General features: G+C 32.9%; 3 protein-coding genes across 3 annotated transcripts; all 3 read left to right on the top strand.

The window, feature by feature from the left end:
* Window positions 1-39,794: 39,794 nt before the first annotated feature.
* On the top strand, window positions 39,795-65,301 carry LOC127709872 (transmembrane protease serine 12-like). Its single transcript, XM_052215549.1, has 4 exons — window positions 39,795-40,239; window positions 47,605-48,142; window positions 60,686-60,822; window positions 61,439-65,301. Exons 1-4 carry the CDS (start codon window positions 40,126-40,128, stop codon window positions 62,123-62,125), a joined length of 1,476 nt encoding a protein of 491 aa, XP_052071509.1. The 5' UTR covers window positions 39,795-40,125; the 3' UTR covers window positions 62,126-65,301.
* Window positions 65,302-79,302: 14,001 nt separating this feature from the next.
* Window positions 79,303-84,368, top strand: LOC127709583 (uncharacterized). Its single transcript, XM_052215185.1, has 3 exons — window positions 79,303-79,326; window positions 82,735-83,935; window positions 84,347-84,368. Exons 2-3 carry the CDS (start codon window positions 82,737-82,739, stop codon window positions 84,366-84,368), a joined length of 1,221 nt encoding a protein of 406 aa, XP_052071145.1. The 5' UTR covers window positions 79,303-79,326; window positions 82,735-82,736.
* Window positions 79,320-89,818, top strand: LOC127709869 (uncharacterized). Its single transcript, XM_052215546.1, has 2 exons — window positions 79,320-79,442; window positions 88,074-89,818. The coding sequence occupies exon 2, from the start codon at window positions 88,076-88,078 to the stop codon at window positions 89,705-89,707; it is 1,632 nt and encodes a 543-aa protein (XP_052071506.1). The 5' UTR covers window positions 79,320-79,442; window positions 88,074-88,075; the 3' UTR covers window positions 89,708-89,818.
* The last annotated feature ends 54,361 nt before the right edge of the window (window positions 89,819-144,179 follow it).

Here is a 144,179-nt window from a genome sequence, read left to right on the forward strand (position 1 = left end):
CATTGTAAATTGTAAATTGGTTTCTTCCATTCATGATTGCAAAAGAATTTTAAACTAAAACAGATATTTTGATCTGATCCTGATACTAAAGAAATCATCAGTTAATTTTCTGATACTTCCGATAGAGTTAACATAGTACCGTCTGAGTAATCTTGGAAAAACATTTCATGCTTCCGAAGCGCTTTTCTAGATGTACCTTCGTCATGTTCTTAGACGAATAGTTTATGCTAACAATAATCTAAATTGACTACTGTCGAATTGTCTTAACACTTCCAAATCCACTGAAAGAAAAAAAAAATTCGGATAGCTTGAAACTTTAAATTAATACCTTTTTTTTATATTCAGACATTGCAAATTGTGTTTACAATAACGATAGTATGTCAAGTAAAAGTGATTTACAATTAAAAAAACATGTCAACCAGAACTAAACTTATACAGATTCTGTAACTTCTTATAATACAATTATAACACAAGGATCATCTCTGGAACTGCAAAAATGACTGACAACAGTACTGAAAATTGTAATTTTCATTGATTTAAAAGTTCAAGAGCCGTAATTATGTCAAGGACAGTATATTTGAACAAACCTCACATGTAATCTATAACATTATTATGTGTTGGGTTTGGCGCCTAAACTAGTTTAACGTGCCTGTCCCAAGTCAGGAGCCTGATCATTGGTTGTCGTTTGTTGCTATATATCATATCTATTTTTCGTTCATTGTTTTGTACATAAATCAGGCCTAGTTTTGTCGTTTGAATTGTTTTACATTTATCATTTCGGGGGCTTTTAAAGTTGATTATGCGGTATTAGTTTCACTCATTGTTGAAGGCCGTACGGTGACCTATGGTTGTAAACTTCTATGTCAATTGGTCTCTGGTGGCGAGTTGTCTCATTGGCAGTCAGACTACATCTTCTTATTTTTTTATATATAACAGTGTGTTACAAAAAAAAAGATAAAATCTTTCAAAGGATTGGCATAAACAAATATTATTTTGACTGCTTTTGTCAAATTTCTGTTTCTGATAAGTAGCCATTTTTTTTTTTTTAAAGTCATGTGGTGTTCATCTCACAATACTTAAAGGGACCATATTCAAGCAAGATTTGGAGGCAAATTATCTTTTAAAAGGTTTTTTTTTACTTATTTCAACTTCAGCCATATTGTCCGACGACGACATCTAATATAATTTTGGAATTACATACCATAATTTAAGATTATTGTTTCGTTGGTTTCACAGCACATTTTTAATTTGTGTTTCTTTGCTTTTGCTTTTTGATTAATTAACATCCAGTAATTCCAATAGATCAGCTAACTAAAAATGAATCATATTCTTCACCAAACTGCTTTAGACTGTACTTGTATTCATCAGGTTGTCACCAGAAGATGATCTTTTTACAAAAAACTAAATAATCTGCAATCATATACCCTGATGTAGAAATGATTCAGCGGACCATGATAGCCAACCACCAAAGGTAAGACAATCAAATCTTCATTTCTCGGACATTGATTAAGCCATGTAATATATCGGTCACAATGAGTCTTTTGTTAACGAAACGCGCGTCTGGCGTACACAATTTTAGCATGGTATCTCTGATGATTTTATCTTTTTATATATTCGACTTATATTCAGTCCTTAATCTCTTTGCTTTAATTTCTTCACCTCTAGTACCTCTCGCTTAGTAAGACAAACTTGCTACTTTGATGTATCTGCAAGTAAATATCAGCTTCAACCCAATTCAATATGGTCAATATGATCCACATTTCATTCCCTTTCCGGAGCACCTGCGTTCACTTTCGCTATTCAATGGGGCCTTTGGTGTTGTCTGCATTTTTCGACTTCCGGTTTCTGGCTGCGCCAATGGCGTCATCTCACACTTTTTCACATATAAAGATTATTCTATAATCCATAACGTTTTAATAAATATATTTTGCGAAAAGATGAAAAAAATAGACGTTGAATAAATGTAAACGACAGTGCATACAAACAACACAAGGCATCTTGGGGTCACTGCATGGTCTAACACGATTGACAGGTGTGGTCAAGTGTTTTAGATAAATAGAGTTTTGGCAGTATTATTAGTATTAATTGGCAGTTTTTTATATGTATTTTGAGAGTTCCTCATTTTCTCTATTATCTCATGCAATCTTATTTCTTGGTATGTTTATTCTTCTAAGTACTTTTGTTCTACACTATGTTTTGGTTGATTGGTCATTCAGCCATTTGTCATGTTATCTTGCATTCTTTTGGTCATATTCATTGAGTTCAAAGTTTGGCTACATTTTTAACATTATTGTGAGTGACAAACTTTAAAACATACATAGCAACAAAGTTATAAGTAGTGGACTCTTATTCCAAACTAATCTTGACCAGAATATATGTCGCAAAGCTGCTGTCCTACCGTATTGGATACCTAATTACGTAAGTGTCCTTTCAAACAACGTTATAATGCTGGGTCTTCCAAGTTCTCCTTTAAAGCTCTTTCTAAATTATTTGCATCGATTTTATAAGCAATCAAAGCCGTGCTTCAAAGTTATTGTGAAACTACCTATTCTAGAGGCCACTTGAATGAGATGTAGATACTAAAGAATTCCAAAGATTACAAACAATCTAAGACTCTTTCATCTTGCAAAAGTATTAAAACATTTGACTTTTCTATCCTTTACACAAGTATTTTCCATTCCAAACTAAAAGACAAATTGAAAGAATTGGTTCTGCTTTGTTTCATAAAAAGAATGACCAACGTAGATACAAGTATCTTGTCTTAGGTAGGGACTTTGTAAAAAATCACTCTGATTTAAAAAAAAAATTCTCTGAAACATGACATTATCAAGTTGCTTGATTTTTTTTTATTGACAACTTATTTGTCACGATTGGAGGACGTGTTTTTTAACAAACAATCGGCATTCCAATGGGAACCAATTATGCTTATCTTCTTGCCGACTTTCTTTATTCATATGAGGCTGACTTCATACAGGAGCTTCTTAGGAAGAATGAAAAGTAGCTTGCATCATCCTTTAACTTCACTTTCCGCTATAAAGATGATGTCCTCTCACTAAACAATTCAAAGTTTGGTGACTATGTTTTAAATAATGACAGAACATAAGTCTGCTTCATATCTTGACTTTCAACTACAATTTGACAATGAGAGTCGGTTGAGAACTGAATTGTACGAATAAAGAGATGATTTGAGCTTCCCAATTGTGAACTTTCCATTTCTATGAAGAGACATTCCAGCAGCGCCTGCAAATGGAGTATATATATCCAAGTTATTACGATATTCCAGGTCTAACATCTATCATTATTTCCTTGATAGACGGTTGCTGTTCACAAGGAAGCTCTTAAACCAAGAGTTCCAAATGGAGATTTTAAATCATTCCTTCGATAACTTTACGGATGCCATCACGAGTTGGTTGACAGTTATGGTATATCTGTTTCGCAGATAACGACGGTTATGTTCTAATTGTCGGAACAAAATTTCGTCCACTTTTTCCTGGATGAGACCTACCGAATTAAACTTATTACCGTTTTTGTACTTGTGATCACCCTCGCTTTTTGATGAGGTTCGTGTTTCTTAGTCTCTTGTTTTCCATATTATGTGTTTTGTATACTGTTGTGTGTCGTATACTTTTTCTTTGGTCATGGCGTTGTCAGTTTATCATCGACGCATGCGTTTGAATTTCCCATTGGTTTCTTCGGCCGTCTCTCTTTTGGTGTGATAATGAAATGATCTATTGATGTGACCAAATTGGGAAATTAGACCTTTGTACCATATATTTTGGATATTTGAAAATATGTCAAATGTAAAATAAACATCTGTAAACCATATAAGATTTACCTATAATACCGCCGATGAAACCTGTTAAATATTGCCCCCACTTAAAGAAAAGCAGCAAGCCACATGCTTAGCCCAGCAATGCTTTAGCAACTGAAAGAGGAGGAATCTGAGCTTGCCACAACCCTTAATCAAATCAACACCTGCCTTGGACATCGAAATCAGCACCAACATAAAAAAAAAGCCGGCAACAACTTGAAACACAACCACAACCGTACCTGCAGAGATTTGGTTACAGTCTTTAAGAGGGAAATGCCAAGAAAGAGGAGTTAGAGGATACGGTAGAAGCCATGGTAGAAGTTATAGCAGAGGTTATGGTAGAGGTTATTGTGGTCAGACTCAATATCAGCCAACACTTATACATTTCAACCTTTAACATGCAACGGTTATGGTAGAGACTCGCGCATTGTCAAAGGATGTCGTGCAAATACTGATGTCAACGGAAAACTGTTAAACTTGAGGATGTCATAAACAAGGGGCAGCCGATCGACATGAATATACAAAACATAAATATATCGAATTATCAATAGAACTAACTCTTCATCTCTACTTGATACTGGGTCCACTGTTTCCACAGTAGCTCAGGAATTTATACTCAACATTTTAAGGACACACCAATTAAACCGGCAGAACAAATTGTCAGCATTGAATGCACAGATTGACATCCATTACCGTACCATAGATATATTGAGGTCAACCTTAACTGGAAGGAAACTTACTAATGTTATCCACGAATACTACTTGTCATACCAAAGTAGTCCTTACCACTGAAAAGTACTAATCATAGGAGGAAGTTAACTCACACAAACTTAATATGGAAAGGATTTCATCATTTCATACCAAAATATATTTTCAAATGATGATTATGACATGGACATACCAGCTAAGTACAGCATAAGATATAATTAGAAGATGATTGACCATTCAAACAATGATATCGACACACACCTCCTATGTACGAGGATGTTAAGAGCCATCTATACAAAAAAGAATAATTAATCACTACGAATATGCGTAGAATATAGAGAATTTAACTTGCCTAGACTGGAGGATTTTCTATATTGTATGGCTTGAAACAAGTATTTAACAACTGTTTATATGAAGCCAGGATACCATCAGTTAAATATACTAGAGAACATAAGGAGAGGACAGCATTTACCATAGGTCTTCTTGGACTGTTCGAGTACAACATGATGCCTTTCTGACTCGCTTGCAACCCCTTTTGTCAACGTCTTAAACAGAATTGACTTTGAGATCTGAGTATCATCATTTTTGACAGAAATTATGAGGAACAACTGAAAAGGACTCGAGATGGTCTCGACAGATTTGAACAAGCCGATTTGATTTGAAGTTTTTGACGTCGAAATATTCCTTCTTTAAACCTAAGTTAAAGTATTTTAATTGGAGAAAGGAGTAAGACAGATTCAAAGAAAGTTCAGAAAGTAATAAATTTGGCATACTCTTAAGTCACATAAAGAAGTTCGAATATTCATAAATCATTTGAACTCCATAACGATGCCAGCAATCAATGTTTTGTTGCCGTTCTATAATAGGAGCAAGATGACCATCAACGTGTTGTGGCATATGCAAGCAGAGGCTAAACAAAACACACCTGAATTATCCAGGACACAAAATAGATCTTCTATCATTGAGTGATCCATAACTGACAAGTTCCATGATTACCTGTATACAGACATTCAGTGAGAGTGAGACAACAACCCGGTTACGCAAGCGTCAACTATGACAATCACTAAATCTAGAGAATCTATACAAATTGTGAATATATTTAACAGCACGACTAATTAACAGGTGTTGACACAAAATTTTCAAAATAGTTAAAACAGTGACCATCACTGATGAAATTCAGGACAGGCACATAAACAATAGACGAGGAATTAAAATAAACATCCGATTTCAGGATTAACTATGTCTCTACCCAATCCATCACTATTTTTTAGATACATGTACATTACAAGTGGAAGAACAATATATATTTGAAAACAAACAAATCCATTTTAAAATTGAATATAATTGAATGAAAAACAATAACAGAATGTTTGTAATGACCAATAAAAAAATAACTTGCTTTTTTATAAATAATGTAAAGTTTCACTTTCATATCGTCCTTTTTGCATCGAAAGGATTTCTATTTAACAACACTTGTTTTAGAATAGCGTAAAAAAACACTCTGTGTAGCACTATAATTTAAATACTTTTCGTCAAACATATTATAAAACAAGACAGTGAAATACATCTCTACATCACATGAAGGCGATCATTAAAAGATTCCATCTGTGAATATTCTCTCATAACCGTAAAAAATAATTAAAAAATAATGCTAGAAATTGGATCATTTACCCAATCATTACCAAGACTACCATTTTGATCCCTTTTTAGCTCGCCAAGTGCAAGTGTGAGCGTTTGTCATCACTAAGCGTCCGCTGTCCATTACTCAAATCATCTCCTCTGAAACTACTGGGTCAAATGGAAACAATCATTCTTGGGGTATCTTGTTTATAAAATGTGTCCGATGGTCCTGTCATCCAACCAAAATGGTCGTTTAGGCTTAAAATAGAACTTAGGGGTAAAATGCAAGGGTTGTCGATTATGATGTGTTGTAGATAGAGAAAATCTGATACGGCAAAATTGTCAGAAGTTATTGTCCTTAAATGATGTTTTTTCCCAAATTTGTTTTTCAATTTTTTGCGTTTTATCTTGATAAACTATACTGAGAGAAACTTAATTTGGAAAAAAATATCAGATCTACAAGAGAGGCGAAGATACCAAATGGACATTCAAACTCATAAGTCGAAAATAAACGGACAACGCCGTGGCTAAAAAGAAAAAGATAAACAGACAAACAACAATGCACAATACATAACATAGAAAACTAAAGACATCTAGCAACAATGAACCCCACAAAAAAAACTGGGGGTGATCTCAGGTGCTCCGGAAGGGTAAACAGATCCTGCTCCACGTGTGGCATCCGTCCTGTTGCTCATGTTAGTACAAACCCGGTGATAAGTCTAATTCGGTAGGTCACATTCGGAGAAAAAGGGACGGGATTGTAGTTACGACAATTGGAACGTATCCGTTGTCATCTGTGAAACGGATATTCCATAACGGTCTACCAACTCGTGATGGCGTCCGTAAACTTTACAAAGGGACGATTTCATTTTTACCACTTGGAACTCTTGGTTTAAATGCATGCCCTGGAATATCGTATCAACTGGGAGATATATACTCCGTATACAAGTGCTGCTGGAATTTTGCTACATAGAAGTGGAAAGTTCACAATTGGGAAGCTGAGATCATCTCTTTTGTCGTAATGTTTTGTTTTCAACCGACCCTCATTAGGCAGACGTAACTGTATCTGTTGTATCCTTTATCTCAAGTTCGATGGGATAGATGCGTTCAACATTGTCACCAAATTTTGAATTATTTAGTGAGAGAATATCATCCATATAGTAAAAAGTGAAGTTAAAGGATATTGCCAACTTCTTTTCTTTGTTCCTGTATGAAATCAGCCTCTTATGAATAAAGGAACAAATCGGCAAGAAAAGGAGCACAGTTGGTTCCCATGTGAATGCCGACTGTTTGTTGAAAAACACGTCCTCGAAACGTAACAAATATGTTGTCAATCAAGAAATCAAGCATCTTGATAATGTTATTTTCATAGAATTTTTTTGTTCGAATCAGAGTGATTTTTTACAAAGTACGATTTATCCCTCCCTAAGACAAGATACTTGTATCTACGTAGGCCCTTCTTTTTATGAAACAAAGCACGACCAACTCTTTTAATTTGTCTTTTAGTTTAGAATGGGGAATACTTGTGTAAAGTGTAGAAATTCAAATGTGTTCATACTACTGCAAGGTGAAAGAGTCTCAGATTGTTTGTACTCTACAAGTAAGTCCAATGTGCGAAATCGTTAGTCGACTCCTTATAGAGTTATTGCCCCTAAATGATGATTTTAAATTTCTATTTTCACAATAGATTTAAAACTTTAATACACAAAGGGAAACTGCCTAAAATAAGTCAACATAGTCATTGGCAGTCGACTCCTTACACGATTTTATGTCCTTAGATAGCATTTTTATCCATTTATTTTAATACATAGCGTAACCTACATTGTTATCAAGTTATTCAAACTTAAGATTCTGTTGGCATTGCACAAGATCATGCTTTTCTCAGATTGGTGATGATGTCTTTACATTAAAACAGATGGAGGTGTAGATATTAGTATTCAATCTGGGAAAACATGGTCTATTTGTTATAAGAAAGTGGGCTTTGAACCAACTTTCAGTAACTGCGAGTACTCTTAGGTCGGTATGCTGTGTCTTTTTTCATTGTTTTTTAACTTGATTTAGTGCTTTGTACTGGTCTGATTAGGCAATCCCTTTTAAATTTTTTTTTTATATGTTGTTCTTATATTTTGTTGTTACGCCTTGTCGACGGTTATGGGAGGATTGAGCGCTCACAAACAAGTTTAAACCCCGCCGTATCCTTTATGTGTGTAATTGTTCTTCGATAGATGTCATAACTATGAATGAGGACTTTAGTTTTCTTTTTGGAACTATTTCATGTTTCACGTTTTGTAAATCCGGGGACTTTTATAGCTCACGGTACGGTATGAGTTTCACTCATCAACAAATCATAAGCAAAAAGGAAAAGCGTTGGTCCAATGGACCCAAGAAAATATTAGATGGACGTTGACCTTTATCATGCTTCCCGATACATCTCATTTTGAAACGATATTCTTATATTATAAAATTTCGTTTGATAAAAGCAGTGACATATGTAGTACTATATATATATATCTCTGATAAAAGTAATTCTTCATTGAATCATTTTAGATCAAACGTCTCCAAATTCACTTGATTATATATTTTTCAAAAATATTTTACTTTAAAGAACTTTAAAATTAATTAAATGGCTTTTCAATTAATAGTATATGTTACATTTTTTAAAGTAATATTTACCGGACTAGAATTAATATGGACTTAATTACAGATTTTCTGTTGTTGTCCTGACATATTGTTATGACCTTTGACTTCATTACAACAGAAGGCTATTGTATTGAATACTTCTTTTTAACCTTGAGGGGTGATTGATTATTATGGTAAAAAAAAGAAAGATAAAGGAGGAAAGAAAATTAAAGATAGATTTGGATGTTTTTCACATACTTTCTTTCGGTAATTATTGAAATGAAAGTGTCAGAAAGGGCACTGGACAAAAATTAAAAGGCAATATACAGTATCACGCAACGTCGTAATAGTTTTTAAATGACATACTTTTACCACCCATTATTTTCAGGTTAAAATTGATGGAAATATTGGTAAGGTCATCAAGTTTCCTTCTCTAAATCTAATTGGATTCCTTAAATGTTTATTCTATGCAAGGGCTGATATATTCATTGATCTTTGTTCTTTACAGATGGTCATATATCAATAGGTAAAGGTAACATAAAAAGTACAACTTTTGATTGATTGTAGGTTGCTTAAAACATACCGACATTCTCTGGACGAGAGCACACAGACCAAATAATCAATTGCAAGGTTTTAAATGAGAATAAAATAAGGTGTGGATTAATTGTTGCATTTGATTAAGCTACCCATGAACCGATTTTCGAAGGGTATTTGTTAGTAAAAGATGCCTTTAACTTCTTTGATGGCGTCTTTGTCAGATTTATTTGCATGTATTTTGAATTTTTTAGTCAGTTGTGTTGTATGTCTGTGATGTACATAGTTTTTACTGCTAGATTCCAATTATGGTCACATACTCCAATTATGTTTGTTTGGGTTGCTAATCGGCCAATTTTGTTAATATAACGGAACTATAAACAACTACCATATGTACAAGTGGGAGGTTTAGCTAGCTATAAAATGAGGTTTAACCCATCTGTACCAAGTCGGGAATATGACAGTTATTTTCCATTCGTTCCATTAGTTGATATAGTCTAGTATAACGTTTGATTTTTGTCAAGTTTTTTGGACTTCCCCCTTTTTGAATTCACCTTGGAGTTCGGTAATTTTGTTAACAAATACATCTTTGTGTTACTGATGGTCGACCACAAAATACTAGTACAATCGACATTTAGAAGCATTGTCATTCCTTCCCCGAGTGGGAGGTTCGATCAGTATCAATATTGTTTGGAGAACTAACATTTTATTTGTCCGATAGCTATTATCACAATTAAAAGAATATTCATCAACACACTCCAATAAATTTTAAATGTCTGTACTGCTTATTAAAATGGAGAGCAGTTTATTTTGATAACCATATACACGCGAGTCATATAACACTCGTTATTTACTAGCGTTTAATCTCGTCACGACTACATTTATTAGCGATAGGGTTACGAAATCGCATATCATAAATGTGTTTCCATTTAAAATTATCAAAACGTATCAGAAAATATATTATTAAGTATGAAGTGCTTCATAAAGCTGTCGTAAAACCTGTTTTATTAATATATCTACACTTAGTATCGATGCTTTAATCTGTTGTAAAAATGTGACTTCTGAGGATATAAAATTACAGGTTATCTATAGCAGAGGCATTTACAACCCACGTTGAATATTATATTAGGAATATGAATAAAAAAATCAAGTGTATCCGTCCGTAAAACCTTGTCTAAGATCTGCTTGCTTCCGTTTATCTCTAAGTAAATTATAATGTAAAATAACAATGAAAAACATATTGGAATTATTCATTGTAGGCAAATTAAAATAATGAAGAATGACTTACGTACCGTTCTCAATAGAAGAACATATGAGACAGTATTAGATTTGATCATACAAAAGGAAAAAACAAATAATATCTAAATATTTTTTTTTCTTTTAATTATCTTTCATGTGTATCATTAGATCATGATTTCCTTCCAAAAATACTATGTACTACTGCATCAGGCGAGGATATAAGCACAGAAAACTGATAAACTAGATTAGTATGTTAATGGAGAGCGTTTATATATCTAATAGATAACTGGAAGTATCACTACACTTCCACTACCCTAAGAGTCATTACACTCAAGGTCAGGCCGCTTATTCACACATCTAATCTCTTCCATTCATCCTGGTTTTTCAGTTGGAATACCAAATTTTACAGAAGGGTAGGTTTTTCCCTTTCAAAATGACCACTGTACCAGTCGGGGATATCGAATTTGCACAGTGACCCTCTGATGTTCATCTCTACCAAATAAGTTAAAGATTTACTCCTAGAGCGCAGATTGTAGGGTGGTGGCGTAGTGTGCTTGAACTGAGATAAGAGTAAGATAAGATTGTTCACTGAGCCAGGGGTATCTATCGTATTATAGTATTGTAATAGTGTCACCTCATGAGTGCAACTCCTCTGAGACCATTTGTTAGAAAGTTAATATATGTTGTACTAATGTTTGCCATCATGTGTAGTTGACCAAATTGTACCACCATTTTGATTTGACCATTTTTTCGGGAGTTATGAGACTTCACTTATTTGTTGGGTATTGTTACAACAACATCATGCTAACGCAACTCAGACCGTTTTTCAGGCAGCTCTCATACCTGGTAGTTTTGTTCGCCATCATGTGTAGTTGACCATATTATACCGTCATTTTGATCCGACTATTTTTATGGGTGTAATGAATCTGACTATTTTTATGGGTGTAATGAATCTGACTATTTTTATGGGTGTAATGAATCTGACTATTTTTGGAGTATGTTTATAGTGTCTGTAATAGTGTCTAGTTGTGAACGCAAGTCCTCTAAGACCATTTGACATAATGAATATTCTTGAAATATTTTCCACTGGACGTTTAGTAAACGATCAATAAATGCCAATGACTAAATTAATTTAAGTCTTGTTAAAAAAACATCACAAACTGCTCTATACATACTTACTTTGTATCGTGAAAACTTTCATCGGGAGTAATTTTTTCATAAATCATAATAATTTCGATTATTTGATTTACGATTGCAAAATACTAATAAATCATAACTGCGTACCCACATAATGGATTGTCGGAAATCGTTTTATTTTACTTAAGTTTATAAAACATGGAGAGGGCAAAAATAGCTATTTAAAATGAGTTACTCCTTCTCGTTTTATTGAAAACTACGGATATCAATCTTAATTTCTTTGATTCCTTAGATAAATGACTTACAGTCATTTTGCTAGACATATTTCATTAATAAAATCAATGATATATAAGGCATTTTGTCTGTTTTTTTAAACATGAATTTATTTTTATTCTTCTATTCAATTTTATTAAAACTAAATCATGAGGATAATATGTATAAGAAAGGAGTAGAATCAAGATGGGTCATTCGAAATTCTATTAAATTTTAATTAAGGTATTTCAGTAAATCTTTGATGAAAAAATATGTTCTACAACAGGACTAGTTCATGTGATTAATATCATTGTCAAGTCACGAGTGTACAGATTGATGATAAAAATCCAGACTGGTTTAGACTTTTTTGCCATTGGCTTAAAGAACACCGATAATTCCATGACATATAAAGGCCATAGCTGTGTGTTTTTCACTGCACTTTAGATTTATATTGATCACAGCTGTGTCCAGTGATTAAAGAAAAATCTTGTACCTTTAAAATGTATTGCTTCGGGGAATATGATACACGTTGAAATACTATCCGACTTTGAAGCTTTCGCCACCGTTTAAGTAAACTGTTTCACAAGGGAAACACGATAGAATATTTCCAAATACTAGTACCAATTTTAAAAGCAAACAAATGTAATATGTTTTATTTATTAAAATAGCACAACCAGTAATATAATATCCTCATAAAAAAATCATAGAAAGCTCAATGTTTCCTTATAATTGTAAACCTGCTCAGGTTTTCCAAACATTTCAGAAGAATAACTCTCCAGACACAGGAAGTGTATAGTCCTGGACGTGTGTTAACATGCATTACCAATATCGATGTAAAAGATATATATAATAGGTTATCATCTCATGCCATATACATGAACAATTATTGGAGTTTTAAGATGATCATATTTATCCTTTGCTTTCAGAATTTAGACCAAGTTAATGTTGTCAAAGTACACTAAGTCTTTTAGATTATGACACAACACCATCGAATGCGACTAATCACAGAAACTTTTCTTGTAATGAACAACACGACGGGTGCCACTAGTGGAGCAGCTCTGCTTGCCCTTCCGGAGCACCTGCGCTTATTCTCGGTGGTTTGTAGGTTTTGTATTGTTTGGTCTTTGTATTTCTGTGTAGTGTTTTGTAGACTGATTTTTTGTCTTTTCAACTTAAAATATAACAAAGTTGTATAGAAAAAAGCAAACATCGTTTCAAAATGGGTAGCTCTTACATTGACTGGGATTAGATATTTTAAAGGGTTACCACAATTGTCAAATTATTAGTACAGATCCTTTCTACGTCTTCATAAATAACAAATTTCTTTTAGTACAAACTATCCCAATTTATAATTATGTTGATGCTGCTGGTAATACGACATCGTAAAGTAATTATTACATCTATAAGGTGGTTAATACTTTAGAGACTGGTAGCTTAAATCTAATAAACTGGTTTTCATTAAATTTAATGAAGGCTAATCCTGACAGGTAGTAAAATATTGTAAACTGGATGGGCAAATATTTTGAATATGCTTGGTAGATTGGCAGCTTATTTCTCGTTCATTCTCTAAAGTATTAACTGTTGTCCTGAAATGTGGCACTACTGTAGCGAAAAATGCCTTTTACATTGTATAAAATCTAGAAAGAAATTCTTAAATATATCTATGAAGATTATGATATAGTACTTATGAAAATTAACTGCAAATATGAAAATGTGTTAACTATCTTTAATTAAAGTACTGAAGTACTGAACATCGGATGAGTGCAAGTTCTTGTGGATGGTCACAAGCACTTGTCTCAGAAAAAATAATCACATCTCTATACCTGAAAGTGAGGTTAATGTACAGATATATTTTTATTTCTTAGACAAGTTCGTGCGTGGATGATAAATAAATGACAGAGAATTCAACCTCACCGTAATTAATATGATATTGAAGTGATACAAATCAGTATACCCTGGTTTGTTGTTATATATTATATTAATATTTGTATATTACAGTTACATGTATATACAATTTTCATCCATTTGTATATCATTCTATTCTACTATATTAATAATAGCAAGTGCATGGTGGACACTCTTCTGTAATAATTCGATTTTTCTAATAGATTGGATTTGAGTAGGCATTCATATTTTCCCGCCAAACTTTCAATCTCCCATGCAGAGTTATCGGTCCTTGAGAGAGAGCGAGGACCGATAACTCTGCATGGGAGATTGCAAACGTTCTTGAGATATTATTCCGCATGCGTTAACACACATCTTCTGTACGTGTGCATAGATATTAAAGATGTTTTGCTTATATATATATTTCTAACGACAAAACATTTTCATATTATTAATTTATGTTCTAAAAAAATATTTTTAGGAGTATCCATTGAAAAAATGAATTTATAACAAGCGATAAGGAATGTTATTTTGCACTCGATAATGTCCGCGTATTTATCATGTTTATAGATCGGTTACAATCCCAACGCGAAAGTTACGTAATGGAAATCTAGGCGACAGCAATACACCGGAATGCCCTCACGGTCATCCGATGTAAAAATTAGAAGAATCAAAAGAATTTGGACATTTCAATTATTTCATAAATTAGTTTTAGGCTGTTTGATTTGTTTTGCAATGAACTATTGTGCTTCATTTTCTAGCTTAGAATGCTATGTTTTAATACATGTCTATTTTGCATCTAGTTTTTCATTGTACTTCATATAAAAAGAAGGAGATGAGGTATGATTGCCAATGAGACAATTATCCACCAGAGTTCAAATTATGTGAATGTAAGCAATTATAGGAAACCGTACGGCTTTCAACAATGAGTTAAACCCTTACCGTATAGTCGGCTATAAAAGGCCCCGACATTAAAAATATGAAACAATTCAATTGAGAAAACTAACGGCCTAATTTATAACAAAATAATTAACGAAAAACAGATATGACAGACATGAACCAACGACAACCACTGAACTACAGGCTCCTGACTTGGGACAGGCACATACAAAATGTGGTGGGGTTAAACATGTTTGTGAGCGCCCAACCCTCCCCTAACCCGGGACAGTGGTGTAACAGCACACCATAAGAACAAACAATAAAAATCAATTGAAAAAGGCTTAACTCATCAGATCTATACAAAGCATAAAAACATAAAACAAAATCACAGACCGGACATGGCAGGTTATTTATCCATCCCTCATCCCTAACAACAAAAAGGACACTAGGTACAGATCTGAGAGTATTCGCAGTATGTATGTCTGTTCTAAATTCTAATTTGATACTTATTTTTAATAGGCATTTATTGTCCGACCATGTGTAATATACTTTAAAATGTGCTGTTTGTATGACTTGATTTGTATAGGTGTGTAGATATTTCTATGTAGTCAATTTGAAAAGCTCATTAATGTTTTTAGTATCCTGTTTATTGAATGAAGACTTTATTTAAAACTTTGAATTAAATCGTATTGGACAATGAAATGAAAATATTAACCTCGCTAACTGATTTTTTTGTCAGTTCGTTATTAACGCAACTCCCCGGATTTCATAAAATCTAGTATCAGAGTACCTAATGACATTATGCACCTCCAATTTTATTTGTTTATCCAAAGTACTTTTTTTTTTATATCAAAACATGAATTTGTCAATTTCCAAAAAAATGTTAGCCATCTTGTGTCAGCAACTTCTCCTAAAACAATGACTTTCATAAATTCTTTCTGACATTGTGTATCTCCAATTTTATTTTTCGTTCCAAATTATTTTGAAATTTACGCAGCAAAACATGGACTTTGTTAAATTGATAATATATAAGAGAGCAGCTAAAGGTGCTTCCTACTTTTATAACAGAACATACAGCTTGACAAATTCTCATAAAAAATGTTTCTCATTTATCTGACAAATTGCCGATTCAGCTATATTAAAAATTCTTTCAACGGATCGGAGATTCGGCTATCCAACTAACAAGTGTCTGTTTATGCATATATGAAGATAGTATGCCGAAAGTCCAAGAGCAAACAAACCAACAGTTGACAGACGAGTTTGAATTGAAAACTCCAAAAGAAATGAAGCTATGTAAAGGATAGATATCTCCTGAGATGCATGCGTCACCCGTCATGACATTCCATGGTCATATTCATATCCAAACGACAAAAATATCAATAACTTTATGCGTGCATGGTTTATATATGATCACGTGATTGCTCGTTACCTAATGTACAATTATTTCAAGGACAACAATGAGACAAGAAACACATCTGATTTTATAAATGGTTGCATGAATGGAAAATTCCAGGTCCTAAGAACACGATGACCTTTAAGGTAGATTAAACATGTACAGGATATGAAAGAAAAATTGTTGTGTCAATGTTCTTTTATAACGTTAACATGTGGGTTGCAGAAATCATGTCAACTGTCCGATCTTGTTTCTTTAAGGGATGTTTCTACTCTATACAAATTATGTGATACAAATGGAAGTACCAGTTCCACCATATAACGAAATGGATATGACGAATCCGGAGGAACCAAATAAAGTGGTGATTATTCAATGGTTTTTAAAGGACAAATACAATTTAATAAACGAAAAATTGACAAAAAAGTATATATTTTTGTTGCCCACAATCTATTATCGTAACAGAAAGGAGTACATAGTTTAAACAAAAATAGTTCCTACGCATAGCTGCAACTTTGTCAATAAGTAATTTTTTGGGGTAATTTTGGTAACAAAAGAAAGCTTAAGGAATTTCGATCACTGTAGAATCCTTGTTGAAAGTTTTTTTTATGAATATTATAAAAAAATATGTGAAATTTGAATAGGAGGGCATATTTGTCCTGTTGCTCAGGTTAGAACCTGTTTTTGTACAACAAAACTTCCGGGATCCAGGGGATATAATAGGCACTTAAACGTATGTTGAATTTTTAAGCACAAGTCAGGATAATGTACTTTTGACATGAAATAACTGTCACTTTATTTTAACTTCACAGAAAATAGCTATAGAGCTTGAAATTGCAGAATCCAAAAGAAAGCAATGGGGCTATGAATAAGTGGTTTTTATAAGAATTGAGATGTAGACAAGTTCCAGAATATAATTTACTTCATCACAAATAAATTACTTATGAAATGTTTTACCAATTTGTTTGCCATTTAGTACGCATTTTGATTTCATCTTAATCCACCTCGTAATTTGTTATTCAAGGGCATGCAAGTGCTTTAAATAGAAAAGTATAGAAATAAATAGAAGCCAACACAAACGTATTCCAAGGGGCAATGTCTCATCGGAGAACCAAAGGAGAAAATAATGTCATTTTATATATGAATTCAAAATTAAGTGACTCTCCTGTTGATATAATTATGATTAACTTTAACTAAGAACGATGCAGTTACTACAATTCATGCAACGAAATTTGGAAAGTGGTCTACACAATTCTGAATTTGTAGTACCCCTTTGAACACAGAGCTCCCTAAATATAAAAAAGAAGATGTGGTATGATTGCCAATAAGACAACTCTCCACAAGAGATCAAATGACACAGAAATTAACAACTAAAGCTTGTTAAGATATATTGCTTATCGCCTCTTATTTTCGTATTGTTGTCGTAGATTTGATTTTGTTTTGCACCTTAACACATGACATAGGCAAAATCTTTTTTTTTCTAAATTAGATACTTGTTTATTCAAAAATTTTCCTGTTTGCAATTTCCTCAGATGCCCAGGGCGCAAACTAAGGATCCCCGTTTACAATTACACCAACTGCCCGGGAAGCAGGAGGCCGGGAAGCAGGAGGCTAAAGTCGACCTTGTTCTTTAAAACAAATTCATTTATTACATGGAAAATAGTATTATGATAATAATACATATTCTTTTATATGACAATAAATGATAAAAACAGCTTTCTAGATAGTATTACTTAGTCTAAATAATATAACATTATAACATAATCGAGTGCACCGCTTATCAATGGACTAATAATACAAATTAAATCTTCTAGTATATAAAAGGCAGACCACATAATCTCATGACTGTTCTCTTCTTTACGGTTAGTTATTATCATATATAATTAATTAATGTGTTTAATTTTTCTTTTTCTATTGTATTAATAGATATATAGCTGGGTACAGATTTTAGATTGTATATCATATATGATTTCCAAAGATTCAAAATATTTGTAGATGACATTTTTATCCCATCATATTTAATTTTGTTCCTTATTTTCCACAAAGACCATTTCGTCAAAATAAAAATGAGATTAACTCGTAAAATATCTTTGTTCTTACTGTGTTATAATCTGGATAATGCAAAGCTTAGGTGTGCATCAATACCTCAGATATATTGCACAGTTCAAATGTAATCTCACCTTTACGGGCGGATCCAGGAGTTTTCAAAGGGGGAGTAATTCCTTAAAGATTTTTTGACGATTTTATGCTTAAAAATTATATATTTTCCAAAAGGGACGCACACCCTCTTCGCCACCCCTCCCCCTGTACAATCTTCAACGTTTAAAAAGTACGAAAACGTAAATGTTCCTCATTCCTTAAACTGGGAACATTTTATGACGAATTTCGTGTACAATGTAAATTCACAGGTACAAGACGAGATTCGTGTGCCCCCGCTGCAGCGGAGGGAGCATTAAGTGTTACCCTTGTCCGCCTGTACGTCCGTCCGTACGTATTAATTTCCGTTCTCTTACTTTAGACTGCCTCAACCAAACAATGCTCATTACCACAAAACACAGATCAAGTTTGACATTGGGTGGCGTTACTTTTACCGATCTAGAGTTATGCCCCTTTACAAATGGAACAATTGCTGAATATTTCGTTTCCGTTCTCTAACTTAAGTTTGCCTCAACCAAATGTTATGAACTTACACACAATGCTTATTGCCACAAACTCAGATCAAGTTCGAATTTGGGTGGTGTCACTTTTTCCGTTCTTGAGTTATGTCCCTTTATAACGTTATATGCAAGCTGGGGTATCATCTGTGTCCCCTTGACACATTCTCCATTTATTTTAGTATATGTACATTATTTTTTTATCCATTCCGTTTTACAGAGATTTTTTCATTAGTTTATAAAAAGAAAAGTGCATCGGTTTTCAATAATAGCGATTGCAATCGTAAAGGAATTGTTAATATTGGAAATGTAAAATATATTGACAAGCCGTGACAATCAACATGAAGATTATACATGGTAATGGCAAATGCATTCTTGTGTATCTTCCGCGGCAATCCGCACTGTTAATTAATTATGTTGAGATGGATAGTTTTACATTTGAGTTTTCCTTGTGATCCATCTCAAACGCAATGATTTCAAGATCCCCATTGTCTACTTCCCATACTTGAGTAGTTACATACCATCTCCCCAGATTTGACAGAACATTTTCTCATTATGGAGATTTTAAAAAGAGAGATGTACTCTTCTTTTTATCTTCGTATTGGTCTCCCAGCTATGGGACACCACGAAGCTAGCAAGCTTAACTTCTTTCTTGTTAAAAACACTAGCGTCAGTAAAAAGATGCACTAAATTGTTAAAAATATATCCCGGTATAAAATCTAAAATATCCTCATGTTGATTTTATTAAATCCAGTGAATTAAAACATAATTAATGGCAACGAAAATAGTTAAAAGTTATTACATGTACATCTTCAGTAGGGATTCAACTATGTTACATAGATGGACCTGTACACAACTTCAAGCAAAGCCGATATCCATGCATAAATTATAAAAAGTTAGTTCATTTTGAGTACTTAGCTATTATCTACATGACCTACAAGTCACTGGCTACATCAAGCCTACAGCACATTTTATATATTAAAAAGCGTACACAGAGGAGAATATAATATATATATATACAAGTCTAAATTGAAAACAACGTTCAAACCTATGATTTCGTTGGATAAAAACCGCAATTTTTATACGTGTGCATGCAAAACAAATTTCTTGTTAGAGGGGTCTCAATACAGCACAAACAACATTTTCCAAAAGACCAAAAAAGTGAAAAAGTATATTTTAACAAAACGCATTTGACTAACAGGTCGAACAACAAATGTTCTTAAATCCTGCTGACTGTCATTGGCGATTGCCAAATAAACGGATCACAAGGTGTAATAAATGGATCTTAACTATAAATTTAATACCAAACAGAAAACAATAAACTTGCGGCGAAGATGGTATACCGCAAACAAAGGTGCAAAGATTTATATATATATATATATGTGTGAATGGAGCATATTGTTACTATTAGATGCATGCGATTGCTATTTGTTTAGCTAAGAAAACTAAGAAAACCCACGTTGACCAGCTAATACTGTAATTCGCAATTGAGCAATAATGATATTTTTTTAAAAGACAGTCTTTTAACATGTAATTTATAGCACATGTAAGTTGAAGAGTTGGTAAGTTCAAGAATTTGGTTTTCATCACTGAATAAATCTCCATAAACTGATCAGTCCAGTATTAACTGGAAAATAGATTCTTTTGTCATGAAATGAGTTTGCCAATTTCTATGACCCACATATGAGATAGTCAGATCTTTTAACTTTGTATAGTACATCTTGCGGATATCATGTAAAGCTAAGCATCTTAATGATAAATGGGCAATATCTTCTTCTTCAGTAGAACATAATTTACACAATGTCATACATAAAGCTGACTCCCTTATTTGCTGAATTTTGATTTGACGGATTGGGTAATTTATGTTACGGTAACCAATCTGAAATTTGTTATACCTTTAATGACGTCTGACACTGTTGACTGTAGAGATCTCATTCAGGATGGGACTGACCAATTTTCAGTAAATTTTCAGTTTTTTTAAACTTACATATTTCAAGGAAGATTTGGTTGAAATCTTTGCCAGGAGTGAGTCCGACCATTTATTATACACTGTTTGTTTAATATAGAATTTCCAAGCTAATTAAAAGGGCGGATTTTGTTTGATTTCTTCAATGGTACGTAAATCATAAAATTTAAGAGTGTCATTTACTTGTCCAAAGAAGCAATTCATGTTATCTAAATTCATAATAATTTGCCTTTCAAGTAGAGATTGGATAGTTTCATTTTTGCAGACCACAATATGCTGTAAAGAACAGAGCTGACGTCGATGTATCTCAGCCTCTATATTGGCAGGGCACCTAAACATCACACATAAAAGTCCTTGTTGGGAGTGTTTAAAATTGCTGGAGAACATCATTATGAAATTTGGCTAGAATGTTTGTAGTTGTTTTGTTCAAAAGAAGAATTTCAATTCCATGTAACAATTTTTGGTAGAACATAAGAACGGTATATCTTGAAAGCAACAATGGGGTTTATTCCATTTGAGCCATGCAGCGTTTATAAGAGCACACATCGACCGTCTGGCTATAATAGTACGGTCTTCAATATTAATTACGTTCTCTTTGGTTTCAGATCTAATAATCCCAAGATGCACAGTATGATTAGTTGGAGAAATATGTGCATCACCTAGTTTTCATGTAAAGTATTGACAGTTTTGATGGTTTTTAAATACGACAGCATTTGTTTTCTTAGGATGAATTGTGACTCTATCGCGACATGTATGTTGATTTAATGTAGTCAGCACGCATTAAAGCTCGTCGGAGTGACTGGAGATAGGGGCAATGTCATCAACACAAGTAGGACATCCTATATATGAAATGCCTAGCGTAAGTCAAAATTTATTCTCCTGCAGAACTTTGATAAGATCATTGATACATAACTTGTAAAGAAAGGGGAATAAGATTCCAACCTGAAGGACGCCTTGTTTAATAAGGAATGGGTCACTTATTCTTCCCGCCCATTTCTTAAAATTTGTCCAACATTATGATGCGATTGACGACGTCAGATGCCTTCTGATTATCTACTGTGACGAATAAATAGAGCTATTGAAGGTATGATTTTTTATTAATTCTGCCTTTGATTCTGAAAAAAGGAGTGCGGCCGGAAGCATTGATAAACCGGATGCGACTTTAAATTGTAGAGTTTCTAGGTAATTTTATACGCATTCAAACAGTTTTGTAAATACTGGGATTACTTTAGTTATCATTTTGTTTTTTAAGACGGGAGATAGGATATCTGGGACCTGTCTTGCAGCCAAAATTTTATTAAAAACAGTTTTTTTATACGGCATAATTATATGACCAGAAGGTTTCAAATGTTCTGCTGAAATTCCGAATTCATCAAGACTTTACCGGTATTCAGGCTTGCAATTGCATTTTCCAACTCTAGGACTGTCACTGATTGAAAATCACTGTTGGCTGCAGCATATGTGTTTGTAATAAGTTCGTGTCTAGAGTTGCATAAATCAATGAAGTCAGAGCCATAGGACAGTTAAATATTCAAAATATTTTTAAAAAAATACTGTGCCTCCGTTCTTCTGGAGGGTAAAAATAATTCCCATCCAATCTTAATTCACAATTTACTCCGACTGATGAAGAAGAACGAGTGGCTGTCATGCCAAACGGAATCGTTAAAAAAAAAACCAACAAAAACCAACATAGATTAAAGATTAAAACCGTATGAAAACATGAACTGGAACTTTAGAATAATTAAGGTCACATAAGCTTTATTGATTTTCTGGAAAATCACTAAACATATCAAAATAATACAGATTATAATTTACCAATACCTAGCCAAATATGGTATCCGCCATCTAACATTTCCATAAGGGTCTCTATTACCATTTCGCATACAAGAGCAATTTGCTCCAACTTTCGTTAAACTTTACTGGTAGGCATTTCCCTTGAAAAAAGCAATATAATATGAAATGTATTATAAATGGATATACAAAATGGTTCCTAATGTGATTCTGAATAATGGTCTCTTGTGGATTTCGAAGCCAACGAGGAAATCGGCATGCTACTATAAAGAAAATAAACAGCAGAAAATTTTATCATCTTAAAAATGTAAAAAAGGCTACCTGTGAGTTTTGGATAAGTAACCTTGTTCCTTGCGCCTTTTTTTCGCAGATCTATTTATTACACACTATTTAAAAACATAGACTTCATCGTAAGGTATTGGCAAAGTTCTTAGTTAAGTGGTGAATTTCCTATCAATATGTAGAAGTCTTAAAGCCTTAATTGTTGCACTGAGACCTTCGAGAAATATAGAAAATTCAATGATCATATACCACACTCAAAAGCATTCATTGCATATTTGAGCACATGCCTTTGCAGCAAACTTGATGTAAAATGAACATCTGATCACCATGATGTCCATAAAACTGCACTAAATAATAAAACAAAACCTAGAAGAGAATTAGCGTTCTTAACCTTGATGTGTCATGTTAAAACATTACGTCAAAACAACGCCCAATAAATCACAAGCAACAACCTTGGTGATGCATGTTACATTGATGAACAGGGTTATTTTACACTTGCACCTACACCGTACGTGAAGTATGATGTTTCAATTATGTGATCTTAAGAAGAAAACCGTTAAAAAGATGAATTAAGGATTTATTTAAATGACTGAGATGAATTATATATCCATCTTAAAAAATAAATTAAATCATAGAAGAAGGTATGATAAGAACACTTTTTTTTTCGAAAATCAAAATTCTTTTTAATCTCCCAAATGACATACTTCAAATGTTCATTAGACAATTTATACTGTCAACCATCAGTATTATATTTTTGAATTTTGTCTTAATTGCATTTTGTATACATTTCAAAAATGACAAAAACATCCAAAATAGTCAAATTGTTTGTGCTGTATTTAGACCCCTCTACCAAGAAATTTGTTTTGCATGCACACGTATAAAAATTGCGGTTTTTATCCAACGCAATCATAGGTTTGAACGTTGTTTTCAATTTAGACTTATATATATATATATATATATATATATATATATATATCTATATATACAACTCGTCTAAACATCAGCCCAACAATGTTAGATCTGTAAATTTGCTTTCGCAAATTTTTTTTTGTTCTTCCCTCGCGTATATATATACATAATTACTCTAAATATCAGCACAACAATGTTAAATCTGTAAATTTTCGGAATCAAATTTTTGTTCTTCCTTTGGAAAATGTTGTGTGTGCTGTATTTAGACCCCTCTACCAAGAAATTTACATAAAAACCGCAATTTCGATACGTGTGCATGCAAAACAAATTGCTTGGTAGAGGGGTCTAAATACAGCACAAACAACATTTTCCAAAAGACCAAAAAAGTGAAAAAGTATATTTTAACAAAACGCATTTGACTAACAGGTCGAACAACGGATGTTCTTAAACCCTGCTGACTGCCATGGCGATTGCCAAATAAACGGATCACCAGATGTTACAAAATGGATCTTAATTATTAATTTAATACCAAACAGAAAACAAAAAAACTTGCGGAAAAGATGGTATACCGCAAACATGAGGTGCAAAAATTTGTACACCATATCCGGATTTCGACAATTAATGTCTCTTCAGTGATGTTAGGAATCCAAACGGTATTTGGAAGGCCATATAATTTACCTCAATTTAGGATTGACTCTTGAATTTTGAAGAGTCGAAATAGGATAAACGGATTATATAAACCCGTAGGCAAATATAATACAAGACCAAACGAAAAAATATAAACAAGTCTAAATTGAAAACAACGTTCAAACCTATGAACATATATATATATATACATTTTACATGTACACGTATACAAATTGCGGTTTTTATCCAACGCAATCATAGGTTTGAACCTTGTTTTCAATTTAGACTTGTATATATATATATATGTAAGACTCTGAACCGCGATGGTACTCCGAACCGTGATGGTCACGCTGAAGTGTGATGGTTTGACGCTGAAGTGCGTTTTTCATCACGCTGAAGTGCGATGGTGGCATTTTGACGCTATCTTGTCGATAGCTACTCCGAAGTGCGATGGTGGAAACGCTGAAGTGCGATGGTCTACACAAACTACATTTTCATTTCTTTTCATGTCGATGTAGAAGTCAATTTGTATGTTAGCAGCAGTTTTCCAGGGTTTTAAGTTGATAAGGGGCTTATACACTTTAAATACTACGAGAAACGGGGAGGGTTGGTGGATATGGGAAATTTTTCCCTGTGTAGCGATTTTTTTTTTCGAAATCTTCAAAAGGTTCATTTTTACGTACGATGGAGCGTGACATTCTCTAAATACACACGGGTCCGCAGACAGACTCTGTGTTATAATATTAAGGTAAACGAGGAACTCATGAGAGGATCAACGTAAAGATAAAATGTTAAAATACCTGTACAGAATAACGCAGAATTATGTCCACATGTAGAAAATCAAAGAGGACGATCTCTCATTTAGTATGCAGACCATAATGAATGTAAATTAATTTATCAAATATTAAGAAAATCTACTTCTCATAATAATTGCACATCTGTAGATTTTAAACTAGTCATCACGCGTCAAATAGATCATCGCACATCAGCGAATGGACCATCACACTTCAGCGTAGACCATCGCACTTCAGCGTGACCATCGCACTTCAGCGTCCCCATCGCACCTCCGAGTCCTACATATATATCAGCACAACAATGTTAAATCTGCAAATTTGCGGAAGCAAATATTTGTTCTTCCCTCGACGGGATTCGAACTCATGCTATTGAGATATCGAGACAACACCGCCTGCACTGTGTCCAGCGCTCTAGACCACTCGGCCACCTAGACTGAACTATAAAAATTCAGCTTTCGGTGGCCTAGTGTTACCTTTCCTCGTCAGTAGACTTTCAAATTTGCAGATTTAACATTGTTGTGCTGATATTTAGAGTAATTATGAATATAATATGTGTTTTCAGCCGTGTATCACCTTCACTGGTGATCCAATAGATGGATCTGTCGTAGAGTTGTCACTTGTTTAGACGTACTTACAACTCTCTCTCTATATATATATAAATCTACAAGTCTAAATTGAAAACAACGTTCAAACCTATGATTGCGTTGGATAAAAACCGCAATTTTTATACGTGTGCATGCAAAACAAATTTCTTGTTAGAGGGGTCTCAATACAGCACAAACAACATTTTCCAAAAGACCAAAAAAGTGAAAAAGTATATTTTAACAAAACGCATTTGACTAACAGGTCGAACAACAAATGTTCTTAAATCCTGCTGACTGCCATTGGCGATTGCCAAATAAACGGATCACAAGGTGTAATAAATGGATCTTAACTATAAATATATATATATATATATACACGATTTACCGATGTGGACCTTTAATACTTAACGATAAAATTGAAAAGGACACACATAGATATAAGAAGATGTGGTTTGAGTGCCAATGAGACAACTCTCCATCCAAGTCACAATTTATAAAAGTAAACCATTGTAGGTCAAAGTACGGTCTTAAACACGGAGTCTTGGCTCACACCGCACAGCAAGCTATAAAGGGCCCCGAAAAATTACTAGTGTAAAACCATTCAAACGAAAAAACCAGCGGTCTTATCTATATAAACCAAAGTACTGAAGTACTGATCATCGGATGATCACAAGTTCTTGAGGATGGTCAAAAGCACTTGTCTCAGAAAAAAAACTGTCACGGAATAGAAGTTCCTTCATAATATAAGTTCCAAACGGAAACAATATTCTGGAATATTATTTCCACTGGAATAAATATTACAGTAAATGTTCCTAACGGAATAAATGGTATAGAATATTTGTTCCAACAGGAATAAATATTATGATATTGTTTATAACAAAGTTTCCAGTGGAACTTCTGTTAGGCGGAACAAATATACGTTGACATCTTTACCTGAAACTGAGGTTAATGTACAGAGATATATTTTTTTCTGGGACAAGTTCGTGCGTGGATGATGAAGAAATGACAGAAAATTCAACTTCACCGTAATAACTATTATATTGTAGTGATAGAAATCAGTATACACTGATTAGTTGTTATATATTATATTACATATATATATATTATATTAAAATAACAGTTACATATATATATATGATTTGCATCCATTTGTATATCATTCTATTCTACTATTCTAATAATATTGCAATGCATGGTGGACACTTTTCTGTAAAAATTCGATTTTTTAGGATTGGATACGAGTAGGCATTCATATTTTCCTGCAAAAACAATTACAGAGTTACCGGTCCTTGCCGGTATTGTCGCAAAACGTTCTTTGAGATATTCTTCCGCATGCTTTAACACAATTTTTCGGTACGTGTGCATTGATATTATCAATGATTTTTTACTTATATATATATATATCTAACTACAAAACATTTTCATATTATTAATTTATGTTGTAAACAAAAATATTTTTATCAGTATTCATTGAAGAGATGTATTTATATCAAACGATAAGGAATGTTATTTTGCACTCGTTTATGTGCGCATATTTATCATGTTTATAGATCGGTTACAAACCCAAAACTAATTTACATAATGGAAATCTAGGCGATAGCAATACATCGGAATGACCTCAAGGTCATCGCGATGTAAAAACGAGAAACAAGAAACACTTATGAACAACATCAACACACGTCAACTACTGAACATCAGATTCCTGACTTAGGACAGGTGCAAACAATTGCAGCGGGTTTAAACGTTTTAATGGTACAAAACCTTCGCCCTTATCTTAAACAATAGTGTAACATCACAACATAGAAAGACATACTATAAAATATCAATTGAAATGGCTTAACTCAATCAAAAGACATATTAACACAAGTGAACATACACTGAACGAATAAATTTGATCTATGATACAATGTAAATACAAAATCAATAAAATAAGGGATGAATAATTAAAGTAACAGTATTATACCGCTGTGAAATGTTAAACAATTTCAGAAAAACAACAATAACACATGTCCATATTTGTAATTTATGTAAGCACCTTGGCTGATATGCATAAAACTACTTAAGTTAAGATTTGTTCCGAACGGATGGATTTTTCTACATGTCCTACGATAAATTAGTACTACTATTGGATATCTTAACTTATGCATATCAGCCCTGTTCATTACTGTATCTCTTTCAGAGAAAACATCGAAGATTATACAGTGTCATTTATTTCGTCAATGGGTCTCCAATGTATCGTCATCCGGGCGTAACATCAAATGTCGCATGACGTCATAATCGGTTATTGTGACGTCACAGACGTCCAGCTGTTGCATGTCCTTGCAAAAAAATGTTACAACATTAACTTAACGACAATAGGTACCAATTTTACACCAATATTATAATTCCAATAGACATTTAAACTCCTTTCTTCTTTAGTATAAAATTGACGTATAGAAAGGTTCAGTTTATTACAGATTTCCGCATGGTAATCTAATTGGATTTTTTTAAAAACATGCCTTTCCATGTGTAAGTAAGATAGTATAAAAGAAAACAAATAAAACAAAGATGAAGATGAACTACATGACTTGTTTACGAATAATGAGAAATAAACATTAAAAGTGCCATTGAACCACGGTGCAAATGCTGGTGACTTGACATGAAGCTTTTATTTATAATTCTTTTTAAGTATTTTAGTATGTATATAAATTGTAAAGCACTATATAACGGTTTTTGTTTAAATAAGAGGCATTATTTCTAGCGAAAAGGTAATTTATACAGACATATTTTGTAGGAGTTTATTAATACGTAGTATCGACAGACTCACTCTCGAACTTTATGTTAATATAAAAATAATGATTGCCAATCAGACAAACTCAGCACCAACGTTCAATTGACGTGGATACAAGCAATTAAAGACTACCGTATGGCCTTCAACAATGAGAAAACCCATACCGAATAGTCACCTAAATTAGGCCTTCAAACTGTAAAAATCAGTTGCTAAAGGCTGAACTAAGAAATCAGCACGAAGAACACAGATAATGAAGGCTAGTTCAAAGCTAGTTACAACTAATAAATAAATCATGTCCTCCCTGACTAAAGTATCAATCAGTACACATCCAACGGATTTAGTTTAAGATGTCATAAACAGTCTGAGAAACGCACGACCTTGTGCAATACCAAAATGCAATTTAGCAGTATCGACAGGATGTAGGATCATGGATGCTCATAACTGTACATATATAGCAATATATATTTAATTATGTTTGAATTTTTCTAAAACAAAATCAATGTTAGGATCGATATAAAACAATGTTTAAAGAGTCTCTATAAAAAACATCACCGTAAAAATTAGGATGTGATATTCCGTTTTTAATAAGAATTTCACAGGTACAGTCAAACTTCCTAACCAAATCTATGTGTCTATGAAATAATTTTTTAAAAGTTTGAATTAATTTGTGATAACGAAATCCCTAACTCAATAATTTACCAGTTATACATAAATTACATTTATTGAAATCTTAAACGCAACTACTGACATAGACATAGCGAACAATTTGTGAAATATAGACTCCGTAGAAAGGGGCCAAAGTATCATCGCCATTCAAAGAAGGGAAATTAAAAATAAAAAACGAATTATTTTCTCTTTTGTCCTAAAGTCTTGTATATAGTTCCCGTGTGAAACTGAAATATCCAAGTCTAGAAAAGAACAAATAGTACTGCTTGCATTAGATTAATCTCGGGTAAAAATTTCAGCAATAAAATTAGAAAATTCTTGATTATTTGAAGCACAAAAATTTTCAAGGTACATTGTGTAACGGTAAAAGTTTTTACATTTCTCAATTTAATGTAATTTTGACGGATCTAACATGAGTTTGGCCATGGACTGAGATTCGATACGATACAGGAACAAGTCTGCTATTAAAAGGGTGCAATAAGGGCCCATAGGAATTCCTACAACCTGTCGATAAACACAGTTTATAAGTAAAAGAACGAGTTTACATACCAATCAAATTCGTAAAAATAACCTGTTTAATCATAGTTCCTATAAATGGACTAAACATTATGTCTTTATAAAAAAACCCTCCATCAACACCTACAGAACTGTTTCGCTTTTGTAGGAATTCATACCCGTGACGTTAACACCCTTGAATTATTTATATAAAATGACATTAAATGATAATTTGTTCTGTTCTATTTTATTTACAGGTTGTCTAAAATTTAATGTGAAACAGCTTTTTGTCTTAATCCTGTGCTTCACAGGTGATTCAACTTTGTACTCTTTGCATACTATTGGCAAAAACACGACTTAAGCTTAGGGAAACTACTTGAAAAACAATTGTTATTTTTAGGAGGAGCCAATAATTTATTTTGACGCAAGTCTTGTTACAGGTGTGTTACTACTCTCTGGCTGTTCCTTACAAGATAGTGTTGATAGTATCTTCAAACGTGTAGTAGTTTTTCAGAAGAGCAAATCTCTTTCAACATGTGTGGTATTACGGAACAATAATAAAAATTTTAAACGGATAACCAATTTATCTTGTTCGTCAAGTACAAACCATAGATTGACTAGCACTTATTGAACTTTGACCCACTGCTATCGGACTAAGGGTTGATTTGATACAGCTGTATTATAAATAATCTCGTTTTATCAAAATGCGTTATTACTTGGATAAATATTAATAAGATATTACGTATTTCATACTGCATTAATTTCAATTTCTATCTTTATAATATTGTGGCTATTTTTGAAGACAAAAATACTCATTACGCCTTACTTCTATCATTCAAAAGCACGATCATCGCAAAAAGTTTTATCCATAGAGCACTTTCGAGAGTTTTTAGGCACTTTTAAGCAGTCACATCACGTTCCTGGTACTGAATACACCCTAATTGATCGTTCGTTCCTCTTTTGATTTAATGCCTGTTTTAACACTCATCAATTAAGCATTGTAATCGAGAACAATTTTCTGAACTGATTTTGATCGAAACTGCTGGAAATATTATAACTTGTGCTGTATTATCAGACAAGTAGCATTTTGATTTGAGTTGTTTAGGGGTAGGATAGGGATAGGGTTTTAAGGGGTAGGATTGGGATAGGGTTTTAAGGGGTAGGATTGGGGTAGGGTTTTAAGGGGTAGGATTGGGATAGGGTTTTAAGGGGTAGGATTGGGATATGGTTTTAAGGGGTAGGATTGGGGTAAGGTTTTTAGTGGTAGGATTGGTTGGGTTGACTTTCTGGTTTTTTAGAGAAATGAGCTTAGTTTCATTTTTTCCTCAATATACAATCATTTTTCTTTTTCGCATATATACCTGTCATTTATTTTGTAACCGAAATTTACTCAAAATATCATCAAACTTTAAACCATTAGATTGCTTACTTATTTAAGTATAAACAAACTGTTACTCTCTGTTCGTTTAATGATACAACTATATTATGCCATTATTTTTGTTTCATGTTGTCCAATGGGTTACTGTACGACATTTGAAAAAAAAGTCATATAGACCTGGAAGGACCCTTAAAATTCTATAAAGCTATAAAAACAGAAATCCTTTTAAACCCGATGATTTCAAAAAAAGATCTGATCAGGTGCGTGTATTCCACAAGAAACCTCGTCTTCTGAATCCATGGTATCGGTTTTAAGATCGATTTCAAGTCAAGTTTGATGAAATGAGAATTAAATAAATGACAAACAATATTATGTAGTCGCCACCATGAGAACGGGACTTTTTTTATTCTCTCAGTCCTCAAACATGTTACTACAAAAAATGTATATGATCACGAGGTTCGTAATCCCTCCCTGTAGATGTTTTATGTTAGACTAAGTGTCAAAATAGTAAGTAAATTTCAGTTGTTGAAAAATGAAGTCTTTCTATCTTTGTAATACCGTGGCTACTTTTGAAGACAGAAATAGCTATTACGCTTTACTTCTATCATCCAAAAGCACGATCATCGCAAAAAGTCTTATCCATTGAGCACTTTCGAGAGTTTTTAGGCACTTTAAGCAGTCACATGATTTTATATCGGAGAAATAAAGTAGATGATCACGTAATCGTAAAAAACTGTACGGATAGAATTAAAAATGAAAAGATAATAGTAACAATTCGTATCGATTTGCACATCAGGCCATAATACAGAAGTGCACTTACTTTGGAAAAATAAGCACGCTTCACAAGAAGGGCGATAAAGAGGTGATGGTTTATGAATGGGTTTTACTTAATTCTCGCTTTGATCGAGTGATGATAATTTGTAAGTGACCTTGATGGTATTATAAACATTTAACCATATTGTTAATGTTGTATTGATGAGATCTCCAGTAGGTAATTTTCTTCAACAGATGTCTTCATGTGTACGGGTTTCCACTTTAAAATTCCTGCCAACTCCCAAATACAGATATGACCTACAATATAGTAAGTCAAATATTCTCTTTATCCAATATTTGGACCAGGAACAAATTTTGTTTGAAGCAAGTAACCAAAAGGTTGACTCTTGTAAGGAAATGGTTTAGTCCTTTTTGTAATTAATTCACTGAGTGTTCTACATGATACACGTGAATTTGCACGACAGTATTTTCTTTTTTCTCTACATTTAGCAACTGTGTTATTACCACTAGTACAAGTAAGCTTAACATGTTTAACCCCGCCACATTCTATTAAGGTACTTGTCCCAAGCCAGGAGCCTGTAATCCAGTGATGGTTGTTGGCTGTTGTTTGTCGTGATTGTTTTTCGTTAATTATTTAAAATCATAAATCAGACCTTTGAATATCTCTTTAAATTATTTCACATGTCATTCCATGGCCTTTACTCATTATAATATTAACAATATTATTATATTTACTAAACTATGGTCACTATGCCACATCGCCTAAACATGCATGGGTATAATCAAATTGGGTGCAAGCTCTCCCCATAGCCAAACATTTGACAATGATTGGTGAAATGTGACACAAGACGGGACACATAAGATTGTTATGAACAAACAATGACATCCACAGTCTTTTCTTTGGAATAAAGGTAATTGAACTGATCTGAGATTTTGATTTATTTCTTTGAATCGCATGCTTCACATATCCTTAAACCGCTAATCAAATCTTAAAATTTCTACAGAATTACTTTACTACATTTTGGAAAACTCATTTTAATAAAAATGCTGTCGCAAATACTAATCGGCCAAAACTAATTGAGAAAACATCAGTTTGTAATACGTATATAGAGAAAACGTGCTTATGAATAATATATATATATATATATATTCCTACCACATAATTATTTCTAGATTGTATGTTATCATATGTGGTGCTATTGTATATATCATGTACTGTAGGGTTGATTGTTTAAAAAATATAGATATATACTCATATAAGGCTGCAGAAATTGTTTTACTATTCCTCGTGTTCAGTAGGACAACACTCTCTGTGCATTAAAAAAAAACGATGGCAGATACTTAGGGGACATTCAAAACTCATAACTCCAATGATGACTGGGAAATACAAATTTGGTAACTTAAAGTCTTCTTCCGATCGTCAGTAAAAGCCCTTGCCAACGAGACCTCCGTTTGGTTGTGTGGGATGCATAAATACGCAGCCACGTGCGGTCAGAATGGGAACGTTAAATCCGATGCCTCGTGTAGAGATTGCCACGCTTTCTGCACGTTAAGAATCATTGCTACAGATTTTTGAGGGATCCGTAGGTGGAATGTTGCAAATATAAATAAGAAGATGTGGTATGAGTGCCAATGAGACAATTCTACATTCAATTCACAATGTATAAAAAGTTAACAATTACAGGTCAAAGTAGTATATTTCTGTCACTGTCCAATAAATCCTCATTTTCCGGTGGTATTCCAAATTTCCCTTCTTTTATCCCGGTCGACTCCTATTGCAGCAGGACCTACCTATTGTATGTATTATTATCTTGTTCACGTCTTAAACATGCATGAAATATTTTCCACTGGATGTTAAGTAAAAAACAACCAATCAATCAAAACTCATTAGTAAAAGAGAAACTGACAACGCCATGGAAAAAAACCGAAGTACTGCGAAGAGAAAAACATGTCTAGAAAACACTAAATAGAAAATGGAAGAGCAACACAGACCCCACCAAAAACTTGGGGTGATATCGAGTGCTCCGGAAGGGTAAACAGATTCTGATCTTCTAGTGGCATCAATAATGTTGATCATTGTAAGTACAAGTGATACGTCTCATTTGGGGATTTCACAATCGGAGGAAAAGAGGACGGGACTGTGGCTTCGACAATTGGAACATATCATTGGTCATTCGTGACACCGTCCACAAAGCTTTCGAAGTGAGAACTTCAACTTTACCTTTTGAAACCATTGGTTCAATAGCATTATTGTAAGCAGCAACACTCTACCAAGGAAATCATAATAGGAAACACAAGCTGTGATTATCGTATCAGCTGGGAGATTTTAACTCAATTAACAGCTGTTACTTGAATGTTGCTACATATATGTAAGTCAAGATGTCTGTTATACGTTTAACATTGTCACCAAAATTACAATTATTAAGTGAGAAGACGTCATCTATAGCAGAACGTGATAATGTCAGCTTCTTTTCATTCTTCCGGAGAAACTCCTGTATGAAGTATGCCTTTATGAATAAAGAGAAGAAAAGCACAGTTGGTTCCCATAGGAATGCTAATTGTTCGTTGGAAAACACTTTTTCAAAATGTAACAAATATGTTGTCAATAAAAAAATCAAGCATGTTGATGATATCAGTTTCAGAGAATCTAAGTGTTTCTTTAAAAAGATATGATTGATCCCTTCCTAAAACAAGATATTTGTGTTTACGTTGGCTATTCTTTTTAAAGAAACAAGTTAGAAGAATTATTTATATCTGTCTTTAAATTCAGACTGAAGAACACTAGCGAAAGAGTAGATAAGTCAAACGGTTTTTTTTTTAATTTTGAGGAAAGAGACTTAGAATATATAACTCTAACAGATCTTTGAAATATTTTAGTATCCACATTTGATACACACGGATCAAAAGATTTTTTCACAGTAACTCTGAGGCGCGACTTTGATTGCTGAAAAAAATTGATGATAATAGTTTGAAAAGAGGTTTCGTGGAGCACTTGGTAGACCCTCAATATTACGTTGCTTGTAATGGCACTTATGTAATTTGGTATCCAGTACAATGAAGGGAAATCCGTTACTTTATCTTTCCAAAGGAACACAGAACAGACAAATTATTGTTCATGATTTCCTCCTGTGTGAGTGTCGTGGGAGAATATATAAAGTTTCAAAGTGAATTGTCAATACCTAATTCCGTTACAAAGTAGTTAATGTAATGTAATTAATACTTAAAAAACAATATTGTTCGGAATTAAATTATCTTTGGAATAGTTCTTTGAGGATGAGTCAGTTGGTCCGTGATGGCTTTTTGTGAAGTCAAATTACCGTCTCTGTCCATTACCTCTCTTTTTCCAAGTGGCAGTTAATATTTCCCACCGTCCATCCCATCAAAATTATATGAACATTTCCTCAGTCTACAATCTTATCCAAAAACGGTGTGGGATTGACAGAAAATGGACACAAGTGACGGCCACTGAAAAAAGGTATTAATGTGTAGAGTTTGCGAATTCAGGCTTTTGCAAAACGATATCCGCAGTTTTTGTAATCACCCATTCTTCAATCTGGTCAATTTGCAGGGGCGGATCCAGCCATTTAAAAAAAGGGAGGGCTGTTCCAACCCAGGATAAACGGAGGGTTCCAACCATATGTCCCAATTCAAAAGCATTGATCGTCAAAAAAGGGGGGGGTCCAACCACCGGACCCACCCTACCCACTCCCCTGGATCCGCCACTGATTTGAATCCTAGAAAAAAATTCAAGGTGTAACAAAGGCAGGAGCACTAAGGAAAAGAATGAAAGGAAAGATGGCAAACACTATTGGAAATAGTAACAGAAAGTGACAAACTATATGTTCAAAGGCTGAATTCGATATCAACATCATGGGGAAATAAAATTTCAAAGGAAGAAAAAGAAATGGAAATGAAGACAGCTATATACCACAAAGCGCGAGAGAAACTAGAATAAAGAGACAAACAAAGAATGCCAGATGCGACAAGAATGTGTAATTTATACTTCTGTGAAACGAGGAGTTACAGAATAGCGGGAACTATGTTAAATCACCTTAACAAATCAATATTTGACAATATGGACAACTATATATATATATATATATATATGGCAAAACAAAATTAAATAGTGAAATAAACCAGCAAATACATAGGAAACAGAGACAACAGTGTTGGACAGGAAATGGACATCATAGAAATTTTCAACGACTGTTTAGAAGAGGGAGTTAGTGAAATTCTACAATGTTGCATTAGAATTAGGAGGTAACTGTATTGTATTTTAAGCTCCGACGGCAATACAATACAGTTACCTCCTAATTGGCCTCGGAGAATATCATTTCTCTTCGGTTGATAAATCATTGTATCAACCTCATCAAAAGTCAACAATTGTTTTATTATAAATTAATTTTTTTATCCGTCTCCAATTTCTAGTCTTTGCTTAAGATATTTAACTGCTCCTATTATACTAAATATATTATCTGCTTTGGTTTGGCATTTGCTAAACTTTTATAAGTTGAAATATTCAATAAGATTGATAAAAAAAAATAGACGAATAAAAATGAGAATGTGCATGCCGTAATAAACCTACGTTATTGACGTTGCCTAGGAAAAAAAAATATCTATAGGTACACGTAAGTTGTTCCAAATCTTATATTTAAAACCTCTCGTAAGTTTTCCCGCGGTGAATATACCCGCGTGTTATCAAAGAAGATTCCTTACGTTTTTAGCCAAACAGAAAAGAGAATTTCTATAGTCATATACTAATAAAATTCAACATCTGATAAAATAAGAAGATGTGGTATGATTGCCAATGAAAAAACTTTCCTTAGAGACCAAATGACGTAGAATGTAAGCAATTATAGGTCACCGTACGGCCTTTATCAATGAACAAAACCAATACCTGAATAGCAAGCTATAAAAGACCCCGAAATGACAAAGGTTAAACAATTCAAACGAGAAACTAACGGCTTGATTTATGTACAACACAAACGACAAACTACTGAATTACAGGCTCCTGTCTTGAAACAGGCACAGCATGTGGCTGGGTTAAACATGTTTGTGCGCGCCAACTCTCCCATAACATGGACAGAGGTGTAACAGCACACCATAAAAACAAAGTATAAAAATCAATATGTTTTGGATATTTTTTACCAGCCAAAAAATGAAATAATTAAAATTGGTCTTTACTCGAAATGTAGAGTCTACGTGTTGATATCTTTAAACTATTCATACATTTCCACTTTGACTGTTTACAAAACATTGAATTTATCGAAATACTAAGGATTGTCTACTCAGGAATAGATTACCTTAGCTTTATTTAGCAAAACCGGTTGGGAATTTTGGGTTCTCAATGCTCCTCATCTTCGAACTTTTTTGGCCTTAATAACATTTTCCATTTGAACGACACTGATGAGTCTTTTGTAGACGAAACGCGCGTCTGGCTTTTATCCTGGTCTCTATGACGTGATCGCAACCCAAAGAATATAGTTCGTTTATTTAATTGTATAGGTAATTAAAGGTAACGTAATTCAATGTTAAACTATAACTTTAGTTTTAGCCTTTTTCTTAAATGTTGTCATTTCTCACAGCAAGTTTCAGCTATTTATACAACAAAGAATAAGTATAAAGAGAGAAAATAGAACAGTGAGGGTCAGTTCCGAGTACAAAATGAACTTAGTTCAGAGAACTCGTATGTTTACTGCTGGACTGTGCTAGATTAACTATAGGGACTTTGTTTTTTTTTAAGTTTAGTGTTCAAGATGTAAACCCCAAGTGCTGAAAATTAGCGCTGAAGACGTTCTGTCTAGCACAGCAGATATAAAGGCTTGCGCTGAATATGGTTTTGATTCTGTCGACGCTGATGCATATAAAATCAGGATTTATACTCTAGCTCTTAAAAATGTATATTCCAGCGTTGGAGATCGATTTATTTTCGTACATAAAGAGATGTTGATAATTATTACAATTTATTATTTATACATTTCCACAGACACGTACAGTGTTGCAAGTTTCCGTTTTAATCATGAATATGTAAACGCGTAGAGGAAATATATATTTTTAAGGTTTATAGATATAGAATCGTAATATACTTGTAGGGAAGCAGATAATAGTCAGCTTTGAATGTATTTGCTGCTTAAGGTGTAGTGTTTAAAGAGGCATTAGATACGAGATGTAATCAAAAATAAAAGAGGATTTTTATAGTTCAATTATTAATGAAAGTGAAATAGCGAAATAACAATTCGCTTCTAACAGCCAGTTTGGTTCATTTTTGTCAAAATAAGCTAAGAAACCGGCATTGCTGATGAATTATTCCCTTGCAAGTGAATAATTTGACCTCATTGAATCCGTATTCATGTGACCTTCAATTTAACTCCTTCGCTGGAGATGGTTTACGCATGTATTCAGCTTTTAAAAGGAAAAGAATGTCAATATTGAAAGTGAAACAAGGATGAACCATTTGGTTGACTGATTTGATCCACAGAAAAATCATTCTTATACAGGTAAAAACGATGATAAACATACTTTTTAACCTACAATATGAAACCAAACAGACCTAGAAAAATCCAATTGCACGCGGTCGCTATCTATTTATATTTATGTTTATGTTTAAATCGGGTTAAATGACCGTCGACAGTCTTCAGAGGTCATCTCGATGGTTAATTAGATGACGTCTAGACAAAAATACACACACAATATTATCGAGTTCATGCATTGTTAATTTTTTTTTTATATAAGTTTTTGGATATAAGTTTTAGTATGTTATTAATCAAATATGAGAATTTGAGTCAAATCAGTGAACATGAAATCGACAGCTAATGTCCCTTTAAAAAACAACAAGCATTCTCAATCATAATTCCTGTACAGGAAGTAAGCCGATGAACAGTCAATTAATTAATCAATCAATATCAATATGGGCTTTGTAGGTAACGTTGATGACATTTGGCTCACAACAAGGTACACGTGCATTAGAAACAATTTAAAGCTGCATATAGAACCCCCTCCCCCTAGAAAAACCCAACACTAACCAGGATAGATTAAACGTCCACAGTCCGACCAAATGGGTATTTATACATGATTCAAAGATAAACGTCACGCCCACTTTTACCTCAAAGGAAAAGGACAAAAAGTAATTACTAAACGTAATTTCCAAAATCATAACTCATTGGAAAAAATCTCGTTAACTGCACTATCTTTGCTTGTTACGCTCCAAACAACAGAAGTCCAAAATCTAAACAAAAACGACAAACATCAAAAGCTAACAAAAATTACCGTGATATAAAAAAATAAGGAGATGAGGTCCCAATACAAACAAACAACTAACCTCGTTTCAGAGTTCACTCGTCTAAACGTACAAACACAATTGTAGAATACAAAGCAATCCTCTAGTCAAGCGCCGCCTTTACCCAAAAAAAAAACCGAGATTAAACAAGGAATCTTTAAATTTAGAAACATCTGTCTAAAGAATTTTCTTTTATTAATTTAGAAGCAAATATAACGGTTCAACAAGTTTTTGTGCTTTTCTGTTCAAGTTGAACATGTCAAAAATCAACCTTTTATTATTCTTAACCTTTATATAAATTAATGTACCATTTATAGTATACGTATACTCGCTAGAAGTTAACAAGCAAACACTAAACGTCGTTACATTTATTGAAAATTACTTATTGGCAAGCAATGAAAATCAAGTATTTATAACTCGTTCGAATGACCTAGGTGACAATTATGAATAATAGATAATGTTTAACGTTATCTGTACCTTCCTGCATGTTGATAACACCTGGAGAATAACCCATTATCAAGATAACAATGTAAAACATGGCTTTAGGTTAAACATAAATCTAGAGCATCTCGCTGAAGGTGTAAGTCTCTTATCAGACGTCCATCGACCTTCATATTTCATTGCCTTGTCAATATACTTACACTTTAAAATTCAAATATTAAAAGTATGTCACGAATCTAGATAGATTTGGCCAATAATCAAAATATATTGACAGTTTTCTCGTCTTACAGTATGTAATTAGAGTTGCAGTGATTGCCTACAGTTGATTTGTGAACTGTCTGTAGGATAATACAACTAAAAAATAAGGAGGAGTTAACCGCGTGCTTATATGAATATTACATAGGACAAATTTAATATTATGAACATTGAGGATTGACTTATGTATTGTTATTCAATAGAGCACGCCTGATTGCAATTTCTAATTTATAAGTAATTTCCTATGTATATTAAAATTTTCGTGGTGATGTTGACTATTTGGACGGGTGGAAAATAATTTCCAATCCTGTCGCCCACCTGTTAGATACTTGCATACTTAAAGGAATCACCCGTCTTCAGATTTGTGATTTTACAACAGATTACGGATGTATGTTATATTTGTCTGGATGTAGAAAAGTGAGAATGCAGTGGAGTTTACATGAAATATTAACCTTCACAGCAACTGTAATTGTGTCTCTAAATTTGATTGAAAGTTCAAAATTGGTAAGTTTTTTTTCTCTAGATTTAACTGGTAATTATTGTTATAAACGTAATGAAATATATTTGAAGTAACATAAAATATATAATTTTAAGTGTGCATCGCATACTTGAAGAACGAACTCTCAGTACAGATTAACCGACATTCTATAATTTAGTGTTTATTAATTAGGTGTTTTTTTCCTGGTTATCACCAGGAAACTATGAATCTTAATCTATAATTAATTATGTAGAAGGCAATCTTTGATACCTATAATTATTTCATTGAAGGATAGTGTTTATTGGTAATGTGATGGTATAATTGTATTTGCTATTTTGGAATAGTTCGTGACTTCCGAATACATTTCCAGTCAAAAACTCATTAACAGGTGCTGTTTCTGAATATGTTAGGTGTCATTAGTTCAAACGAATGAAAAATAACGCTCAACCTGTAGACATTTCTCATTAATCATTAAAAAATAGGAAAAATATGAAGCATTACTTCAACTATCAGGAAGTATATATAATTTGCGATAATCGTAACTGTTTTAATAACACCACGACTATAGAGAATGTGCGTAAACTATTTTTAGAAAACATCTTGCGCGTGTTCTGTTTTTTTTCTTATATCTGCAGAAATTATACTAATTATCTTGTTTACTTACTTAGTCTATAATTACTACTACTATGTTTTTACGTAAAACTGATAGGGAGCTCTACACACTTCCTGTCTAACCTTCACACAGTGTCACGGGTTTTAGCAACTTTCTACTTCAATTTTAACGAAGCATATTTCCCCCAAAACCATTTTAAGTGTATTGCCGATGGAATTGATCAGGCAAAAAGGAAGTACCACCAAGTCTGTTTTATTTTCAGTTGAACGAATATCAAAATACATAACATCAATTGATTAAAAGAAATTACACTAAATCATAAAAATGATTATTGATAAAATATCTGGTGGAATGAAATTTCTCTTTGATATGTTTTTTTTACCAACTATTATTTCTTTTTAGCAGACGTCATTAATAGTACGTGCGCGTAAACTCATTTCTCAAAGTAGTATTCCATTGATGAAAGTCCTCAATGACCCTTTCCCTCGCTCAAGGATTTAATTTACGTTTCAATTCAAATCAATTTCAATTTTAGTGAAATGGTTTTTACGTCGGAGACATCTGAATAGAGAAACAGCTCAATGAATAATTTCGAAGTACATTTTAAAAACTATTTGTATGCAAATGACTATGAGTGGAATGTTTCTTTTCTTTAGAAATTTATGAATTTTGAATTTAATTACAACAGAACACACAGAAATTCTTAGACTATTTAAAAAAAATATGAGAATTAGAGAAGATTTTCCTAATAGCATCTGTTTTTTTCACTCAGTATATTCCAAACTAAGGTTAACGGAATAAAAAAAAAATATGCTAGTCGATATATGATGTTTTATAGTTGTGTTCATAATTATACATTTATTTGATTAAATGTTTCAGTTGTTCAGTTCAACTAAATAATGGTGTTTAACACCTTTTCCATAAAAACTAAATACTTTTTGAAAAATAGGATTTCTTTCCAGTTAGCCCAAAAAAAAAATAAAATAAATGAAAACAACACGTTATAAATTTTCAGCGTGGAGGTGTAGTTTGCGTTCCTAGATTTACCTTCACCAAGGAACGCTCAAAGCCGAATATTTGAAAACTAAGGTTGTATAAGAACCAAAGTTGATATTCACTGCAAGTTTTTTTACTGACTTTTTTTTGTATTTAACAGACAAAAAAGCAATGTAAAGTGAAGCACGGAAAATCCTCCGTATCAAAATATGTATTCATATATATAAAATGGTAATCTTGATAATTTTTCGTTTCTCATTATTGACCAACATTTAGCCAGACATCTACGCATAGATTTTTAGGATGTTACCTATAAGCAATGTTTTACTAAGCACATATTTTGCATATAAAGTCCTGTTGAGTAAAGCTGTAGTCCACGCCTTGCGAGGTCTCTTTACCTAATTGTTTAACTCTTTTATCTTAGTTCTAGACTCTTTCAAGTAAGACTTAATTGGAAAGTTGGTTAAATGTTTTGTTAGTTGATCCATCAAATAAAATTATAAAACGACTACAGATTCGGTAATGCTGCACCTCTAAAGAAACGATCTTCTGTAACATCTACGGACGAAATTTCATAGATTCATAACACCTAATGATTTTGAAATCAAGGGACAAAAAAAACCAAACAATTTGACATGTAACGCTAGCCTATCTTTTCTGTCGAGACACATATTCATATCAATGCATCAAGAAATGTACATGAGGTAGAATATTCTTGCCTTTCCAGAGGACCTGATATTTTTCCGGTTTTGATACGAGTTCATTTGCTTTAATTTAAGTGTTAGCTGTATCTGTATCCGTATATTGTGTGACTGTGCACCGCAGTCATTATGTTTGTATAGTCGCGCTCGTATATTGATTCCAGACAAACTCCTTAACATATATAGTTCTCGATAAATGGCTTATCTCCATGGCTGATTTTGGGTGTTGGTAATCGTGTCACTGGAGGTAAACACTTTTCTGAGAGGTAAACTGGTAAAATAGGGTTTGATACTTAATCAACGACAGTGTTTTATCGTTACAAACATTCAAAATAAAATTTGCCATGAGCCATATCTGTAGCTTAAATACATGCAAGTAATGTTGATGTGTTGGATGTATAAATACGCAGCCACGTGTGGTCGGACGCGGCCCAAATCTATGAAAGTTCCATATGTGGCCTATTAAAAGTCAAAATTTCTAATCCTATCAATTATGCCCTTATTTTGCGTTGACAGTCGGAATTCGTGGTCGACCCAATTTTTTACATGATGTGATGAAAATTTTTTAAAGTTTGTGCTCTAACATGTATCATTCCATTGCACCAGGAAAACTGTCTCGCTAAAACAATTACATGTAGAGTAAAACTAATAACTGTCTTCTTATAAATAAAAATAATATAGTAAAACTTTTTGTAGTTGATTGTACACTCAATTATTTATGCATATTTGACATTTGAAACTTTGGCGATAAAGATTATTTATGAAAATTTCTCGAGTTCACATATAAATTAGTTTTTAACTTTAATGTGAATGTAACCACCTGATCGGTTTCTTGATAGCGTGCTCGCTTCGAGTGCTCGAGGACATTATTTCCATCCCTGGTCGGATCAAATCAAAGACTGAATATGATAGAATTGAGAATGAAAACGGGGAATGTGTCAAAGAGACAGTAACCCGACCAAAGAGCAGAAAACAGCTTAAGTCCACCATTCTTCATCATATGAAAATCAAACATCAAAGAGATATCAAGAATCATAATCCAAAGGTCAAACATCATGGCAAAACACAAAATGAAGGGGAAAACGGACCATATGAATAAATGAAGTTGTGAAATATTGAAACAGTCCACATAACATTAAAAATAAGCTTAAGGATATACTTAGGTGAAATTAAAAAAAATTAGAATTTTAAATTGATACTATAAGTCAGAAGAGCATTAGTTAAGGAACAAAATAAGCTAAAAATATTGATAGGTAATGGAACTCCTTTTTGAGCTATTTGATTTTTAAAAAATGGCGGAAAAAGGCTGACTCAGACTTTTACCTTATATTTAGCATTGGCATTGATAGGGTCTCAAATCGTAAGAAAAAAATCTAGAATCTGCATAAAATTACGGTAATGACCTTTTTATGAGCTATTGAAGTCTTCTGTAAAAAGAAAAGCGGGTGTTATGGGGCAAAATATTTTACCCTGTATGGCGTAGGAAAAACCCCAGAGTCCGAACATCTGACAAACATTCCTAAACCTGACCCAAGTACATCATTAAGACAGGGAAGGGGTGTCAAACATCTTATAAGAGTCAATACTTCAACAGAATATAACTTCTTCAGGTTAAAAAAAATGCGACCAACAAACTGTTTATAGTCAGGTAAATTGTGATTGATTTTTGTAGTTAACCCTCTAACCGATATTTTTGGCATTTTGACGGGTTGTTGCATTACTGCTCATTTTCTGTAAACTAATTTGATGCAGATTATTTAGTAAGGCATACATCCTTCTTGTAGTGCATACTCAAAATTACACAAACACGACAGGCAGCAGTGTCTATGACCGATTTACTGCTTTGTTCGGCATACTAGTAATGTCAAGACATCGTTACGAGACAATTAAATCAACAATCAAAATTTGCATGTATACTATAGTATCTATGTCCACCTACTACGACCTTTTGGCGTCTATCTGTAAAACTACAGAAAATAGAACAAGGAAAATGAAAATACGTTAAGTACCATGTTACAACTTTTATAACTGCTGGTATCCACAAGTGTTGGCTTCCAATTTAATTGGGAACATTAAATCTAAGATGTGTTTGTTGCAAGTTTAAACAAGTACAACAATTATTTTGAGCGATTTGTAGTTCACCTGAAAAAAAAACTCTATGGTGGCCGGTTAAGGCCATTTTGCATTTTTCGCGATTTCATGCTTTACAGATCACCGCCGGTTTTTGATAAGGTTCGTGTTGCTCAGTCTTTTATGTTGTGTTTTTATACTGTTGTTAGTCTTTTGGTTTTTTTCGTTTTTACCATGGAGTTGTCAGTTTATTTCGATTTATGCGTTTGAATGTTCCTTTAGTATCCTTCGCCTCTCTTTTTTTAAATTCAAATTTTATGTTTTCACCAATGCAGGTATATATATATATATAAACATCCTTGGTTTTCACATTTTTCGATACGTTCCTGTTGAAGGTAAATCCTGAAAAGAACTTTGGTCGTACTGAATTTATAAAATGCTATTTGTATTCATTGTCATATTGATGTAAGGTCATAAAACACACATATTATACAATGCTTTGGCACATGTTAATTACATTTATATAAAGTCCTATGTTTCTAATACAAGTACGTCTGAACTGCGATTCCAAATGAAAGAAAGCTGAATGTGGAATACATGTATTCAAGTTTTTTGACAATAATAAGTAATTCATCAGGATCAACAATTACTGTGTGACTATGGACTCTGAGATAAACTAGGGACTTGTGTGAGCTTTATATTCTCTTCTGTTTTGTATGGAGTTCGTTGTACTCAGTCAAGTCTTCTATATATAGAGTTTTGTAGATTGTTGTTTGTCTTTCGTCGGTTTTTCGTTTTTGCGAAGGTTTTGTCGGTTTCTCTTCGACTTCTGAATTTTGATTGTACCTTATGTGTCTTCCGCCTCTTTTTTAAAACCTAAATCTAATCCAAAATACCAGTAAATGTTTAGATAACTATAAACAACTTTAATGTTGGATGTTAACGACCGGAGTCGGTAATTATAGGTATTAATTGCTGCATATTTAAAATGACTATGAAGGAAAATCTCTTATTTATTTGTATAATTACAACTACATAGGCTAGATATTTGTTGACTGGAATCAATATTTTCCCCAGATGTTTTATCTTTTATATATGTATATATATTTGCATTTCCTTCCAGGTACTAATTCCTTTACTAATTAGTCTGAGTCTTCTTTCGGAAAACCTGTTAATGTTTTTTAAATGCAGAGATATGTTTAAAATAGTTTTGACATGTGTTTGTCTGTGATAAAATCTACAAGTTAAGTTTATGAATGAAATATTTTATCCTCAAGAAATCGACATTTTAAGATTTTTATCATCTTACTTCGCTGTAGATGTCAGGGATTTGTCCTTAGGACGCTTGTCTCTCCTAATCCGCAATCTTTTAGTTAACATTAAAAGAAAATGACATTTTTTAACAACTATTATTTTCAAAACTCTGATAATAATAAATGAAAAAAAAAACACTCTATAAATATCGTGCGTCCGAAGCACTTTTCTAGATTTACCTTCACCAGGGACGCTCAACCCCAAACATATGAAAGCCAAGGATTTATAAATAAACGAATACGTGAAGAGCTTGACTAGATGTATTGATGATTTGACATTATAAAGGTTTTTTTTTTAAATCGTTTTGTTTAAATAAGATTTTTATAGAGGAAAGAGGTCTCTAATGTATTCTAATGAGGGTAGACAACTGTATGAATTTTCTATTTGTTTATGCTATAATGGGAAATTTCTGCATTTTGATTGGCATTAGTTGTTGTCCAGTGGCAAATCTTTCATGAATATTCAAGAAGAGAACAAATTAACAATTAATGCAATAGGTATATTCTGCAAGTGGATCGAACGAGATAAAGGATGTGAATTTCGACTGTCACTGCAGAATAAGGATTTCTTGCATAATTTTGCTGAGCAATAGGCCACCTATATACACATCAAAGAGTTGTTGCAAGGTTCTTCAACGCTCAGAGAGCATGAAACATCCGTTTAAATGTCTTCATTGCGTTCGGACGTGGCCAAGTATTTAAACATGCCGCACAGTCAAACGGACGCCTACGACTAATGAAAAAAATCCTTTAATAAAGTCTAAAATAAGGAAAAAAAAATAAACGTAGGAAAGAAATCTTGACCTGCATATTTATATTTTTCGTGTATTAAGAGATATGGGGTAAACGTCAACGAAAATTAGACAGCAATCCATCAGAAGTACAGAATATCCATAAATAAAACATCTATTAGTCACCATATATGGTGTTATAGAAAGAGATGGCGTCTACTTTTGACATTCAAACCTCTCGTGACTAGAAGTCAAAAATCCTTGGGGAAATTCGAAGGTATACACGTTTCAGTCTATGCCATTTTATTCTTGGCTTTCTATCGTGTTCCTAATTGAATTAAAATAATATCAGATGAAATCTAATAGTTAAATAACCAGCCGTGAATACGTACATTAACCATTTCTAAAATTAAATTTCTAAATGGTATTAGACTATTTGAAAGTACGTTTTAATTGCAAAAAACAGTTATGGTGATATTTTTAACAATTGCTTCAAAATGTCAGGAGGCACAACAGAACGATTTTAGTTGTAATTGTAGAATTAAGTCTTCATGGAAAATCAAACACCAGTTGTATTGAACAGATATTTAAAAGTCAAATTCAATTTTTGTAATTAGGAGTTTTTCATTTGAAATAATCTAGACTTATTTGATTAACGTAATATAATTATCCAGTTTATATATAGCTCCTGTCTGTTTGGTTTTTAAAATTGATTTAAAAGGGTTTTTATTAATGTCAACTAGTGAAGGTATTAAATACAATTTGGTCCCTTTAATTCGAAAATCATGAAGATTTAAGAATCACACATCGTTCAAATAACACCATTCAAAGGTTCATAAGACACTCAGTAATGACATTTGCTTAATACAATCATAGACCCCCAGATCGACGACTACTTGCCGGGGACATCAATTTTCTATAGTAACATTCTTCTATTTTTTTTTTTATATTTATCCTTATTTTTCAGGATAAAGACAGCAAACTGACAACAGTAAACAGAATGGTTCAGAAAGCTAATGCTTCTATAGACAATCTTCTTTCCAGTAAATTATTAAGTGACAATTATAGCGCATGGTCTACTTGGTCTAAATGTAACAGAAGGTGCGAACAAACTCGTAAACGTACATGTATGCATCACAAAGTATGTGGTGATACAATCGTCAAAGACAAACAAAAGTGCATAAGAAAGACTGGTACCTGTAACTCATTATCGTACAAAGTTATAGGATACAGAAGGAGGAACCGACTGATAGAAGAACTTTTATATGACTTGTTATATGACACATGGTCTAATTGGGGAAGGTGTACTCGTGCGTGTAAACGACGCCGGAATAGGAAGTGTAAAGAATCCGATATATGCGGCAGTAGTTATATTCAAGAAGAAAAGAAATGCCGACCACGAAGGACATCTTGTAAAAAGTTAACTCTTAATCCATTTTATTCTCCATTGGATAAACCTAGACGTAAATCGGGTTTTAAAGATCGCGAGCCATCACGACCGAAAGGTAAGTAGTTGTCAAGTCAAATAGATTTTATTTTGTGCTTACAGTCGAAAACGAAAAACAGGGGAGAAGTTTGGAATTTAAATAAATTGAACATGATTAATGTGCCCTTAACTATCTTTGCTGTCAAAAGAAAAGTGATGACCAGTGTTTATTTTATCTAAAACATAATTTCCAAAGTAAGCCAATAAAGGCCAAACTATATATAGAAAATGATTAAATTCGAGCTACAGCTACCTATCATCAGAATTGAAAGTTTTTAAAAGATTAATACTATCAAGCGTAGTATATAATCCAATGTATATAAACTGTAAAAATGGGGATACATTGTAATTTATTGCTTATCCGCAATGGTTTAATCGAAAACATGTATTGGTTTGAGAACACCTTTTTATGATCCAACAACATACTATAGGTTACATGTACTAGTACTTTGGATTCGGTCCAAATAAGGACAAAAAAAAACTATGTATGTTCATGCAAAATTGATTGTTAAAGGTAAAAAAGTCGGGCATCAGTCGATTCTTAAATCAAAGAGGTTCACACCACAAGATTTTGCAAAATACCTTGAACCAAAGAAAAAAATGAAGACTGAAACAGGACAACCGCGATTCTCAGAATTAAACATCTTTTATACTAGCATTGATCCTTTATTTTATTAAACCGTTGACATGATTTTCATTTAACTCCAAGGAGAAATGTAGGCATCTGAGCATGCACTATGTTGTATCCTACATTTAAGAAGATGTAGTATGATTGCCAATGAGACAACTGTCCACCAGAGACCAAATGACATAGAAGTTAACAACTATAGGTCACTCACTGTATGGCCTTCAATATTTCTAAGAGGCATAACTCTCTCCTAAATAATCGATGGGTCTGACTTTCAAATTCATCCGAGATATTGCTAATGTAAATTTTTGACGTATAAAATTATACTTCAATGATAAATGTAAGTGCAAAAGCGCTTTCAATGAAGATATTTATAAATTTTTTATTTCCGATTGGCTACCCACAAATTATCGATCTGCGTTGATTTTCGAACTTGTCGGACATATTGCTGTAATTCACCATTGACATGAATTTCATTAAAATCGGATGAGATCTTTCTTAATCAGATCATTCCTACGGTACCTAGATAGACGGATGGAAGGATGGATGGATGGACGCGCGGACTGACAAGCAAACGGACGGAAATCAACTTTTCAATATACCCATCTCGCTTCGCGGTAGGTCAGTAAAGTTTGTAGATAAAGCATTGATGTTAACCGGCCGAGTTTCTAGTCAATTTTAAATGATGATCAAGCTTTAATCAACTGACTTTTCAAAGCCATTTTTTTCAGTGAGTGTTTGCATCTCATTTATCCCAGTGAACTTGAGATTAAGGATATCACCTTAACTAGGATTTCTGCTTCATATCTTTATCTGTAAATGATATTGACACAGATGGATGAATTCAAACTAGAATCTTTGATAAACGTGATTTTAATTTCAACTTTTCAATTGTCCACGTTCTATTTCTCAGCAGAAACAATGCTCTGCCCCTATCGTATGGCGGTTAGAATATATTGCGCTCGTACATGTTAACATTATACAGACTCCTTTAACAGGGGGTGTGTTCCTGACACAAAAGGTCTCCAACGTAAGTTTTATGGTCACCATCACGGATTGGTTGACCGATACGATGGGCTTGGATCTTTAGATAGATCTATAAATGTATCGATTGTGTCCTATTCCTGGTAGTGACATTTTACTGAGTGGATTCACATGGCAGGTGATGTATGCATAGGAACCTGATGTTCAGTGGTTGTCATTTGTTGATATGGTTCATAAGTTTTTCACGTTTTTTATATAGATTAGACCGTTGGTTTTCCTGTTTGAATGGTTTTACACTAGTCATTTTTGGGGCCCTTTATAGCTTGCTGTTCGGTGTGAGCCAAGGCTCCGTGTTGAAGGCCGTATTTTGATCTATAATGGTTTACTTTTACAAATTGTGACTTGGATGGAGAGTTGTCTCATTGGCACTCATACCAATCGTCTTATATAGATATAAGACGATGTGGTATGAGTGCCAAAGAGACGTTATATCTATATAGCAGAATGTCACGAAATAGAAGTTCCTTCATAGTATATGTTCAAAGTGGAAGAAATACTCTTTTAATATTATTTCCACTAGAACAAATATTGCAGTATTTCTTCTTTACGGAATAAAGGGTATAGAATATGTGTGCCAACATGAACAGATATTATAGCATTGTGTATAACAAAGTAGAGGAACTTTTGTTAGGCGGAACAAATATACGTTGACACCAGACGCTTACCCTGTCTCGACATTTTGAAGTTCATGCGACTCTCTCAATTTCGTTTTACCTTGATCGTATCTTTTTATATTAGATTAATGATATTTGAAAGTCGGTAAACTATTGTTGTATATCTAATCTCGTGTTTTTCTAGGTAACTGCAAAAAGTTTTTTTTTTGGGGGGGGGGATGTTTAAACAAAAGTATTAATTTCAGCTTGAATTTATGCATTTATAGCCGGGTAAAATGGCGTTTCGGCTAAATGGAAATCAAGAAGGAATATTTCGCTCCTTAAACTTTTATTTTAGCAGTCCGGCAAGACCGAACAACAAACTCCATATCAAAATGTAAAGTAACATACAAACAATAACAATATATATAAGCACAAGCAATTAAAGGATTAAGAAGATTAACATATGCCAAATAAAAATAACAATAGATTAGAAGAGTAATTAATGTCCGACACGTATAAGTAAATTATTGTCTAAACTGTTACAGAGAATAAATAATTAAATGAATAGAGTAAATGAATTTAACGGTCCTTTGTCCAAGATTATGACACATAATCCGTGTAAAACACTTATGCCTAAATTTACGACAAAGTTCAGAATAATAAAATAAATGCAAAACAAGAATATACATTAAAACAATTGAATTCATAAAAAGTTGTTTAAAAACTAATTTCATTGCACAGTCCCAATTGTCCGGTCATATATTCCCGCGGCCCTTGAAGACACGACCCGGGTCTTACTGTTCATCTGAAATTGTTCCGAAAGTTTCTTCTGTGGTTGTGGCGTCCTCTGTAACGATAGTTTTGGTTTGGATGATTATCTTCTCTTGTATTATTTCGAAAATTGTCCAATTCGTCTTCTAGTTTAGTGATTCGATCCCGCATATGTTCTTTGTCGCGTTGTAATTGGTATTGCTGGTCGATGGCTTCACATCTTTGATCGTAAATCCGAAAATTAGCTTCTTCAAGATCAGTAATGCGTTCACGTAATTTTTCCATATCTATTTTATCATCTGCACCTTGTTTTTGAAGTTTTTCTAGATTGCTAACAACACTGTTATGCTTTTGATTTAACTCTTTAAACTTCTTCTCGTAGTGTACACTTTTGATTTTAAATTTTACTCTCTCTGAATTCACTCGGTCGTGCCTGAGTCTAACGTTATCTATAAATTCCCTATTATAATCTAAGGTTGGAAAGAAGTCCATCAGTTCAATAGTATTGAGTTCCGCACAAGGAAAAATTGACATAGCTTTCTGTTCTTTGAATTTTCTCATTCTTTCTGCGTCACGACGTAACTTGGATTTCGATTTAACCTTAACAACTTTCACGTCCGGTTGTCTGTGAAAATTACACATTCTGGCGTAATGTCCAAAACTTCTGCACGTATAGCAAAATGACGTTTTTGCTATACATTGTCTAAAATGAAATTGATTGTTCACAGTCTTTCCACAAAACTTACATAGGTAGTTGTCCATATGTTGAAAATTTCTGGTCTGAAAGGTAGTTCCATGATCAGACATCTGGTATCTCCAGTCTCGGCCAAAATTTCTGGTTCTCCGCGTATCCATTTTTCTGTTTGCTGGGGTATCAGCTTCACAGGTAGAACAAGGTATCCGATAGATGCGTTGCCCGGGTCCTCCACCAGATATAGCCGGGTAAAATGGCGTTTCGGCTAAATGGAAATCAAGAAGGAATATTTCGCTCCTTAAACTTTTATTTTAGCAGTCCGGCAAGACCGAACAACAAACTCCATATCAAAATGTAAAGTAACATACAAACAATAACAATATATATAAGCACAAGCAATTAAAGGATTAAGAAGATTAACATATGCCAAATAAAAATAACAATAGATTAGAAGAGTAATTAATGTCCGACACGTATAAGTAAATTATTGTCTAAACTGTTACAGAGAATAAATAATTAAATGAATAGAGTAAATGAATTTAACGGTCCTTTGTCCAAGATTATGACACATAATCCGTGTAAAACACTTATGCCTAAATTTACGACAAAGTTCAGAATAATAAAATAAATGCAAAACAAGAATATACATTAAAACAATTGAATTCATAAAAAGTTGTTTAAAAACTAATTTCATTGCACAGTCCAAATTGTCCGGTCATACATTAATGCCATGAAATTTTGTATCACTTTAAATGAAACTTTTGAGTAGCAGATCAAGCTGTTTTCAAAAACGCGGAGAGACGCAGGAAATTTTGGAAAAAGAGGCTCTATGACTATACGTTACATACATTAAAGAATCAAAGTTTCGATCCGTATTATCCATCCATGGTTTTGCTTGCTACGCCAATCCCTTTTCTTGTCACACAATTATTTAAATAGAGCAATTCTTCGCCTTTTGATCACCAACTCACGTTTGCTATGACTAAACACCTTATTGGTAGAGGACTAAACATTTTTCCAAAAGATTTTTTTCTGACATGGATATTGAGAATTCTACTATAAAATGGATTTTTGACGAAGTCTGATATTTATTTTTTTTGCTTTGAAGAACACATTTTACTAGTATCCAAAAAATGTAGCTAAGAGTAAAACTTGATGGCGGAACAAAGATTTTAGTAGCATAGATTTTTAGGGCAATTCGTGCGACATGTTTGGTTTTTTTTTGTATATCAAAAGTTTGCACTGAAACTTGTCCCGAAACATATTAAGTGATCAATTAGCATTTATTTTTTGACTTTAACAAATTAAAAATATCTAAGTACATAAAATTAAGAATACCTATTCTTATAAAACATGTAAGCAGCACACGCCCTATATTTTATCTGTATAATTTTTCTGCGACAATGCAGTAATTAATGGGCTGGATAATTATTTCCTTTGTTATCTACAATATATTGCATAAAACAGAAATATACAGTCTTCACAAACATACTTCCTTGACTGAATATAAATGGAACGCAATACGTAAGTGCCACACCTTTAATTGTAAAAGTAATTCATATATTCAGGCATATTGCTGTTTATCAAATAACGAAAACCATCAAAGAAAATCAAATTACTGCAATGTCAGACCGCTTATTTTTCCGATTCATAATATTAATTGTAGATAAATGATTTCTCGCAAAAGTGACGTTGATGACTTTCCGCTATTAACTTGGTAATAACTAGTTCCTCGATATTGATCTGAAATCGAAAAATACCCTATGATTGATCACCCTAAAACAAATACGTATGGCCCTGTGTTAGATAACGTGGTAAAATGTCTATAAATGTCTGACCCGATTTATTTAATAAACTTGAGATTTATAGACACACGACGTTGGTATGTCTTGAATGAAAACGTATTGATACACAAATGGCTATTAATTACATTACAGATATACGAGGGACTGGCTGACCAAGATTGAGTATGAAGTTGTACCAGCTACAATTTTAGCCATTATTTATAAGGTTACCCCTTTGTATTTCTTTATAAAAGGACCAACGCATCCGATATAAAACAAAAAGGGACTTCAATGTGTCCTGATCCAAAAATTCTGAATCCAAATTTTGATTTGCATTTAAGTTCACTTCCTCCGGTTTTTAATCTTTGACTTTGTTTATATTACATTTGTCGAGTTTAATGGGATGAAGCAGTCTAAACCGACAGACGCTTTTAATTTGAAGTTAGAATTGAAAGCGATGTTTTTATATAAATTTTCAAAGAAAAAAAATCTGTATTTATTCAACAGATTTGCTACTACTATTATCGTTTTCGAGATTGTGTAGATAATGATATCTGAGATTTGTCCAACATAACCGTATATACATGTTGGTCCATGTAGCTATTTTTTATGGCCCCCCCTCAAAGTGGTCGGGGCCGTATAATTTCACCCTTATCCGTCATCTTTCATTCCGTCATTCCGCAACGAACATTTATACAGACTTTTTTTCTAAACGCCTTAACGTATTGAGCTGATTTTTAGTATGCGAGTTTACTATAATGAGTTACAGATCGAATTTACATTCGGTTCCGCTCCGCTGATTGTTGCCGAAATAACGGATATGAACATTTTGTGAAAATAACAGTTATACGGACTTTTATTCTCAAATTTCCACTCCTAAAAATGGCTACAAGTTTTTTAGCGAGCGGGGCCATTCGTGTCGTTCCGACACATCTAGTTTAGTTTTATGTCATGACACACGAGTTTCAAATTATGCTAGTGTCTTATCCGGTTATTCTTGTAAAATTGCAATCCACATAAAAAATGAAAAATCAGAGACCTTCCTGTGTTTAAAGTGCTTAGAAACTTCATGCCGCAAACCAAGAATGTTGAAATTAGATCAAAATTCTATCAATACAGAAAAAAATAATTAATAACAGTACAGGTTGCTCAGAATAACTAGAAGGTGGAAAGTAATTAAAAGATGATATTTAATGTAAAACGTCAATTTAAATTACAAAATTATTTATATCTTATGCTTAAAAATGCATCAAGCAATTATATAATAGTAATCCGTTTGAAGTTTTTGTTAATCGTCTTTTTATACACATTGAACAGATCAGGAAGAACCGACGGCAATGGCACACAAGGAATTCGAAGTAAATGATGATTTCATAATCAAATAGCTGCTATTGATTAGGTCTCATTTAAATATTGTTAAGGAGCAGTATATTATCATTCCAGTATGGAACCGTTGAATTGTCATTTAAATTTTTAAACGATCAATTATTGGTATGTAAAATACCTAAAACGAACAATAGAAAGATATTATTTTAGAGGTTTGTTTAATCTGGGAATAAAAGTCGTTGGTATCTTTGTTGTCTTTTTTTCTCCAGAATTTTATGTATGGCATTTCATTTTGTAGAATTCTTTTGAAGCCGAATTAAAATTCAATCTTCCGGGGAACATTATTTTTATGAATATGATGGATTTGTTAATCAAACAACAATAAGACGGCAATCCAACAAAATCATTCTGCAAAAATTACGAAGTTACAGTCTTCAATGATAAGCAAGCGTCCTTACCCGATTTCAAGTGGTTTAATTGGTTCGGGTCCAGAATATTATCAACGATGCCAATTCCACTAGACCATATGCACATGTCGACAATTGCTGTCTCTTCCGTGATGCTCGTGGACAAAATATTCGAAAATTCAAAATCAAATTAAAATTCTGAATGGCTGATATAACAAACAAGAGGCTCTCAAGAGCCTGAATCGCTCACATAATTGTGTAAAATTGTCTTTAAAGGGCAATAACTCCTTAAGGGGTCAATTGACAATTATGGTCATATTAACTTTTTTGTAGATCTTACTTTGCTGAACATTATTGCTGCATACAGTTTATATATATCTATAATAATATTCAAAATAATAACAAAAAACTGCAAAATTTTGTTAAAACTACCAATTAGGTGGCAGCAACCCAACAACGGGTTGTTCGATTCGTCTGAAAATTTCAGGGCAGATAGATCTTAACCAAATAAACAATTTTACCCCTGTCACATTTGCTCTAAAAGATTTAGTTTTTGAGATATAAGCCAAAAACTGCATTTGACCCTTATGTTCTATTTTTAGCCATGGCGCGCGGCCATGTTTGTCGATGGATACAAACTTCGGATACAATTTATAAACAAGATACCCTAAGGAACATTTAGTTAAAGTTTGAAGATATTGGCCCAGTAGTTTCAGAGGAGAAGATTTTTTAATGTTAGCAAACTTGATGAACAAATTGTGTAAAATAGTCTTTAAAGGACAATAACTCCTTAAGGGGTCAATTGACAATTATGGTCATATAAACTCTTTTGTAGATCTTACTTTGCTGAACATTATTGCTGCTTACAGTTTATATATATCTATAATAATATTCAAAATAATAACAAAAAAATGCAAAATGTTGTTAAAACTACCAATTCGGTGGCAGCAACCCAATAATGGGTTGTTCGATTCGTCTGAAAATTGCAGAGCTGATAGATCTTGACCAATCGAACAATTTTACTCCATTGTCAGGTTTTCTCTAAAAGCTTTAGTGTTTGAGATATAAGCCAAAAACTGCATTTGACCCTTATGTTCTATTTTAGCCATGGCGGCCATGTTTGTCGATGGATCAAAACTTCGGATACCATTTATAAACTAGATATCCTAAGGAACATTTAGTTAAAGTTTGAAGGTATTTGGCCCTGTAGTTTCAGAGGAGAAGATTTTTGAAATAGTTTACGACGACAGACGACGACGACAGACGACGGACGACGACGGACGACGACGGACGCCAAGTGATGGCAAAAGCTCACATGGGGCCCTTCGGGCCCGGTGAGCTAAAAAGGACAAAAAATGTATAGCATAACCCGAAAAAAAAATCAGAGCTAAGCCCGAGGGAAATACGTTCAGGAATTTTAAATGATTTATAAGATTTATAACAGCAGATTTCAATAAAACAATATTTGTATTTTCATGCCAGTACAGAAATTCTAAAAATGAATTAATTACAGACGAAACGGAAGATCTGTTATATACACCAGATTCCTAAATGCCATAAAATCATTAGTAACAACGTCACCCACTGAAATTCATGTTTCAAAAATTGCACATACATGTATTAAATAAATGCATTAAGTAAATATTTATTAGCTGCCATAATATCATTAATGATCATATTGTTTGCTGATAGCTCTGAAATTTTCTAAAATCGGTTTTAATAATCTGGAGCGATTGAAACAGTCTTTAGTTACATTTTAAGTACGAAGGTAAATGAAACATTCCCTTGTAATTTTGTTAGCATTTTTAATAGGAATAAAATGAGATGCGTGGGTAACTATAACAGTGCAGGAATCGAACACATTTAAAGTAAAACTATACATACCAGGTTTAGGGGAGGGAAGCGCTCACAAACATCGTCATGCGAGTGTTATAATGATGTAACTACTATTTTTCTAAATGTTCGTAAATTGAAAATGAATTTTAAAAGCGCAATATCATAAATAATTGACTAAAATATTTAGACATTTTCTGTAGGTATTAAATTTTGAACTTAGAGGGCAATTCTTTGTATGCTTGTATTTTGAAGAAGAAAAAAAAACCAAGCATCTTGAATAAATAAAGAATCCCATTTTCTTGAGATAGAACACTACACTACAGTGTCTATTTTTAGAAATTATTTCCTATATTCTATTAGAGATAGTCCATTTATTTGGGAGTTATGTAATATATCCCTAATTACGTAATGCTTGATTTGCTGAAAATTACTCATAAATTAAGTTCTAATCATGCAAAAATTAGTATTACTGAGAAAATTTTCATAAAACTTTTTTTTTTGGGAAAAATATTTGAGATATAACACTATAAATTTGTTTTTTATCTGAACTTCCGGCGGAATAAGCTGCTTTATGATTCAATGGGATATGTGGACAAAGAACAGTATAGTTCTGACAAAGCTTCTAGACTGTATTCATATATAACCCCTAAGTCGTTCTTATTTATAACTTATTTAGCAAGTGACATTCTATTAAATGGGATAGCAAAGATACAACATGTAGTCAATCAAGAACAGTCTATTTATTGTAAATATAAAAATATTGGGTTAAACTAATGGGACAACTCACTAACAACACAAACTTATGGTCTCTTCATAGGAAGCCGACCTTAATTGTCAAATTTTGAAGTAAGTCAAGATATGAAGCAGACTTAATTGTATCCTTTTCAAGTTTAATTGAATAGATGCGGTTAACAGTCACAAAAACTATTATAAAGTCTGCCTCGTATATAAGCGAATAAAGAAACACGTTTACAAGAAGAGCACAGTTGGTTCCCATAATAGAAACACGTCAACCGAACGTAACAATTTTTTTCTTCAAAATCAAGCATTTTGAGACATTTTTGTTTGGATAAAAATAGGTTTCTTTTTACAAAGTATGATATGTACCTTTCTAAAAAAAGATATTTGTACGTACGTTGGTCATTCTTTTTTTATGAAACGAAGTTTGAATATTTTTTTCAATCTAACTCTAAGTTTAGAAAAGTAGATGAATGCAACTAAACCTTCCGGAACACCCGAGTAAAAAAATGCACAATTGAAATCAAACAAGCAAAATAACTACTTTAGTACCTCATTGTATAATTTCGGTATTACAAAAGACACCATCCCAATAAAATGAAACAATTTATTGTAGTCAAGGAAAATAAGCAAAATTTGACGAGGATGCAAAACAGAAGAAAAAAGCCAGCAGCACAACGCTCTATGATTGAATATTTTGATGAACGTCAGTTCTGCTGTTTAACCAAGAAAGAAAGCCATGTTCATGTCGGTTATAATTTGATAAATGAATATTGTTTGCCTGATTTGATCAGTTTTATAGCAACAGTGGCTTGCTTACGATATTAACTGTTAAAAGTTTTAAGAATGATCTTCCATCACGTCTCTAGAGTACACCTTTGTCTGATGAATTATATCTTTAAAACACTGCAGTCAATCTTGATGGAGTATGATATCTCCTCCTTTGAAATCAAAAGCAATACAATACCCCTTAAGAAAATGTCAGAGTCAACAAAACACATCAGCCCAACAATGATAGATCTGCAAATTTTATTGTTTACTCACGAGAAGTCAAGAGAATGGTAAAACTTATACTATATATACATTTTCGTTCACTTCAACAATGTCGGAACTGAATGTTTTAGCATATCTACATCGTTCCCTTTGTGGGATTCCAATTAAGGCAACACCACTTGCTTTTGACTACTAGCCATACAGATTAGATTTCATAAGTTGGATGATGTCCACGTCGACTTAAAGGGTTGTCATCTAGTTTATGATGTATATCACTAGATTTCATTAGTTGGATGTTGTCTTTCCACGTCGACTTACAGGGTTGTCATCTAGCTTATGATGTATATCACCAGATTTCATAAGTTGGATTATGTCCTCCAACGTGCACTTAGAGGGTTGTCATCTTGTTTATGATATATATCACTAGATTTCATTAGATGGGTGATGTCTTTCCATGTCGACTTAAAGGGTTGTCATCTAGTTTATGATGTATATCACTAGATTTTATTAGATGGATGATTTCTTTCTACGTCGACTCACAGTTGTCATCTAGTTTATGATGTATATCACCAGATTTCATTATTTGGATGATTTCTTTCCACGTCGACTTAAAAGGGTTGTCAACTAGTTTATGATGTATATCACTAGATTTCATTAGTCCACGTCGACTTAAAGGGTTGTCATCTAGTTTATGATGTAAATCACTAGATTTCATTAGAAGGATGATGTCTTTCCAAGTCGACTTACAGGGTTGTCATCTAGTTTATGATGTATATCACCAGATTTCATTAGTCTACGTCGACTTAAAGGGTTGTCATCTAGTTTATGATGTATATCACCATATTTCATTATTTGGATGATGTCTTTCCACGTCGACTTAAAGGGTTGTCAACTAGTTTATGATGTATATCACCAGATTTCATGAGTCCACGTCGACTTAAAGGGTTGTCATCTTGTTTATGATGTATATCACTAGATTTCATTAGTCCACGTCGACTTAAAGGGTTGGCATCTAGTTTATGATGTATATCACCATATTTCATTATTTGGATGATGTCTTTCCACGTCGACTTAAAGGGTTGTCAACTAGTTTATGATGTATATCACCAGATTTCATTAGTCCACGTCGACTTAAAGGGTTGTCATCTAGTTTATGATGCATATCACTAGATTTCATTAGATGGATGATGTCTTTCCACGTCGACTTACAGGGTTGTCATCTAGTTTATGATGTATATCACCAGATTTCATTATTTGGATGATGTCCACGTCGACTTAAAGTGTTGTCAACTAGTTTATGATGTATATCACTAGATTTCATTAGATGGATGATGTCTTTCCACGTCGACTTACAGGGTTGTCATCTAGTTTATGATGTATATCACCAGATTTCATTAGTCCACGTCGACTTACAGGGTTGTCATCTAGTTTATGATGCATATCACTAGTTTTCATTAGTTGGATGATGTCTTTCCACGTCGACTTAAAAGGTTGTCATCTAGTTTATGATGTATATCACTAGATTTCATTAGTTGGATAATGTCCTGTATCAATAAATATTAAAGGATGACGTTGCTGCTTGTCGGACAGAAACACATTATGTTTTGTACATACATATGTTGACTGCGAAATCTTTTCGATATATTTTCTCCCTTGTTCACGAAAACACTGTAATACTAAAGCTTGATATATCTGAATGCAAGTTTAGATTGTGTGTAAAAAATAATTATACTTTTATTTTGAAGGTGAAAAGCCGAAAACCCATTCCACTATAATATCATCAACGTTAGAGGACATGAAAGGTCAGTGCGGAGTACGCAGTGGTGGATCTTACAGAATAGTAGGGGGTAAAAAAGCCACACCTTACAGCTGGCCGTGGCAGGTAAATCATTCTGATAAAACTATCATTATCAAGATGAAGAGCTTGATATTGTCAAAAATACTCATAAATTAAAACGAGTTGTACGATAACCAAAACACTTTTTACGCAAATCATTCATTAATTTTTTTTTTTCATTTTTTTTTTTCATGTATAACTTGAACAGTAGTGGTTAGGAAAATCTGTTTTTTCAAACGAAGAAGACAAGAGATACACGATAGATAAACGTTTTAAAAGTTGAATGAAACGTGCATTGATTTAATCTAGGAAATCTATTTTACTCATCATTCATATTGTCTTCAAACCTTTAATCTTCTCTTCTTTAGCTAGCACTAATTATTAAGTGTATAAGATAAAAAAAACTGATTTGTTTCTTGTCAGGATATTAATAAATTAAATGCGATATTGGTATACGTTAATGAGACAACATTCGAAGAAAGCTCGAGCGTAAACACATTGGGTTTTCAATGCTCTTCAACTTTTATTTTGCCTATTTAACTTTTAACTTGATTCAAGCGTCACTGATGAGTCTTTTGTAGACGACATTCGCGTCTGGAGTACACATTTTTAATCCTGGTATCTATAATGAGTTTATATAGAACTTCCCTAAAATTTTCAGGTTGCAATTTTAACCAGATGGAAAGAACAATATTGTGGAGGGACACTAATTGCCCCTGGATGGGTGTTAACGGCAGCACACTGTATTCGTAAACGTGGTAAACGAAGAAGGGTCATTGTCAGAATAGGAGAACACGACATGCTTTTTGCTGAAGGAAGAGAAGTAGACCTGCGTCTTGATAGCGATTTCCCACATCACAACTTTGATTACGAAACTATAACCAATGACATTGCTTTACTGAAACTCAAGAAACCAGAAAAAGTTAAGAATAAAGTGGAGTACGCATGTCTTCCAGAGGAAGGTGAAGACATTCCAGACCAAACAATGTGTATGACAGTTGGATGGGGAAAAGAAAAAAATACGCATCTTTTTGGATCGAATGTTTTACAAGAAGCTGAAGTTCCTATTGTCAACAAGAAGAAATGTCGGAAGGCATTTGACTACAAAATAACTGAGAAACAAATATGCGCGGGTTACAAAAAAGGCGGGATCGATTCTTGTGCAGGTGATAGTGGGGGTCCACTTCTATGTCCTAAGAATATCAACGGTACAACGCGGTGGATTGTCTACGGTGTAACAAGTTACGGGGAAGGGTGTGGTCAGAAGGGTAAATACGGTATTTATACAAACGTTTCACATTATATTCGTTGGATCAACAAAATTATAAAACAGAATGAAAAATCGTAAAATGTGTATGCATGAGTAATAAAGAGAACATCACATGCCTGGAGACAGAGAAGGGTTAAACGAGTAATTAACTCTCATTACATGCTACTAAGGATAATTTTTTGAAGAAAAGATCAAACCCAAACCTTTGATTATATAGTGATAAGGTACATTACAGTTCATACGGGTATTTTAAAAGGCAGCAAAGTGACTTACGTGTGCATTTGTTTGAACGTGTGATAGAAGAATATCCATGTTTCGATATTTGTTGAATGTTGAACGAATCAAACGGGTTTATCGATTTTGCTTTTATTACTAATGGTATTAATGAACTATGATTATTAACTGTACAGAAGAGAAAAAACATGATATTATAAGTGGGGAATGATAAAGTAATGTGTCAGTCAACCCCATACTATAACTCAAATCCATGTGAATGGCGAACATAAACCCCCTGTTTAAAGGGGAATGATATTATATAATTTATATGAACACATTCCTATGGTTTACGCATTTACTGCCTCTTTAGTATAGTGCAGACACCTAAAAATGACAACAATAACACAAAATTTATCCAAGTCTTTAATTGCTTAATTGCTTAATTCATTTTTATAGTTTCTTTTTATTATAATTTTTATCATTATATAAGGTTTTAACTCCCTCAGGCAAAGTTCACCTCAGATGGATTTGGCTATAATTTTAACGTCTTTTTTGGTCATATAGCTCTTTAACTGTTTCGGTTCATATACATCCTTGGCTTTCAAATATTTAGACTAAATATATGCTATGTGCATCCTGATGAAGGCAAATCCAGAACAGCGCTTCGGACGCATGCATAAATAAAGTGTTGTTTTAATTATTCAGTACACCCGAACTGTTATCTGTCTGCCCAACTTGTTGGATTTCTTTACATGTGATTAATTTTCCCAGAAGACATTTATGTTATCAGTAAAGACAAACAAACGTATGTTTTCTTTAGTACCTTAAAAATAAACTTTAATATATTGTTACATGAGCACATAACTAATTTGACATTTTCTTTTGAGACGAGAAATAGATATTTTAGATTCTCAAAGGACCAATACCGCGTTTACATGATGATTTGCTTTGGATAATTCATCTCAATTTAGTTAAAAATGTGAAAACAATTTATTATGACGTTTTCTGTAAATACTGAAAAATCTTTTTGTTACAAAAATAGATATTAATTTCGGATACATTGTTGCGTGATATATAATCATTTTATATAAGGGGAAGAATATTTTTAAATAGTCGACATAGTCAAGCTCTTGAAGGAAATAAAAAAGCCCACCTGTATATGTTAAGAAGACATTCTTGATCACAGATTTAATAAAAATACTCGAAACAAGATTTTACATTTGTTAATGTTGTCAGTGTATATTAAGTGTTGTAATTAATTTGTATTTTTGATTAACTTTGTGTTTTATGGTGTGACTGTTTGAACTGTACGAATGTGAGAACCAATGATAAACGTTCTGAATAGAATTGAGAATGAATGCTCATTTTCATTTATGTGACTCAGCATAATTTTGATTTCATTGAATATAGCAACACATTTAAGAATGCAAAAAAAAAAATTCTTTAAGAATCATACATTAAATTATATATTATATTCATAACATAACACGAGTTTAGTAATAGTAATACCTTAATTTTACAATTGCTGTAGATAAAATACAGCAAAGTAATTTTACCCCTTGCATCCTATTTGCATCCTAAATACTAATACTAAGACCGAAATACTAATCAACAAATCTGAATCGACTGGGCGTTTTATACCTAGGTCATACATTAGTGAAATTATTCGTTACATATTGAAAACTAGTGTAAAATTAAACAATAACTTTATTACATACTAGTAATTGTTATATTGCAATTTAGAATTATATATTGGCATTTCACTTAAACAAACCTGAGCAGAACTTATCAGCGACGTCACAATATAAGTATGAACAAAAATACCAAACTCCAAGTTCAATTCAAAAAAGGGGGAAGTCCATGAAAACTGGCAAAATCAAACGTTCGACTATATCAACCTCAATTGGTACAGGCGTTACACCTAAACCTAATTTTATAGAGCTAACTAAACGTCCCCTTTTATGACAGTTGTTTATAGTTAGGTTATATTAACGCAAACAGACATAATTGGTAAATGTGACAACAATCTGTGAGGAGGAGTTATCAGCTACGTCGCAATATGAGAGAAGTTATTAAATTTATTTCCGTCAAGCTTAAAAACAATAACCCGATTATCAGCCTTCCATGTATATATGTATCGTAAAATATCCGCTGCTCGACACAATGTTAATTTTTTTTTATCACTGGCAAGGTTTATATTGTGGCTCGAGGCTGATATTTTACGATAATAATGTGCAGAAACACCGATAATAAATGCATGTCATGTATGTGAAAAAATCCTACTGTAAGATTATTATTACGGCTTTTTCTGTTCTGTTCATCTTTTGTCGATGTTTGATGGTTGGTCATTGACTGTTGACCCGACCCTCGCCTATTGTTATTCCAGGTAACAATGGATGAAATGTTCCAAAACTTTTAATGAAGATTTCTTCACCAGATACACTCACAAACTTTTGTAAATCCACAAGCATCAAGCACAACTTCAATGTTACAATAGTCGATGTTCCTTTCCTTTCAAACCAGAACCACGTACAATGCACTATACATATAAACCAAACTCAGGATAAAACCCTGTAAAGAACCAAAAAAATAATTTGAAACCCAATTATCTTTACATTTTCCAAATTGAAAGTAGACATGTTTTATCTATATTTATTTTATCGTTTCTTGTTTGTCTAGCCTACATTAAATTTTGATTCTAGAGAAACACTTTCTATCATTTTAAACTTAACATTTGCATAAAAAAATATGCTACTATATTAAATTGTATACTAGTATGTAGAAGTATGTATAAGTATATTTTTAAATATTCTTTACATAAAATTTTAGAAGTGACTCTATTATCTGTTCAGTGTATACTTATCATTTTGGTGTCGAAATGCGTTACAAATTTGAAGTCGTGATAAAAGTTAGGTATGTAGTATTTGAACAATAATGCTGATAATCATTTGAAAATGTTTACATTATATATGTATTCAGACATTTGCTTGTAAGAATGTATGAATGAAATAATTGTCAATAAATACAAGAAACCAGAATAAATTGTTTTTTATTTGTGTCCCTGTAAAAATTCACTCCTAAGTATGTTTGCAAAACAAAACGGACTATACAATATTTGAAACGCGTGTGGGTTCATTTCATTTCCTAAAAAAAGCAAACATTTGTTGCGTTCATGAGCTGCAAGAGAGTATTATATATTTGTGTTCGAATAATATATGGATTTTAAGGAAATATGGATCATTTATATATTGGCCAGATAATTTTTGCCAACGAATGTATTTATTGTTATTTCGTTGCACCTATCTCATCTAATATTCTAGAAAACGCAAAAAAAAAAACCACTACGGTATGATTGAATATTAATCACTCGCTGAAAGTATGAACATGATATTGTTTAAACAAATTTTGAATCCTGGAGCAGTTAGTTTTTTTTTCGCTAATGTCAAGTTCATTTAGTTACAAAAAAATAGTAGATAATATTTCAATTTATGAATCAATCTCAAATTTCTCGATTCCTTAAACCTGAATTTGACATCGAACACATACACGTTTTTATTACAATGTTTTTATGAATTGATCATAAAAAATATGAAATTTATGCATTTTTTGCTTTTTAAAAACTCTTTATCTTTTTATAGCGCGAAATTGTAATCTCTTTATGTACTTTCAAGTTAAAATAGGACATTTATAACAATAGTTATGAATGATAAATAACTTTAAATTTCGACCTTTCAAAACTATATATGCCAGTGTTTTTAAAAGCTGACAATGAATTTTAATCTTAAAATTTAGCCTCACTTTAAATGTTTTGAAATGTAAATAAAAAGTCACGAGGTTTGGTTAAAACATAACATTTAAAGTCAAATGTCAAGTGTTGAAACCTGAGATTCACAATACAAAATTAAACTGCAAATATTCAAAATTAGTTTAACATATAAGTTTTAGTTTGACTTTTTAAACATTTTAAAATCTAAATTTTTCTTTTTCACGGATAACTTTCGAAATAAAATATTTGGTTATAAAAAGATGGAGAAGAAACTAATGGTCAAATAAAAATTATAAGGGGAAGAAAATAGACAAGACCATGGAAAAGAAAAAGAACGAAAAGTTAAACAATTGTCTACAAAACAATACACAGCAAACACAAACTGAGCAACACGAACCACGAAAAATGAGTATGAACCCAGGTGCAACGGAAGGGAACGAAGTTCCTAATTTACCAATCCAATTGACCGAGCAATAATTCGTTCTCTTTTCCTCGATCTTAACATTACTGAATGCTTACGTGCCATGAGCAACAAGACGGATGCCACTTAAAGAAAAGAAACTACTTACATCTGGAGCATCTGCAGGCTAGTGTTGCTTTTGCTTCACCTTTGAGTGTTTTATGTTTTGCTATTAGTATCGTCTTTCCTTTGTCCTGAAATAAAGGTTCATTTCAAACATTTACATTCGGATACGTTTTAGTGGTAGATAATGTTATGGACTGATGATTTAAGAATTTGGTGATGTCTTACGGTTAGACAAGAGACCTTTTCTACTGCTCTATTGAAAGATGCACAATCAGCTAAGTTGACTCGTCAACTTATCTTTACAGGAGTTACACGACAGTTTGATCAGCAACTAGAACTGATGATCCTTGCTGATCGTCTTAGTTCACCGGTTATTTTGGTTGGTTTCATGTTGCTTTTAATGTGTTTTCTTTTTAGTGTCGGTTCGTCATTTTCTTTTACTATGACATGTTTATTTTTCTCCGGCTTGTGGTTTTTGGTTGTCCCATGGTATATATATCCTTCCTTTTTACTAAGATGTTTCAGATACGTTTCTTTTTTGTTGCAATCGGCCTGTTGAACAATTTAATAAGTTTTTGATAACATGTGTTTAACTTTGATCTTACTGGATTTTCAATGTTTGTTTCGAGTATCTCTGAAGAAAAATGCATGTTTGCACCTGTCCTAAGTCAGGAATCTGATGTTCAGTAGTTGTCGTTTGTTGATGTGGTTCATAAGTGTTTCTCGTTTTTTATATAGATAAGACCGTTGGTTTTCCCGTTTGAATGGTTTTACACTAGTAATTTTTGAGGCCCTTTATAGCTTGCTGTTCGGTGTGTGCCAAGGCTCCGTGTTGAAGACCGTACTTTTACCTATAATGGTTTACTTTTATAAATTGTGACTTGGATGGAGAGTTGTCTCATTGGCACTCATACCACATCTTCTTATATCTATATAGGGTGCTACAAATTTGATTTGGCATTTATCTTGCAATTTTATATTACTAGCTTATATTAATTCATCTTTGTCGAGACCACTGTGAATAGAATGAAATCACAAAGACTAATGCCAGTCAGATATCAATATTTAAGTAGTGTGTTTCACCTTAGCTCTTCAACGTTTTAGGTCCTCATACATCATTGGCTTTCAAATATTCGGCTTTGGGCGTTCCTGATGAAGGTAAATCCAGAAAAGCGCTTCGAACGCATTACATTTATAACGTTTTGTTTTCATTTTTTTTTTACAAGTAAGCTATTGAACCTAGGGTTCTAAATGGATAAGTAGAAGCCAACCCTTCGAAAAGTTTAAAAAAGTCATGCCATCACGAGTTAGTTTACCGTTATGAGATATCTGTTTCATAGCTGACCACGGTCATGTTCCAATAGTCCATCCTCTTCTCCTCAATTGAGACATCATCGAATGAGACCAGTTTGTACTTTCTGTAAATATTTTTTTATAAAAATGTTTTTTTTTTGCCATGGCGTTGTTAGTTTTTCTTCAGCTTATAAGTTTTGAATGTTCCTTTAGAATTCTTCGTTTCTTCTTTGTGATTATCAGTTCACAAGAAAGATCATATATATTGAATTCTTTATCATACGTATTTTTGGTGGTTCTTAGCTCATTCTTTACAGTCTTTTTGGAGGTAATTCTAATTTTCCTTATACAATATTTCGTATATACGGGAATTATTCATCTTTTGGCGACTACACGTAAAGTAGGAAACAGCAAAGAAATCCAACCACTGTATTTAGGAGTTTGGTAAAAATAAAAACCGGTGTTCAATAGAAATAGCAATGGTAATTATTAATCGCACATATTATGTATATATCATTATTCAAACTGTCTCCTTCCTAGACATTGCCTGATAATTTTAAATCAACCGTTTTCTACAAACCCACTGATACTCACTGCTGGTCTTGTTATTCGCAATCCTGCAAAACTGTAATATCTTAAATTCAATATCTGAGACTCTGTCGTCTTTGTAGTGACAATGATGATGCCAGCAATCGTTGCCAAAGATGAACACTTTATGTGTTTGTCATGTAATACATATCTCATATCAGTAACAAGACCAGGCCAAGCAATATGAGGACATAGGATAAAAAAGGCCTCCCTCTTGGAAATCAACCCCATTCACAACACACTTCTGCGAAATTTCAAATGCATTGGTCTGGATGATACCAAAATAACTCGTGCTTTCGATGCACTTCATTTATAGCATTTCGTAGGAAAGATTGTATAGCAATATTTAGTCAGCAGTACTGATAACTTTCGCATGGTTATCAATTCCACTAGCCTCCGTCAAAGCGTCAGGGACATGCGGGTTATTGTTCTTTCCGAAAAAGAACATGAAAATTGGAATTCATTGGAGTACATTAAGAATTCGCGGTATTAAAGTTGAACAACGTTACTACGAATCTATGTTACTGTTTATGGTGAATACATTACTTTGGGATAATACATATATTGTTTTAATCATTAGATTATATGCACACCTGGGAATCTTCCTAAACTCAACCAAACGTTGAGAATAAAAAGATCTTGTGGTGATTCTAAGTTTAGATTAACGAATTGTGCCGAAGCGAAGAAACAATGGGGCAGGTGTCCGAAAAACAAACTGTTCTACAGCAGTAGTCTGCACTTTTGTGTTCACATGACATATCAATATGTTCATTTTCTGAAGGTGTACTGTTAATAAAAAGTTGAATTGAAAATATTCGAAACACTAAGGATTTTCTACCCCTCAGGCATAGATTGCCTCAGTCGTATTTGCACTATTTTTCGGAATTTTCGGTTTTAAATGCTCATCAACTTCGTATTTGATTTGGCCGTCCAACTGTTTTGTTAAGAGCGCCACTGGTGAGTCTTTTGTAGACAAAACGCGCATCTGGCATACTAAATTATTAGCCTGGTATCTTTGATAGCCTCGATTGGCCTTTTAACACTTAATTTTAAAAACCAGAGAATATCATGCGATGTAAATGTTCATATCTGTTTAATACATTGGTATATCAAAGATGCAGATAAATACAGAACATAAATTTAATGTTTTACATCATATTTTTTATTCATTTAGGGCGTCTATTTATGATCTATTATTGACAATCAGTGTCAGCTCTATTTTCTGTTCCAGATTTAAGCATCAATTTTACTAGAACTGGCATTGCTAATATGTATAATTTCTGACCTATATAGAGATGGTTATATAACTTTTTTGTAATTTTATAACATGCAACTTGTTTTTGAAGATAAATAGTTGGTTAAACTATTCCCTTAAGTCTACAATTTAGTTCGTCAATTCATCGTCATTATAAAAAAAATAAATTGCACCACCTTCTAAAAACAACTGTCGTCGTAGTTGTGTTTACAGAAGTTACCCTACCGTCATTATTATAAGTCTTGGGACAGATTTGTTTGAAGTTATGGCAAAAGTAAAGACATCTTATCTCAATGCAATTTTGGTAAATTTTAAAGACATGGCTTATGTCACTAGAAAAGTCTCTGGTGCTCTGTTCTTTATTCAATTATTGTAAGGGAATGTTGAAATCAACGACTCTACAGTTTATCATCTATTCCAGATTGTGCCATTTTTACTTAGTGTGGATACGCATGATGAGTATTGCATGTATATCATGAGACGAATACTCTGTCGACGCACCCGGTCTTGCTCCTTTGACAATTCATGCAATTCCCTCATTTTTGTTGGTTACCTTGATTTGTATCGACTTAATCGATTCATAAGATTTGTAAACTATTGCTGCCTGTAGTCTTTTGATCTCAAGTTAACCAATAATAAGTCCACTGTTGTAGGATTATAAGTTTTGCATTAATAACATGTATGTACAAAACCGCACAAACCATGAGTAAGGGTCATGAATCAAGACAGACGAGATAAGTGCACGCAGCATACATTTTATGTACCTGTAAATCCTTACAGTGTTTGATAGTTGGTTCACTTTAATTGTAACATTGCTTTTCATCAAAGTATTAGAAATATATGCACTACTTAAACTGTAGACTTACAGAAAAAGTTAATCAGCTATTGATCTTCAAAATAATTTTTAACTGGAATATTACAAAAAAGGTTTGTATGCCCATCACTTTATAGGTCAGCAATTATACATGTTAGAAATGCCTGTTCTTGTAAAGTTGATGTTTCAAATCTGTAACAGAAGATAGATCTGACACTGATTGTCATTAAAAGATCATAAATCGTTTATGATTCAATCTCCTGCAAGAGTTGCATATCTAATTGCAAGATATAGTATTGGTATGCAGCGTTATAAATTCCCTGGTAATAAAACGCTATTAAACATGATATATGTTGTTGCATGATTAGACGTTCAGTGCAATTGAATTTACGTCAATAAGAAAATAATTATTGCTTTCAGTGACTAAACCTGTCTACAGAGACTGGAATTAAGATACAAAGTGTTTCAGCATAAACAAATGGGATCCATTGCTTTTCTTCTACATGCTATAGACTAAACAAAAAACTTCCTTAATGTAATAACAACATAAAGAGTCCTTGACATAACAGAAAAGTCAATGTCTGATACTATTATGTATATTCAAGATCGTTCACGAGAATATTAGTTTTATTAAAAAATATTATTTTACCCGTCACACTTCAAAATCATTACCCTCAACATAGCAGAATTTCATGATCAAGCCATACCAATATCAAAAGATTTGATTTTGATTTTTTGTGTTTTTAACGCCACTTTTAAGCACCGCTTTTGGGCTATTTCGTGGCGGCCAGTTTTTATTGGGAGAAAACCACCGACCTTCGATAGGGAAACTGACAATCCTAGTCAACTGAGATTGGATTCGAGTGCACCCGCACGAACGGGTTTCGAACTCATAACCTCAGTGTTGACTGGCTAGTGATTACAGTAGTAACTACTTAGACCACTCGGCCACCGAGGCCCCCACTACCAAAAGAAGGCACTGAAGTTTATTAAAAAAAATCAGTTTATGACTTTTTCCTTTTTGTTGTCAGAATGATTGAATCCTAAATTCAGAAACATATTCATGATATGTTATATCTAACCAAAATGATGTGACTTGTGTTCGCACAAGTGGAATAATCTTCATCAGGTACGTTCTTTGATAGGTCAAATATAAAAATAATAAAACAAATAGAAAGCCTTAAAGCCAAAAAGGTCTTAATAAAACAGCCAAAATCGTCTAAGGTCAACTTTGCCTGAGAGTTGCAAGTTTTAACACACATTACATAATAATATATAGTTGTTAAAACTGTAAATTTATGACGATTACAACTGACAATTCAAATCATACAAATGCCGAGACACTGGCTACTTACAATCATCATATTAATTCTTAAAACTTTTCCTTTTATCTAACATTTTAACTAATGTCTTTGTTTTGGTGCTTTTAAAACGTGACATGGGATAGTCTGTTTGTAGATGCCGACGAACTTCCTCTTTCCCACAGACGTTTGAAGCTTTGTCTTCAGTTTGTCATTAAACTTGAGGCATTTCAAGACAAGCCTGCCTAATCTGTGTTTTAATCCCAATGTTTATGACATTGTTGAAAAACATGAAAATAAAATTCTTCCATTAGGAATTCGTTTAAAACACACCTGAATACCTTTGATTTTGAATATGTTGCTTCAGTTCCAACTTTAATGCCCGTCATGTGAATTTCCTAAACCAATATTGAGATATGATACAGACCCTGTTTTCATCCATCAACATTATGCTGAAATAAAATCCAATAAATCTAATTTTTCAATTATTTATACTGATATTTTGATGGGTGGAAACAAAGTATCATCTACTGTTGCTGTCTTTGGAGACCAATCTGCAACTCTCAACTTCTCGTGGCATCCATCTTTACTTCAGAAACTAAGGTAATAACTATGACCTTACAATTTATTGGTTCTTCAGACAATTCAATATTTTTTATATATTCTGAATCACTTTCATGTCTTCGAGCTTACAAAATGCCAAACTTAAAAACCCGTTGATTTTTAAGATTCTGTACATTATCAGATATTCAAATATACTTTTTCTTTGAGTGGCAAGTCATTTGGCATCAACTAAAACACAGTTGAAGATCAAGAAACCAAAAAATGCATAGAATGAACCAATATCTAAATGTGATATACCGTATACTGATTTTAGATCAAGTATTAGACAACATGTTTTAATATATGGAAGAATGCCTTGAGAAAATCATTGGGCGATAATAAAATAATGGAAATAAAACCAGTTTTTGGTAAAATTTCAGGTAATTTATTATGTGGCAAATGATGAGTGTGTTATTTCTAGATGCCGTATAGGTCATACTATGGTAACACAAGAGTATCTTTTTAAAAACGAAATACAGCCACAATGTAATCGTTGCAATTGTAAATATACATTGCACTAGTCATGTCCTCTTTGACTGTCCATGGCGTTAAAACACTAAATCCCTGCCTGGGATGTGTTTTAATTGATTTTAGCCTCTGATGCATGATTTTTTTTTATTAATTGTTTTTGGCTTTTAACTAGCTTTCAGTAACTGCGAGTATTCACAAATCGTACTTTCGTGTTAATTTGACCTGTTGACACAATTTGTAATGCATTTCTGTTATTCAATGTTTACTTATTTTGTGTTATATCTCGTCTTACTATTTTTAATATGTACCACCTTTGATAATTATTTAGTATGACGATAAATTTTCACTTCTGTACTCGTACTCTGAACAACAAAATTATTTGTAAAATATGTTTCTGTACTCCTTAAAACAAAATTATTATATTTAAATTTACCCTATGTACGTTACTTTATTTAACGCCATTTTGTCCTATGTTACAGTTGTCTTTTTGACATTGATACATCTTTTTTATTTACATTGTGTCATAGATCAAACTTATTCGTTCAGTGTATATTTACTTGTTTTTGTGTATGTCTTTTTGATCGAGTTAAACCATTTCAACTGATATTTTAGTGTGTGTCTTTTTATGTTGTAATGTTACATCACTGTTTCATGTTAGGATGAAGGTTGGCGCCTGTTTAAACGGTTAAACCCGCTGCAATGTTATGCACCTGTCCTAAGTCTGTTGTTCAGTGGTTGTCGTTTGTTGGTGTGGTTCATAATTGTTTCTCGTTTCTCATTTTTTATATAGATTAGACCGTTGTTTTTCCTGTTTGAATTGTTTTACACAAGTCATTGTGGGGCCCTTTATAGCTTGCTGTTCGGTGTGAGCCAAGGCTCTGTGTTGAAGACCGAACTTTGACCTATAATTGTTTACGTTTTACACATTGTGACTTGGATGGATAGTTGTCTCATTGGCACTCATACCACATCTTCTTATTTATTTTAAGACATGTTTTAACAGAGTGTATTGATTTTGTCGATGTTCGAAAGAGTATTTCAATGTTAATATTAAGTTTGATTTATTGAATAATACTCCAAGCTTTAAATCGTTTCATTTTTTAAAGAAATTGAAATATATTGCAAAATCTAAATTTGTGATATGAATTGGTTTATTTTTTATTCCGCAGTTTTGATATCAAATATTGATATACGAGTCATTTTGTTTTAGTATAATTGACGTTTTGTCTGAATTTCAAAACGACACATTTTTGTTTGAATTTATATTATTGTAGTATTTAAACCAGTTTGTACGACAATACTGAAATATGTGTTTCCTATTGGAATTTTGAAACAAGTAATTTTGTTTTTTTACTACAATAATGTAAAATGTGTTCCTTATTGGAATTTTGAAACAAGAAAGGAATTTATATTGAAAATAACTCTCGAAGTAGCACCTTGCTCTGATGCGGCGTAAAGTAATTACCAATCAATAAATTATAGAAGCATTTTTTAATGGACTGTTATGCTTTTCAAAATATATAAAACATTCTGAGCATGAAAAATAAACATTACACATCTTCTCTTAGACCGATAAATTAATTTTCCGAATACGAAAGGGGCATTAGGTACGAGTTGGACAAAAAATCAAAATATGTTTTTTTGTTTCAAACATCTGTTAAAGCGGAATATAGAATTTAAATTTCGCTATTTGCAGTCATTTTGATTCAATTTCGTCAAAATGAGCTAAAAAATATCGGTGATGTATTATTGGCTTACAATTCAATAATTCAACCTCATTTGATTCCGTATTCATGTCACCTTTAGTTTAACATTTGGTGGAGATCAGTTGCGCATGTGTTTAGCATGTAGAAAGAGTGTTCATTCAATTAAAAAGAAAATTATGTCAACATTGAAGCGTAAAAAGGGAGACATCAGGAATTGCCTTTAAGTTGAGTGATTCAGCCCATAAGAAATCTTTCTTAAACAGGTAAAACGTAGATTTGCATATATTTCTAATCTTTAACATGAAATCAAACAGACCTAGAAAAATCGCCATTAGACGATAGCACGTGCTTGTCTTTCTATTAATGATTATATCGGGTTATATGGCCGTCGGCAGTCTTCGGAGGTCATCTCGGTGGAAAATTAGATGGAGTCTAGTCTAAAATACGAAAAAATCGCTAATACATTTTAACGAGACCATGCATTGTTGATTGTTTCTTCTGGACTTTAAACGTTGGATATACAAAACATGTATGTCTTATATAAATTACGGTGATTTGGTATGATTACCAATGATACAATTACTTACGGCCTTCAACAATGAGAAACCCATACCGTATATTCGGCTTTAAAAGGTCCAGACTTGAAAAATGTAAAAACGAGAAAACTAACGGCCTAATAAAAACAAAACAACTTACGAAAAACAAATATGACAGACATGAACCAACGACAACCACTGAACTACAGGCCCCTAACTCGGGACAGGCATATACAGAAAGTGGTAGGGTTAAACATGTTTGTGAGCGCCCAATTCTCCTCTTACCCTTGGACAGTGATATAATAACACAACATAAGAACGAGCTGTAAAAATCATGTTGCAATTGGCTTAACTGAAAAAAAAACAAAAAAAAAACGGCACGAATCACAAATAAACCCCAACTTACATAAACAATAGACAGAAAGCACCGATATAAGGATACTCGCAGTCACTGAAAGCGTCCTTTTTGGTTATATAGCTCTTCAACTGTTTCGGTTCTTATACATCCTTGGCTTTCAAATATTATGCTTTGAGCGTTCCTGATGAAGGTAAATCCAGAAAAACGCTTCGGACGCATGAAGTTTATAACGTGTTGTTCTAATTTTTTAAAGCCAATTACAACTAATACTTAGGACTGACTTTAAAATCACAAAGCAATTAAGTGGTAAATACACAGGCTCCAGTGTACTATGTAAGTCTAAGGATGGTCAAGTCTTAGCCTCAGAAAGTCAACAACTGGAAAGGTGGACTGAACACTTTAAAGAAACATTGAATATTGAACAGCAGGGGGATGTACCAGTTATAGAACAGTTCGGAGTGGAACTAAATATAGCTATTGGGGAAGTATCAAAGGATGAGAACAGGAAGGCAATACTCAGACTGAAGAAATGGAAATCACCTGGCTTGGGTGCCATTACAGCTGAAATACTTTAAGCAGATATAGAAATCAGCACAACCGTGTTTAATGAACTGTTTATACACATCTTGAGACATGGCACTGTCCCTAATTACTGGGCAAAGGGTCTCATAATTAAACTACCCAAGAAAGGAGGTAGAAGTGACTGCAACAACAGGCGTGGTATTTTGCTGACTTTGCTGTCAGTACCAAACAAGATACTACTGAGAGTACTTTTAACAGAATAAATGATGCTAAAGACGAAATTATGAGAAAAGAGCAAGCACGGTTTAGATCAGGTAGAGGATGCATCGACGATATTTTTACCATCAGAAATATAATAGAGCAAAGTATAGAGTGACAAAACAAACTCGTTATAAATTTCATCGACTTTCTTAAAGCCTTTGACAGCATTAAAAGAAGTTGCTTATTGGCCATCTTTAGAGCATATGGTGAACTTACCTGAATACAAGCTTTCTACAAAAATTATGAATGCTGTATATTACATATCGGTCAACAGTCAAAATGGTTCCAAGTAACATCTGGAGTACGACAAGGGTGTTTAATATCTCCTATCTTATTCATCACAGCAATAGATTGGTGTATGAGAACAACATTAGGAAATGGAGTCACATGCGTCAGAAGGACCATGAATTCCTTTCTAGAGGATTTAGACTTTGCTGATATCTCTCTTCTTTCCATCAACAGGAACAACTTGCAGAACAAAATCATCGGACCTAATGAAACAGCACGAAGTATAGGCCTTACTATAAATGAGAAAATCAAGCTCACGAATATCAACAGTAACACAATACAACCAGTGTACCTGGGAAATAACATCATGAAAGATGTTGAGGACTTTACATATCTTGGAAGCATATTATACATTCAGCCAATTACAGCCAATATGGAATAGAAGGTCAATCAGCATGAAAACGAAGATTAGAATATACACCAGCAATGTGAAGTCAGTTCTTCTATATGGGTCAGAATGCTGAAGAATTATCAAATCAGACGTGAAAAGGCTTTCCTCATTTCATTACATCTGCTTGAGGAAAATTTGTAAGATCATCTGGCCAAATAAAATAACCAACAAAGACCTGTACCACAAATCCAATCAGTGTTATATAGAGACGGAAATGAAAAGAAGAGATAGCGTTGGATTGGTCATGTATTAAAGAAAGGAAATGAGGATATTACCAAGATTGCTTTGCGATGGACAACTGATGGTAGAAGAAAAAGAGGGAGGACAAAAGAGAACTGTCGTAGAATGGTAGAAACTGAGATGAAAGACCTTGTGAAGACATGGAAGGAGATTGAGAAGAAGGCACAAGACAGGCAACTTTGATTGGGAGTTGTTGAGGCCTTATGTGCTGACAGGCACGAAGAGGATGAGTGAGTGAGTGACAACTAATAAATAAATCATGTTCTCCCACACTAAAGTATTAATTAGTGCAAATCCAACGGAATAAGAAGTGTAAAGACGTCATAAATAGTCTGAGAAACGCATGACCTTAGTTTGTTATTCATTGAATATGAAAATTTAGGTGAAATCGGTGAATACGAATTTGACAGCTAATGCCCCTTTATTAAACGTATTTCTTACCTATGTCATTTCGAAAAACAAAACTATTGTATAGTATTCAAAGAATCTCTCTCTCGCTCTTCTTATTGCAGTACTTAATGTATAAGTTGAAATGCTGACAACTAGTCACATGTGCTGTTCAATAAACACACACATTCAGCTTATTTATCATTGTTGCACAATTAAACTTAAAAACATAATAAATAAATGAAATGCGTTTTTGTGTGTATTTTGACGAACTCGTTACATTGAGATATTTAAACTGAGACGAATAAATTTAGTTTTTCCGATGCTAATTTTTAGTCAGAAACGGTACCGGTAGTATCATCGATGATCATGTTAACGTCACAACTCAAATTAACTGAATACTATAAGGTGTTAACATATAATGGTTCTCTATATTATATAAGGTAACTAATTACATGTTACCCATTTTGTAATACAATTTATAATAATAACGATATAACTACTTTGTAGTGTTCAAAATTCTGTGGAAGTCTTTGATGAAATGCGTTCCATTGAGAGACAGTTTGTTGCCGTTGACGGTCTTTCCTTATCTTTTACACGACATTACATCATAATATAGTAAAAACAGAAATTTTCATAATTTAATCAAATGTTTTTTCGATAAATCGGGATGTCACTATATCTTTAATAGAAAACATTCCTTTTACAGTAATAAAACTTCCAATAACAACTCTAATGGGACATGCACAAATACGATTATAGCAATTTATTTTGTGCTTGATGATATTTATGTCAAATGTTATGACAAAATATATCGTCAAGTTACAGGTATTCTAATTGCTGATTTGTTCAAATCTAAAATTAAACTTTGGTGGTTAGGAGATAACCAAACACCACTGATAGATTTGGATGTTTGATAATTCCTTTTTAGATGTGCAATTATACGTTTAAAAAACAATCCCAGATTTTGTGAATATACTGATCACCACTATTTACTCTATATAGGTACAACGTAAATACTCACTTACAGTTCTGTCTGATATATTTGTTTATAGATATTTAAAAATAGGCTTCTGCATCCAGAATGTTCATTTCATACTTAGACCACCATTTTCCCATCTGACCTTCAGCAGCTCAATGACAGCAACAACCATAAGGAATCTAGATGTCACTATACGGTTTTCAATTTAGGCAGGTATTTATATTACAAATCCCACACTAGTCGGTGATAGGGTTACAGTATGTTTCCATTGGAATGCCAACTATTCCTTGAAAACATGTCTACCAAACTTAAAAATATATGATAAAATAAAAATATAGCACTTTTCAGTTTAGAATGATCAATATTTGTGTAAAAAGTGGCAGTGTCAAATGTTTCTATATTATTACAAGAGGAGGATTATATGTACTCAATATACATTTGGAATGTATTAGTATTACGAATCTTGTGTACTTTGAACATTTACTATTTACAAGGGTATACCTGGAAACAATAAATTTAATGATATTATTTATGATTTACAAGCAATGCAATTTAAACATACAATTACTTGAACAATAAAGAAAATACCTTTCAAAACATATCTTAGCTTCCCCATTTCAAATGATTATAACAAGGAAATATAAATCAAATTTTACATTGTTTTCAATGGATATGAAACACGGGTATTATTTACTTGCGTGTATCAAAAAAAATGTTTCCTCTTCCTGACAGTTTTTCTTTGTGTGTTAAGTTTCCGTATTTGAAGAAGTTAGAGGTAAGACTGTTTACTTTTAAATATTGATGTATACTTTACTGGCTGGATACTAGAAAAGAAACCATTTAGGATATGCAACAGTTAAAGTATTATTCTAATTGACATGTAATATACTGGTAAGAACCAACACAGTTTAGTTTTATTTTAATCTACAAAAGTTTCCTTGATTTGACAATGATATTGCTGGCAAAGACTTCTGCTAAAGTCAGTGCTAGGGGCCGGGCTTTTTCCCTGTTTAAGGCCTCTCTGCTGCTTTAAGATGAAAATCAGTAATAAAATACGCTCTTTATTTACATGTATTTTACGTTTTGTCAAATGTATGTACCTATGATATCTCTGTTCATTCGTTGCTTCTGTATTATACTTCCCAATCATTATATCTACAACATTCAAGCAAATTTGGTGGTTTTATGAAAAAAGTATTCTGTATAAATATGTTGTCAAGATTTAATTCCATAGAACCCTTTATTTTAGTTGACACGAGAAGAAAAGTAAGAGTTAACTTCTTCATACAAAATGTAAATCAGAATCGTAACTATATCTTTTAATAAATATTGATAACTAATGGTGATTTACAACGAATTTCCATAATGTAACATTTTTAAGTACTAAAGTTTAAGAATACGTGTAAGATTCAATAGTATTGGACTGTTTCTAAAAATGCAAATTGGAATCTTAGATGATAAGGTTTTTTTGTGTTGAAGAATGTTGGCATCGACTCCTTCTATGGAAAAATATATATGCAAGAATTTTCCATTTTTATCACCCAGTAACCACTTCTTAACTGGGTTGAAAAGGCTACGTAAAAGATTATACTCCGGAAACACCCACTTATAATGACGGGGGGGGGGGGGGGGGGGGAGGAACCAAGTTTATTATATGTAATATAATAATGCTTACCAGAGAGTAACCCTGGATTTCTGGTAAAAAATACAGGGACCTTTCACTAGATTGCTGTACTAGTGAAGTAAATTGTTAAAAGCAGAAGTGCAATATGTTGTTGAATAAAAGAAAAAAAAAGGTTTATTGTAGCTGCATTGAGACAAATGAGCGAAGTTATTCGTAAACAATGTACATTACTAAACATACATATAAAAAACATTGATCATAGTTCTTTTATTTCTGCATCAGGCATGAGGTGAAATTTTGTTTGTAAAAAAGGCAAAGAGCACATCGTTTTAATTAATCACCTTCTGTTGGTGTATCCTTCAGACAAACAAGATTCAATATTATCGTCCCCTGGTCACGCCTCTCGCATTATTTCAATCATTAAGCGGAGTAACATCTGTTTGCCCGAGCTTCCACTTAACACTACATAGAAAACTCAATATTAAGCCGTTTTTATTGGATTCGTCTTGGTCGATCTTTAGATTTTCGGGTAATGTTTTATGGACTGGTGTTTCACTTTTCGTCTTCTTTCTTTTGGAAAATATACGTCCGTTTTTGATTTCACCAATATCCCTGTTTGTCTATTCTTTTTTTTCTATACAGCTGTTAGACTCAATTTTGGGCTTGGTTTTGCATAAATACCTTTCATGCGTTATAAATTGAATATAAAGTATTTTTTAATCACTACCATGGGGTTTGTACCGATGCTTTTGTGCTGTTAGTTATGGAGAGTAGCATACGCGAGAAGCCTTGGTGGCAATATTTACATGAATAAATAAAAAAATATTTTGACTACAGTTGATGTAAATAAATATAAAAGTAAGGATATGTGGTATGGGTGCTAATGAGACAACTTTCCTCTAGTGACCAACGGACGAGGATGTTAACAAATATAGATCATCATGCGGCCTTCAACAATGAGCAGAACTAATGCCGTATAGTAAGCTTAAAAAAGGCCCCGATATGACAAGCTGCTCAACCCTAATCCTAACCTAGGACAGTGGTGTAACAGCACAACATAAGAGCAAACTGTAAATAATAATTTGAAATGGCTTGACTCATCAAATGCGCTCGAACAACCACAAAAAAACATGACAAAAAAAAAAAAAAAAAAAAAAAAACACGTAGTACCGTTCTACGATTTTTTGCAGTTACTGAAAGCTAGATCAAACCCAATTTTCAACTAATAAATAAACCATGTTTTCCAAGACGTACATAAGAATCAGTGTACATCCAAGATTTAGTGAAATGACGTTATATTAAAACAGGATTACAGAAGCAAGACATTGTGCAATGCCAAAATATAAGTATTGACAGAATGTAGGACCATAAGTGTTCATAACCGTATAACAAAACATGTTCAAAATCTAAATGTACGGGTTCTATAAACAACATCATCGTAAAAATTAGGATGTGATATTACGTTAGTTATAAGGTTTCTACAGGTACAGCCAAACTTCAGAACCAAACCTTTGTATCTAAGAAAGAGTTAAGGTTTTGAGTAAATTGTTGTAACTTAATAATTTACTAGTTACACATTGTATGTTCAATGTATTGTCCAAAGCATGTTTTTGTACTAAAACGTAGATTGCAACATTCAAAATAAAGTTCTTTGTAAGTGCATACGTATTTAGCACACTAAAATCAGTTTCATTTGTTAATATCAAGATTTTTTTAAGGGCATACGATACCGTTACATGGGAGGTAATGACGTTGCCAACGTAAAATGTTATTTTTCGCGACGTCAAACTGCGACATATCGGTAAAAGATGCATTTTTCGACTTATTTTTATCATTCAGGCTGATCTAACTTGAAAACGAGTTCATGGACCCCTCTTTCTTAAAATGAGATAAGGATTGATTACGTATGAAGATTATTTGTACCAATTTTTATGAAAAGGTCACCGATGAGATTTTTTAAAATTAGATAAGTATACAGCAAAAAATTGCGTTTTTTTTCCTAAAATCCTGAAACTTTGACAAAAATTAATTATTTCCAAAGAATTGTTATAAAAACTTAGAGCATACTTATGTAAAAGAGATTTTCCAAATGTTTTTACAAAAATCCTATTGTGTTTATCTTTTGAAACAAAAAAGTTATGTATGTCTATCCAAAGGATAGAAATGTTCTAAAAAACGAAATTTTGAGTAAATGTCTAAAATTTCGACCCCATTTATCTCTTAAAGTAGCACATGAAGGTATATTTTTTATTACATATTTGCATTGACTAGGTGAAAAATAGCTTGTATGCAAATTTTCGTAAAAAATCATAGCAATCCAACGATACAATAAAGCAATACAATGACACATATGATACCAACATGTGGACGAACACAGGGTACACTATTGTCTGTAAAATGTTGTTAAAACTTCGGATTATTAGGTTTACATCTACTGAAAAGAATAAAAATATTATACTCCGTAAATAGTAAACATACAAGTTAGATAAATACATCTACTCAGTTTTATACGACTTTGCTTAAACACTATTTTGTTATCACATCATTATTTTTTTACAGAAATGGAAGAATTATTAAAAAAACTTGCTGATGCTGTATTTGTGCTTCCTTTAACCGCCGGTCAACTGTCAAGAAAGCGTAATACCGGAGTTGATGGTGTTTCGCCTGGACTTGATGGTACTGTTACTGGACCAGTTTTGTGTATCACAGCATTAGCAATACTTTGTCAAATATTTTCCCTCAGCTCCCATGGGTCACATTCGTCCCATAACAGTGTTCTGACATTAATGACCATTTTTGTTTTTCTCAGTGTAGCATCCTGCATTGCTATATCAATATATTCACAGACAAGACCAGATGTGCACAGAAACACACATGATTGGAATATTAGCATTGCTCTCGAAATCCGATTTTACTGGTTATTTAGCTTGGCTTGTTTAGCTTATGTGATTATAAAATTATGTTTTCATATTGAGTGCTTTCATATAAATCACCAGCGTGTTAACGTTTCCGTCTTAATCGCCAATGATGTCGGATTCCTTCTATTCTATTTATTTCAGACCGGATTTTTTACTCGGTACCTGCATTATAGATTTGAGCATCGTATTGGTGTGTACTATGGATTATTGATAATTGTTATTACAAATCTTTCCATATTTTGTCACGAATTTGCTATCCTTTACCATGACCCACTGTCACATTCACATTGGAATGCTACAGTTACTGACAAATGTCATAACATGTCAGTTAGCACGTTTGTAATCTTAAAGAACTCAAATCCTTTTTTACACCCAGCACTCTTCGAATATTCATTACTAACAATGATATTTCTTTCCAAAGTTTGGCCAAGGGAATCTTGTAGCGACGACATTCAGAGAGCTTCCGGAGGTTACGAGAACGTTTATGAAAGTATTGATTACGAAGAATCAAGCCGGTTAGTAGAGAGACGACGTGCTTCAAATCAAACAGAAATTGCCTTTTTAAGTTTGAATACAACTTCCAGCACTGATATCAACCGCCGAACCCGGAAGTTTATTAGTATATCTTTGGCTGTTATAATAAATATGCCGGCAGTAGTTTTACACATACTTAACATTATAAACGAAGAATCAATTACAGAGTTTGCCTCTACAATTTACAATATAGTCCAACAACTCGTCATATTGTACCTTAATTTAAGATGTTTCTATATGATGAAAAACCAGTGCGAGCTTCGATCTCGTGAAATACGCAGAGAACAATACACAAGCAGAGCAAATCAGTACATTCTCCTCCTTAGTTCATTTGGTATTATGGCTTACTACACGGTAGTACTGTATGCTAGAATATCGAGTCTGGATAAAATCAAATCAGATACTGACAAAACGAAAATATTGCTTGACATCAGTCGTATGGTTTCGACATATCTTCAAACGGTATTTCTTTTGCAAATGAAGCATTATCAAAAGACCGTTAACATTGATTCCGTCAGGTCGATCGAATATTTGTGCCTGTTTCTTGCAGTTGAAAACTTATGTTCTTGGGCAATCAACACCTTCATTGACTCTGAGACTGTTTTAATAAATGATGTACCATTTAAATTCTTCGGACAAGAACGATGGTCTCATTTGTTTAGGTTTTGGTATCCATTTATTATATTTTATCGTTTCAAATGCTTTGTTGTATTTTACAGCTTCTATCATTTGTTACGATGAACACAAATAGTATAGGAAAATTGCTCTTGTCTGCATTTAACAATGTTATATTATGATCAGCACTGGCAAATATATGTTTGCAAATTTTATTGAATGTACATACAAAAAATTCGCACGTGTTCTTTTATAGCAAAATTAGCCTCATAGTAGCATTTGTACTAGATGCAGAACGAATTCCGGGATCGGACCTGCATGGCTGAAAGTTGTATGATTTTAAAGGCATAAATCACTTGGTTTGTTGCAATGTAGAGTTTATAATAAGAAAAAATATACTTCAGTTGAGCGTAGGGAATTTTTGCTGTTCTGTGTAGGTATTTTTTGTTTGAAATACCCCAAAAGATATTTTACAATCGAAAACGATTGGTGTCATCGTGTTTAATAGTTTGATGACGGTTATTCTAGAAAAAAAACGTGTCTCGCGTACAGAAATTGATATTATTCTCTTAAAGGCCTTAGAATATAGCAAAGTGCTCTCGACCAATGAAATTGTAGGATTTGGTGTCTCTTAATTGTGAAGAATGAATGTAAATCATGTTCCAAGTAAGGGAGTATCCTATTATTTGGGTCTATTTACAGTTCAAAACAAAGAGTTTCTATAAATGAGTTACAACTACCCCGAAGCACATTTATCAGATTGAAAGAATTTGTGATTGAAACTGACTAAAAGTTGAATTGTGAAACAAACAAACAAATCAAAATAAGTTGAAGTTTACTGGTGCAGTAAAATTTGTACCTTTAATGTTATTATGAAAATATAAATTACTTCAAATTACTAAAAAAAAAAAATAAACGATATCACAGTTATTCAAAAAAAGAGAAAAAAAGTTTTAAATTAAAAAACCTCAATCTTTAGCTTTCCGAAACTCTGATTACTGAACCAGCGGTTTGAAAGAATAGTTATTTCCAATATTCCGATAAAATAAACGGAAAATTTGATTTAAGTTTTTAATATATTTAAAACTATTAAAGGCATTTTATTACAACATTTTCCTGACATAATGAAATAGTATTTGATTTAAAAAGCCGGACCAAAATATTGGCTGTGAAATAAAATTAGTTGTAACTCAAATGCATTTATTGATTTAAACTGTAAAAAAAAAAAGATAATTCCTCAATAAAATATTACATGATTTACATTCATACTCACAATCAGGAAACATATACAATTCCTACCTTTTCTTTGTACTGTTGTGTCACCTAATGTTTATAACGCATTTTTTAAAAATATTTCCCAAATTATAAGGAAGTCCTTACATCACTGAAACTAACCCATAAATGAAATGTTGAAAAATGAAGTCATGCATCAATTATAAACATTTGATTTACACTGACAATGAAACTAATTCTTGAATACCACCAATCAAGAGACGACCATTTGAGCCTTGAGCACTTAACAATATTCTCAGTTTGTAAGAGAATGATAATCCCTTACGTCATGATAAGTACTCGCTAACGCTCGTACTTAATCATGAAGAAAGGGATTATCATTCTCTTAAATATACTAAGAACATGGATTTTATAATGAATACTTAAAAAGTTATATATATTGAATAAAAATCCAAATTGCCCCGTTTGTCATCTCGGACGGCCTCTATTACAGGACCTACCTATTGTATTTATTGTTAATTTGTTCTCGTTCCGAACATGCATGAAATATTTGCCACTGGACGTTAAACAACCAAAAAACAATCATTTTCAAAATCCTTTTTTCACCTATTGTTACACTGTTCAGCCTGCGTAATCGTGACATCTTTAGAATGCTCAAAGTTCTCCAAATCAATAGAACGATTTTCTCAAGGTACCGATCATTCATCTTTGTGGGACAAGCCATTTTTTTTTATTACTGTTATGAAAGAAAAACATTTTTTTTTAATACGTTCAGGAAATATTTTAAAACTCTATTTTAAAACTACCCGCCCTTCATTTTCAATGGAATCAAACGATTCTTTTCACTTCCCTCCTGAAACACATATTAAACAATTTATTTACCACTCAAGCCCCCCTCTCCCTTCCCCCCCAAAAAATATGATTGGTCTGCGCGTAAGTGACACAAAAGTTTACGGAGAAAATTTTAATTCAATTCTATGTAATGTACACATAAATCACGTGTAAATGTTGTTTACTGGTGTGAACAATTTTCAAGTACAGATAATTAAAACTGATGTACAGACGAGAACAAATTTAATGTGAAACCAGTGTTAATTACATGAAACTGATTGTGAACAAGTTTACTACGCGACGTTAGGTGTGAACACGGCCTAACTCTTAAATATATGAACATAAATTGAAAGCAGTCGTAATAAAAAAACATGACCATGAAGTGCTGAGTCTTCGCTGATAATTCACATATATTTTTTTAGGTAAGCATTCCATCACATATATATATGATTTTTTGTAAACTCATGTTTTAATTCTGGATTGTGACCGAAAAATCTTAACCACTTAGGAAACAATCAATATAGTGAAACCAATTGAATAAATGTAGAGAATAATAAACAAATATACCAAACCTAAATCAAGGTATATTCACACATTGTTGTCAATATAATGGAATTTTATGCGACTGTCATACAAGTGAGAGGTTTAGCTAGCTATAAAACAAGGTTTGTTCCTTCATTTTCTACATAAGGAAATGCCTGTACAAAGTCAGGAATATGACAGTTGTTTTCCATTCGTTTGATGTGTTTGAGCTTTTGATTTTGCCATTTGATAAGGGACTTTCCGTTTAGAATTTTCCTTGGAGTTCGCTTTTTTTGTTATTTTACTTTTTTCCAAAAGTCAAATTCCATATACACTGACCCATTCTCGGAAATAACTCATTCCGATATAAATAGAAGCAATATGCGATTTACTATCATAGTAATAACTTCGAACATTCGCCTTTATGTATGTATACATTAACTTTACGTTCCGCTATATAGATGATGTTCTCTCACTAAATAATACAAACTTTGGTGACTATGTTGAACGAATCTATCCTATCGAACTAGAGATAAAGGATACTACAGATACAGTTAAGTCTGCCTCATATCTTGACTTACATCTAGAAATTGACAATGAGGGTCGGTTGAAAACAAAACTTTACGACAAAAGAGATGATTTCAGCTTCCCAATTGTGAACTTTCCATTTCTATGTAGCAACATTCCAGCAGCGCCTGCATACGGAGTATATATCTCCAATTGATTCGATATTCCCGAGCCTGTATTTCCTATCATGATTTCCTTGATAGAGGGTTGCTGTTCACAAGGAAGCTATTAAACCAAGAGTTCCAAAAGGTACAGTTGAAATCATCCCTTCGTAAATTTTACGGACGCCATCACGAGTTGGTTGACCGTTATGGAATAACCGTTTCACAGATGATATCGGATATGTTCCTTATGTCGTAACTACAATACCCTTCCCTTTTCACGAATGTGACCTACCGAAGCTTGTATGCAAATTTTCGTAAAAAATCATAGCAATCCAACGATACAATAAAGCAATACAATGACACATATGATACCAACATGTGGACGAACACAGGGTACACTATTGTCTGTAAAATGTTGTTAAAACTTCGGATTATTAGGTTTACATCTACTGAAAAGAATAAAAATATTATACTCCGTAAATAGTAAACATACAAGTTAGATAAATACATCTACTCAGTTTTATACGACTTTGCTTAAACACTATTTTGTTATCACATCATTATTTTTTTACAGAAATGGAAGAATTATTAAAAAAACTTGCTGATGCTGTATTTGTGCTTCCTTTAACCGCCGGTCAACTGTCAAGAAAGCGTAATACCGGAGTTGATGGTGTTTCGCCTGGACTTGATGGTACTGTTACTGGACCAGTTTTGTGTATCACAGCATTAGCAATACTTTGTCAAATATTTTCCCTCAGCTCCCATGGGTCACATTCGTCCCATAACAGTGTTCTGACATTAATGACCATTTTTGTTTTTCTCAGTGTAGCATCCTGCATTGCTATATCAATATATTCACAGACAAGACCAGATGTGCACAGAAACACACATGATTGGAATATTAGCATTGCTCTCGAAATCCGATTTTACTGGTTATTTAGCTTGGCTTGTTTAGCTTATGTGATTATAAAATTATGTTTTCATATTGAGTGCTTTCATATAAATCACCAGCGTGTTAACGTTTCCGTCTTAATCGCCAATGATGTCGGATTCCTTCTATTCTATTTATTTCAGACCGGATTTTTTACTCGGTACCTGCATTATAGATTTGAGCATCGTATTGGTGTGTACTATGGATTATTGATAATTGTTATTACAAATCTTTCCATATTTTGTCACGAATTTGCTATCCTTTACCATGACCCACTGTCACATTCACATTGGAATGCTACAGTTACTGACAAATGTCATAACATGTCAGTTAGCACGTTTGTAATCTTAAAGAACTCAAAGCCTTTTTTACACCCAGCACTCTTCGAATATTCATTACTAACAATGATATTTCTTTCCAAAGTTTGGCCAAGGGAATCTTGTAGCGACGACATTCAGAGAGCTTCCGGAGGTTACGAGAACGTTTATGAAAGTATTGATTACGAAGAATCAAGCCGGTTAGTAGAGAGACGACGTGCTTCAAATCAAACAGAAATTGCCTTTTTAAGTTTGAATACAACTTCCAGCACTGATATCAACCGCCGAACCCGGAAGTTTATTAGTATATCTTTGGCTGTTATAATAAATATGCCGGCAGTAGTTTTACACATACTTAACATTATAAACGAAGAATCAATTACAGAGTTTGCCTCTACAATTTACAATATAGTCCAACAACTCGTCATATTGTACCTTAATTTAAGATGTTTCTATATGATGAAAAACCAGTGCGAGCTTCGATCTCGTGAAATACGCAGGGAACAATACACAAGCAGAGCAAATCAGTACATTCTCCTCCTTAGTTCATTTGGTATTATGGCTTACTACACGGTAGTACTGTATGCTAGAATATCGAGTCTGGATAAAATCAAATCAGATACTGACAAAACGAAAATATTGCTTGACATCAGTCGTATGGTTTCGACATATCTTCAAACGGTATTTCTTTTGCAAATGAAGCATTATCAAAAGACCGTTAACATTGATTCCGTCAGGTCGATCGAATATTTGTGCCTGTTTCTTGCAGTTGAAAACTTATGTTCTTGGGCAATCAACACCTTCATTGACTCTGAGACTGTTTTAATAAATGATGTACCATTTAAATTCTTCGGACAAGAACGATGGTCTCATTTGTTTAGGTTTTGGTATCCATTTATTATATTTTATCGTTTCAAATGCTTTGTTGTATTTTACAGCTTCTATCATTTGTTACGATGAACACAAATAGTATAGGAAAATTGCTCTTGTCTGCATTTAACAATGTTATATTATGATCAGCACTGGCAAATATATGTTTGCAAATTTTATTGAATGTACATACAAAAAATTCGCACGTGTTCTTTTATAGCAAAATTAGCCTCATAGTAGCATTTGTACTAGATGCAGAACGAATTCCGGGATCGGACCTGCATGGCTGAAAGTTGTATGATTTTAAAGGCATAAATCACTTGGTTTGTTGCAATGTAGAGTTTATAATAAGAAAAAATATACTTCAGTTGAGCGTAGGGAATTTTTGCTGTTCTGTGTAGGTATTTTTTGTTTGAAATACCCCAAAAGATATTTTACAATCGAAAACGATTGGTGTCATCGTGTTTAATAGTTTGATGACGGTTATTCTAGAAAAAAAACGTGTCTCGCGTACAGAAATTGATATTATTCTCTTAAAGGCCTTAGAATATAGCAAAGTGCTCTCGACCAATGAAATTGTAGGATTTGGTGTCTCTTAATTGTGAAGAATGAATGTAAATCATGTTCCAAGTAAGGGAGTATCCTATTATTTGGGTCTATTTACAGTTCAAAACAAAGAGTTTCTATAAATGAGTTACAACTACCCCGAAGCACATTTATCAGATTGAAAGAATTTGTGATTGAAACTGACTAAAAGTTGAATTGTGAAACAAACAAACAAATCAAAATAAGTTGAAGTTTACTGGTGCAGTAAAATTTGCACCTTTAATGTTATTATGAAAATATAAATTACTTCAAATTACTAAAAAAAAAAAAATAAACGATATCACAGTTATTCAAAAAAAGAGAAAAAAAGTTTTAAATTAAAAAACCTCAATCTTTAGCTTTCCGAAACTCTGATTACTGAACCAGCGGTTTGAAAGAATAGTTATTTCCAATATTCCGATAAAATAAACGGAAAATTTGATTTAAGTTTTTAATATATTTAAAACTATTAAAGGCATTTTATTACAACATTTTCCTGACATAATGAAATAGTATTTGATTTAAAAAGCCGGACCAAAATATTGGCTGTGAAATAAAATTAGTTGTAACTCAAATGCATTTATTGATTTAAACTGTAAAAAAAAAAGATAATTCCTCAATAAAATATTACATGATTTACATTCATACTCACAATCAGGAAACATATACAATTCCTACCTTTTCTTTGTACTGTTGTGTCACCTAATGTTTATAACGCATTTTTTAAAAATATTTCCCAAATTATAAGGAAGTCCTTACATCACTGAAACTAACCCATAAATGAAATGTTGAAAAATGAAGTCATGCATCAATTATAAACATTTGATTTACACTGACAATGAAACTAATTCTTGAATACCACCAATCAAGAGACGACCATTTGAGCCTTGAGCACTTAACAATATTCTCAGTTTGTAAGAGAATGATAATCCCTTACGTCATGATAAGTACTCGCTAACGCTCGTACTTAATCATGAAGAAAGGGATTATCATTCTCTTAAATATACTAAGAACATGGATTTTATAATGAATACTTAAAAAGTTATATATATTGAATAAAAATCCAAATTGCCCCGTTTGTCATCTCGGACGGCCTCTATTACAGGACCTACCTATTGTATTTATTGTTAATTTGTTCTCGTTCCGAACATGCATGAAATATTTGCCACTGGACGTTAAACAACCAAAAAACAATCATTTTCAAAATCCTTTTTTCACCTATTGTTACACTGTTCAGCCTGCGTAATCGTGACATCTTTAGAATGCTCAAAGTTCTCCAAATCAATAGAACGATTTTCTCAAGGTACCGATCATTCATCTTTGTGGGACAAGCCATTTTTTTTTATTACTGTTATGAAAGAAAAACATTTTTTTTTAATACGTTCAGGAAATATTTTAAAACTCTATTTTAAAACTACCCGCCCTTCATTTTCAATGGAATCAAACGATTCTTTTCACTTCCCTCCTGAAACACATATTAAACAATTTATTTACCACTCAAGCCCCCCTCTCCCTTCCCCCCCCAAAAAATATGATTGGTCTGCGCGTAAGTGACACAAAAGTTTACGGAGAAAATTTTAATTCAATTCTATGTAATGTACACATAAATCACGTGTAAATGTTGTTTACTGGTGTGAACAATTTTCAAGTACAGATAATTAAAACTGATGTACAGACGAGAACAAATTTAATGTGAAACCAGTGTTAATTACATGAAACTGATTGTGAACAAGTTTACTACGCGACGTTAGGTGTGAACACGGCCTAACTCTTAAATATATGAACATAAATTGAAAGCAGTCGTAATAAAAAAACATGACCATGAAGTGCTGAGTCTTCGCTGATAATTCACATATATTTTTTTAGGTAAGCATTCCATCACATATATATATGATTTTTTGTAAACTCATGTTTTAATTCTGGATTGTGACCGAAAAATCTTAACCACTTAGGAAACAATCAATATAGTGAAACCAATTGAATAAATGTAGAGAATAATAAACAAATATACCAAACCTAAATCAAGGTATATTCACACATTGTTGTCAATATAATGGAATTTTATGCGACTGTCATACAAGTGAGAGGTTTAGCTAGCTATAAAACAAGGTTTGTTCCTTCATTTTCTACATAAGGAAATGCCTGTACAAAGTCAGGAATATGACAGTTGTTTTCCATTCGTTTGATGTGTTTGAGCTTTTGATTTTGCCATTTGATAAGGGACTTTCCGTTTAGAATTTTCCTTGGAGTTCGCTTTTTTTGTTATTTTACTTTTTTCCAAAAGTCAAATTCCATATACACTGACCCATTCTCGGAAATAACTCATTCCGATATAAATAGAAGCAATATGCGATTTACTATCATAGTAATAACTTCGAACATTCGCCTTTATGTATGTATACATTAACTTTACGTTCCGCTATATAGATGATGTTCTCTCACTAAATAATACAAACTTTGGTGACTATGTTGAACGAATCTATCCTATCGAACTAGAGATAAAGGATACTACAGATACAGTTAAGTCTGCCTCATATCTTGACTTACATCTAGAAATTGACAATGAGGGTCGGTTGAAAACAAAACTTTACGACAAAAGAGATGATTTCAGCTTCCCAATTGTGAACTTTCCATTTCTATGTAGCAACATTCCAGCAGCGCCTGCATACGGAGTATATATCTCCAATTGATTCGATATTCCCGAGCCTGTATTTCCTATCATGATTTCCTTGATAGAGGGTTGCTGTTCACAAGGAAGCTATTAAACCAAGAGTTCCAAAAGGTACAGTTGAAATCATCCCTTCGTAAATTTTACGGACGCCATCACGAGTTGGTTGACCGTTATGGAATAACCGTTTCACAGATGATATCGGATATGTTCCTTATGTCGTAACTACAATACCCTTCCCTTTTCACGAATGTGACCTACCGAATTAGACTATTTACCGGATTTGTAATAACATAAGCAACACGAAGGGTGCCACATGTGGAGCAGTATCTGCTTACCCTTCCGGAGCACCTGAGATCACCCCAGTTTTTGGATTGGGTTCGTGTTGCTTAGTCTTTAGTTTTCTATGTTGTGTCATCTGTACTATTATTTGTCTGTTTGTCTTTTTATTTTTGGCCATGGCGTTGTCAGTTAGTTTTCGATCTATGAGTCTGACTGTCCCTCTGGTATCTTTCGTCCCTCTTTTCGAATATATTTACACATCCAACATCTATATTTTGTATTAAACACTGCGAATAACTTCTTCTATAGTTGCTTCCATCTGACACCAATGTCTTTAATTTCCTCATCCAAAATCTTTAGAAAAGATATCTCTTCCGTTGACCAAGCTCAGTTGTGCTCAATGATAGTTGTAACTAAATAATTAAACGAGACTCACCTTGAAAAAGAGTCGAAGTTTGATTGTGATTCTATGGGTCGTAGAATAGCTGAGGGAATTGAATGAGATAGTAAATTATGAAGGTTTTTTTGTCATTTTAATAAGAGTCAAAACTTGTTCAAATTGAATTTAGTAATGGATCCTGTAAATGCAATGTACCACTATTGCATACCGAATTGAACAAGACCCTTTTTAAAACTAACCCTCTTCATGTAGGACGGGTGGTGGCAATTAATCCACTTAGAGTTTATGTGACTCTTATCATGCTAAGTCTTGTTTGATTGTTTAATTTTATTACGTCAAATCACTTCTGGAATTAAATGAAACTTTAAAGGGGCATTAGCTGTCAAATTCATGTTCACTGATTTGACTCAAATTTTCATATTTGATTTATACCATACTAAAACGTATATCCAAATTACAAAAAGTCTAAAATAAACAATTAACAATGCATAGTCCCAAGTCAGGAGCCTGTAATTCAGTGGTTGTCGTTTATGTGTTACATATTTGTTTATCGTTCATTTTTTGTACATGAATTAGGCCGTTAGTTTTCTCGTTTGAATTGTTTTACATTGTCATTTCGGGGCCTTTTATAGCTGACTGTGCGGTATGGGCTTTGCTCATTGTTGAAGGCCGTACGGTGACCTATAGTTGTTAATTTCTGTGTCATTTGGTCTCTTGTGGAGAGTTGTCTCATTGGCAATCATACCACATCTTCTTTTTTATATAGACTCGATAATATGCATCAACATTTGGTGTGTTATTTTGTCTAGACGTCATCTAATTATCCGGACTGCCGACGGTCATATAACCTGATATAAACATAAATATGAATATAAGTAGATAGTGAACACGTGCAATTGGATTTTTCTAGGTCTGTTTGATTTGATATTGTAGGTAAAAAAAAGTCTGTTTATCATCGTTTTTACCTGTAAAAGAATGACTTTTGTAGATCGAATCAGTCAACCAAGTGGTTCATTCCTGTTTCACTTTCAATGTTGACATTCTTTTCCTTTTAATAGCTGAATACATGCGTAACCCATCTCCTGCTAAGGGGTTAAATTGAAGGTCACATAAATACGGATTCAATGAGGTCGAATTATTCACTTGCAAGTGAATAATTCATCAGCGATGTTTCTTAGTTTATTTTGACAAAATTGAACCAAACTGTCTGCTAAAAGCGAATTATTATTTAACTATTTCACTTTCATTAATGATTGAACAAAAACAAATCATTTTTTTCATATCTCGTAACTATAATGCCCCTTTAAAGCAAGTGACAAAAACCTGAATAGGAGCTTCAGTTGTCTACCTACAGTGCATAGACAACTCCAGATTATTGCAAACTGCTGACACAAATACATCTTCCGTAACCACGTTTTTGTCATAAACCTTAGAAATTTGCTGTTATAAAACTTTTCAAATTATTTGAAACTAAGGAATATATCTTCCTCATGCTTTGATTCCTTGTCCTTATTAAGCTATACTTGTTTGTCTTTTTTTGGTTTTATCAGCTCCTTGATTTTTAATAAGTTTTGGATTTTCAAATATTTTGGCCTCAAGCATCACTGATGCTGCGTTCACACGTAATTCGAATTCGATTCGCATTAACTAATTCGAATTAGTTTAATTCGCATTCGAAACGTTTTACGTCCGAACGTCAATTTTAATACGAATTGCAATGCGCGTCAAATTCGCTTTGCTGTCCGAACGACGTTAACTTCTAATTCGCATTATCAATTAATTATGATTATAATTTAATTCGAATTACAATTTAGAAAGTGTCCACACCATAGTTTAATTCGAATTAACTAAATCGCATCAACGAAAACGCATTTCTAAAGCGAATTGGATAATGCGAATTAGCCAATTCGAATTCGGTTCGAATTAAAAAAAGAAGAGGGTGTGAACGCGATTTGCGAATTCGATTCGCAATCGATTCGAATTCAATTCGAATTAAATGTACGTGTGAACGAGTCATAAAGAGACATTTTTTTGTCGAATTGCGCATCTGGTGCTATAAAATTGATACCGTCAATGTTATTGGAAAAATGTCCTTTTAATGTCAATTTCAATCCTACTTTGTCAAGGATTATCTGAATAGGGACTTCCTTTAATTTTGCTCCGGAGGTCATTGCTGAACTCATGTTATGAACACCATGAATCTTAGGTATGAAAAACTGTTTTAATCCATTGAAATTGTATCTTTATTTACATATTGGTGTGGCTTTAGATAACTAAAAAAGAGTTTCGAATTGTTCTGGCGCAAATGTTTTGTCCTGTACAAATATTTTAACACGGTAAAAACACAAAGCTTCCTATCTGGAGGGTATGCTTTCAAATGTTACTGGTGGTTCTACTTTGTTTCAATAGTCCATCTTTTTCGACAACAAACTAAGAATTCAACTTATTTCAATAATTCACATTTAAAGATGAATAGGAAGGGTTCTGGTTTCATAAGTGAATGAGATTAACATACACAATCTTTTAAGCAGATGAATTTCACTGGAGACGGTTTTCTCAAATAGAATGAAACTTTAGACCTTGACAATGTAGGTCTTAAATTATGTACTCCCCTCATTTATCTATTGATTAATGGATGCGATCCTACTAAATGTTATTCGCAGTTAAGTCCTATTGCAGACAGAGTATTAAGAAACTGTATCCAAGGTCTGCTTCATATAAACTGGTACAATTCTTAAATTTTATTTACAGTTGGATGAAATGAACTAATTTGTTTTTCACTACAGTGGTGAACAATCTTTACAATCTTTTTGTGAACGTCTAATAACGTTTTTTAGTAAACCAAGTTTCCATGACGACATGATATTATCCCCGGCTTAGTATATTTCTCGGAATTTGATTGGATAATGCCCGTCGTTAAAAAAACCCATAGCTAACCCATACACCTGGGTGTTGCTACCCATTACTCCGGGGAACTTCACGCGCGTTTTCCTTATTTCTGTGGTTGTTCCCAGTGAAAAAAATAATTCTATAGATTATCCATGATGTCTTTAATTAAATATGCAATCCACTAACGATTTTATTCTATTATGCCTATCATTGGCATTAATCACTTGGCTAACACGTCGTCAATAAACGGGACTACTGACCTAGTTATGCAAATGACCCACGTTAACGTCACCCCGTCTATCACTTAACGCTCGCGACATTGAGCGCCAAATTTGATTTATTCTAGTTTATCTGTCTCTGGGTTAAAAACGTCTTTATATTTGACTACCTGTAGGGTTGTACCAAAGGTAGTAAGTACCCTACATCCCGTAAAAAGTATGTCAAATTTCCAAATTTCAATAAAACTTCTTTTAATAATAAAAAAAACGTTGTTTTCACGTTACATTTTGTGCCCAAATTTACCTCAAAATCGCCTAATTCGGACTAAGACCAGAGGTAAATTCGTTATCTACGTTCATATCCGTAGATATGGGTATTTTAACACCCTTCATTACCATGTACAGCATTCGGCTTCGCCTCAGGATGTACTTGGGTACTTCAGGGTATTACTTATAATATTAAAACGCCCTCGTTTTTTATATAATTTCCCGACACAAGACTAACGTTCTCTGAAGTTGATATTCTTTTCTCGATTTTTAACATATTCTTGGTTTCCGGAATAATAAGTGGGTTGTGTAATAAAGGTTACATCAGTCTGATGAACCACGGTTGTATGGGCCAGAGAGGTGCTTTCAGTGTATACATCTGGCCTTTTTTATCCTTGTTTTTAGTACACAATAACCTTTTACACTGTATTGAGGAAAAAAGTATACTGAATTGAAATGTTTCCAAATTCAAAGAAAATGCATCTTTAAATAACGCAAGTAGATCTTGTTTCCATGCACAAACTTTTTTTCAATTTAAAAATGTGGACTAGAGGCAAATAAATCTACATAAGGTTTCCCAAATTTTGTGCACTAGTGATTTTACTTAAGACAATATTATTCAATTTCCAGTCAGTTTGATAATGAAAAATACGTGATTTTTTTTTATCATCTTCTCTATTCAATTTACCTTGAATACGGGTACATGATCCCTATTTTTCTATTTTGTGCAGATATATTTGAATACCACTAGTTTGTCTCGTATTTCATTCACTGGTTATGAACCCTCTTGATATCCTAAGGTAGTCGTTGCCTTTTTCAACTTTTGCAACTTTATTTATTATCTTACTGAGCAATACTGCAGTTTTCGACACTGATCTTTCTCTACTTAACATCTTCTGGTCTCATATCTGAGCAAAAGCGGAGATCAAATCCCATATCAGTTGATTTTTTCTAACTACAAACAACCCATCACAATGATCTGGTTTAGGGTTCTTCTCGTCTTTTATCATTTCATTATACTGGCTCTCATCAAGCCATTTCTTAACAAGTCAGTTCTGTTTTCTGATAATGTTTCCTCAATGTTTTCACCAGTTATATTTTTCTGTTTTTCAAAAACGTTTGCATATAGTAGCAAGCCTACTTTTTCTTCTGTGCAGACTCTTTTGTTGTGTCTTGCACATCATTATATTTGTCATCTGACGTAACTTTTTTACCCAGCGGCTCTGAGTCTAAATCCTCATTTTCATCATATTCATCGCATACATTCTCATAAATTCATCGACTTTATCATTCAAAGCATCTAATTTGTAGTCTTGCTTTTTCTAGTAAGCTTGTTTGATTTTTCGCATATCCAATAAGATACGCTACTGTCTACACCTAGAATGCCTTTTTCCTGACTTTTTGGGTCTGCCAGATACCGCTCATGGCACTGGACGATCTACTTGTACTTATACTAGGCTTTAAATCTGAAGAACTCCTTTAACCCTTGTTCTTCTTCACCATTTTCTTATTGTTATTTTTCTCGAGCTGCCGTAAATCGGCTACGAAGCCGACTCCCAGCAGTTGTCGAAATTTAAAAAAAAAACAAAAAACAAAGACACACAATAAATTTCGACCTGTGAATTGTATCCTCGTAGAACTAACGAAAACAGAGAAAAATGTTTGGACCAACAAAAATAGACGTTTACATACAATAACGACAACATTAAAGCCTTCGTCGATTGGAACTCCATCAAAACGGGAGTGAGGTTAAATGTTTCGGAAGGTAAGAAGATTGTTATGTAAACATTATTTTCATGTTTAAATTTTGTGAAATTATTACCAGAAAGGAAAAACTCTATTAAATCACATGATGTAACTACCCCAGTAATAATCTGTACAAGCTTATTAAATTTAAGTTTCCTTATTTTATGATATGAAATTCTTTGTTGAACTACCCAATGTTCCAATTTGTCACAGATTTGTAGGATCTTCCTTGCTTTGTATTATATACTTTATTTTAAATTTGGAATATTACATGGCTACGTCAATATGTGGAATATCACAAAAGCGAATATAAGGAACAATGTTTAGTGTCTCATCATGACTACAATTGGCGGAGAAATTATTGCAACTTACTGCTCCAGATCAGGTCTTTTTTCCTTACGCAGTAACAGCTTCCAAAATTCAAAGTCAAACTAAAGATCTCTAAAGGCATAAAATGGTTCGGTTAAAGAACCGCAGTTCTATATACCCGTTATCATCATTTCCATAATTAACAAAATCCCGTTGCCGGTTTTATATGTTCATACTATTAAATAAGTTTGAAAGATTAAAAGAAATTTAAAAGATCTTTTGAAACTTAAAAGATTTTTTGTTTTTAGATATTCAGGTAGAGTTAAGTTTATATAATATTTAATAAGTTTTATAATATTTCAAGAACATTTCTGTGTTCAGCACAAAGCAAGTCGATTTGTTTATGATATATGAATAAACCTACTTGTTACGTGTTGTCAAAACTATGTTGGAGTGTTCTGTAGTCTTGAAGCTATTTTGGAAATGTATTATGATGTTGGATCTTATCCATAGCTGAAAACCTTAAGCAATAGTTAATGTCTATTTTTTGTGAATTTGTGTTAATTGGTTGATGTTTCATTGCCATTTACCCCCATATCTCCGGAGTTTTATTGCTCACAATCTCGATGTCGCTTTGAGTTTGCTTATGCACGCGTTTTTCGATCATTCATTCTTTAAAATTATACATATATGGCTGATTGTTTGAATGCAACAGGTTAACATAGATTTTAAAATGATAAACAAAATCACAAGAAAATTTTCACACGAAGTAGACATCCTTTCAAGTACTGAGAATGTGTAAAGGGGGATAAGTCAATAATAACTTACCGGATGTTTTCCTATTTCATTGGTATATATGTTTTTCTTAATCCCATGTAAAGTTCAACAACACGAATTTCGTGCACTGTTTCCCCCAATTTCATGTAAATATTGGATAATTGCATGTTAGCATTTTAAGGTTACAGTAGCAACTCTGATTTTGATCTATGACTTAAATATTGTTTGTTTTTATGGTAATTTAAGGCAACTTTGTTTATATTCGTACAGTTCTAGCTGGTCAGTTTTATTATAGTGTGTTCCTAACTTGATTTTAAAGGTCAATAAAGTGTAATTTCAACCAAAATCAATTGTTTTGAGAAAAGTGTTGGTTTATCTGATGAGAGAATTTATAAAAAAAACATAGTTTTCTTCCCTCATCCTTGTAAATGGGATTTGACTTCTTTCCATCTCTCTGAATACCGCCTGTGGCTTGTGATGTGAAGGCCTTAAACCAACATGGTATAGGTTGATGCTTATAATGTTTTGTTCTCGTGTGCCTGTGTTTGAATGTTTTTCTTATGCCTAAAGGATAACGTAAATGCGGTTTCTGTATTAACATGAAAGTATCTTTTAATCAAAAAAGTTATTTAAATATTCCAATTGAATCTTTGTATAGGATTTACTACCATTTATTTGTTTGATATGGGCACAATTTGGTACATATGCCCTCTATAAGACTATAGTGAAATTATATTCCCTACTTACCTGAAGGTTTATCTTAGAAATAAATGAAAAAGCAAATTTCAGTTTCTAGAACCTGGACGAATATAGTTCCCTTTAATTAAAGTGTATTTTTTCTTAATTTTTTTCTTTGCCTTTCTCATTGATTTCTTAGTTTTTATGGGGTGGAAGTGAAAGAAGAGAGGTGAAATAAATTTTTGGATGTTGTATTTAAACTGATTTTGATATGGAAAGAGTGATTAGGCCAAGTGCAAAAAGGTAATATTTACAGTTTTCGGAACATCTCTTGACTTGTCGATAGGGGTATGGCTGTGTAGTGGCTAAATTTGTAAGAGTGATTGGTTCAATCTTTCTGAATTTTGGATATATTTTTGGACTAGTACTATACATTACACACACAAAAGATTTGTCAAAAATGCATGGTGCAATTTTTTTAATGAGAAAAAACGTTATAAAGAACTAATAGAGGAATTAATTGTGGTCTGTGGCCAACTCTCGTATAGATACGCATTAATCGGGATGTGATAAAAGAAAAGTTACAATTAGAGTTGTCCTTCTTTGTCTGTTTGTCTTTACAATTTTAGCATAAAATATTTATACAAGAAATAAGAATAAATTCAAAAATAAGCCCTTTCATATTAAGGACAACTGCAATGTAGGAATTAATCTCCTTCTAAATATTACACTCCATAACCCAGAAACCATGTTTCACAATTATTATACTAGTATCGTGTCTTATTATTGAATGATCATTGCTCAAAAATATTTTCCGGTAAATCGCTATTTTTATAAATTTTAAGTCTTAAAAATTCAAAAACTGACTTATATTGTTTAAAGACTTCTGCCATTGTTTTTTTATCATTCTTATATGTTCTATCCTGAAAACGCTAACTTCAGAAACTCTGCAGTGCGCAATGGACCTTCAACTGGAGAGTGATTTACAGATCCAACTTGTCTACGTATTTTTAGTTGATATTTCTTATAATACATAACGGACATCTCTGAGCAAGAATTTTTATAAATGGAAGGATCCTGACATTCTTCTAGATATGTTATAATGAAACGACCGAATCATATTTATACATCCCGCACATCCAAACAGACTCGTAGTGCTTTCTTATAGTTTACCTACATACATGTATTTCCTCAAATTTGGGAGGTCGTGTTCGATTCCCGGCAGGGTTAATCTAAAGATTTTGAAAAATTGGTAGTTCCTGCTTCTCCGCTGGTCGTCTCGGAGTCAGAATAAAGTGTCAGTGTATGACATGATACCGGATACCTTGTGAACGTGCATGTCAAAAATCCGGCCCAGCATGTTGGTTTAGTACAAAGCCAGATAAAAGATGCTGATTTGCACACAAACAGAAAACAGTACAGTAACAAAATCAACCTAACGAATAACAAATACAAATACCACTTCGTTATTTCATTTGTAATGTAAGAGTTTTATTTCGAAAATTACCCTTTTGGGAAAAAAATAGTACAATAATTATCCATTATATGCTTCCCGCTGGTAAACATTCAATTGCACATTTTGTTTCCCTACCCATAGATGGTTTAATTATTTCAAATGAATTCTGTCAATACGTTACACAATTCTTAATAACCTTCATTACAGGAACTGGTCCTATATTGATTTTTTTTTAAAGATGTTCAGTATAAAGATGTTGGTTGAAGGACATTTAAATTATTATATTTTTATGAATTGTTGCTGTAATTGTGTTTTTAACGTCGTATTTGGCTAATGGGTTTACTGTCAACACAATATATAAATGTACATCGAATAAAAAATTTACGTGTCCTAGTGTTCATATTTTCTTTTTCTTATTGTATTAATTCTTGCACGTATAGACATTATTGATGAAGCATTAAGTGAATGACTTCTTTGATTTTATTTGTTGATTTATTTCATCATAGTTCAAATAAATTTCTTAGACCTTCATAGCAAATCGTTCTTTTCATTTCCTAGTGTTCATGGGTTTTTTTCTTATTGTTTTAATTCTTGCACGTATAGACATTATTGATGAAGCATTAAGTGAATGACTTCTTTGATTTTATTGGTTGATTTATTTCTTCATATTTCAAAAAAATTTCTTTGACCTTCATAGCAAATAGCAAACCCTTCTTTTCAATTTGACAATCATGTGAACAATTCGTTTTAGGGGTATGGTGCAATGCAGTATACATTAACACGGAACGTAAAAGGATTTCCTTGATGAAACTGTTTGTTTTTATCACAATATTTTCAGTTCGAAGGTGGATAACCGAACATCAAGATATTACTCATTATTACAATGTACCACATCAAAAAAATATAAAGCTGACATAAGCAGTTTGGATAATTCCATGTCATGTTTTGAAAACTTGCGTAAATAATCCTTACAGTTCATGGTCATGGAAATTTACTGACAACAACTTAAAAATGCAAGAAGTCACGTCTAAACTGTACGACATGAACCCCATCTTTAACAAAAGAACGACGGATCTTTGAAAGAATACATTAAAAAAGATCCATCTTTTATAAAGGTTTATAACCTGTTTTTTTTAATATCTGTGTTAACATCCTATATTTATTTTGGATTAAACCAACACTTTTTAAACAGCCTTGGTAATTCGAAATTACACTAGTAATTTACAAAACTGCATGTCTTGGTAACATAACGCAAGCAGTTTAATATATATTTATTTAAAAACTATCGCTTTAAAACGTGGGCACTTACGGACGGGTTACACATAAATAAGTATTTAATAGCATGTACAACTAATACTACTAACACGTAAAATACCCATAAGACCTTATCAGATGTAAAATACCCATAAGACCTTATCAGATGTAAAATACCCATAAGACCTTATCAGATGTAAAATACCCATAAGACCTTATCAGATGTAAAATACCCATAAGACCTTATCAGATGTAAAATACCCATAAGACCTTATCAGATGTAAAATTTATAACCTTTTAAAATAAATCAACTCATCACCACTTTCATGAAAGACATATACGACGGAATTGAAGAATTAGATCAAATGTTACATAAAGCATATTGCACATACGAATTACATAAAAATCAACATGTGAATCATATTGAAATAATAATTTTCTAGTAATATTTGTAATTTATCGTAAGACGATGACTGTGAAGCAAAAAGACTAGAGAAGTAGTACTTGCACTTAGCTACTTTATGATATCAGCAAAATACTGGTTTCGCAATAAGGAAAATTCAGAACATTCAAGTAAGAACAGACTTGCAGACTTGAAATTCATCAAGTTTGAAAGATGATGATTGTCTACCTGATGCCAAATTAGATTGAGAGAATGCAACTAGACTGCTTTTATTTCTTATTACATGATATTCCCTTCAACGAACAAACTGTCAAGAAAACCTATTTTAATACATTTAAGTTGTTATTCGAGTTGTAAAAATGATATAATACAAACCGTAAACACACATTTATTAAATATAGTGGATATTCCCATCCCCTTTATTTGGCGCTAAGCAGCTCATTCCAGAAAAAATCTGACACCCTTTATCAAGGAAATCATGTATTGGTACTCATCCTAAATCTAGGAAAAGATCCATTTATGGGAGACTTATATTAGTACTAAAATCGTTTCTGATGTTTTGTTGTGCATATATGTTTCAATTAATTATAGACGTGAAGCTGATGGCGGCAGTAATACGGCATTTTCCGTGGTCTAGAGACGGTCAGATTCCAGAGAATACCCAAAAGGATTCGCGATTAAGAGATTCTTGCACATGTAGCAGCATATTCATAGAATTGAGTTTGAGCTAGAAGTTATAGCTTAAGTAATGATTAATATGGAAAGTAAATGTTAATGAACTAGTGAAATAAATACCGATATATTTGTATCCATTTGTAGTTTCGTTCAGAATCTGGGGCCTATTTATCGAAGCGCTCTTAGGACTAGGACATGTCCTAAGATCATCTTAGGACAAATCTTTGTCCTATATGGGTTTATCAAACATGTCGTAACTTAGGAAAAGTCATAGGAATCGTCCTAAATTTAGGCACCTATTTAGGTGTCTTAAGATGGTCTTACTAGATTAGTCCTATAACTTTAGGATATATTCTATGATGGTAAATTTGTAATAAAAAACAACCACCGCCTATACATGTTTATTTAGGGAGCAGTACAAATAATATATAAATAAATCACATTAAATAAACGAAAAAAAGGTTAGATTATGAAAGAATATTTACTTTATAAAAAGTAAAAAAAAAAGATATATAGATTCAGAAAAAGGAGTTCCCAAGCGCCTGTGACCTGTAATGAAATAATGTATGTACTCCGATTTATATTAAAGATGCAAGATATTTGCCTTTGAAGTCTGTAAAGTATATAACCGTGACACTTCGAATTTAACTCACTCAAAAATATATATTTAGTTCTCACGATTTACAACTATGTTGTTCAATTCTTATATATATAGTATAAAACGTATTTACATTTTTTTGTGTTTTTTGTTTGTTTTATAAAGTTTGAATGTACAATTATAAGCTAAATATTATTTATTATCTTTAAAATAATACTAATGGTAATTATAATTTTTAATCTTAAATTGTTTACTACTTGCGAAATTTGGTGTATTTTTATATATCTTTCATTTTTAATATCCTATTTTCCTTTATGCTAAAACTTAGGACAGCGGTTAGGACATCCTAGCTAGGATAGTTCTTAGATAGCTTCGATGTGCTTGCTGAGACATGTCGTAAGTCGGTCCTTACTTTATCCTAGTTTATTCCTAAGATAGGTTTTAGGACAAATCCTAGGACAGCTTCGATAAACAGAACCCTGATTTCCTAGATGTCTTTTTATTCTATCTTTTAGTACTCACCTACATGTATTATCATAACCTTGGATTCGTTTGGGTTAGATTTCAAATTCATTTTGGATTTGATTGTGATTTTTATTGAAGTGTGATATACATAAAAGATCTACACGAACCGAAAATGATTAAATAAAAAAAAAACCTAAAATCAGCGCCTGCGCATCAAAGAGGAAACACAGTTCATACTGACCACTTAAACGCATTTACTGCCGAATTAGATGACATTGTAAGACTTCTGTTGGTATAAATATTTGGAGTCAAGTATACAACCAGAATTATACCATATTTATACATGTATATCGATCGTAACTTTCAACTAATTTTAAGAGAAAACCATTATACTACAGATAGTCTGTTTATAGTGAAATCTTTAATAAATGATTATATACATGAACATAAGCAAAAACATTACTTTTGATTAATTGACGATCTATGAAAATCCTTTTACTCTATGGAGAAATGGCTTGTTATACAAATTAACAACCATGGGGATTTTGGAAAAAAAATATATAATAAGATTAAACCAACATAGGCAGACTACAATATGACAATTACCTTCAAACTCTTTATGAATAATAAAAGGTATCGCACAAGGGACTTATAAAGGGCCTACATTAAAAAAAGGTGTCGCACAAGGGACTTATAAAGGGCCTACATTAAAAAAAGGTGTCACACAAGGGACTCATAAATGGCCTACATTAAAAAAGGTGCCGCAAAAAAGATTCATAAAGGACCTACATTAAAAAAAACTTTAAAAAATATGACAATGGTGATTTATTTGAGAGATAGCATCTTTAATTGGATACTGAGCAATAGGCAGTTTATTATTCGCAAATGAAAGGACTTCAAAATAGCCTAATCAAATTATTGATCATTGTGAAAATTACCACCTAACAGTGATTACAAAAAACCAATTAATGCATCATGTTACGCGTACATCATAGAAAGGCGATATATGCATCATGTTTCATGTACGTCAGAGAAAGGGGATATATGCATCATGTTACGCGTACATCATAGAAAGGCGATATATGCATCATGTTACATGTACACACGAGAAAGGCAATATATCATGCATCATTTTACGCGTACATCATAGAAATGCGATATGTGCATCATGTTTCATGTACGCCAGAGAAATGAGATATATGCATCATGTTACGCGTACATCATAGAAAGGCGATATATGCATCATGTTACATGTACACACGAGAAAGGCGATATATGCATAGATCTCACAAAACATGTTTAACCCCGCCGCATTTTTGCGCCTGTCCCAAGTCAGGAGTCTCTGGCCTTTGTTAGTCTTGTATGTTTTTTTTAATTTTATTTCATTTATATGTTTTGGAGTTTAGTGTGACGTCCATTTTCACTGAACTAGTACACAATTTTATTTAGGGTCCAGCTGAGGACCACCTCCGGGTGCGGGATTTTCTCGCTGCGTTGAAGACCCATTGGTGGCCTTTGGCTGTTGTCTGCTCTTTGGTCGGGTTGTTGTCTCTTTGACATATCCCCCATTTCCATTCTCAATTTTATCATGTTACATGTACACAAGAGAAAGGCGATTAATGTATCATGTTACACGTATAGCAGAGACAAGCGATATATGTGCCATGTTACATGTAGACCGGAGAAAGGCATTATGTATCATGTGACACGTACGCCAGAGACAGGGGATACCATGGGGATTAACAAAATTCATAAATCGAATAAAAACAGATATGTAACATATAATACGCGTTTGGGATGTGGAATATAGTGAGTAAAAAAGTGGGATCTGGGAAAAAGAAGGAATTAAAGTTGGGAGTGGTAAAAAATTTCAAAAAGCGGGATTTGGGAAATGAGCATCCCCGTGTCACCCCCTCTTCTAGAAGTTTTAGAAAATCGCACATCCTAAAAAAGAATGAAAGCATAAAGCTTGTTAGACATGAGATAATTGTATATTACAAAGCTTTAAAATAGTATTCTCGTTTAGAAAATCAAAACATAAACCTTTTATTAAAAGAAGCCTATAAACTAAATGAAAAAATGCATTCAGAACGAATTTACACCAGGTATACACGATAGCTTAAACTGATATCTTATCTGAATTTAATTTAAATTCAGAAACTTAGATGCACGTGCAAGTTATAAAAATAAATCATGTTGTTATGATTATTTCAAACATTAATAGAGAAAAGAATAAAATTCATTTATAGAAAGCCATGAAGATAAACTTATATAGAGAAGTTTGCTTAAAACACAATTTTTTTTTTAGAAAATTCATTACTGAATTTAGAATGAGTAAACGCACTTTTTTTAATAGAAAAAGAAATGTGTTATTAAGATCCCTAGAGATCATGGACTCGGCAAGTTTTGCAATATATCAGAAGATAAAAAAGGTTTCTTAAATTACCAAAAAATATAAAGTAAATTGAGAAAACTATATTTTTAAAGGATATGAAAACAATATAAAAGGACTTCTTTAATCTTGATTAAATAAATTAAACAAATCAACTAAAGTTAATAATACCAAACCGCACATCTCCCATTCAAATCAAAGCAAGATTTCGTCATAAAGCTGGAACGAAGGTAGGGCGACTAACTTTTTAAATATTGACTTAAAATAGCTATAGGATGTTCAACTATTTGTATAGGGAAAGGAGAATTGAGATCTAGATAAACTTGTTTGTATAGGGAAAGGAGAATTGAGATCTAGATAAACTTGTTTGTATAGGGAAAGGAGAATTGAGATCTAGATAAACTTGTTTGTATAGGGAAAGGAGAATTGAGATCTAGATAAACTTGTTTTACCCCGCAACATATGTTTATGTATGTTCGAAGTTAAAACCAACTAAAATGGTTGTATTTCGTTTTATCGTAATGCTTAAATTGCGTAATTTTGCATTGATAGAAGGTCTTGACTGACCTATGTTTGTATTCATAACTTTTCTATACCAGGGAATATTCAGAGCTTGACATATTCAAATGTTGAATACTATTTATTTCATTTCGGTTACATACTAAAACTAAGACACTTCCCGGGGCAACATTGATAATAGACGAGTGTGGCTGTTCTGTTCCGACCCTTTTCTGATTAGAGATCTTTAATGTGTAATCTATTAAACTTAAAAAATTGTTCTTGAGCTCACAGAAACATGTCCGAGACATTGCTGATATAAACCTTTGATATATATTTCATAAATATCTGGCAAGAATTGTACACGAGAGTGCTTACAATGCAATTTTCTAAAAAAATGTTAATCAATTTATTGAAAATGTATGGATCTTTCTGAAATTGTACTACAAGGTTCCATATCACAAAGGGAAAGCTGGAATTGAGTTTGGGGGGTAATTGCCCGAAACGTTTAGGAATAAGGGGCCAACTTCATATAATTTAAGTACATGTGTCGTTGTTAATTCAGGGGCGGATCCAGGATTTTGGAAAGGGGGGGTAGTATTAAAGTTCGCCGAGCGGAGCGAGGCGAAAATATTTTTGGACCTTTTTTTGGCTAAAAAACATAAAATAAGTGTAAAATGCATTTTAAAGTTAAAGTGTAGGGGTTGGACATTTTTGGTGCCGTATTCTCTCCATTAATTGTCTATTATAAAATGATTGGATGGATCCTAAGCTATGTACTAATTAATATATTTGATGTGGGATTTGTCAGTAAAAAATGGACATGGAAAATTCTCGTTTGTTGTATGGATAGTTAGCACAACCTCACAGATTTCTTGTTGTAAACAAGATATACGGCTATTCAATGAAATTTACAATAGACCGACACGAAGAAAGACAAACAAGCAATTTTTATCCAAATGTTTGGTTGAAATGTTTCAACCAACAAAGGAAGTGAGGGGTTCCAAATCAACCAAAGGCTACGAATGAGTCGGAAATGACAATGAAGTTGTGAATGACGGTCGACACATGGAGATATATAGGCCACACCCAGCAGGAAGGTTGCTGTCGGGCCTTGAAAAAAGTATTCAGTATATCAGTTCGGCGAAACAGACATTCCGGTCAGATATGGGATTCACATGCAACCCGCCAAAAAATAATTACGCCTGTTTTTTGTTCATTTAATGCTAAATAATTTTCTTGAAAATACTTTTTTCTAATAGCAAAAAAGTGGACCAGATTATTGTTTTCAATCCAGATACGGCCAGAATTTTTGTTTAAGGCAAAAATCAGGGTCAGAATTTTTTCTCTAAAATATCTCAGACTGCCCCCTCAAATCAAATGGTCCGTACCTTAGACTTTAAATCTATATCTAGAGCTTACTGACTGGGGATCACTATTCAGCAATGTTATTAATGGGCTGGGGCGTGCTCAATACTTTGTCGCTTTGAAGGCGTCATGCTTGTCATCCTCAGCCTAAGCAATGTGTTACTGTAATTTGAATTTCAAAATGACTGAGTGACGTTTTTTTTCGACGTACTGGTCAACTCCACCGTAGCGAATCACATGACTTTGACATAATCACTAATATATTACAGTAAATACGAGCGAAAAATATCTTTATAAGTAAAGAATTGTCGCATAAAAATTAAATACACGGGAAATGGCAAAGTTCGCGAAGTCTAGTCTGATTAATCATTTTCCAAAAAAAAAAAAAAAAAGAGTGCAAGCAAAGGGGGGCGTACGCCCTCTACGCCCCCCTCTGGATCCGCCACTGAGTTATATTGAAAACAATACTTATTTGCCAAAATATTGCTATAAAATTCTCCAAGTAAAAACTCGTTGTGGAATAGTTATAATAGTCATTTAAACTGAATCACCAGTCTGTTATACCGTTCGATTGGTAAAAAATGTATTTGACAATAAAAGATAATAAAATGCTCCGATGAGCGCAGCTTGATACGACCGCATAGGTCGAATCCTGAACAGTTGGGGCAAGTATGAACACTACATTCAAGCTTGATACAGCTCTGAATTTGGATTGTGATTAAATATTTGACACAGCATAGTTTTTTGACACAGAATACATGTGGTCAAAGAACTGGTAAATTTGAAATTGAACTTTTACCTATTATGGTCCAATATCCAAAATTTAAATACATGGTTATATTCAGCATATCCAAGTACACCAATATATCAAAAATTTAAATACATGCTTAGATTCAGTATATCCAAGTACACCAAGAATTTGATTTATTTATTTATCAAAGGACAATATTAGCTAAGTTTTTAAAGGTGTTCGCTTCATCATAAAAAATAAAAAAATATATATATTAGAGTCTTCTTAAAATTAATTTGTACAGAATAACAAACCTACCAGGAAGTTCTTCAAACAAATTTACAAAAAAAAAAATGAAAAAAAAAAACAATTTACAAAATATCATTCATTATTTATACAATGTCTTTAAAAAATCTATAAAACTTACCTTTGAATTTATTATTTTTCAAAATATCTAACAATGAACAGTAAATTACATATTTATACATAATTTTTTCTCTGAAATTAGAATTTGATGCTACATCTATTTTTAGCTATGAATGATATTATTTCTATTAGACATTTTCGAAAAGTCATCTACACAGACACTTACATGCAGAAAATATTTTTGGACCTTTTTTTGGCTAAAAAACATAAAATAAGTGTAAAATGCATTTTAAAGTTAAAGTGTAGGGGTTGGACATTTTTGGTGCCGTATTCTCTCCATTAATTGTCTATTATAAAATGATTGGATGGATCCTAAGCTATGTACTAATTAATATATTTGATGTGGGATTTGTCAGTAAAAAATGGACATGGAAAATTCTCGTTTGTTGTATGGATAGTTAGCACAACCTCACAGATTTCTTGTTGTAAACAAGATATACGGCTATTCAATGAAATTTACAATAGACCGACACGAAGAAAGACAAACAAGCAATTTTTATCCAAATGTTTGGTTGAAATGTTTCAACCAACAAAGGAAGTGAGGGGTTCCAAATCAACCAAAGGCTACGAATGAGTCGGAAATGACAATGAAGTTGTGAATGACGGTCGACACATGGAGATATATAGGCCACACCCAGCAGGAAGGTTGCTGTCGGGCCTTGAAAAAAGTATTCAGTATATCAGTTCGGCGAAACAGACATTCCGGTCAGATATGGGATTCACATGCAACCCGCCAAAAAATAATTACGCCTGTTTTTTGTTCATTTAATGCTAAATAATTTTCTTGAAAATACTTTTTTCTAATAGCAAAAAAGTGGACCAGATTATTGTTTTCAATCCAGATACGGCCAGAATTTTTGTTTAAGGCAAAAATCAGGGTCAGAATTTTTTCTCTAAAATATCTCAGACTGCCCCCTCAAATCAAATGGTCCGTACCTTAGACTTTAAATCTATATCTAGAGCTTACTGACTGGGGATCACTATTCAGCAATGTTATTAATGGGCTGGGGCGTGCTCAATACTTTGTCGCTTTGAAGGCGTCATGCTTGTCATCCTCAGCCTAAGCAATGTGTTACTGTAATTTGAATTTCAAAATGACTGAGTGACGTTTTTTTTCGACGTACTGGTCAACTCCACCGTAGCGAATCACATGACTTTGACATAATCACTAATATATTACAGTAAATACGAGCGAAAAATATCTTTATAAGTAAAGAATTGTCGCATAAAAATTAAATACACGGGAAATGGCAAAGTTCGCGAAGTCTAGTCTGATTAATCATTTTCCAAAAAAAAAAAAAAAAGAGTGCAAGCAAAGGGGGGCGTACGCCCTCTACGCCCCCCTCTGGATCCGCCACTGAGTTATATTGAAAACAATACTTATTTGCCAAAATATTGCTATAAAATTCTCCAAGTAAAAACTCGTTGTGGAATAGTTATAATAGTCATTTAAACTGAATCACCAGTCTGTTATACCGTTCGATTGGTAAAAAATGTATTTGACAATAAAAGATAATAAAATGCTCCGATGAGCGCAGCTTGATACGACCGCATAGGTCGAATCCTGAACAGTTGGGGCAAGTATGAACACTACATTCAAGCTTGATACAGCTCTGAATTTGGATTGTGATTAAATATTTGACACAGCATAGTTTTTTGACACAGAATACATGTGGTCAAAGAACTGGTAAATTTGAAATTGAACTTTTACCTATTATGGTCCAATATCCAAAATTTAAATACATGGTTATATTCAGCATATCCAAGTACACCAATATATCAAAAATTTAAATACATGCTTAGATTCAGTATATCCAAGTACACCAAGAATTTGATTTATTTATTTATCAAAGGACAATATTAGCTAAGTTTTTAAAGGTGTTCGCTTCATCATAAAAAATAAAAAAATATATATATTAGAGTCTTCTTAAAATTAATTTGTACAGAATAACAAACCTACCAGGAAGTTCTTCAAACAAATTTACAAAAAAAAAAATGAAAAAAAAAAACAATTTACAAAATATCATTCATTATTTATACAATGTCTTTAAAAAATCTATAAAACTTACCTTTGAATTTATTATTTTTCAAAATATCTAACAATGAACAGTAAATTACATATTTATACATAATTTTTTCTCTGAAATTAGAATTTGATGCTACATCTATTTTTAGCTATGAATGATATTATTTCTATTAGACATTTTCGAAAAGTCATCTACACAGACACTTACATGCAGAAAATATTTTTGGACCTTTTTTTGGCTAAAAAACATAAAATAAGTGTAAAATGCATTTTAAAGTTAAAGTGTAGGGGTTGGACATTTTTGGTGCCGTATTCTCTCCATTAATTGTCTATTATAAAATGATTGGATGGATCCTAAGCTATGTACTAATTAATATATTTGATGTGGGATTTGTCAGTAAAAAATGGACATGGAAAATTCTCGTTTGTTGTATGGATAGTTAGCACAACCTCACAGATTTCTTGTTGTAAACAAGATATACGGCTATTCAATGAAATTTACAATAGACCGACACGAAGAAAGACAAACAAGCAATTTTTATCCAAATGTTTGGTTGAAATGTTTCAACCAACAAAGGAAGTGAGGGGTTCCAAATCAACCAAAGGCTACGAATGAGTCGGAAATGACAATGAAGTTGTGAATGACGGTCGACACATGGAGATATATAGGCCACACCCAGCAGGAAGGTTGCTGTCGGGCCTTGAAAAAAGTATTCAGTATATCAGTTCGGCGAAACAGACATTCCGGTCAGATATGGGATTCACATGCAACCCGCCAAAAAATAATTACGCCTGTTTTTTGTTCATTTAATGCTAAATAATTTTCTTGAAAATACTTTTTTCTAATAGCAAAAAAGTGGACCAGATTATTGTTTTCAATCCAGATACGGCCAGAATTTTTGTTTAAGGCAAAAATCAGGGTCAGAATTTTTTCTCTAAAATATCTCAGACTGCCCCCTCAAATCAAATGGTCCGTACCTTAGACTTTAAATCTATATCTAGAGCTTACTGACTGGGGATCACTATTCAGCAATGTTATTAATGGGCTGGGGCGTGCTCAATACTTTGTCGCTTTGAAGGCGTCATGCTTGTCATCCTCAGCCTAAGCAATGTGTTACTGTAATTTGAATTTCAAAATGACTGAGTGACGTTTTTTTTCGACGTACTGGTCAACTCCACCGTAGCGAATCACATGACTTTGACATAATCACTAATATATTACAGTAAATACGAGCGAAAAATATCTTTATAAGTAAAGAATTGTCGCATAAAAATTAAATACACGGGAAATGGCAAAGTTCGCGAAGTCTAGTCTGATTAATCATTTTCCAAAAAAAAAAAAAAAAGAGTGCAAGCAAAGGGGGGCGTACGCCCTCTACGCCCCCCTCTGGATCCGCCACTGAGTTATATTGAAAACAATACTTATTTGCCAAAATATTGCTATAAAATTCTCCAAGTAAAAACTCGTTGTGGAATAGTTATAATAGTCATTTAAACTGAATCACCAGTCTGTTATACCGTTCGATTGGTAAAAAATGTATTTGACAATAAAAGATAATAAAATGCTCCGATGAGCGCAGCTTGATACGACCGCATAGGTCGAATCCTGAACAGTTGGGGCAAGTATGAACACTACATTCAAGCTTGATACAGCTCTGAATTTGGATTGTGATTAAATATTTGACACAGCATAGTTTTTTGACACAGAATACATGTGGTCAAAGAACTGGTAAATTTGAAATTGAACTTTTACCTATTATGGTCCAATATCCAAAATTTAAATACATGGTTATATTCAGCATATCCAAGTACACCAATATATCAAAAATTTAAATACATGCTTAGATTCAGTATATCCAAGTACACCAAGAATTTGATTTATTTATTTATCAAAGGACAATATTAGCTAAGTTTTTAAAGGTGTTCGCTTCATCATAAAAAATAAAAAAATATATATATTAGAGTCTTCTTAAAATTAATTTGTACAGAATAACAAACCTACCAGGAAGTTCTTCAAACAAATTTACAAAAAAAAAAATGAAAAAAAAAAACAATTTACAAAATATCATTCATTATTTATACAATGTCTTTAAAAAATCTATAAAACTTACCTTTGAATTTATTATTTTTCAAAATATCTAACAATGAACAGTAAATTACATATTTATACATAATTTTTTCTCTGAAATTAGAATTTGATGCTACATCTATTTTTAGCTATGAATGATATTATTTCTATTAGACATTTTCGAAAAGTCATCTACACAGACACTTACATGCACCTACACCGACACCTACACTGACAACACATATATAGGGACCGTATCAAAACGTCAAAACATGCTGAATTAATGACCTCGTAAAACTTGGTTGCAGATATCAAAAAAATACATTCTGTATTTTTTTCAATATGATTTTTTATTCGGAATCGGAGCTAGAAACACCGAATGCTCTCATTGGTTTTGGATTATTTTAAGTAATGAATTTGTGACATTCCATCTGTTTTTTTTTAATTGTCTCCGTTTGCAACCAATCAAACGGAATACAGTGTTGTGGTAGAATATTTAATTGGCGAATTGAATTTCTAGAAAGAATTCGGAACATAAATAAAGAATCTTATTTGTTATGAAGCAAGCAAATATATTTTTAACAATGTAAATCAACAGATCTTAGGATTTGTAATGGACGTTTCGGTGACTCAAGTATAAAATGAAAACGATTGTAGTGTAAATTCCACCAAAAATAAAATGCCAAAAGTAAAATATAACTGCTAAAAGTAAAAATGAAATGCAAAAAGTAATAAAAAAAAAATATTAAAAATTACAAAAAAACTAAATATTGTCAAATAAGAAAAAAAAACTGTTTTTTGCCGAAATTTCCAAAAACTAAATATAAAAATAAAATTTTGACCCCTCTCCCCCCCCCCCCCCCCCCCCCCCACCTCTTTACAAAAAAAATAAATATATATATATATTAACGTTATATTTGACAACGCGCAGCAACACCAGTTTTGAATTGATTGATGAAGTGAAAGTTCTTCATAAGATTTTTTTTATTTTATACCCAGGTATAAACATTAGTAATTCAAAGTTTCATAAGAAATAAATTCGTTTTCGTAGTGTTATCAGGGGTGTACGGAATTTTACAATGCATTTTCAAAATTAAAATTCCATACGCCCTGATTACACAAAAATAACACATACTAAAATACGTTCTGTTTCACGCTATACAAGACACGTTATTGTTTCTGATTTAAGGGCATACGTAACAGTTTTGATCCCACGGTGATTTTTTTACGAAAATTTGCATACAAGCTATTTTTCACCTAGTCAATGCAAATATGTAATAAAAATTATACCTTCGTGTGCTACTCTAAGAGATAAATGGGGTCGAAATTTTAGACATTTACTCAAAATTTCGACCCCATTTTTTGGAACATTTCTATCCTTTGGATAGACATACCTAACTTTTTTGTTACAAAAGATAAACACAATAGGATTTTTGTAAAAACATTTGGAAAATCTCTTTTACATAAGTATGCTCTAAATTTTTATAACAATTTTTTGGAAATAATTAATTTTTATCAAAGTTTCAGTATTTTAGGAAAAAAAACGGAATTTTTTGCTGTATACTTATCTAATTTTAAAAATCTCATCGATGACTTTTTCATAAAAATTGGTACAAATAATCTTCATACGTAATCAATCCTAATGTCATTTTAAGAAAGAGGATTCCATGAACTCGTTTTCAAGTTATATCAGTCTGAATGATGAAAATAAGTAGAAAATGCATCTTTTCCCGATATGTCGCAGTTTGACGTCGCGAAAAATAACATTTTACGTTGGCAACGTCATTACCTCCCCTGTAACTGTATCGTATGCCCTTAACTTTTACTAATTTACACAAAGCCCCCCCCCCCCCCTTTCCAAAGTACAATATTAAGATCGATCAATTCTCAGTTCCTAAACAGAGCTAATAAAGTAGCAAATCATTCGAAATAAAAGTTTTCTACAGTATTTAAAATGTAGATTAGAAAAAAAAATAATATAAATGATTGTGGTCGTTGTACATATTGAGATGACCCCTTCTCAAAAAAGGTTACCTGTAGGCATAGGCGTGGGTGTAAGCGTCGGTATCGAATAGCTTTCGAAAATGTCTATTAATTGTGCAATACAGCTCTGAATTTGGATTGTGATTACATATTTGACATAGCAAAAGTTTCTGACACAGAATGAATGTGGTCTAAGAACTTAAAAAAAAATGAAATTGGACATTTACCTTTTATGGTTCAATATCCAAAATCTAAATACACGGTTAAATCCAGCATATCAAAGAACCCCATGTATTCCCTTTCTGTTAGAATCAAACAAAGTTTAATTTTGGACCCTTTGGACCTTAATGTGGACCAATTTGAAAACCGGGCCCAAAATCCAAAATCTAAATACACGGGTAGATTCAGTATATCAAAGAACCACAATAATTCATTTTTTTGTTGAAATCAAACAAAGTTTAATTTTGGACACTTTGACCTTAATGTGGACCAATTTGAAAACGGGCCCGAAAATTAAAAAAATCTAAATACATGGTTAAATTTGGCATATCCAAGAACCCCATAAATTCAATGTTTGGTGAAATCAAACAAAGTTTAATTATGGACCCATTGGACCCCAATTTATAATTTAAGACTTTGAATTAATCCCCATTAAAATTGGTCAAGAAGTAAGCGATTTATACAAAGTATTGGAAAAGTATAGTTTTGGCCCCTTTTCCTAAATGATAAGGGCCATAACCCGCACAATTAATTCCCAACACTTCCTTTTTTGGCATGGAACCTTGTGGTACAATTTCATAAAGATCCATAGACTTATACTCAATGACAAGTAGTTGTCCGGAATCCAGAAAACCCTAGTTTTTTGTCCCCTAATTCCTAACAATTTGGGCCATAAAAAAAACCCAAATCAATCTCAACCTTCCTTTTGAGGTATGGAGCCTTGTACATTTCATAGAGATCCATATCCTTTATATACACAATTTATTGTCCTGAAACAACAATAACTGCTAGTAAGCTTTGTTTAACCCCGCTGCATTCTTTATGTGTCTGACCCAAGTTCAGTGGTTGTCGTTGGTTCATTTCTGTCATATTTGTTTTTCATAAATTGTTTTTTTTTTATAAATTAGGGCAGTTAGTTTTCTCAATTAAATTGTTTCATTTTTTCCATGTCGGGGCATTTTATAGCCGACTATACGGTATGGGTTTTTCTCAATGTTGAAGGCCGTGCAGTTGCTTATAATTGCTTACATCCAATTCATTTGAACTGCGGTGGATAGTTGTCTCATTGGCAATCATTCCACATCTCCTTATTTTTATTTTTAATCATTAATTCAAACTATGCTCTATATATTTATAGAAGTTGAAGGTCAATACGACGTGGATTACCATTTTATTGCCATTAATCTTTTTTCTGTAGATAAGCAATCTGATCATTAAAATTTTCAAGGGCGATAACTGATATATCACCCTTGTAATCGTTCGTCAGATATTTAATTTAATATGATACGGCTGCCAAGATAGCTTACTAATTTTACGATAGAAGTTTCTCAAGGAACGCCCTGTGATGATATTGTTTCAATGCTTTTATATAGGGTGAATAAACTTTTTTCCTAAATATATTTACATAGAAGTGTTATACATTGTATCATTTATCAGCAAAAAAATAAGATTTTGGAAAATAAACCAGAAAACGACAAGAAGTATATGTACATTGTAGGTCGATCAACGTTTACTTTTTATTATTTTGATATTTCTTCGTCTGTTGTTTTCAAAGAATTGAGATGACTTTCTATTTATAAATAATAACATTACATGTATGTTTTATAAGAACCCGTACTTTTGATTTCTTGAAAGCAATTGCGAAGCATTCCAATATCAAATTTTATCTTGCAATCGACCTTTTTACTTTACCAATACAGGTTGACAGATAACATGCAGCAACTAGTATCTCATTTTTTTGTAAAACAATTGAATGGTCTTTCCCTTTAAAGTCTGATATTTGTAAAATACTCTTTACGACCGTTCATTTGATATGCGACAAGAATACCTGCTTACACTTTTAATTTTCGCACTTAATGACCCTATCCATCTCAATTTTCGAGATCGGAATTGTGATATTTGTAATTTAGACTTGACTATCTTCATTTGATATACATCAACACCATCTTCTTGGAAGTTTGATTTTTTGCACTTAATAACCCCACCCAACTAATTTTTGGGGAACAGAGAAATTTGATATTTGAAATATACACTTTGGATGGAGAGTTGTCTCATTGGCACTCATACCACATCTTCCTATATCTACTTTATGACCATTCAATTAATATGCGACAACCTTACATTCTATGACAATCCATTGTTTGCACTCAATGACCCCACCCAACCCATTTTTTGGGGAAAAAATGATATTTGAAATGTACGCTTTATGGACTTTCATTTGATATGCGACAACCTTACTTTCTTAGAAGTTTTAATTATTTTGTTAGCACTTAATGACCCCACCCTTCTCTTTCGGATAAAAGAGGGTTTAAAACTTTCATTTTTGAATAGAGCTCATTTGGATGTTCAATCTCATATGTCACATGACCCCATTTGGCAAAGTCTAAAAAATTGATGTAATATCCATTTTATAAATAGAGCGTATGAAACTTACAAGGTCAACGAAAACATGAAAATTTCAAACTGCTTTTTTTCTTTGTTTTTATAAAAAAAAAATTGATATTAAGTCAAACATATAACCATGTTAAACTCCTCAATTTTTGAAAAAAAAATAGGTGGCCAGCTGTTGTTGATTCAGAAATATATGCCCCCTCACACACACATACACAAAATGTCAAACTGCAATATCACTAAAATGACAACGGATATCTCAAATCTTCTAAGTGTAAGTTGATCTGCAGTTGAAGTACATCACTGTTAAAAATAAATAATGTTTCCCAACGTAGGGGGGAGCCTTAATGAACTATGGAATTGCCCTAATATGGCTCCCCCCTACGTTGGGAAACATTATTTATTTTTAACAGTGAAGTACATCACTGTTAAAAATAAATAATGTTTCCCAACGTAGGGGGGAGCCATATTAGGGCAATTCCATAGTTCATTAAGGGCATGATGAATAATTAAACTTGTGATGCATTACCAAACTTGAGAACCGGAAGTCGTAGAGACATGTGACTATCACCGTTCAATTCAAGACCTTTCAAAAGGTCACAATGTCAAGGTTATAGTGATCTCTGAAGGTCAAGATGAAATTTCTTCATGACCTTTAAATAGCCCTCAAATTGAAGATCTTAAAATATTGATCATTTTTGCAGTTTATACATTGTAGTAGGTTGACATTTGTTAGCGTTTCAAAGATATATACAACAAAACTATACTTTAAAGAAGTATCTCGTCGTAACTCTTGAATGGATGGTCAGACAGTTTTTGGTCTAATGTATGAAATGTAGAGCTTTTCGAGAGAACATTTTACACGCTTTGTATATGGAGCTATCTCTTACCGTTTTCTTAACATTCAAGCTTGAAATTTAAGCGTAATAACTTTTTTGCACTCTATGATCTTTGACCTTGTGTGCAAATGAAAGGTCGAATGAACTTGAGATTATTGGTGAAGGCTCCATGTCTTTACGAATTCCGGTTCGCGAAATATATTATTTTCAAAAATTGTGTATAATATTTCAAGGGAAATAACTCGTATAAGGGTTGACAACAAAATGATTGTTTATGTTTATTAACATTGCCGTCTGTTCCCGTACATGTTGCCATTTTCAGATCGATTCTATCTGTAACAATTTTAAAGATATATGCAAATAAAAGAAATTGTTTCAAGGGAATATAACTTTAAAAGAGGACGATGAAATTGTACGCAGGGTCATCTGGTATTACTTCATTATGAGATCACCTATTGTCCAAATAAGGTCATGATATCTTCAAAACAACCACAGGAGGAAGGCAATGTCGAAAACAACCAATAAATGGAAGATCATTTCTAAAGGGGATGATTAAATTCTACATCTGGTAATACTTTACGACGAGGTCTATCAATGGCCCAAATTTGGCCATGATAACTTCAATAGAAACGGAAGGAGGCCATGTCAAAAAAATATTGGAAGAAAAAAAAAGACGTTGGGGAAAACGTATAGTTACGTTTATAGTCTCCTGGTATCCCGCTTCTGTTGTGAGCAACCGGTTATATTCAAATTACTGTTTACGTCACAGTTCAATTTGTGGTCCTCATTGCGGTCCGCGTTTAAGGGCATACGGTAGCAGGGGCAGGTAATAACGTTTTCGCGACGTTGTTAATCAGAACGTTGTAATTTCGCGATGTTTCTAATAATAACGATCACATTTCGCGACGTCGCGTTAGATGTAGTCACATTTGCGGAAAATCCTCTGACGTCATAAATCCGGTTGCGCGAATTTGAAAAAAAGTACCTGCTAAGAAAAGCGGCCATATCACGAGAATTGTTACATTTATTCATTAACAATGAAATCAACAGTATTATCTAGTATATTAAAAAAAAAATCAAATCCACATTTATAATTTTGTATGTGTTTTTTTTTTTAATTTCATATAGAAAATGAATAAAAAGATATGTAAACAATAATACGTCAATCAGACAGAAACCAAACTACACACAAAGTCCAAAAAGTAAATTAAATATCAACGTATTGTTTTGATCAATATATAGTATCTACACCATTTACAAGCTCTAATTTGCATGGAGAATTGTCAGTGTACGGATAAATTTAACAGAGACTATTAACAAAATAACAAAATAACATAATAAATGAGAACATTGCCTAATACTCTTCCTGACTTTGAATAGGTACATTAAAAAGTTGCGGAGTTTAACTGCGTTTTTAGAATTTAACCCCGTGGAATATATATGTGTATGAAGAAGAACTGTCAGTTAAAAAACACAGAAATAATAAACCCGATATGATAGACCAAAACAAGTACGCAACCGTTGACGTGCTAAGCATATCCCCTCTTGTACATATTGAGAGAAAACAAAAATTAAAGTATCGGCACACGGGAATTAGGTATCTGACATACCAGAAAAGATTTCACACGTTACAACTCATTGGTGTCAAGCAGCTGACCAAATATGAAGTAATTCTGTAAGGTAGTTTCTCAGAAAAGTCACGAAATATTTGTTGGACCACCGGACGGATGGACAGACTAACAAGGTGGTTGCGACATTGCCCCACTCTTAGAGTGGAGGTATAATACAGAAAAGTAAGTTAATAATCATATGTACCGTAATAAAGAATACCAAGACAAGCTTATGTAACTTATCTATTGATATAATCATGCAATTTCATGCTCTAATAGTGACTGCTGTACTTCAAGTGAATTGTTCTACTACACCGTAATGGACTATTGAGACAATTGTGACATGAATTTGCACGAAACAGCTCTAAATATTCACTTTTTAAACATATTCAGAGTAGTTTCTAAGCTAACCCGAGTTAATATGGGTATGGTTGCGCATACATATAATGCCTATAGAGTAGGCTGTTAGTTTTCTCGTTTGAATTGTTTCACATTTTTCATGTCGGGGCCTTTTATAGCTGACTATATACGGTGTGAGTTTTTTTTTATCGTTGAAAGCCGTACGGTGACTTTTTATTGCTTTTATCTTCGTCATTTGAACTATGGTGGATAGTTGTCTCATTGGCAATCATACCAAATGTCCTTTTTTTTTTATATAATCCCACTTACTTTATAGTTGTTTCACATTTTGTCATGTCGGGGCCTTTTGAATAATTAAAACTATGTCTATATATAAGCTGTGTAGTCTACATAAATTATAGGACTAATGTCGGACAGAGATGCAACTTAATTCTTTTATAAATCAGACTAACCTTTTTTTGTTTCTGAACATTTCTCAAAGTAATTTACTAGAATACTTTTTAAGATGCTATTTCTTAATTCTGAAGAAGATTCTGTCCAAGTTTCGTAACATTTCATGAAGGCAAATATCTTATGCTATTTCACGAGTTACCAGCTTTATAAATTTTGATGATTAATTTCGTTGAACTTGACTGTGTAGTCGTGTACGGCGGGAATGATTTCATGACGTTATTGCGATTAAAAATTATTTCAACGTTATTTAGCGCCATATCGGCAAACGGGACGTTTGCCATTAAAATCAAGGTTTATGGCTTTTATTGAAAAAACAAGCACATGGACCACTAGTTTTTTCTTTTGTAATCAATCAAGTACTGTTTCAAGAACGATCCGCCAAAAAATCAACGATAGAATTATTTCTGCACTTCTGTGTAGACTCAAAAATATTGTCAACTTCTTTATTTCACTAATAGTAATATAAAATCAGGAAATAATTGTTTGGTTAAACCTTAAACTTGTTACAGCATATTGTTGCCATGAATCAAGGGAACATTTTACAAAAAAATGGTTAAATCATGTCTGTTAGTTCAAAAGTATTGCTACTTTCCTTAAAAGTCCCTAATTATTAAATTTCAGGATTTTTCTTCAAATATGCAAATTTCGAACCAAAATATCTCAAAAAATAAGTCATGAGTGTATATATTTCTTTGCATATTTCAAAGGTACACATTCAAATTGACCTTCTATCAAAATTTCAAGACAAAATCAACGAGGGATCTCTACTGTATCGTATGCCCTTAAGTCATGTTGATTTCAGTAAAAACATATTGAACGGTTATGAAGTTAAAAAAAAAAAACTATACGCTTAAATGTTAAATTGCATGATAAAAACATTAATTGTACATTGAAGGAAAATATAAAATGTATTTGTGCTCGCTACGAAACAGGAGAAAATATCGGCGAGCTTCGCTTTTCTCTTTGTTTCTAAAGCTCGTACAAATTAATTTTATATTTCCTACAATGTACGAATATTGTCTATATATTTCCCAATGAAATATAACATTCATGATAGCACGTGTTTCTCATGACTACAATCCCGTCCCCTTTTCCCGAATGTGACCTACCGAATTAGACTTCTTTACGGGTTTGTACTAACATGTGGAGCAGGATCTGCTTACCCTTCCGGAGCACCTGAGATCACCCCCAGTTTTTGGTGGGGTTCGTGTTGCTCAGTTTTTAGTTTTCTATGTTGTGTTTTGTGTACTATTGTTTGTCTGTTGGTTTATTTTCGACTTATGAGTTTGAATGTCCCTTTGGTATCTTTCGCCTCACTTCACACCAATATACATAGGAAATCAAATGAAAAATTTGCTACAACTCGTAATTTCATGGTTGTAGCATTAAAATGTAATTATAAGAATTAAATGCCTTTTAGAAAAAAACATAGGGTTGTAAAAGCTTTGACCGTGCACAAAGGAGAAGGTTCACGAATGTCTAAAATTTGCCCAATTATTTTAACGTTTTTTTAATCAGGCCAAAATTCTACAAATTTCACAAAGAAATAATAGTGATATCAATATTAATACAATATAACTTCTTTTGGCACCTCACATTAACAGTTACAAGGTTATGACCCCTTAATTGTGCATTATTTCTGTTGTAACGTCAGTTTTGGTCCATTTTTTTCATAATTCATAACAATTTTAGCATAATTCGCTTTGATCGCCATCCCTGTTCCAGAGGCATTTTGTTTTTTTAGTTTAAACATATTTTAAAAGCAAACAGGATCAGACACAAGTAAAACATATTCTTCTCCACAATTCAATATATATAACAATACAAATAAATAAAATGTGTGTATGCACTATATGATATAAACAAAATAAATATTACTAAACTATACTGAAATAAACTGTTATCACAGAGATATGTCTCGCCTTTTTGTAATTTTGATAATGCAAATGTTGAAATTAAAATAGCAATACTCTAACATGTACTAAGTTAACATGCAAATATTCAAAGTCGATGAACAATGACTGAAGGTACATGGCTAAACAATCTCCATGGAATGAGATGTGCCAATGCTAATACAACTGCATACCAAATACCATTGACTTATTATAAGTCGTTCCCTTTAAACAAACCTAAACACAGACATTAACTTGTAAACTATGTAAAAGTTTCAAAGTCAATGAACCATGATCAGGGGTGGGGCTATATAATCTCCATGGAAACGATACTTGCAAATGCCAATACATTTGCATACCAAATATCATTGACGTAACATTAGCAGTTCATCTTAAACTGATCTAATCACAAACTAATACATGTAAACTAAGCAAAAGTTTCAAAGTCAATAGACCATGACTGAGGGGTAAGGACCAAATATTCTCCATGGAAATGAGATGTGCTAATGCTTATACAACTGAACACCAATTAACATTGGCCTACCACTAATGGTTCCCCTTGAACTGACCTAATCACAAACTAATACATGTTAACTTAGCAAAATTTTCAAAGTCTATAGACCATGACTTAGGGGGCGGAGCCAAATAATCTCCATGGAAATGAGATATGCCAATGCTTATACAACTGCATACCAAATATTATTGACCTACCACTAGTGGTTCCCCATAAATTGACCTAATCACAAACTAATACATGTTAACTATGAAAAGTTTCAAAGTCAATAGACCTTGACTGAGGGGGCGGGGCCAAATAATCTCCAAGGTAATGAGATGTGCCAATGCTTATACAACTGCATACCAAATATTATTGACCTACCACTAGTGGTTCCCCATAAATTGACCTAATCACAAACTAATACATGTTAACTATGAAAAGTTTCAAAGTCAATAGACCTTGACTGAGGGGGCGGGGCCAAATAATCTCCATTGTAATGAGATGTGCCAATGCTAATACAACTGCATACCAAATATCATTGACCTACCACTAGTGGTTCCCCATAAATTGACCTAATCACAAACAAATACATGTAAACTATGAAAAGTTTCAAAGTCAATAGACCTTGACTTGAGGGGGCGGGGCCAAATAATCTCCAAGGTAATGAGATGTGCCAATGCTAATACAACTGCATACCAAATATCATTGACCTACCACTAGTGGTTCACCATGAACTAGACCTAATCACAAACTAATACATTGTTGACGCCGTCGCCGTCGCCACCGACGCCGGAAACAGCATACCTATGTCTCGCTTTTTGACTCCGTCAAGGCGAGACAAAAAGGGAAAGGGGACGAAGAAAGAACGACAGAGATTAGGATGATGATGTGCGTTTTACCTATGTTGATATTATACCACGAGGAATCTTTTTGAACTCTTTATAAAATTTAAGACTTGTTTAACAATTTGCACATTTTGATCATAGGGAAGAGTTTCTTTTCCAAAAACCAATAGTTTTAAGTACAAATTTCAGCCTTCGCGAAGCCAGCTGAGACTATTAAACATTTTTTCTTTGATTGTCCTTTCATTCAAATAGAAAGGACAATCAAAGAAAAAATGGGATTCAATATCAACCATGGCATATTTCAGATATGGTTACAGAATATTTTGAATCATAGGATGCGGTAAAGGTTTTATTAAAGCTTTTATGTCTGAAAAATGCGCAAAATCCCCATAACTTGACAAAATCTCAAAAAATGTGCTGATTTTGGAACATAAAATTGTACTTTTATGAAGAGATTTTTTTTAACCTAGCATTAAGGTTTTGAAATAAATCCATTTAATAACCTATTTGTGGACTTTTTGATATTTTCTGATAAATCCGTATTGTGCTAAAAGTGAACCTTGTCCCTTTAAGTATGAAGCGCTTATAAAAACAAAATGAAGAGCTTCCGCGTTTCATACAAAATTTGCTTCTGTCAATGCTTTTACACTCCTATGAAATTACAAAAAAAGCATTTGTTTCTTAACATAATTAAATAGTTTATGGCAATGATAGTATATATATAATAGTATGAATAATCTAGAACCTGAATATTTATCTGATTTCATGTTGTTCAAGTGTTTACAACTACGACCATCCTATCAAATTGATATATTTGTCCGACAATATGTCAACGAACCTTTACGTACTCAGAAACCTTGTTGTTGAACTCCCTGTCTCTAACGTTGAACGACAGTAAAAGTGTAAATGCTGTTCAAGTACATTGCCTAGCTTATCTTATAAAAACCAAAGATACCCTAATTTTTTAAACTATGTTACAAAGAAAAATTAAAAATCTGAGTTTCAAAATCTGGTAAACATACATATGGGCCATAATTGTATAAAATTTAAAGCTAGGAATGTATACCGTTGAAATGTTAGTAGCTGTCTGACTAAAAAGAACCTTAAAAGAATATCCAAAGGTCAGCTTTGACTGGTGGAGTTGGAACCTTATTTTCTTCATAGTTTCTTAATTTTTTAACGGGGAATTTGAGAAGAATGTAGTTCAGAAGAACTGAGTACTGAGCTGATGATACCCCCAGAGACTAATTAATGTTATCGAGCAAAAGAAAATAGCATTTTATAAATTCGTGCGTCCGAATGAAAGTATGCCATATACAACTGTTAAAATGTTTTCAATATTTATAAATCTTATCTTGTATATCATTTTGTATATGTTGCTTGCAATATATTTTGACCATGTTGTCTTCTTGTACACTACAATATGGCAACGCATTTGAACGAATCGGTTGATCATTAGAGTGTCTGAGTATACTAGTCTCCAAAAAGTTTTGTGTTTTGCATGCGAAACATGATTCATCAAAAGAGTACATGTTGTAAAAGTTTTTTTTTTTAATTCTTAAATCGGAAATTTTGATCAGCCTTACGACATATGTTTAAGTACCAGGTAAATCAGACTATTGTTTATTTCGCACATGTGTAAAGCAAAATATTGTCTTATGAAATATTGTCCCCCAAGACAATATTTCATGACTATGTATCATGAAATATTGTCCTCATCTATGGAAAAATGTCCAGAGAAGGACAAATTTCCATTGGGAAATTTTGTATGTATATAGACAATATTTCACACATGAATACTATGGAATTTTGTCCTGTTAAAGGGAGGTTATATTTTGTGTGTATTGAGACAATATTTCATAGACAGATTGTCATGAAATTTTTCTCATGAAGGGGAGGTTATCAACATATATTCATGTTAGATATTGATAATTTATTTGACTGATAATAACAAATAAACACAAATTAATATTCCAGTTACATTGTACTCATGTGCCTCCAAAACGCCTTTGCAAAAATATTCGTCAATCTAGTATTTACGAATACGATTAGTACATTCAATTTTAAACATAAATAAGATAAGTGATTGTCAGTACATTACTTATATTTATACAGTATAATGTAATACAAGGGAACATACGTTAGACAATCCTTTAATCTATAATAACCATTTATAAAGTATCTATGTAAATTTGAAACTAGCTTATGTTAACTTAAAATAAATATTAGTTTGAAATATAAAATACAACTTTACAAAACAATTTCATCTGAGACTACTATGTGTAATAGTAGTCTCCAATTTCAGTTATAAATCTAAAAATGTGCATGCTGTATGCTTGTATATTATTTCTAATTTTGTAATAATTTGATTAAGAAATATTTTTATGGACAGTATTTCACAGTGAAATATTGTCATGGACAGAATTTCTTAGTGAAATATTGTCATGGACAGAATTTCATAGTGAAATATTGTCCAGAAGGAGGAGTCAAAATTTCATGGACAAGGACACTATTTCATAATGAAATATTGTCCTGAACAGTATTTCATTATGAAATAGTGTCCGTGGACAATATTTTATATGAAATTTTGGTCCGACCGACAATATTTCATGGGGGACAATATTTATGTTACACATGCAACTAAAACATTAAAATCTACTGTAAATAAAAATAAAATGCATGACTAGCGAAATTAGGTGGATATTTTGAATGAATAAAAGGAAGTGTGAGGTTTTCGTCAATCAAATCGCAAACCAAAAAGGGAAAACACAGATTAGTTTTTATATCGTATATATCAAGCTCACCGTGAGTAGTTGTTTATAAATTTAACAGAGACCAGCAAAAAGATCTGTTATTCAGGTCGTATGAAACAATGCTAACGAATACTGTATCATGGACTGCAACGAATATTGTATCAGGGACTGCTTGCAGTATGTAATGCAAATAAATATACAATATATGTACATTGTCGGAAAATATAAAATGTATTTGTACGAGCTTTAAAAACAGGACGAAAAGCGAGGCTCGCCGAGCTATTCTCCTGTTTCGTAGCGAGTACAAATACATTTTATTTTTCCGACAATGAACATATATTGTTTTTATCCTGCAAACAACACCCGGCACTCGAGCTTTAGTTGTTTAATTCTTAATCGTTGTCTCTGATTTTTCGAAGAAATCGACATAGTTAAAACGCGGACCGCGAAGAGGACCCCCAAAATGAACTGTTACCCAGAAAGAAATATTCATATTACCGCTTGCTCAACAAGGAAGCGGGTAACAGGAGACTATTTGTACAAGTACACATAAAGCAAAAATTTATTTGTGTACCTGTTATTTGTACAATAGAGGGCTGATTGCAGGATAAAGTATTTGACATCTAATGAAAATGGTGAAACTAATTTTATTTTGATCGGAATAAGAAATTCACAGCAGGTGAATTCATTAAATTTCAGTAGATACGGCTATTTATTCAAAATTACTGATTAACAGAAGAGACTGTGAGAACAGTTTTTATTGCATGAAATCCAAGCTAGCTCATCGACGGTCTGGCGTTAATCACTGTTTTCATTTCAATTACTGCATGTCTATACGGAATTTCCCCCAAAAAATAATACTTCATAGTAATGTCTATGGAACGCCACAGCTGTCTTATGTGGTACTCTGACATCACTTTATGTGGTTTTATCATTACTAGATGATATTTTGTCTTTACATAATTACTTAATGAGGTCTTGATGTTACTCAATATGGTATAGTCATTACTTAATGATATTTCGATATAACATTACATTGTTTCGTATTGACTTGATATGGTTTTGTCATTACTTAATACGGTTTTGTTATTACTTAAAACGATTTCAACATTTAATGCGGTTGTGTCATTAGGCAATGTGGTTTTAACATTACTTGATGTGTGTGTGTTACATGCTGTGGTTTTGTTATTTCGTAATGATGATTTGTCAATTCTTTATATGGCTTTAACATTACCTAATGATGTTTCACAATTTGATGATTTTACACTTCATGATGTTTTCGTTCCAGTATTTGATGTGATTCTGTCATTCTTTGATGTGGTTATCACATGTCTTGATGAGGTAAAACCACGTGTTTAAACCGATTTCAATGTTTTTTTTTATGTACTTCTGATGAGTGTAGCTATTCATGAAGTGAGTGTTCAACTTAAGGTTCGGGTTACTGTCCGAATTAAATTTTGAGTTAGCCTATAATTCAGTGGTTGTCGTTTGTTGCTGTATATCATATTAATTGTATTTCGTTTATTGTTTTGTACATAGATCAGGCAGTTGGGTTTCTCGTTTGAATTGTTTTACATTTGTCATTTAGGGGCCTTTTATAGCTTATTATGCGGTGTGGCTTTTGCTATATTTGTACTTGTGCATATGAAGTTTTCCGTTCCTCCCCTTCCATATTGAGCAACGGTAAATATTTCTTTTTCATTGTTTTTGTGCGAGTTCATTTTGGGGTCCTCTTTGCAGTCCGCTCGTAAAAACTATTTCAATTTCTTTGAAAAATCAAAGACAGCTATTTGGATTCGAAAAACTAAACTTTTAATTGCCGGGTGTAAATTGCAGGATAAAAACAATATTTATACATTGTCGGAAAATATAAAATTTATTTGTACTCGCTACGAAACAGGAGAAAAAATCGACGAGCATCGCTTTTCGTCCTGTTTTTAAAGCTCGTTCAGATAAATTTAATATGTTCCCATTATGTACATGTATTGTATATACACGACGACGATTTAAGTTATGTCAGAACCATATTATGTCAAGACAAAATAACACATATCATAATGTCATAGTACCACATAAAACAGCTGTGGCGTTCCATACTTTTCTGTATCTTTAAGTCATTTATAAAAAATTCTTTACTGTCAACGCTTCATTTGATTATAAATTTTCATACCAGTAATATTTTACAATATAAACTGTTAACACAGTGATGTATCTCGTGAACAGAAACATTTCTAATTAATTCAAAGTTGCTGGACCATGACATAGTGGGGACAGCACGCATGTAATGATCGTCAAACTGATATGTACTGATAGTCCTGCAAGTTTATAGAAAATATCACTGTCAGAAAACTTAACATTGAAAATTTTTAATTAATTGAAACTCACTGGACCATGACCTACGGGGGCAGGGCCTCAAAATAGTCGCCATACTGATATGTACTGGTAGTAATGCAACTTTATAGAACATCTTCTTCTTCTTCCGGTAAGCGGCCACCGTCAACTGGTTGACTATTCTGCCACATTTTGGAGTGAGCGCATGAAATATTTTTGAAATGTAATAAACAAAAAGAGAATGGGTGCAATTTAATATATATACAGGTGCAATTAAAAACATGGCATTTAAATCTAATGACGGAGTTGAGCCTTGAAGGATTCAGGACTCAGGGCGGAGACAGTAGAGTTGGGCAAGGTGTTCCACTCTCTGATTGTTCTGGGATAGAACGACTCCTTCCGTACAGTTGTTTTACACGATGGTATTCTAAGTGCCTTTTCGTTATTATTTCTGGAAGGGCGTTCATTCGGTATTAGCTTACTGGATGTATCGATTTTGACAAAGTTGTTTTGTAGCTTATACATCATTATTAAGCGGCTATGTTTCCTTCGTTCTTGAAGGGTAGACAATTCAAGATGTTCAAGCATGCTACTAACAGATGAGGTGTTGTGATATCTGTTAGTAACATACCTTGCTGCCCGTCTTTGCACCATGTCCAATCTGTGGATGTCGTTTTGTTGGTATGGGTCCCATACTGCACTAGCATATTCTAAAGTAGGCCTGACGAGGGACATGTATGCTTTTTCTTTAATTGACTTGTTTGAGATGTTAACATTTCTTTTTAAGAAGCTAATGGTGTTGTTGGCTTTGGAGCAGATGGAGCTTATGTGTTTCCCCCATTTAAGATCTGATGAAATAGTGCATCCCTGGTATTTAACTGATGTTACATGTTCGAGGATATGGCCATGTAGTGTGTAATTTTAATGTGCGTATTGTTATGCGTTTACTTTACTACATTGGCTAGAGGTATAGGGGGAGGGTTGAGATCTCATAAACATGTTTAACCCCGCCGCATTTTTGCGCTTGTCCCAAGTCAGGAGCCTCTAGCCTTTGTTAGTCTTGTATTATTTTTAATTTTAGTTTCTTGTGTACAATTTGGAGTTTAATATGGCGTTCATTATCACTGAACTAGTATATATATTTGTTTAGGGGCCAGCTGAAGTACGCCTCCGGGTGCGGGAATTTCTCGCTGCATTGAAGACCTGTTGGTGACCTTCTGCTGTTGTCTGTTCTATGGTCGGGTTGTTGTCTCTTTGACACATTCCCCATTTCCATTCTCAATTTGATTTGATGGGGTTCGCTTCTTGGAGATGGTGAGTACATTACATTTGCCTGGATGGAACTTCATAAGCCATGTTGTTTCCCATACAGCCAGTTGGTCAAGGTCCTTTTGTAAGTTTGCGGCATCTGCATTGGATGAGATGGTGAGATAAGCAATAGTGTCATCAGCAAACAGTCGTACGGTTGATTGAATCCCCTGGGGCATATCGTTTATAAAAAACAAAAATAGGCTAGGTCCCAGGACGGATCCTTGTGGTATGCCGGACTCTACAGGTGTGGGGGTCGATGTTTCACCCTCTACAACTACTGACTGTATTCTATCACTGAGGAAGTTGTTTATCCACTCATTTGTTTTACCGGTTATCCCATAATGCTTCAGTTTGTGGATGAGAAGGCTATGACTAACCTTATCAAATACCTTGGAGAAGTCCATTATGAGACAATCTGTTTGTTTCCCCTGATCTAAGTTTTTAGTTACATCATCAATAAATTCAATCAGTTGTGATTCGCATGATAATCCCCTTTGAAACCCATGTTGAAGTGGATACATGATGTTGTGAGTATCTGCATGAGAAATGATATGGCTAGTTATGATGTGCTCCATTAGTTTACATGCTATGCAAGTGAGAGAGACAGGCCTATAATTTATCGGATCGTATTTCTTCCCTTTCTTATACACTGAACAGACGTTTGCAGATTTCCAAATACTAGGTACTTCGCTTGACTTTACTATCATTGAACCATCACAAGAAGTTCTTATCAAACATCAAACTGAAAAAAATTAACAATTGTTGACGCCGACACTGACGCCGTTGTCGCCGGGAAAGAAACACCAATGTATCGCCTTCCGCGACTTTCGTTGAGATGTTGATCTTATAATTGACGGTCTGGATGGGCGATCGTCTATTTCTGTATTCTTTTACTTTTTGGGTCATTTTTTTTATCTTTAAAAATAACGCTTGTTCCTTAAAATTCTCATAAAAGTTACTTTTTAAACTTATCTGTTATAAAAAGTAAAATAACAAAAATACTGATATCCAAGGAAAATTCAAAACAGAAAGTCCCGCTATCAAATGGCAAAATTAAAAGCTAAATCACATCAAACGAATGGAAAACAACTGTCATAGTCCTGACTTGGTACAGGCATTTCCTTATGTAAAAAATAGTAGATTAAACCTGGTTTTATAGCTAGCTAAACCTCTCATTAATAAATGATTTCCTTTTTCTGCATATCCTTCATTTTTGTAATCAGTATCATGATACCTAATTCTTTTTATTTTCCACAGTTATTCTTTAAACTTTTGCACCCTACTATTCTCTATTCTTTGTGTTTTTTTTGTGCTATAAATTTTCATTAACTATTTTGGACATTATTTCCTATTCTGTAAACCCCATAATTATCGTGAACAATACCATCAGGTCCTTTATCTGTTTAGTGAGTGAAGAGAGTGCAGAAGAATGTTTTATCTGTATAGTGAGTGAATAGAGTACAGAAGAATGTTTTATCTGTTTAGTGAGTAGTTTAAACATATTTTATTGTCCAAAAACATTGACAATAGGATTAGACACAAGTTTTGCAACTTAGAACGTCTTCTCCATTACATACAAATAATAAATAACCGAACAAAATAAAATACATAATAATAACATCATAAACAATATTAATATGGAGACATGAAATTAACAAGAATTTAAACGACATGGCTCATCGATTTCTAAAAGTCGAGCTGACCGTAAATTTATTTATGATAGACCTAGTAGGTTGTTTTAGATTTGGAATAAATATTCACTCAAAAGGTAAGTTATTATTTTAAAGCAATTAAATTAAATTGTTGTTGTCAACTGATAGGATTTTATATATAAAATCAAATTGATGATTCATGTCTTTGGAAAAAATGAACAATTTCATTCGAAGTCAACAAAAGTAATTACATTATTATTGTTATATATTTAACCATAATGTCTATACACTATGAAAAGCGATTGGTGTCTTTGATATAATTCTGCACTTTTGTAAAAATTAGCGTGTTTATGTTAATATTAAACATATCATTACCGCACATTAAAGTTTCCAAGTCAGTAGGTATATTTTCTTTTCTAAGTTCCAAAAATAAGATATTCCTTTGAGCTGTATAATTTATACATGAACGGAAATAATGTTGAGCATTTTCATATAAATAACCACATTGACACATTGCGTTAGGTTTAATATTTGCGTGATACAGATCCATGTTAAGGGCACTGCATTTGTTTCTTAATCTTGCATGCAAAACATTTAAATATCTATCGCCAATAGTGAAATATGTAGGGGGTGATTTGTTTTTATAATATTTCTGTTTAATTTTTGATTTAAACATATTTAAAGACAGTTCATTTCTAATGCTTAAATCGAGCGAATTCCACAGTTTAATACTAGATGGAATAAATGATTCTTGATAAAGGGACAGTCTGCTAGTGGTTTGGTATATATTTTGACTGTTTCGTAGATTGTAATTGTTTGTTTCTGCAACTGAAGGGGGTATTAAATCTAATAAGTATTCTGGAGCGTCCTCTTTCATAATTTTGTAAAATAAAGTTAATTTCTTAACCTCCCGTCTAATTTTTAACTTTTCCCATCCCGTCTCTAAATAAAGGGATTGAGTGCTAGCATAGCTTGTTAAACCAGTGACAATACGTGCTGCTTCCAGTTGTAATTTTTCTAATCTTTCAGAATTTAACTGTCCGCAATTATCCCAAACTTCAGAAGAATATTCTAGAACGGGCCTAATAAAAGTTAAATATATTTTTTCTAAATATTCCCTTTTTAGTCGGAATTTCAAACGTCTAAGAACATTTAATTTTTTTGATACCTTTTCTATTAAAGAATCAATATGCTTGGTCCACTTACAGTCACTGCTAAAAAATATACCTAAATGTTTGTGACTAGTAACTGTATCTACCTGAACTCCGCCAAAATCAAAAATCAAGTTATTTTTTGAATTTTTGTTACTAAACAACATGATATTAGTTTTATTGGGATTGAATTTAACTAGCCAATCATTTGCCCAGGAATTAATATTTTGTAGATCGATATTTATCATAGATTGAAGAGTAGTTTCATCTGGAGCGGTATGTCCAATAGATGTATCGTCTGCAAACATTCTACTTAATCCAATCATATCATCTGCAATGTCATTAATGAATATTAGAAATAAAAGAGGACCCAGTACCGAACCCTGTGGAACACCAGCTTTAAGATTACCTAATTCGGAAGTCGCCTCTTTTAATACTACCCTCTGAGTTCTATTTGTTAAGTAACTTTCAAGCCATATTAACAGATTGCCTTTTATACCATATCTTTCTAACTTGTGAAGTAGGCCCCTTATCCAAACTCGATCGAATGCCTTGCTTACATCAGCAAAAGTTAAACTTGTATAAAATTTATTGTCTAAAGCATACACGATAGAATGGTACATCTCAATTAGTTGATGAAAAGTAGAGCAGCCGGGTATGAAACCAGACTGAAATTTATACAAAAGTTTATTAGAAACTAAATGATTGAACATATGTTTATATATTATTTTTTCCAGTACCTTGCTCACGCAAGAAAGAAGTGATACCGGTCTATAATTAGACGGCATTGACTTATCTCCATTTTTAAATAAAGGAATTACATATGCCAATTTCCAATCTTTAGGAAATATATTTTGAGAGAGCGATTTATTAAAAAGAATACATAAGGGAAGTGCAATTTCATTTTTTACTGTTATAAGCATTCTATTACTGATTTTGTCTGGACCAACAGCTTTATTTGGATCTAAAGTAGAAATAATATCTTTAACGTCTTCTAAAGTTACAGTAATTTCTGACAAAACGTTAATACCTCTATCATCGAAGTCAGGCAAATTTTTGTTTTCTTCATCTAGACTAGCTATTGAACAAAAATATCTATTTAGAATATCAACTTTTTCTTTTGCATCATAAGAAAATTCAAAATTATTACTTGGGTTTTGCATCGGTGGAATATCATTTGAAGATCTGTCTTCTTTTAATAAGGAGTTTATGATTTTCCAATATACTCTACTATTTGTTTGCTTGAGTTCATTTAAGTTTTCATTAATATTTTCGTAAAAGTTTTGTTTAATTTGTTTCTTCAAATTATTCACTCGATTCCTTTGGTTTTTAAATTTCTTTTCGTTTGTAGTGCTTTTATTTTTTGAAAATATTTTCCGAAACCTGTCTCGTTTTCTTATTTCTTTACGGAGATTTGAATTAAACCAGATTTTATCATTAGATCGAATAATAACTTCTTTTTTCGGAATGCAAAATTCAGTCACTTTTAAAAATTCGTGCGTAAATATATTGCAAGATTCATGGATGTTAATATCATTATCCAGTAATTTATTCCATTCGACCTCAGAAACCATCTGTTTCATTAAATTATAATCCCCCCTTTTATAGTCCCATATTGTACGTTTGAAACTCTTCGAGTTACTGAACCCGCTTCTGACTGTTATGTAAGTACCTTCATGATCACTTATGTCTCTATTGATAGGTATAATACCCGAGTCAATAAATTGAACGGAATCAGTTATTAATATTGGGTCTAATAAGGACAACGAACCAGTTCGTGAATCAAAATGAGTAGCGTCGTTAATTGTATTAAATAGACCATTTATACTTAGTATATCACTGATACAGTTAGGTAGGTTGAGAAGAAAATTTTTATTTAGATCACCCAAACAAATAATATGATTAGTTTCGTCTAATGCCCTTTTCAACATCATATCGTATAGCGACCAAAAATTGGACGGTGAAAAGCGCTCAGATCGATAAGTAATGTTTATCAATATCACGTGCAATTTTGTTTTCAACTCAAACCACATAATTTCTAGACTATCATGCTCCAAATCCAGGCGCCGCTTTATTTTAATGTTACTTTTATAATACATAATAACTCCGCCTCCATCGGAGTTCCTGTCTTTCCTTATTGGTGTTTCAAATTCCGGGAGTGCTATTTTTTCGTTGGTAATAAAAGGGGCCAGATGAGTTTCTGAAAAAAATATGATATCGAATTCTTCTATAACATTTGAAATATAATCCAGTTTGTTTCTCAAACTGCGTATATTACAGTGGAAAATTGATATACTTTGGTCTGAAATGTCAACTGTATTCGCAGGGCCTGGATTTGATTCAACATCTCCTGCCAAAATCAACATATTTACATATATCAGACAAATAAACAAGAATGATAAAATGTTTTTCAGCATGGATAATTGGTTTTTAACTAAGCAACAAAGCCATAGTATAAATGAACAAAATACATCATATATATTGACATGTATTTTTATCGCTTTTCTTGTAAGTACTCCACTAATTTTGCCGTAAAATAGCCCTGTTGTTATTCTATGTGTGATTGCGTCACTACCCATTGTCAAAAATTGATCTGACACACATGTTTAAAAAGGGCTGTATAAAAACTAAACAAAGAAAAAATGACTTAATTGTTGACTTCGAATGGTAAGAATGAAAACATATGAACATATAAAACAAAAAACAGTGTATGTACAAGGAATACTTGCGTTCTGTAAATCGATGTATGTTTGAAAATATCAAAATTGGAAAAAAGGTTATAATAAGCTTTTTAACTATAGATCAAATCAATCTATAAATGAATATATATATTTATACATTTTTTGTACCTGTTGAAATTTGTATAGTAATTAAAATTCAAATATCTACATTAATTTTAATTTGACTAAGAAGGTCTAAAACTTTAAATTTGTGATCAGACACAACAAAATTTAGCGTTTAAAATTTTAAATTACTGAAGTTCCAACACAGCCCAGGTAATTCACTAAAGAACAAATCAAAATTTCCGGTTGAGCGATTTGAGATTAATAATAGAATTGATATGTCGAGAACACGCTCACTAGTATCTATTTTAAGACAAGTTTGTAAACAAGTATAGAGTTTGTAAACAAGGATACACGTGTAGCGGTAAACAGTTTAATAATCGTCGTCTTTATCGGAAATTTCACCTCCTAGATCTCTTATATCCTGGTTACACGAAATAACGATATAATCCGACTCTGGTGTTTCTTTAGCTATGATTTTACCATCATGAGTCCAAAAAGAATGTATTTTTTCGGTGAACCGTAGGACATTCAAATGTTTCAGGAGCCCATAGCGGTATTTTGTTAGGTTTTCTGAAATGAAAAGTTTATCTTCATTGTTTTTTAGTTTCTTTTTGTTTGAGAATACCAATTGACGAGTTCTATATGACAGGAAACGAACTATAACAGACATTTTACCGTTCTTGACCTTTCCTATTGGATGTGTTCTACCAAGATCCTTTAAATTAATATCAAGACCTAATTGCTCATTGCAGATCTGCAAAACTAGAAAATCAGTATTAATTGGTTTTATTATTCTACCATTGCCATTTGTTGGTATCTTGATGTTGTTGAAGCGAAGACTTGTTCTTCTTGAGTACTGCTCTTGCTCTTCAACCCTTTTTCCAAGATCAGTTACTTTGGTTTGCAACTTGTTGATCGTATCTTGTTGATCGTTAATGGTTGTGTTTTGTGATGTTAAGGCTTGTTTATTTTGTTCAATTGCTTCAATATAAGGTTGAATTTTGTCAGATACAATTTGCTCGACCATGGGTTTTATATCTAGAAGCACTCTTTCTAATACCATGGGAACTATTGCCTGGACGAACTGAGGGTTGTTTATTACTGACAGTACCACTTCTGATAGCTGAAGCACAGTCTCGCCCTGAGCGGATATAATTGTAGGTTGTGACATCTCGGAGACTTGTAAGGAGGAATTTGGAGATGGTGAATCTGGAATAGTTTTTGCTGATTTACCTACTTGTATTTGTGAAGGAGAAATATCAGATGGACTAAATGAGAGTTCCCTTTTCAAACCTGCTTTATTTGGAGTATCGTTTAGTGAGTGAATAGAGTGCAGAGGAATGTTTTATTTGTTTAGTGAGTGAATAGAGTGCAGAGGAATGTTTTATCTGTTTAGTGAGTGAATAGAGTGCAGAGGAATGTTTTATCTGTTTAGTGAGTGAATAGAGTGCAGAGGAATTTTTTACCTGTTTAGTGAGTGAATAGAGTGCAGAAGAATGTTTTATCTGTTTAGTGAGTGAATAGAGTGCAGAAGAATGTTTTATCTGTTTAGTGAGTGAATAGAGTGCAGAAGAATGTTTTATCTGTTTAGTGAGTGAACAGAGTGCAGAAGAATATTTTATCTGTTTAGTGAGTGAATAGAGTGCAGAAGAATGTTTTATCTGATTTTGAAATTGATTCCTTATTTGACTTGATTGTACATTTTAATGGACGGGGAATAGATCTGCGTCAAACAACTTGGTTTGTAATTCTCAACAGATTCACAATGTATTCAGACCGTGCAATCGAATGTGTCCATGAAACCTGCTTGTTTGATTAACAGTAAACCAACAAATATATAGACTAAAGAATGACGTCAAGTTCAGAATAATAATTGTTAATATGAAAGTAGTATGTTAATTGATAGGACTATTATTGTAATTTAAACCCAACTGCTCTCTAGGGAAATCCTTCCAAAGTTTCCATTAATGTCTTGCAGACAAACAGTCCACACCCCATATTCATTAATATAATAGTTATAATGCAAACACTTGGCCATTATTGTTTTGTTGATTTAGGGATATCATTTGGAATACTATAGAAGTCAAGACAATCATTTGAAAACAAAACACTCGAAACCTTTCCTCTGTAATTTTTTGTTGTTGAATAGGCGGCAATGTTTACCAATTAAATATAATTATTATAGTGATGACACTTACTAGTATATGCACTGCCGAATATGTTTAACCTGACAGCGTATCGGATTTCTTTTTATTTGGATATATTGTCATTCCTACTGTCTCCAATCACTCCCTTATCTATATATGCTTTATACGCCTCCTATTGGAGAGTAGATAATAAAGAAAATTGTTTTGAAAGTACTGATTGATTAATTGTTGTCTGCCTAACGTCAGTGTAAGTTATAATATATATTTTCAGGACAATAACAATAATTTGAAAAGGTAGATTCAGGAAAGCTGGTCAACGGTGATGAAGGCGGCAGGAAATCTAGCTTGTAAAAGAGGGTATGTTTAGGTAGGGTAAATAATGTAGCTTGATAAAGTCATTAACGAACCCGTTAACGAGTCCAAGAGTTACACGAAAGAACGAACATGACATTTCCTAAACCAGGCAGTGGAATTCAAATCCCCAACCCGACTGGATGTTGTAGCGTATTTATACAACTCATAAAGCTAAACTGGTGCGACTTTTTAGCATGGATTTACGGTCAGCTTGAACAATTCGCGGTGACCGTATTGATAGAAATGGAGATGCCGGGACAGCAACTCGGCGAGATAAAAACCAAAAAGGACATTCCGATACCGATTAATAAATTTCAACAATAGACAAATGTATATACAGTTGGTCAAGCTGTAAATCTACTCGACTCATGATAGAGTGAATCAATGTAGAAGAGCCAATAACGTTCAACTTTGCATGAGGGAACTAGAACTGGAACCTTAGTTTCTTGATACTTTTTAAATTTCTTCAATGAAAATTGTTATTTTTAAAAATGTATGTTTTAAATAATGTCAGTGGCATAGCACTTACTACTGGATAAAAATTCCCCCGGTGACATAACAGTTCACCAGCGGCAGTATCAATGCAGTACTAGTAAAATAAAAAAATAAAACACTTCCCAAATCATGCGCGTCCGAAGCGTTTATGTACATTTACCTTCTTCAGGAGGGAAGCTATTGAACCAAGGGTTTCGTGTGGTGAGGTTGAAGTCTTCCCTTCAAAGTGTTTGCGGACTCCCCATCACCAGTTGGTTGACAGTTCTGCAATATATGTGTCACAAATGACCACGGATATATTCCCTTTATCGTAACCACAATCCTGTTTAGTGTTCCTCGATTGCGATATCACTGTATATGACTTATCACCGAGTGTGTACTTACCATGACCAACACGATGGGTGCCATTGGTGGATCTGGCTTACCCTTTTGGACCACCTGAGATCACCACCAGTTTTTTGTGGGTTCTTGTTGTTCAGTCTTTAGTTTTCTATGTAGTGTTTTTTGGGCCTGTTTGACTCTTCGTCGTCTTTCGTTTTCAACCATGGCACTGTAAGTTTGAATTACCCCTTGGTATCCTTCCGCCTACTTTTTTTACCACAGAAAGTAGAACGATTGAAAACCAATTTGCTTAAGAATACATATTTTAAGATTTCTAATATGTTTTAATGAGTTCAATTTTGTACATAAATAGGATGGTCATTTTCAGACATGAAAGGAAAAGCACACAATCCAAAAATATGAAGTTTAACAGCTTAAAAAGCTCAGTAGATGAATTGTTACTTCAAAACATAGCCAATAATAGCGACGTCTTTTTAAAGCCACTACGTTTCCTAAGCAATACATTGTTGTTAATGATTATTAAATGGTGAGATTGCATTTTCTACAGAAAGAAATCTAATTTTAGGTAATTATAAGACTGTTTGTAACTTTCTTTAGACAAAACACATGTCGTGTCTCAGTAGCATACTAGTCGAACCAGGAGTGTCTTCACCTAATAAGCAAGTCCGGCCAATTAATCGCACGGATTTTTCGTTCTTATAAACATTCTGTTTAAGATAAAAACGATTGCTATACAGACAGGTCAAGATTATAAAAAAAATATATTTGATTAAAATGATGTTTTCTTATACTTAAGGTGGCTGGGATGTCTTCCTCCATCTTGGATTTTGAAGTAGCAGATAACACTTGGTCTAGATCTTTTATGAAATGAGCAAATTTTGAGAGTAGTATGTAATTCATGTGTAAGACTTTTCATGTTAATATAGAAAATTATGTGCTTTATCATATTTACGGCTGTATTTTCTAAAAAACACAATATTTTTGTTTGATTCATTTTTTTTCAACTTTGCCACATAAGGGAAGTACTACTCAGGTAGTAGGGGAGATAAATTTTTATAATAGAAAGTGCTGTGAATTTACCTATTTTAATACGTAGCAAGAAAACAAGTCCGGTGACCCCATTTTTTTCTTTTTCTTATCTGAAAGCATGTTATAAAAGCTATCTTCTCACATTTTATCTTAAAATTCTATGGTGTAGTTTTCTTTTTATCACACAAAATTGGATTTTCCATGCATAATCTATACAAAATCTGACAATTTTGCACAACCTGTAGCGTGAAAAAAAGTCCGGTGACCCATACTTTTATCATATTTTGGAAAAAAGCAATTTTGACAAATTATTAAAAAATTCTATGGATTTTAATTAAGAGCCCCCATCCAACCTAAGTTCGTGTCTTTTCTAATATAATTACAGTACATGTATGTTTCACGATAATCCATTAGTTTGATTGGCTAACAACAATCGCGCTTCATTCAAAAATTGACCTTCATGTCAAAATGAAATGTTACATTCGTGATGACACGTGCTTCCACAAAAAAAGTGCACAGGTAAATAAAAGAAAATCTTGATAAAACGCTTTATTTCAATGGGCTTAGCATAAAAATGTAATTGTAAGAAATGAATGCTTCTTTTAGTAATTAGATAGGGTCGTAAAAGTATTGACCGTGCGCACATTTTTAGAATGAAGCGCTTCCGCGCTACATATAAAATGTGCTTCGGTCAACACTTTTACACCCCAATAAAATTACGAAAAGAAGCATCCATTTCTTAAATAAATTAAGTTACATATACGTCTTTGCTAATGCATAGTACATGTATATTACATACAAATAGCAAAAACGTTCCAAGAATATGTTAAGAGGGCTAATTGAACGTAATAACATTACATAGATATAAGAAGATGTGGTATGAGTGCCAATGAGACAACTCTCCATCCAAGTCACAATTTGTAAAAAGTAAACCTTTATAGGTCAAAGTACGGCCTTCAATGTATGTTTCATTATAATTTTATCATTTTGATTGGTACAACAATCGCGATGCACTCCAATATAATATCTTATTTCCGTATAATTACATTACATGTATATGTTTCATTAGAATTGGTAATTTTGATTGGCTAACAACAATCGCAAGGGCTCCGATGTCATATTTTATTTCCGTATAAAATACAACAGCTATCAGTGACAATGTTAAAACACTGCATAAAAAAACGAACAGCTTGAAATAACTATTATTTTGATGATTGTAGCATAAAAATGTAATGTAAGAATTGAATGCTTCTCTTTATAATTTGATAGGGTTGTAAAAGCTTTGGTCGTGCGCACATTTTTAGCATGAAGCGCAGAAGCGTTTCATAGAAAATGTGCTTAATTCGGTCAACGCTTTTACACACCTATATAATGTTACAGGGTCTGTTTGTTTTTCGGAATGACTGTCGCCTTCTTTTTTCTATACAGTAGTAACAAACATAAAAAGACAGACATTTTACAAAAGCCTATAAAATTATCAAGTGGACAGTATAAGGGAAAATTTGTAGCAGCAGCTTGCTAAAAATGACATTCAAACATTTTAGAAATTAAAATAGGAAGATAATTTAAAAGCTTTTCTACATGTTTTAAAATATCTCTATAACATTGCGATCGACATTGCTATAAATTTTATAAATTCAGCACATTAAGTGCTAATGTAACGAGACTGTACTTTAAAAGCATTTCGTTGATTGCATCTGGGACAAAGACATAAATATCCATAATTATCATTTTGATACGATTTCGTTTTATCTCTGTTCATTATGTCATGTAAGTTTACAGAATAATCCCAATGGGAAATTCTTTATACAGACTACAACTTCAGCAACCAAAAATTATGAGATCATACATTACAAAATGCTAATCTAGTTCAGATACAGAAAGTACAGTGGCATTCCACTGAGTGCTATATTATGCGATTTCACAGCAAAAATGAGAACAAAGA

This window comes from Mytilus californianus, unplaced genomic scaffold (genome assembly GCF_021869535.1).
Source record: "Mytilus californianus isolate M0D057914Y unplaced genomic scaffold, xbMytCali1.0.p SCAF_7, whole genome shotgun sequence".
Classification (NCBI taxonomy): Eukaryota; Metazoa; Mollusca; class Bivalvia; order Mytilida; family Mytilidae; genus Mytilus; species Mytilus californianus.

What these genes read in the sequence shown, in the direction of transcription:
- LOC127709869 (XM_052215546.1), top strand. Translation starts at nt 88,076, where the DNA reads ATGGAAGAATTATTAAAAAAACTTGCTGATGCTGTATTTGTGCTTCCT.
- LOC127709872 (XM_052215549.1), top strand. Translation starts at nt 40,126, where the DNA reads ATGTTATATTTGTCTGGATGTAGAAAAGTGAGAATGCAGTGGAGTTTA. An exon ending in TGATTGAAAGTTCAAAATTG is followed by an intron (nt 40,240 to 47,604) that starts GTAAGTTTTTTT and finishes CTTATTTTTCAG; the next exon opens with GATAAAGACAGCAAACTGAC. An exon ending in CGAGCCATCACGACCGAAAG is followed by an intron (nt 48,143 to 60,685) that starts GTAAGTAGTTGT and finishes TTTATTTTGAAG; the next exon opens with GTGAAAAGCCGAAAACCCAT.
- LOC127709583 (XM_052215185.1), top strand. Translation starts at nt 82,737, where the DNA reads ATGGAAGAATTATTAAAAAAACTTGCTGATGCTGTATTTGTGCTTCCT. An exon ending in TACACAAGCAGAGCAAATCA is followed by an intron (nt 83,936 to 84,346) that starts GTACATTCTCCT and finishes TGTATTTTACAG; the next exon opens with CTTCTATCATTTGTTACGAT.